Below are 144,179 nucleotides of genomic sequence, written 5' to 3'. Positions count from 1 at the left end.
ACTTTGAGGGCCTCCACCAAACATCTTCGCTCACAGGAAGGTTGCTATGGGAAGCAGTGGTTCTTTAAGTATTTCACTTCCGAGTTGTTTGGAGGTTTAGACACAAGCAGTAGGGCTGCCATACTTCTGGAGTTTCCCAGACATAGGCAGGATTCATTGCAACTCATATTGGAAGTGTTGATTTTGATTATTATTATTTTTTGGGGGGTGGGGATTTTTCTCAACAACTTTTGTGTCTGGATTCTCACTTTTTGAAATACGGCAACCCTAACTAACAGAAGCACTTTGAATTTGGCCGGGTAGGAAACAGACAGCCAGGGCAACTCCTTCAGGACCAGTGTCTGATGGTCCCTCAGTAAATGGTTCCTGCATTTTACACAAGTTGCAGAAACTGGACCACCTTCAAGGGCAGCCCCGCATTACAGTAGTCTTATCTAGGAGGCTACAATGACACGCGTCATTGTGCGGCAAGAACAATTCTGTCCAGGAATGGCCATAGGTGGCAAGCCAGCCAAATAACTATTTGTTCTAGCAATGTTTAGGGGGGGCATAGTTAATCTTTGTTGATTTCTTTGTTTGGTGCAAAAAAATGTTACTAGGATCACCTCACATTTTTGAAATTATGGTCCGGAGTTCATGGAAACATTTGGAACACACATAAAGGTAAAGGGACCCCTGACCACTAGGAGCAGTCATGGCCGACTCTGGGGTTGCGGCACTCATCTCGCTTTATTGGCCGAGGGAGCCGGCGTACAGCTTCCGGGTCATGTGGCCAGCATGACTAAGCCGCTTCTGGTGAACCAGAGCAGCGCACGGAAACACCATTTACCTTTCCGCTGGAGTGGTACCTATTTATCTACTTGCACTTTGACGTGCTTTTGAACTGCTAGGTTGGCAGGAGCAGGGACTGAGCAACGGGAGCTCACCCCGTCGCAGGGATTCGAACCGCCGACCTTCTGATCGGCAAGTCCTAGGCTCTGTGGTTTAACCCACAGCGTCACCTGCGTCCCTTAGGAACACACATGCACACACATATATGCTGTAAAGAATACATGGAAGTCCTGGAAAATGGCGCCCAAGAGTGGCAACTTGGCCCCACGGCTGAGGGTGCCTGGGGCCATGGGTGCAAGCAACTTGCATGGCCCTGGCACCAAAATTTTGGGGTGCCTGATGCTCTTCATGGGGAATTTTGTGGGTGCTTGGGCCCCCGGGGCCCCCGGGACTTGGCATATATGATGGTGCCCACAAGCATACAACCCCTCCCTACTCAATAATGTGAAATAGAAGCTACACCATGTCCTGGCATGATTACAATTACCATTTCCTCTGCCCTGCTGCACAGCTTTGGCTGCTCTTGCCTGAAATCTGGAAGTTATTCTACAACACATACCTGGGACCACAAGGCGAGTTCTAAGAAATGTTATGAAGGATGACAGGACAGTAGCTCAGCGGTAGAATATTTGCTTTGCTTGCAGATCTCTGGTTCCAGCCCTGGCATCTCCAGGTAGGGCTGGGAATTTCCCCCTGTCAGAAACCCTGGAGAGCCTCTGTCAATTTGTGTAGACAAAGCTGAGCTACATGGACCAACAGGTCTGAAACGGTGTAAGGCAACTTCCTATGTTCCAAAGCTGCTGCCCTCTGCTCCCTATGAGAGGGGGACCTCTTGAAATCCCACCATGCACTATTTGCAGCTCAACTCTTGTCTGATGCAGTGGTGTAGCATGGGTTGCCAGTGGCCAGGGCTGTGCAGAAAGGGTGAGAGATAGGGAAATGGATGGAATATGCATGTGCATTCAACTGCCTAATGGCATCTGCATCACCCAGGAGATTGCAGCTGCAGAGGTAAGAAAAGAAGAGTCGTTCTGTTGTCTGGAGAGGTCACTTTCTGGTTCGCATGGAGAAGCCACTTTCAACGGAGCCCAGTGACGGAAGCGCACAGCTGTATTGAGGCAGCACCGGGTGTTGAAATTTTGTGTTCTTAACAATTTTGTGCCTGGGACAACTGCCCCTATGGGGCACTGGGTTGATGTCACACCCTTTTCTGGTGTGTCTCCTCCCCGTGATACCTCTTCTTCTTGTTGTTGTTTTTAAGGTGCTCTCTCCTGCATTTTTAGTTGCGAGATGCTTTAGGAAAGTATTGACTTCCTCTGTCTCCAAATGGGTCTCCCTGGCTTATGTTTCGTGGTCACATTCCAGTATGACAGAGCCAGAGTGTTAGAGCTCAGGAAACTCATGACTCCATACCTCCTACCAACTTTCACAATGATTAAATTACCCCCGAGGGATATATTAATAGTCTCAGGCAACATCCCAGGGGAAGAAAGTGCTAAACAAATCATTGAGACAGATTATTGTTCTTTGAAAAGAGTTGAAGATTTGTAGACATCACTGTGTTGTCTCTGTTCACATGTTGTTAAGGTTTTTGAAAGGGGGAAAATGAACCATACATCAAAGGCTGCATTGGGAAATCACTTATTTCATTTTTCTTATGCTTCCTTACCTGATAATTTCCATATTTTATGTGATCTTTCACATGAAGTGAAAGACAGTTCTGGAAAAACCAGTGGATTTTAGTGAAAGCTTAGCACTCATTTCTGTTCTAATTGCTTCCATGAAAAAAAAAACCAAAACAACCCCCAATGTAACTCAATTAGCCTAGAAATTTGCAAGAGTTTTTGCTCTGTAATTTTCCTGCCATTTTCATGGATCACACCATGTGATGAAATTTGGAGTGACCTTTCAGCATACAGTTCTTTTCTACATGTTTCATGGGTGAAGCATGGGAGGAAGAAGGGCACAGATGCCCATAAAGGGTGGCAACATGTCCAATGACACCCACTGTTGTGTCACATCACGCCCACTGGTGCGAAAAGAATTTAACGTAACATGGTGGTAACTTGATCAAAAAGCCACCGTTCCATAACACAATATGTAATGCACTGTAGAAGGAGCATTAGAAATCAGGAGAGAAGTGTCAGCATTGTAACCAGTGAAACTAATGCCACAATCCCTGTATCTCAGAGGTTTTCAACCTTTCAACGGCTCCCTTGACCAACTCCATTCTTTCTGCAGCACCTCTGTAGTGCTCAGGAGCCCAATTATGTCACCTCTTGCTTGCAGAGCTGGCAGTGTCTCACCCTTTTTTGAACACCCTTGTCCATTCCCAACAGCAAGGGCTGGTGGACCAGCTGGCTGGGCTCCCTCACCCGTTTGCTTGCTTACTCCAAGGCCATCTCAGTTCCTGGCAACCAGCACCCCCTGACCAGCCCCAGAGGCACCACTGACCTGGAGAGTTGTAGCCAGGACTGCTCCAACAAACAGCTGCGCAAGCCTTTGGGAGGCCGAGACATGAGAGGGCATCAGAGGAGGGAGGGGAGGAAAGAGGGACAGAAGCCAGAATTGCCCACAGCACCCCTGACCATCATTCAAGCCACCCCAGGGTACCACGGCACACTGGCTGAAAACCACTGCCTGTATCTGAATGCACCCAGAGCCAAACACCATGGAAAATGAGTGGGGAATCTATGTTGCCATATTCCCTCCCCCTCACCTTTAAAAATATCCTCTTCAGATGTTAGTGGATTCCAACTTCCTTCATCCTTGACCATTGGCCGGGCAATGAAAAAGAAGAGAAAAAAGAGTTTGGGTTTGATATCCCGCTTTATCACTACCCGAAGGAGTCTCAAAGCGGCTAACATTCTCCTTTCCTTTCCTCTCCCATAACAAACACTCTGTGAGGTGAGTAGGGCTGAGAGACTTCAAAGAAGTGTGACTAGCCCAAGGTCACCCAGCAGCTGCAGGTGGAGGAACATGACGTGAACCCAGTTCACCAGATTATGAGTCTACCGCTCTTAACCACTATACCACACTGGCTCTCCAATGATAGTGCTACCACTTCAGAATCTAAGGAGTTGCAGGTTCCCTAACCCAGTCAGAGAATCACAATTCTAATATCACACTACCTTCAGGTCTCTGAAGAAACCATGGCTGGTTCTCAGCACCAAAGGATAAGCCTTTTTGGGTCTGACGGCCACATTCACCCTTGGCCAACCCACTGTGTTTATATGTGTGCTTGCCAAGTGTATCCAAATGTGAACACCCTTGCACAAAGGCAGTGCCACACAGGACACACACAGGCCCCTCCTCAACTCAGTTATGCAGATCAGCTAAGGAGAGGGGACAGTTCCCTTGCCATGTTCATTAAACCATCCATCCATCCACCCACCCATCTATCATCATCATCATCATCCCATTTATGAATCATTTCCCATGTGGGGTGTGTGTGTTAAAATAATTGCATATACAGTCTAAAAAACAATTATAAAGTTTGAAAAAACAGCACATGCATGAAATCAGTTCAAATCCACGACAGATACCAACCAGGATAAAGATTTTAGGTTTGTTGAAAGAGGAATGTCTTTAGCAAGCACTGGAAAGATAGCAAAGATGGCACCTGTCTGATACTCCCAAAGTTAGGTGCTGCCACACTGAAGGCCCAATTCTGGCATTGCGTGGAATCGACCTCCTAATAGAATGGCATCTGTTGACCAGGTAGGGCATGAGTTACATCCCCATCAGGGTGCTGGGCTGGGCAGAGAGGTTTAAATATTTATTCTTTTCTTTTCCTGAGACTGTCAAAATTGGTGGGGTCCTGGGGACAAGGGGTAGGCAGAAAACTCTGCTTGGGGTCTCTGATTCAGTTTGTGGGCCAGGGATATCCATCCTTGGTCTACATAGTTGTAGACCAATGCACTCATAAATCGCATTATTTATTTTAATAATGGAAAATACCTGCCATGAAGAGAAGCAGGTTGATAGAGCTCCAAATGCAGTAAATCCTTCTGGAAGGACATGGAGGCACCAAGGCATGGGGTATCACCCCATTTCTCAGTGGGACGCTTTCATTCTCTGGTATAATGCATAAATTACAAATGCTGCATGACACGAGCAAATTTCCTTTTAAAAAGAAGAAGAAATTATATAACCTCCCCTATCATTTGTCGTGTGGAGCTCGTTTGAAGTTTGATGTAAGTCTCAATTGAAATATTAAACTTTTAATGAACTGGGAATCTTGGAAATTCTTCTGAGGCAGACGTTTATTTATGATATCGCAGTCAGCATTTCCACGATATCCTCCCATTTTCTGGGATTTATAACTTAGCTATAAAAGTTCGTTCTAGACTGAAATTTGGCACCTCCATTCTCCTCGGGCCCGAGGGAGATAAGTCCTGCAGCAAGTTTGAAAGCAAGCACGTAACTATGTTGTAAAAGGAAGACAAAAATTGTTACAGATCAGGGAAAGCTAAATGGTAGTCTGGGGTCTGAATCTGGATCATGGGGGTGGGAAGAGAAAGCCCCATCCTACTATGCACCTCAGAGGCCTTTTCCTGTCAAAGAAACAGACAGGCAAATGACTTAGCAAAAGCCCTGTAGGTTGGACAACAGGAGCTATCCACTCGTAACAAACCCCAGGTGCTCATTCCTTACTTGTTTACAGGAATGAGCAGCTGAGCTCTGCCAAAAACTCAGTTACTGTTCACACAGGGAAGAGAGGTTAAAGAGTTCTTCACCTGGATCTCATGTATGAGCGAATCAATGTCCCTCATCTTTTATTCTCCATCAGGTATGCAGGCTGAGACCCTATCTGCCCGCAGACTGCCTTGCCAGAGTGGATGCTCTGGTTATCTCCCACTTGGACTACTGCAATGTGCTCTGCATGGGGCTATCTTTGAAGGTGACCCAGAAACTACAACTAATCCAGAATGCAGCAGCTAGACTGATGACTGGGAGCGGCCACCGAGACCACATAACACCGGTCTTGAAAGACCTACATTGGCTCCCAGTACGTTTCTGAGCACAATTCAAAGTGTTGGTGCTGACCTTTAAAGCCCTAAACGGCCTCAGCCTAGTATATCTGAAGGAGCGTCTCCACTCCCATCGTTCTACCCGGACACTGAGGTCCAGCGCTGAGGGCCTTCTGGCGGTTCCCTCACTGCGAGAAGCCAAGTTACAGGGAACCAGGCAGAGGGCCTTCTCGGTAGTAGCGCCCGCCCTGTGGAATGCCCTCCCACCAGATGTCAAAGAGTAAAACAACTACCAGACTTTTAGAAGACATCTGAAGGCAGCCCTGTTTAGGGAAGCTTTTAATGTTTGATGTATTACAGTATTTTAATATTTTGTTGGAAGCCGCCCAGAGTGGCTGGGGAAGCCCAGCCAGATGGGTGGGTATAAATAATAAATTATTATTATTATTATTATTATTATTATTATTATTATTATTGGGACAGGGAACCGTTTTTCCCTCCAGATGTTGCTGGAGTTCAACCACTATCATTCATGAGCACTGGCCTTGCTGGCTGGGGCTGATGGGAGTTGGAGTCCAATGGCTTCTGGAGGGCTGCAGGTTCTTTGCCCCTGATTGAAAATACTGTCTCTCTAAACTGAAAGCCAACTTAAAAAACAAGAACTCTCAGACTGCAATATTTAGAGGAGCAGTGGTTCAGGGTTGGGAAGGCAGGTCAAAGACCTATTACTATTCTCGCCACAGGGTCCTAACGGGGTCCCTGTCTCCAGCATTCTATAGCATGGGTAGGCAAACTAAGGCCTGGGGGCCGGATCTGGCCTAATTGCCTTCTAAATCCGGCCCATGGGCAGTCCGGGAACCAGCGTGTTTTTACATGAGTAGAATGTGTGCTTTTATTTAAAATGCATCTCTGAGTTATTTGTGGGGCAGAGAAATTTGTTCATTCCCCTCCCCCAATATAGTCCGGCTCCCCACAAGGTCTGAGGGACAGTAGACCGGCGCACTGCTGAAAAAGTTTGCTGACCCCTGTTCTATAGTCACCTGATCAGCATGAAAGGAGAATTTTTTAGATTCTTTGTGTTGACTGTAGCAAATCAGAGTGAAAGGAGGTGAGTCAGCCAGGGAAGACTGGCTCCTAGAATGCTTCTGGAGTAGGGCTGGGTGATATATCAATATATTGTCCAAAACCGGTTTGAAGTCCATATTTCAGTTTCATAACTGTTGACCTGGCAAGATATTGCAAATCGTGATGCGTGTGTACTATGCAAAAATCATCATGAGGCAAAAACCGTGAAGCCAGCCAATGCCTCTACATAGCTCCATCTTTATTTCATACATTGTGATATATATCGAGATGTTTAGCTGGTGATATATCACGATGTTGAAAACCAGATATTGCCCAGCCAGCCCTATTCTGCAGAAGGTACATGAGATGAGGATTTGTTATGTGTGCTCCAATGCTAAACATTTAGGAACACTAAAAACACAAGTTTTGTTCTGTTTCTAGCGAATGGTGCTCAAGTTTTGTTACGTACAATGAAACAACCAAAGTCACTCTGAAAGCACAACAAACCATTTGCCCCAGTCCTCCTTAGGCTGTACCACAACACCACCCCTTTTCTAAAATGCTTGTAAGGTTTCCATTGCAGCCAAAATGTCAGTTTCCCTTCCCTCACAGAAACTGACTGTTTTGTTCCTTGATCAGTTAAGTCTGTTTGTGAACATTCTGCATCTACATTTTTTGTGCCTACCTGCTCAGGCAGCCTGTGTCACAAACTTCCATGGTTCAAATACAATGCCTTATAGATTTTTAGCCCCACTCCTGATTATCTGATTTAAAGAAGGGCAATGCTCAGTAGTAGTGATGTATGGAAGTGAGAGCTGGACCATAAAGAAGGCTGATCGCCGATGATGCTTTTGAATTATGGTGCTGGAGGAGACTCTTGAGAGTCCCATGGACTGCAAGAAGATCAAACCTATCCATTCTTAAGGAAATCAGCCCAGAGTGCTCACTGGAAGGACAGATTGTGAAGCTGAGGCTCCAATACTTTGGCCACCTCATGAGAAGAGAAGATTCCCTGGAAAAGACCCTGATGTTGGGAAAGACTGAGGGCACAAGGAGAAGTGGACGACAGAGGACAAGATGGTTGGACAGTGTTCTCGAAGCTACTAGCATGAGTTTGACCAAACTGCAGGAGGCAGTGGAAGACCGGAGTGCCTGGCATGCTCTGGTCCATGGGGTCACGAAGAATCGGACACAACTAAAAGACTAAACAACAACAACAGTGTGGTGTAGTGGTTAAGAGCGGTAGACTCATAATCTGGGGAACCGGGTTTGCATCTTCGCTCCTTCACATGCAGCTGCTGGGTGACCTTGGGCCAGTAACACTTCTTTGAAGTCTCCCAGCCCCACTCACTTCACTGAGTGTTTGTTGTGAGGGAGGAAGGGAAAGGAGAATGTTAGCCGCTTTGAGTGATAAAGCGGGATATCAAATCCAAACTCTTCTTCTTCTTCAGTAGCTTGTGCATTGCATGAATGGCTTTATTGAAGTTGCTACCCTGACTTCTAACAGATATGCCTAGAGCAGCATGGATCTGGATAACAGGGAAGCAGCTGTGAGGATCTGGGAATAGAATCCAAAATAAATACCCAAACGTGAGACATGATAGACACTCCTTCTGTCTAGGAAGAAAGACAAGGAACCATGCCCGACAGGATGTATCAGACCCCTGTTAATAAGCATCTTGTGTTCAAGTCATCAGAAAGCCAGACAGTTTATTTTCTATGAATGTGCTTCAAACTGTTTAAGTCTGAAAACCGCTTAGATGATTAGACAGCCAATATGGGTCCTGTAGACAACAACACAATTTATTACTGTGTCACAGAGTCTTCCAAAATGATAACAACAGCTTTTTCAGCCATCCCCCAGTTCCAAGATGAGAAAGAAGTAAATCACCACCAACTCTCCCATCTGTTTCCATCTGCTTTATTCCGATTTATTTTATTTATTTCCCTTTTACCAAATAAAGACTCTTTGGCAGGGTAAACTAATCTTTCTTTAACAGCTAAAAATGGAGTACGGGGAAGAGCAGTCTGAAAACGTATGTTTCCCACCACCCGTCTCCTAGAGACTTTGCTTGGAAGCATGTACAAAATTAAATAATTGCTTTATTGTACATTGCAATTTAATGCATGAGAGATTGGTATTTCAACTGCCTGTATCTTCATTTTCCCCCGTAGCCAGTTCCACAACTGCTTGAGAACTGATTGAATTCTTCTATTATTATTATTATTATTATTATTATTATTATTATTATTATTATTATTATTATTATTATATACCCCCCTATACCCAGGAGTACCTGATTGAAACTGTTGCTCTAATAACCTGGGAGTAAGAACTATAGAACTCAATGGGACACACTTCTGAGTAGACATATATAGGATTGTGCTGCTATGGCGAAAACCCAAGGGTGAACAAACACACACATTTTTTTTTTTTAAGAGGCATGTTTAAAGTTGGCCACTTTCTTTGTTGAGGGGAAAAAACCCAGCCCAACTCCACATCAGGAGTTGACTCCACATCAGGAGTTGACCCATCAGGAGGTTCACCCTTTTATCCCCAAGCAATTTTCTTGTTGAAAACACCTCCCCTTTTTACCACCATTTTCACAGAAGTTGCTTTTTATTACAAGCCTCAATGGGGCGGAGGGTGATTTTCATTGAGAAAATTGCCCTGGGAGGAAACGGTTAATCCCTTCCATGTGCCATGGTCTCAGCTGAGATCAGAGCTACACGGAACTGCTTTTCCCCACCCAGGAAAGAAAATGGTCAGTGCTACACATTATTGTTTCTTTTCTTTTCTTTTTTTTAAAAAAGCATTCTTAGCATATTGTGTAGCTTGAGCCTAAGTAAAGGTAAAGGGACCCCTGACCATTAGGTCCAGTCATGACCGACTCTGGGGTTGCGGCGCTCATCTCGCTTTATTGGCTGAGGGAGCCGGCGTACAGCTTCCGGGTCATGTGGCCAGCATGACTAAGCCACTTCTGGCGAACCAGAGCAGCGCACGGAAACGCCGTTTACCTTCCCGCCAGAGCGGTACCTATTTATCCACTTGCACTTTGACATGCTTCCGAACTGCTAGGTTGGCAGGAGCAGGGACCGAGCAACGGGAGCTCACCCCATCGCCGGGATTCGAACCGCCAACCTTCTGATCAGCAAGTCCTAGGCTCTGTGGTTTAACCCACAGCACCACCCGCACCCCTGAGCCTAAGTACACGCGTGAAAAAGCAAGGAATGCAAGCTAGACAGAGTCTGGACAGTACAGTGGTACCTCTGGTTATGAACTTAATTCATTCCAGAGGTGCGTTCTTAACCTGAAACTGTTCTTAACCTGAGGTACCACTTTAGCTAATGGGGCCTCCCACTGCTGGTGTGCGGCCGGCGCACGATTTCTGTTCTCATCCTGGGGCAAAGTTCTTCACCTGAGGTACTACCTCTGGGTAGCCGAGTCTGTAACCCAAAGTGTTTGTAACCCGAGGTACCACTGTATAGACAAACCACTAAGGTGACGGAACTAGTGTCGTCATCCAGGCTTTTTTATTTTACATGCTGGGATGAGCCCTTGGGATCTGGTATTGAGGCTTGCGATGAGGGAGAAATTTGATTCAGTTCACATTTGTCAGTGAACCTACCTAATCTGCACTTTCAGGAGTAATGTTCCGACTGAAACACAGCCATCTTTCGAAAGTCAAGGTCCTTTGAATTTTGCAACGTAGTTCTCAGCCAAGTAATGTGGAGTGGAAACACACATGCTTGGTAAAGTGTGCATAAAAATGCACAGAATAGTGACAATAAGATTTTAAAAGGCATTATATAAGCTAAAATGGTTTGGCGAGGGAAGGATATTCGGCAAAATCGCTGGCAAAACCGCGTGCAAAAACCCACATTAAAATGCTGCTGGATTTTAACCACAACCTGTTTCCCCCCAGAAATCGCAAACTGATGTGGAAATTTGGAAAACTGAATTTAGGAGATGAAAAACGAGAAACAGAGAGAAACTGAAATGGATACATTCATCCATTGTTTAATCCCAAAGCTTAATCTTCCAGGCTTCAAGTCAGAACGTAGTACCAGTGGCATAGGAAATAAGATGCCAGAATCTGATTCTTATGAAAGAACCCTATTTGGAGTTGCTAGTACCTTATACAGAATTTGGCCCCATATGCACTATACATTTAAAGCACTATCACACCACTTTAAACTGTCATGCTTTATTCCAAGGATTCCTGGGAACTATGCTTAAAAAGTAAAGGGACCCCTGAGCATTAGGCCCAGTCGTGGCCAACTCTGGGGTTGCGGCGCTCATCTCGCTCTATTGGCCGATGGAGCCAGTGTACAGCTGTACAATGTACAGTGTACAGTCATGTGGCCAGCATGACTAAGCTGCTTCTGGCGAACCAAAGCAGCGCACGGAAACACCATTTACCTTCCCGCTGGAGCGGTACCTATTTATCTACTTGCACTTTGACACGCTTTCAAACAGCTAGGTTGGCAGGAGCAGGGACCGAGCAATTGGAGCTCACCCCGTCACGGGGATTTGAACCGCCGACCTTCTGATCGGCAAGTCCTAGGCTCAGTGGTTTAACCCACAGCGCCAGAGCTACAATTCCTGGAGTGGTTCAACTGTCAATATCTCATCCCGGGGAACTCTGGGAATTGTGGCTCTGTAAAGGGAATAGGGGTCTCCGAACAACTCACAGAACCTTTAACAAATTACAGTTTGCAGGATTCTTTGGCAGAAGCCACGACTGTTGACAGTGGTGTGATACTGCTTTAAATGCGCAGAGGGGACTACAGATGGAATCCTTTATCCTCGGAGGGAAATAGCAGACAGGAGTAGGTAGGGAGAATATCCTCTTCAGTTCTTTGGTCTTTATTTCGCTTCCCAAAGTCTCTTACTTGGATTTTCTTTTGTTTTTTAAAAAATGGCATCAGGACTTTGTTATATGTGTTTATGCTTGTAATGTATACTTAGCTCCTAATATTGTCTATTCCTGAAGTCCAATTTCTCTAATGAGTCGAAAAGAAAAAGGAAGAGCAGGTAAGTATCTCTCCTAGTCTGTACCCAGATTGTTCCCATTTAGTGGAAATAAAGAGTCTAAGTTCCTGCCTTGAAGCACTGTCTTAAACTGCAGTCAGATGTACAATCTTCCTAATCAGGCCTGCGAAGGAGGCCGCAATTAAGGCTGCCTGGCAAAGCACAGACGAGCAAACAAAAAAATTATTAACCATCACTCAAGATTCCTGTTTCTAATTTGGAAGAGGAAACGACGCATTAATCAAACCCAAGCCCTCAGCTCAGAGGCACGTTTTAGAAATATCCTGAAACAACAAGAGGAAATCTTTGCAGCATTTAGAGAAAACATCTCCTGATTGGTTCGGATGTGTAGGAAAATAACTTTGGACGTGCAGTCAGGTATGGGGTAGGATTCGGCGTTCTCGTTGCCTCCAAGCAAAATAATGCGAATGCCACTTGAAATTGAAGCACATGACAACACTTAGGTATAGAGCTGGTTTTGTTAAAGGGGAAGCAGTCTTTCCCCCCTATTTATATTTTAGAATCCACGTGCCATTTTCCCAACGAAGAAAATTCATGGCAAAGATGTACATCTGAAGCCATGGCACCAATCTCTTCTCTCATCTCAACCCCCAGTCGTGTGCCTGTTTCCATCTCAGACCTAATGCGACAGCAACAACGATGGAAACAAAGGCGACTGTAAAAAAAGCAGCAACAATTAAAAGCAGAGAACAAGCAGAGAGCGGACAGTCCTATAAGCTGCTGAACTTGTGTGATCACATGTCCAGATGAGTACATCCTGGTGAAAGCTTTCCACAACATTTGTGGTTGAGTTTTCACCATTCACCAAACAGTCTTCCCATGACTGATGAGCTCTCAGCAAGGTAAAAGATCTTAACCAACGAAGGAACAAACTCATCTGAGTAATTATGGTTCATTTTTTGTTTTCCAAGGAAAACAAGACACAAGATAAGATAAGTGTGAGGCGAAAAAGTGTATTACTATTTGGGAAGTTCAGAGACTCAGAACAAACAGAGATGCCTAGATCGGAAAAAACTGTCTTTACATATTCCTTTAAATGAATTTAGCAAACAGGAAAACAGCCCCTTCGTACTAAGTGGAATCACCTGAAGTCCTTAGTTAGGATTTATATGTGCTGTCAAAAATGGTTTCCATCATAAGTGGACTGTGAAGATAATTTCCCATTTTTTGGCAAATCAATGTAGACTTTCTGGCTGAAATTCAGGTAAACAAATATGTTCTATATGGAATCATTCTGAAAATATTATTTTAAGGATACTGGAATAAGAAGTCCACATGGCTATGATTTTTCAGAATGAAGGGAAATGAGGGCCTCACGCTACCATAAAATTGTTCCCTATCTTTTTCCAGAGTACATAAGTGGTGGATGCCCAGTTTTTGCAAAACTATTTAACCTTCTAAGGGACAAAAGTTCCTCCCAACACCACCTGTGCAATGCTTTGTGTTATTGTTTCTGTGATAGTACGTGTACTCACCAAGCCTTTTCAATCATATGAACATAAGAAGAATCTGCTGGATCAGGCTAATGGTTTATGTAGTCCAGCATCCTATTCTCACAGTGGCCAACCAGATGCTGGTGGGAAACCAGCAAGCCAGTTATAATCATTAATATTAGAAATATTAGAGGTGAAACATTCTAGAGATTCCTAGAGATGCTACATAGGAACATAGGAAGCTGCTCTATACTGAGTCTGACATTGGTCCATCTACCTCAGTATTGTCTACACTGACTGACAGAGGCTCTCCAAGGTTTTAAGCAGGAGTTTTCCAACCCTATCTGGAGATTTTGGGACCTTCTGGCCACCACCACCATAGTCCATTTCTCTCCCGTCTGCCTGCCTGTGTGTTTGCCTTCACCTGAGCAAGCAGGTTGGGCTGCCTTTTTCCTTTCTGCTCCTGATTGGTTGCAGGAGAAGTGACCAACCAGGAGGAAAGAGGCACCTTCTCAGGCTCCTTCTACCAAGACTGGGGCTGGGCTGCGGAGGGAGGGAGGGAGTGGGCAGGAGCTCCTTGACCCAAGCAAGCGGGCAGCCTCCTTTTCTCCCTCCTGGCCAGTCCTCCCTCCCTCTCTTCACAGCCCAGCAACTTTTTCAGCCTTTTCAGCATTATTTCAGACATCGTGATATATCACTATACAGTCATACCTCATGTTACGTTTGCTTCATGTTACGTTTTTTCAGGTCACGTCCTGCGGCAACCCGGAAGTACCGGAAAGGGTTACTTCCGGGTTTTGCTGCTCGTGTATGTGCAGTAGCGCTAAATTGCGCTTCACGCATGTGCACAAGCACCAAATCACGCTGCGTACCTGCGCAGATAAGGCGCTTCAGGTTGTGGGTTTTTCATGTTACGAACGGGCCTCCAGAATGGATCCAGTAATACCTCTGTGAACGTCTGCCTTGTCTAGTGTCCATTCTGGCGAACATCCGCAGCAAACCCAGAAGTACCGAAATGGGTTACTTCTGGGTTTGCCGCTCGCACATGCGCAGAAGCGCAAACCTCTGCACACATGCGCAGATGCGACATTTTGCCCTGCATCCTTTTTGGCTAGCGATCGGGGTTCTAGCACCATAATTCAAAAGCATCAATTCTTCAGCGGTCAGCCTTCCTTATGGTCCAGCTCTCACTTCCATACATCAACAAGGCTATTATTGGAATGCAATTGAAAACTAATAAAAATTATTATCAGAAATGCCCCAGCCATATCTGACCTTTCTATCTGATTGACCATCAAATCAACTCTACTACACAATCATTCTGGCTTCTAGATCAGGGGCAGCCAACCTATAGATGTTGTGGACTACAAGTCCCATTTTCCCTGACCATTGGCCAGGCTGACTGGTTCTGATAGAAGTTTGAATTCAAAACAGCTGGAGGATGCTGTGTTGACTACCTTCCTTCCTTCTTTAAGATCTAATTCCAGCTGGTTCTGTTGCCCCTGGATGCTTCAGAGAAGCTGATGGATCTTGCTGTGCATACCCTCACCCAAGGCTAGTGGTCACATGGGCAGGGGCAGAATAGCCAGAGAGCCAGTGTGGTGTAGTGGTTAAGAGCGGTAGTCTCGTAATCTGGGGAACTGGGTTCGTGCCTCCGCTCCTCCACATGCAGCTGCTGGGTGACCTTGGGCCAGTCACACTTCTTTGAAGTCTCTCAGCCCCACTCACCTCACAGAGTGTTTGTTGTGGGGGAGGAAGGGAAAGGAGAATGTTAGCCGCTTTGAGACTCCTGAAGGGGAGTGAAAGGCGGGATATCAAATCCAAACTCTTCTTCTTCTTCTTCAGAGAAGCTGATGGATCTTGCTGTGCATACCCTCACCCAAGGCTAGTGGTCACATGGGCAGGGGCAGAATATGTGGAAGTGGCCTTCAAGGCAATTGCAAGTGTCTCCCTAGGAGGTAGATGTGGATGCAGAAAGAGCCATTGCTCAGTGGTGGAGCTTCTCCTTTGCATGCAGGAGATCTCAGTTCCAATCCTTGGCATCTCCAGAAAGAGGAAAGAATCCTGGCTGAAACCATGGAAAGCCAGAGTGTCACTGTAGACAATACTGAGATAGATGAACCAATGGTCTGATTCAGTATAAGGCAAGTTCTTATATACTGTTCCTAATTAATATTGGCTCTGAGGCAGAACATTTCAGGTCTTTGTTCTTATTTGAGCGCCCACTGCTAGCACTCTTTCCCAAGACAACATGCTTTTTTCTGCGTATTTGGTCTTAAAACCTCATGCAACTCTGAATAGAAACTTGCAAAATAGTGTTTCTGAAATGCTACTATTCCAAGCCAAATTCCTATGGATCTCAGGGGAGTAAAATGTCCCAAAACAAATCCATGTGTGTTTGGTGCTAGAGGAAAGTCACTTATACTTCTCTAGATCGGATTTTGTTTGATTTTGTTAAAATCCCAGTACTTTCCACTGATGGGAGTTGGGGTCCAACCTCATCTGCTGTGTCACAGGTTCCCCATTCCAGACTCCTTAGATAATTGTCCTATAAAGTTCTGTAAAGCCTACTCAGAAATAAATTCAGTTGAAATCAAAGGGGATCACTCCCAGGTATAATGGGTTCATGGCAGAAGCGCCAGTTTATGAGGGCAGTGGGGTGTGGGAGCAACATCATGAGCACAACACAATGTCCTGGTGTTGCAAGTGTGATGTCAGGACTTTGGGAGGAGCCAGGGATGAAGCTGAATGAACCGGCCATACAGCTTCAATGGCCAATGGCTCTTCCTCCATCTTCTCTTGCTGCCACCACTAGTGGATGGCTGCTTAGAGCCTCCTTTCCCCCTGAGACAGGAGGAGAAGCCTCCATGCTTTTCAGACATTGGTGGGGCCTGGGTCTGACCCCCCCAAAACATGGGGGTGGGCAAAAGGGCCCTAATACAAAGTTGCAGTCTAACGATATAATACTATGATGGTCTACTCAGAAGTAAGACATTCAGTGGGGCTTACTCTTGGGTAAGTGTGTATAGGACTAAAGCCTAAGTGTCCTTCATATGTATAGATGAAGATGTTGGCTTTCTCATTTCCTAAGCATGGCTCTCTGTCTCCCCGAGTAAATTAAGCAATTTGTTGTTTAGTCATTTAGTCGTGTTCGACTCTTCGTGACCCCATGGACCAGAGCATGCCAGGCACTCTTCCACTGCCTCCCGCAGTTTGGTCAAACTCATGCTAGTAGCTTCGAGAACACTGTCCAACCATCTCGTCCTCTGTCGTCCCCTTCTCCTTGTGCCCTCCATCTTTCCCAACATTAGGGTCTTTTCCAGGGAGTCTTCTCTTCTCATGAGGTGGCCAAAGTATTGGAGCCTCAGCTTCAGGATCTGTCCTTCCAGTGAGCACTCAGGGCTGATTTCCTTCAGAATGGATAGGTTTGATCTTCTTGCAGTCCATGGGACTCTCAAGAGTCTCCTCCAGCACCATAATTTAAAAGCATCAATTCTTTGGTGATCAGCCTTCTTTATGGTCCAGCTCTCTCTTCCATACATCACTACTGGGAAAACCATAGCTTTAACTATACGGACCTTTGTTGGCAAGGTGATGTCTCTGCTTTTTAAGATGCTGTCTAATAATAATAATAATAATAATAATAATAATAATAATAATGTAATATATAATATAATAATAATTTATTATTTATACCCTGCCCATCTGGCTGGGCTTCCCCAGCCACTCTGGGCCGCTTCCAATCGAATATTAAAAACAATACAGCATCAGACATTAAAAACTTCCCTAAACAGGGCTGCCTTCAGTTGTCTTTTAAAAGTAAAATAGTTGTTTATTCACTTGACATCTGCTGGGAGGGCGTTCCACAGGGCGGGCACCACTACTGAGAAGGCCCTCTGCCTGGTTCCCTGTAAACTCACTTCTCACAGCTAGGGAACCCCCAGAAGGCCCTCAGCGCTGGACCTCAGTATCCGGGCTGGATGATGGGGGTGGAGACGCTCCTTCAGGTATACTGGACTGAGGCCATTCAGGGCTTTAAAGGTCAACACCAACACTCTGAATTGTGCTCAGAAACATACTGGGAGCCAATGAGGATCTTTCAGGACCAGTGTTATATGGTCTCGGCGGCCACTCCCAGTCACCAGTTTGGCTGCCGCATTCTGGATTAATTGCAGTTTCCAAGTCACCTGCCCCACGTAGAGTGCATTGCAGTAGTCCAAGCGGGAGATAACTAGATGGTATATGTCAAGAGCTCTTGCAGACACACTGCACTTATATTCTGCCGGGTTCTGCATCTTATTCTGATTGTCACATTTCTCCAAAGATGATTTCACATACATGGTAGTTCTTTGGTTAATAGTTCTCCCCAGATCACAATTCCTTCCCACTTCACTTATTGACTTTCTTTGCATCCTGTGAGCTGTGAATCAGAATAAATATATTCCTTATCTCTGTTGCAAATCAAAGGCTGGAAATTCCACCTGTCACCACTCATGCCGTATTTATGCCCCTATGTTAACTACATGGTTGAAAGCCATATCTGACCTCATGCTGGGTGTGTTTCTGCAAAATTTAAATGTTTAGAGAGGAAAAGTTACATTCTGCAAATTTCCTCTGATTTAATTACATGCTTTCTCCATCCATACAAGTTGTATTCCAATCTGTATAAAGTCTGGAAATCCAAAAATGAAGCGTAGCAGATTGATAATGTATCAGTGCCCATTCTGAAAACAGGATCCCATACTTCAGCCTGCAAGCCTATACACAATTACCTGGAAGCAGTGATGGTCAAACTTGGCCCTCCAACTCCCATTATCCCTAGCTAACAGGTCAGGGATGATGGGAACTGTAGTCCCAAAACAGCTAGAGTGCCAAGTTTGGCCATCACTGCTGGAAGGGAACCCAACCAAAGTCAATACAGCTTATTTCTGGATGGGACTGAAAAATTCAGATGGGGAGAATTTTGCAAGCAGTCCTAATAGAAACTTCTGGGAGCCCATGGCAACACTTTATTTTTATTCACGGCATATATTCACTGCACTAACTATGAGGCATCGCCTCTGCAGAAAGTAAAAAAATATATATATTTGTTTGGTTTGATTTCTACATGTTGCTGTTTGGGCTTTTTTTTTATTTGCTTCTTCAAAGCATCAAGGTGGTGCCACTGTTTCACTTATCAGATCAAAGCTGCAAAGCGTTGCACTTGTTGAAAATGAAACTCTGTACTTATGATTTTCCCTTTGGAGGTTTACATGCCCTGTTAACAGCAGTCAGGTGCAATCCATACCAAAATCTTCTAAGGGAATCCACATAGCTCAAGCTATCTTTCGGTTTCTTGATCCTGATCCACCTGACAAATGTTAACATGTCAAGTTTCACCATAACCTGCCAAGCAGAATATTATTGCTATCAGAGGTTTATTGGGTTTATTTCCCAATCTGATTTTTTTAAAAGCCCTGATTAGTCCTTCACATGATAGTTCTGCTAGTCTTTTATTGTTCTCTGTTTTCATGGGTGTGTCAAAATGAGCCTTCTTTTGCAAGAGACACATGTTTTAGCCGAGCATTATGCTCACCAGGTTTGCTGGCAAAGGGGCAATATCAGCTTTAGACTTGAGAGATTAACATTTCCTAGCCGTCTGCAAAATAAAATAAATGGGAATAATGTAAGCACATGCAATGAAGTCCATATACATAGACTTTCTTCAGAAAAATTGCACGAAACCGTAGCTGAATGTAGACAACAGTTTACCGAGTGATAACTTTCTGCAGTGTGCCTGGAATCACTTGGTAAACTGATAATCCTTATCATCTTGCCAACTGGTAAGGAGAGTGTTACACCCCTCTGCTCCCCCCCCTCCAATTTTTTTACAAGATGCAAAAAGGGTAGTACAATTCTCCTCACCCTTGGGCTAGATTATATAGAGAGCCTACACATTGTTCTGAGAAGAAATCAACGCTGGACAGATGTTCTCCATGCCACAATACAAATTACCCTCAGGGATGAGGAGTCCCAAGACCATGGCTATAAATGCAGCCCTCCAAATCTCTCTCTCTCACTGGTCTTTGGGACACATCCTGGGCCACACCCACCCTCCCCAGGCCACACCCCTCTCCACCTTTACCTCATATTCTCCTTTAGTGTTGTTTCCTGGCTCGAATGTGTCCTGGAACTCAATCAATGTCCCCTGGTTGCCTTGAAGGAGGGAAGAGGGGTGTGTGAGTGTGTGTTGAAACTAGCTTACTGTATGATATATAGATAGCATTTAACCCAAAAGAAGCTAGCTCAAATGTACAAAACATATCAAACAAGTGTTGGACTGTGAGGGGTCATTTTATCAGATGTGGCAGACCTGCAGAAAGGCAAAGGCCTTTTGGAACATGAATACAGTGGTCCCTCGGGTTAAGAATTTAATTCGTTCTGGAGGTTCGTTCTTAACCTGAAACTGTTCTTAACCTGAAGCAGCACTTTAGCTAATGGGGCCTCCTGCTGCTGCCGCGCCACCACTGCACGATTTCTGTTCTCATCCTGAAGCAAAGTTCTTAACCTGAGGTACTATTTCTGGGTTAGTGGAGTCTGTAACCTGAAGCGTCTGTAATCTGAAGTACCTGTAACCCAAGGTACCACTGTATAATGAGATTAAGAATTTTATTAAAACTGACTTTTCCCAAGAGGCCAGGATCCTTCCTGCTGGGGATATTAGACAGTGAAATCCAGATAGAAGCCTCAATGGCACTGCTTCCCCACCCAAAAAAAATGTCTAGGGGTGCTCTCTTTTTGACTAAAGAAACCCACCATTTTATAGTTCAATTTTGGGAAAATAAATACAGTAAATGGACATCAGGGGTAGCAACGGAACTGATGATTCACCATGTTAGAGAAGAAACAATTTTTAATTTTTTTTTTTTAGTTTCTTCTCCCATTAGATTCAAATGTTTAGGGGTATGCATAACCCTGCACCCCCCCATAAAAAAGCACTGCTCAGTGGTATGTATGTGACTACAGCAGCAAGGATTCTCTTTGCACTGAAATGGAAGGAGGAGAGAACAGCCTCAAAATAAGAACGGTTGAGGAAAATCTTGGAATATGCAGAGATGAGAAAACTGACGCCACTGATAAGAGACACAAATTTAAAATCCTTTAAGGAAGACTGGAAACCCTTTCTAGTCTTTTAAAAAAGTTATTTCCCATATGCGAAGAGCACTGTGGGGTTTGAAGTGTAAGAAAACAGCAGAAAATATCAAGAAACATGTTACAGAGGATGAAATTAGATAAGATGGAACCTTAATTGTATATAATTTGAGTTATAAACACTGATGTTGGTTGAGAGGGAAGTCACTAGTTCTGTTGTATTGGAATATAACTTGAGTAACAAATGCAACTTTCAATATGGAAAAAAAGAATAAAGTATTATTATAAGAAGCAAAAGAAACAAGCTTACTATACAAAGGTAAAACTCACACCCACCTTGGCTCCACCCACCTCTTTGCTCCACCCACCTCTTTGCTCCACCCACCTCTGTTTTTGGCCCCGCCTACCACTGGTTGCCCAGAAGAGGATGCAACCTTCTGACTAAAGAAGATTCCCCGCTTCTAAAGTACCTCATGCCTTTCCAGCTCGGCACACTGACACAGGTCCCAACTTCACAACCAGATAGAAAGAAATAAGAACTACTTGCTCAGGAGGAGGAAGATGGGGACAGGACCAGAAGGGGCTGGTGTCAGGGACTGGCCAGACTGACCAGTCTGTGAAGTCCCTAGAGAATCTTCTAAGGAAGAAGGTTCAGAGCACAGGGGATGGTGGTGGGACACTGAGGACAGGCCAGAAGATGAGAGGGTGGAGGAATGGTAGGCCACTGAAGAAGCAACAGGCATGAGTGAGAGGGAAGAGCGAAGGGCAGAAAGCAGTTCAGACTCAGAACATGAAGCTTCCCTGTCCTACTGTGTTAGGTTCTTAGGAGCCAACTCCTAAAGGTCAAGGTCCCTTCAGCCCCCCCTGAAATATTCAAGGAGGCCAGGCCCCCCAAAGTTGATAGGTATTGCCATTCAAATGAAATGGTGTGTGTGCACCACGTAATGGGATTGATTGTGTGGGGCAGTATTTATCTCGTCCCCCAATATTTTAGTCAAGTTGGAACCCCTGGTTAGCGTCCCCTCCCTCCTCAGCTCCAAGGACATGGAGAGCTATGCATGTGAGCAAGAGTTCTTTCCTAACATAGTTTACATCTATGTGGGCAACCTCCAGAGGGGTCTTAGGGGGATGAGGTGAAGCAGGAACTGTCACTCCTGGCAATTGTGCTATGGAAGCTGGTCCTGCCTTGAGGCTACTCTGTGTTGTTTGCTGTTTTCTTGAATGAAGAATTAAGCTTCCTAATCGTCTCTGCCTTTGAGTGCTGACCTGCATCTGAGCCAGCCCTGACACTGAGGACCCCCTTTTTCAAAAGCCAAGCCATGGACCCCCTACTTTTGAAAATGCTAGTTACCTGTGCAAAGCAATTTTTCTGAAGAAAATGTGGGGCAGGCCCCAATAAGCAAAGGATATTTTTTGGCGGGGGGAGAGACAAATTTAATTCACTGTGCCATTACCAAGATAAGTGAGTTCCCTGGCAGGGGATGACGCTGCGGACCTACTGGATGTGTTCTGTGGACCCCCAGAGGTCCCCGGGCCCCTAACTGGGAACCACTGCTGTAAGCAAAGTACAGTTGTACCTCTAGATGTGAACGGAGCCCCATTCGCATCTAGAAGCAAACGTAACTAGCGACGGCATGTCTGCGCGCGCATCACTTTTCGGCGCTTCTGCGCATGCGCGTGATGTCATTTTGAGCGTCTGCGCATGCGCAAGTGGCGAAACCCGTTACTTCCGGGTTGCCGCGGAGCACAACTCGAACGTGCTAACCCCGAAGCACATTCAACCCAAGGTATGACTTTAAACAAAAAAAATTGCAGTGTTAAAAGGGGGGCTAGGGGACAAGAGTGAAAAAGACCCAGGGCTTGGCCCCCACGCATTCTAGGCCACCCCCTGCAAAGTCCCTGTCTCTGCAACAGTATGAGAGGCAGGGCAGGAGGCTGCAGTTAAGGAGGAACCCACAAAAATGGGCTTTCAACTGCCTGGATCCCCGTCCCACTTATAAACAGAAGCAGTCCTTAGCTTCTTCTTCATCAAGCAGAATTAAATATCAGTGACCCTTTGCCTCCGAAGCTCTTTAAAAATATATAAATGAGGTGGGGAGTGGTGGGGAGAAAAGCTCTGAGTGAGGATCACCGCATGCGCTGCAATGCTCTGTTCCAACATTAACCACTGTGCGGCAAAGCTGCTAATTCCATTTCAATGATACCGCCAACAGGCTGGTTGTGCAGGCTGCCTTTGATCTACCTTTGACATTCATTTACCTTAATAAGAGCTGGCTTTATAGGACCAATTAAAATTACAGCCTTCCCTTATTATCTCTACTAAGCACGGCAGAATTACAGTGGGTCTCAGGAAATGTTTTCACTTAACATGGAAGTTATGTATTCTTGGCTCCTCCAGCAAAGCTGGATTTATAAAGTGCGTTTTCTTTAAACCCGCCCCCCCGCCCCCCACCTCAGCCCGCGTAACAAAGATTTCAGGCCCACGGATTAAGAGTTTCCATTGCAAGAGAACTGGAATGTTTGCAAATTGCAGACTGCAGTTTGCAGCCTTTCTTCTTCCTCTTCTTCCTCTTCTTCATCATCCATTCATTCATTTAGATCAGAGGTTTTCTGCCTTTTTGAGTCCACGGCCCCCTTGACTAACTACATTCTTTCTGTGCCCCCCCCCCCGTGGGGCTCAGGAGCTCAGTTATGCCACCCCTTGCTTGCCAAGCTGGCAGCCTCTAACCCTTTTTCGAACACCCTCCCTTGTGGAGTGTTCCCTCAGCCTCCTCTCCTCTCTCCTTGGGAGTCCTCTGGGCAGCTGCTGCTGCTGCCCCTGGTCTCTGAGCTGCCCCCAAAGAGAGGTGCTTCCTCACACTGCCCCACAGGAGGCAGAGACGCAAGAGGGCATCTGATGAGGGAGGGAAGGAAATAGGGACACAGTCACAGACCAGTGTTGCCCACAGCACCCCTGGCCATCATTCAAGGCACCACAGGGTGCCATGCATAGCTGTCAACTTTTCCCTTTTCTTGCAAGGAATCCTATTTGGAATAAGGGAATTTCCCTTTAAAAAAGGGAAACGTTGACAGCTATGGTGCCATGGCACACTGGTTGAAAACCACCTATCGGAAAAAAGCTCTCTCCAGTGTACAAAGGAAATTGGATATAAAATGCAGCTAAAAGACACACTCCAATTAAAAGCCAATACAGTGGTACCTCGGGTTAAGAACTTAATTCGTTCTGGAGGTCCGTTCTTATTCTGAAACTGTTCTTAACCTGAGGTACCACTTTAGCTAATGGGACCTCCTGCTGCTGCCGCGCCGCCACTGTGTGATTTCTGTTCTCATCCTGAAGCAAAGTTCTTAACCTGCAGCACTATTTCTGTTACCTGAAGCATCTGTAACCTGAAGTGTCTGTAACCCGAGGTACTACTGTATATAGAAAAATATCTCAAATGTGCATAGATAAACATTATTCCTCCTGCTCCTCCAGTTACCATGATTCTTCACTGACTGAGCACAGCAGGCCATGATGTGCTGTTTATCCCAGTTCTGACCCCCAAGAGGCACTATGTGGTTTCTCCCCACATGTTTCCTGTCTTCCAGGTCTCATTTCACAGCTGAATTAACCCTTTGGATGCCTGGACTCCTGAAATGTGCTCTACGTGGGGCTGCCCTTGAAGACAGTCCAGAGGTTGCTGTTGCTGTTGCTATTATTATTTCTTAAATTTCTGTACCACCCTTCATCTGAAGCTCTCAGGGAGGTACACAGCATAAGATGACAATATAAAAGATGAAAACACAAAATACATAATACATAATAAAAACAAAAATGGAACAATATCAGCTACTCCCCAGTGTTGCAGCCAGGTGGAACTATGTGTCACTAGTCCTTAGAGAATCGCATTGGCTGCCTGTGAACTAGAAGGTCCAATTCAAGGTATTAGTACCACTCAAGGGTGCCAACTTGAATAAAATATTGTGGTGGCCCAGATAAGCCCCACCCCACATAACCGATCACATGATGCAGTGCAACACACTATTTGAATGGGAATGCCCATCAACTTTGTGGGGCCCCGGCCCTCTCAAATCTTTTATTGGGGGGGGGGGGAAAGCCCTCATGGCCCCTAGGAGTTGGCTCCTATGGTACCAGTATCCAAATCCCTAATGACTCATAACACAGCCTCCTCAGTGAAGGGTATCAGTCTCTCTCATTATTACCTTTTAGGAGATATTTAAAAGCATTCCATTTAGCTGGGCATTTGATGACTGAAAGTCCTGTTCCTGGCCAACCTTAAAACACTCACTTTGGGAGTATGTGACTGCTTTTCGGTGTCTTTCAGAGTTGCCTTAATTGTTTTTAGAAGCCCTTGTACATAAGAAGAGCCTTGGGGGATCTGAACATCTAGTCTAGCATCTAGGTAAAAAGGTATAAAAAAAGTAAAGGACCCCTGGACGGTTAAGTCCAGTCAAAGGTGACTATGGGGTTGTGGTGCTCATTTTGCTTTCAAGCCAAGGGAGCCGGCGTTTGTCCACAGACAGCTTTCAGGGTCATGTGGCCAGCATGACTAAACCACCTCTGGCATAATGGAACACCGTGACGGAAACCAGAGCGCACGGAAACACTGTTTACCTTCCCACAACAGCGGTACTTATTTACCTACTTGCACTGGTGTGCTTTCAAACTGCTAGGTTGCCTGCAGTTGTGGGGATTCGAACCACTGACCTTCTGATCGGGAAGCCCAAGAGCCTCAGTGGTTTAGACCACAGCGCCATCTGCATCCCTCTAGCCTCATTCCGGTGAACCAGGTGCCCATTGGGAAGTTCACGAGCTGAACCTGAGTTCTACAGCACTCTTCTCACTAGTGATTCTCAGCAATTAAGATGTTGCCTCCCCTATCAAATTGGCAGCCCACTGTGCCTGCACTTATTTTCCTTAAGGAGAGACACCTCTGGGAGCTAAACTCATGAGTTCCCAGTGTAATGTGTAGTTTGGTCTTAAGTGCCAAGAAAACATGCCTCGTTTATCTTACGTGGTGTGTTATGACACAGTATTTTCAGAGTGGCTTTCATCTCACTGACAGGGAGGGAAGGAATTAGGAGTGGGCTTTGTTGATTTTTTCCAGACAGGGGTGTGCTCTCATTCTTTGTTGTATGACTTCTGGATTTGGCCCATAACAGCAATTACCTAAACAGCCAGTCATCAGTTTCAAATTATTCTGTTTGTATTGATGTACATCCTCCGTTGCAAAACACTGTTGAGAGAAACTAATATGTAGTAAGATTGAGGTATGGTCTGGTTTGGTTTCATATCAAGAACAGGCTGGGGCAGCCTTGATGCCATGGTTGTTTAGAGTGTTGTAGGGCTTTCCAAGGTTGTGAAATACATGTGTGAGTCTCATTAGCTGAAAAGAATACCAGATGGTTTCACACGGTCTACCTCAACTCATGAGAAAATCATAGAACAAAGCCCAAGTGAAGGAGGAACAAACATCTTTCTGAGGCTTGTCCTGGTAGTCTTGACCTGGTTCCCCAAGCAGCAGAGCATTCTCTGGCATACCCTTTTATAGTGTATGTTTCCTTGTTAGAAGAATAAAATAGTGAGGCTTGTTCACATGTTGCCCCAAACACAGGTACAAGCCTTCTCCAGTCTCTACACATGGACAAGTGTTTGTGTGAAAGAATGTACACCTATTAGTTTGTACAGGTTGACTATTCAGGTACACAAACTGTACACCCATGGAACTTTACATGTGAATAAGTACCGTACATGAATGTACAGGTCAACTATTGTGTCCACAGATTGTACACTCATTGAATGTTACCTGTGAAAAAAGCATACACCTGTCCAGCACAACTGTTGTGTACATAGACTGTACATTTGTGGGGTGATACTCAATACAAATCCTACTGAGAGTATTCCCATTGAACTTAATGGACAAGATTAACTTAGGTTCATTAATTTCAGTAGGTCTCTTCCAAGGAGGACTAAAGTGAATACAACCCATTCAACTTTGCCTGCAAGTGTACGAGTGTACAGCTCAACTCTTTGTGTACACAGGTATACAGATTGTACACTGAGCAGGTGTAGCATCCAGTAGCAAGTAGCCACAGGTCATCCAAAGCTGACGAACAAGCATCTTTTGATAGCCAAACAAAAGCTTATAGATGGCTATCTTTTAACTTGACATGCTATAGAATTGCATTCCCATCAAATGTAAGCCTTTCTTTCCCCATTTCCCAGCCATGTGCAGTGGTTCTTAAACTTTCTCATCCTGAGGACTGTAACTCTAGTTTGCTGGCTTCTGTGGGCCACCATGTTTTTGTACTTTACACAGAAGAACACTTAAAAGGTATGTTGTTTCCCGTTTTTGACCTAATTTTATTACTTGGGGGCATATCCACACTTCCTCTTGACCTGCTGCTTCTCCCCCCCCGCCCCACCTCCGAAAAACCTCTCTTTGGTGCTCAATCGGAGCCAACAGCAATTGGGTTTTCCATAGATATTCTGATGTAAAGCTAAATAGCAGGTTTTCCCTAGGAAAGGAGCGGGGGAAGAAGAAGAAGAAGAGTTTGGATTTGATATTCCGCCTTTCACTCCCTTTAAGGAGTCTCAAAGTGGCTAAGATTCTCCTTTTCCCTTCCTCCCCCACAACAAACACTCTGTGAGGTGAGTGGGGCTGAGAGACTTCAGAGAAGTGTGACTAGCCCAAGGTCACCCAGCAGCTGCATGTGGAGGAGCGGAGACGCAAACCCGGTTCCCCAGATTACGAGACTATCGCTCTTAACCACTACACCACACTAGAAGGGGAAAGCTGCTCAAGACCTATGCTTTCTAACCACGGGACAAGCACTTCCACTCATAATAGCATCTTCCCTGTTCCTTAGCATATTGTGGCATTGGCAAAGCTGTTCTACAAACTTCCTTCCTACAAACTTTCCATCCTGGAACGTGAGGCTATGTGGTTCTATTCAATTACTCCTACATTTTTATCCCTGCTGAGATGGCAAGAGGCTTTTCAGTTGGTTTTAATATTTGAGCTGGAGAGTAATTCATCTCAGCCATACCTGGTGACACCAGGAATTCAAGATGGGACCTTCTATATTCAAAACAGATGATCTACCACTGAGCTAGGGCCCTTCTCCACAGGGTACAGAACCGTCTTTCTCTCATACTACAGTTGTCTTACATGTATTCAGTAGGAATGGGTAACCTGTGACCTCCTGGTATTGCTAGATTCAAACTCTCATCAGGCTAGTCAGAATGGTCAGTAGTCAAGGCTGATGGGACATCCAGATTACCTGTTTATTGAGCATTCATCCAGATTTGCTCAGAGGTTTACCCAGTGGTTAGACTATATCTAGTCTTCTTTGAGCATTTGTTCTGATTGAGGTAATAAGACAAAGAGCATTCATTCTGATTTGCTTCTGTGGAAGTTACACCGTTTCCTGTCAGTCCATCATTATACCACACTTTTTAGTGCATTTCCCCATAACTTTTCTAACTGCAAAAAGCCCATTTGTTTTCTTAAAAGGCAGATTTGTTGTGACAGAGTGCTTTAATCCACTTTTAATTGCACAAACCTAAATTTCCGGTGTGCGATTTAATCCTTCACAAAATTCTGGAGATGACCCTGAAGGGCCTCAGGTTGCCCACGCCTGTATTCAAGTCTTACACAACTGCAGAACAGAAATAACAACATGAAACCTTCTTTTAAAAATCTTACCTCCGTACAGAGAGCAGAGCAGAAGACCGGGTCACTTTCAGCCCTGCACTTAAACAACAACAACAAAAACTAACAAGCTTTGTTATCCCTTAAGATTGAAATATGTTGTGTTGATTTTCGATTCTCAGAGCTTGAGAACTGTAAGTTGAAAAACTAATCAAAACATTATTGGAGCAATAATGCATGATAAAAGCGAGTCTTGGGATAACTGAGCACTGGTAGCTTGTTCTATAACGAGGAGGAAAACCCATGATAGATTGGCACAAGTCGTGCTCCAAATCTAAAAATGAAAGTCACAAGAAGAATATTTATACATCTGAATGCTTAGAGGTTGGCTGCCAACACACCATACATTTGAAGCATGCAGCATCCTGCAAAGAATTCTGGGAACAGTAGATTATGAAGGTTCCTGGAATTATAGACCTTTGAGAGCGAAAAACTACAATTCCCAGGATTCTTTGGGAAGTCATGTGCATTAAATGTATGGTGTACACACAGCGTGTCAGGAACTGAGTGCTTTGCGAAGTATTTATTCCACATCAGAGACCTTTTCAAAGAATGGTCTAAGTAATAAAACAAGGCAGCATAATAAAACAAGGCAAGGCCCAGTTTAGATAACACCCTCCACCTATGTTGTAAGCTGAAACCTCTTCCCTGGGATCCCCATTTCAATCCTGTGACCACACACACTGGCCTAAACAAGTGCATTTCTCATGCCAGAACTAACCGCCTCAGGCTGTGCAAAGCTGGCATGTGAACGCTCCATGTGCTTAGACAGGTATTTGTGGTGTGGGCATTTCAATGTGACTCTACGCCACATGGCATGAGGACGAGACTTTGGAAGGTAACCTGCTAGGGTTGCCATATGTCTGGGAATTCCTGGATATGTCCTCTTCTGGGGGTCCTACCTGCCCATCTGGGGAGAATTTTACATTTTAAAGCAAATGGATTGTGGTTTTAATAATAATAATAATAATAATAATAATAATAATAATAATAATAATTATTTGTGTGCAGGCTCTAGCTCGGGCTCTGGTTCCGGTGTGGGTGGATCTGCCTTGGAAATGGTGGAGGGGGCCTAGAAAAGCTAAACAACTTTTTGTGTCTGGGTTTTTACCTCTTGAAATATGGCAACCCTACTGCAGGCAGGGCATGGGTGGTGCTGTGGGTTAAACCACAGAGCCTAGGACTTGCCAGTCAGAAGGTCGGTCGTTCGAATCCCCGCAACGGGGTGAGCTCCCGTTGCTCGGTCCCTGCTCCTGCCAACCTAGCAGTTCGAAAGCATGTCAAAGTGCAAGTAGATAAATAGGTACCGCTCTTGCGGGAAGGTAAACGATGTTTCTGTGCGCTGCTCTGGTTCGCCAGAAGCGGCTTAGTCATGCTGGCCACATGAATACCGGCTCCCTCGGCCATTAAAGCAAGATGAGCACTGCAGCCCCAGAGTCAGTCATGACTGGACCTAATGATCAGGGGTCCCTTTACCTTTACCTTACTGCAGGCAGGCAGTAGTGTTTAACTTGGTCCTCAGTCTAAATTGGTGAACAGTGTGGCTTGGTTTTTCCAGATCTCCATGCCCCTGCCAGGCCTGAATGCAATTCTAATAATAATAATAATAATAATAATAATAATAATAATAATAATAATAAAAAAAAAACCAATGATGTTTCCCCAGTGAACAATATGCTAAATGCAAGTTATGACTGAAACAATGCTCATCATTCATTTCCTCTCTGGGGGGAAATTTCCTCTGCGACTGTGGCTTGAAATCAAAAGCACCAAGTTCAGGATACAGCTGCAGACCTTCTTAGTGTCCCCATTTTCCACAACCGGTTCCAGATTTACTGAAGCCACCCCGTTTTCTGATTTGATCCCGGAATGTCCCGCTTTCCCTTAGGACGCCCCTATTTGCATTGGAGAAATGTTGGAGGGTATGCAGCTGCAAAAGAAGAATCAAGAATGCTATGCAATCTCCAATGCTGCTGTCTTGCTTGCTCAGCAGACTTTTGCTTGAACAATAGAACTTCTCCTTCCCCTCCTCTGCAGCCCCCAGCTGTCTCTGGTGGCTGAACATGGCACTTTCTGCATCATGCAAAACATGAACTGTGCCACTTAGCTATGGCCCTCCCTCAGTTGCTGTGCACTGAACCCACTAGTACCCACATGCCTTCTCTAAGTCCACTTTGTGGGATGTGATACATAAGTAGCAGTCAAGTACAACATTCCTTGTTTTCCTAGAGTGGACATGCAGGGGAATGTTTGGTTCAGCCAGTAGAAAACTTCCTGTTTCCTCCCAGACTGAGACATATTTCCTTTAGCATGTGACTAGAGGTGCACATAACCTTACCTGCTCGGGTAACAAAAGGGCAAGGCACGCAGCACACTTCCTTCTTTCCTACCTTCTTTTCGACTCCTCTCCATCTTCCTTTTATCGTGTGAACTGCAGTGACTGCCTGTCTGCAGTCACTGGGATTATCCCCCCATATGGGGTAGATCCAAATGTATATACTTTGTAACTAAGTCTGCCTTCAGGGATCCAACTGTGAACTGATGATGTGAGTAAAATTATTTTATATACTTTCCACAAGATTGTGGCGTGTATATTCTTTTAAGAGGGATATAAAGGGGACTTACAGTGGTACCTCACAAGACAAAATTAATTCGTTCCGCGAGTCTTTTCGTCTTGCGAGTTTTTCGTCTTGTGAAGCACGGTCAAGTCGCAACAGCACCTCTTCAAGCGGTTTTAAGAAAAAGGAAACAAACTTGCAAGACGTTTCATCTTGCGAAGCAAGCCCATAGGGAAATTCGTTTTGCGAAGCAACTCAAAAAACGAAAAACTCTTTCGTCTTGCGAGTTTTTCGTCTTCCGAGGCATTTGTCTTGCGAGGTACCACTGTACCAGGAATCTAATATTAAGAGGCTTAAACAAGCCTGCAACCAGCTATCTGCTGTGTGTTTAAAAGGGGAATGTAAAACTCTGCTAAGTTATAGAACTTGCTAGCACAAGTTAGGAAGGATATTAATAAACAATACACCCTCTTCTGCCTCCCTGAATATTCCCACATGCTTGCCTACTATTGGGCAGGCAGTGTTGCAGCATGGCACTGTAGCCCCTGCACAATCCACTGGGTGTTGGGGGCTGGCCGGATCATAGCCTGCCTGCAAATTGGCCAATCGCAGGCAGGCTGCTGTGCAGGATCTCCCCAGGGGCAGGGCCAACTGCGCCAGCTGGCGTCACTTGGGTCCACGCCCAGGGAGTCAATCAAAGGGCCTGCCCAGGCCTCTTCACCCAGTGTTGGATGATGGGGAGGTTGTAGCCTCTGCCTGCCCCTCCACAGAAAAGGGGACCGTGAGGAGCTGCTTCTGTCTGGATGTTCAGGCTGGGCCTAGGGCCATCACACTCCTCAAATGGGGACCCCTCGGGTATTTGATGTAAATCATAGCCCCTCCCCCCTGATTGGGTTGACCCTAGAATACACTCTCAGCAGACCGAGCTAAAATGGTAAAATTTTAAAATCCAAAACTTTCACAACTGTAATCAAAAAAGTTGTGGCCTATTTGACCCATTCTTCATTTACACTCATCCTATCTGGTTATTTTACTATACCAGGTGCGAAGGGGTCACGGGCCTTGGCACGCAATAAACAAACCAAAGATAGAGAACCAAGTCAAGGATATTTTCCTATATCCTATTTTTTATAGCCTGTGAAGTCAGTGATCTTCCAGACCTCTTTAAACATCACTTTACAAGCATAACACTCAATTATAACTTCATTGAAATACCTTCAGATAAGGAAAATAAAGATGCTTTGAGTCTCATTGGAGGGGAAAGTGAAGCAGAAATGTTACTTCTGAGAGACCTTCCTTTTTACTGATGAAAACATAGTGTGGTATCACTTTCCTTCCCCAAAATATGTCCGAGAGGGACTGATCCAATGGTCCTCTGAAGGACTTTTCAGGTTGCTAAGTGCCATGCAATATTTTCTCTGTTGCAGAAATGGCAACAATATAGACAGTATGCTTTTCATTAAACCCAAAGGTAAAGAATAAAACAAATTTCCATGAGGGGAGTACAGACTGTGTGTCTCCTCTGTAACTGGATGCAAACGCCCTGAGAACAATGTGCCTGCTGTCTGTAGGCACGAAGTCCTCTGAGTGAAATTGCAGAAAACAGATCATGGTATCAGAGCTGCATGGGGCACTTAAACAAATGGCTTTATTCAGCTAGGGTTCTCTCACCCTGCTCCCCCCTTTTCAGGTTTGTGCTCCTTGCAAATGCAAGGCTGCTCTTTCAAACACCCCTTCTTTCCCAAGGTAATCATTTGAAGACTTTCGTGTGGTAACAAACAAACAAAGGAGGAAGGATGTGCCAGGAAGCAAGAAAGAGGTGCACTTTGCTCCAATGAGTGTGACAGAACGGCTCAAAAGACATTGCGATACAGTCATACTGCCGGTTCTGCATTCAGTGGTTCTAGAGAATCAGAGACAAGCTATCATGTACAGGTGAACGTCCTTTCAACAGTGCACTGAAGGTTACAGGTTTCAAGAATTCTAGAACTTTGCCACACTGTAACTAGCCAACCAGAAGATTTGGTCTTTATGAAGACCAGAATTAGCACAGACCACACTGTGCGGCCATTCAGTTTTCCTTTATGTGGTGCAGTGGTGAACAATGATAGATAGCAGTACTCTCTAGGACCACGTTTCAAGTTTTCACCCAAGCAGGGAACCTGTCTGGGTTGTTATACTGTTTCTGGATGTAGGTGATTGGCTTTTATCTGTTGACATAAAGTGGATTTGTATACATAAATGGGGGTGGGGAGCTGATTTGATAGCAGACAGTATAGGGGAAAAAATAACATTACAGTGGACCCTCCAGATACAAACTTAATTTGTTCGTGGGGTCTGCTCACACCCTGAAAATTATGTAAATAGAGACGTGCTTCTGCGCATGCATGCTGCACGATTGAGTGCTTCTGTGCATGTGTGCATGGTGAAACCCAGAAGTATACACTTCCGGGTTTGCCATGGCCATAACCCGAAGAGTCCATATCCAGAGGGATACGTAAGTAGAGGTACGACTGTACAAACTTTCTTCTAGTCATGAAGTTGTAGAAGTCTAGATTCACATCTTTTTATAAAGAAAATAAAAGAAAAAAGTTCCAGCCCACCCCTTTTACAGATTGTTAGTGTACTCTAATAGACATTCTCCATTGCCCATGTTTGGTTAAAGAGGCCAAGTTTCTAAGAATTCTCCCACATTCCAGACTTATTGCTTCGCATTCAAGTGCCAAGCAGTTGAGTACACAAGGCCACTCACGGCAAGTCATTTGTCTCTGTTTTCATCGTTGCTTTCTCAAAAGAACCACAAAGACAACACTTAAATCATTAGTGCGTGTTTGGCTTTTTCCTATCAGGGAGTTGAAATACTGGGAACCAAAAGGAAAGATCCATCTTTGGGAGAAGTTGATGAGGGGAAACAAGAACTGGAACCACAGCCCAAATGTTTATATGGTGATTTAGTATGATGCTAGACATGAACGCATTCAAAAAATGAGCATTTGGAGTCTTCTCTACTTTTGCCTTGGTCCAACAATTAGTTCTGGGAGTACTCCTCCATCCAGAATGGTTTCTTTATCAGTTTCATGGAAGGGAGCTGATCTGGCCAGGTTCAGGTCCTTCCCACTGATGCGCACAAAGCAATCTATTTCAGAAATAGAAAGGAATGCTTGGTGTGGTGTGTCTTCAAAGCTACTTTGTTCTCTACCCCAGATGTTTCGCTGTCTTTGACTTTGGATCCCCGGAAGTTGTTGGACTATGATTCCCACCATCCCTCACCACATGCTGGCTAGGGATGGTGGGAGTTGGAGTCAAGCAACACCTGAAGACCCAAGGTTGAAGAACATGGACTTAGCTTAAAAAAGGATGCTTGAAATTGGCTTCATAAACACGGCAAGGAGAGCAGCAGCACTTGATTCACAATCTCAGATAAACACCAGCCAAGGAGCAGGCCTGAGTCACTGACATCAGTGATGCTACAGCCATTGTGACACATTCACAAATGCAACCCTATGTAAAACCAGCATTAAGGCTCCCTGTCTTCAATAGGGCTCCCTCCAAAGTAAGTGTGTGCAGGATGGCAGCCTCAGTTACATGTATTCTATATATCCTCCAGACCTTCTGAGTGTCCCTGTTTTCCAGGGACAGTCACAGATTTACAGAAGCCATCCTAGTTTCTGATTTGATCCTAGAATGCCCTGCTTTTCCTTAGGACGTCCCTATTTTCTTCGGAGAAATGTTGGGGGGGGTATGGTAGGATGTCCCTATTTTCATCGGACAAATGTTGGAGGGTATGGAGTTATGAAAACCCCAAGCCAAGGAGAAAAGTAACTATACAACCTTTATGAGACATCTGAAGGCAGCCCTGTATAGGGAAGTTTTTAAAAAATGTTTTATGTTTTACGATGTTTTTGGATATGTTGAAAACTGCCCAGAGTGGCTGGGGCAATCCAATCAGATGGGTGGGGAATAACTACTACTACTACTACTACTACTGAATAGGACGTCCCTAGTTTCATTGGAGAAATGTTGGAGGGTATGATCCTCAAAGTGCAGATTTTGAACAGGAATAGTATTTGGCCTATTACGCATCACATAAAATATTCAGACCCTGCCTTTCCTCATATAGTTCAAGGTGGTCACATAACATATGATTCTAGGCCCACGGTCTCCAACAGGCAGGTCATGCCTGTTGTACTATAACTGGATTTCCCCTCATCCTATATGTGGACATCTACAAGTACCACATGATATCTGCCCTGTCTTTGCAAGAAAGCAATTCCTCAGAGTGGCAGCGCCCAGCCTTTGGACTGGTGCCTTTGTTATACTACTTTTGCCATCTGCTAAAAACTGTTGTGCTCCAGCTAGCAGGCAAGTAATTTCAGTGTGCAATTTCAATGTGCGATTTTAGCAGGCATCTTTGTTTTAAAATTGCTTTTTCATATATTAATTTTATTGTTTTTGACATTTGCTTTGATTGATACTATTGCTGGTTTTTTTAGGTTGTCTTTTGTTAAACACTTAGAGGTTTTTTAGTTTGAGTAAGCAACGTATGCATTATGTCAAAAATTAGAGAGAATTTTTGACATCATGAATTATGTTATGCATTACATAATGTGGGCCTTTCTTCCACCCATGAATATAGTGATGGGTGGAAAGAAGGCCCACATTATAGCCTGAAGTTCGTGGTACAATTTGGTCTTTGAAGGGCTGATATGATATTTTCTAGCCATGGGCAACTTAAGATGGAAGGGAAATTCCTATTCAGAAGATAGTAAATGCAAGTTTGTACATGAAATAGTCTGATCAGTGTTCCTGTGCTTCTTAGATTTTGAGTTTAGAATGGCTATGAGCCATCTTTGTAATCACCACAATGGAAGGCAATTTAATGATTTTCAATATTTATTTGAGATTAGGAGTGTCGACAGATTTAGTGTTTTTTAGATTGATTAATCTTCTGCCTCTTAATGAATCAGCCAGTGAATCTCTATACAAAATTTATAGATATTTGAGTGTTACCTAATCCTTAAAATAGGGGCTTTTATAAGTTCATTAAGTACATGTGAGACTTTATAAAAGTAAACAAAGATGATCAGTCATTTGTCTGGAAGGAAGTCTTTCTTCATTTTTATTCCTTATCACAGTTATGTAACATTCAAAATAACCTTGAAACATACGCAAAATATATTCTAGTGCTAAAAATTAAAAATTGCTTCATTGATTGAACTGATCTTCCCTGATTCAAGGTTTGAGCCCAAACTGAAGTCTACAGATTGCCTTATTTCTCCACTCCATACAATATTAAACCCCACAGAAGATTTTTAAAATATTATTATTATTGAAACAGTATCCCACAAATTCTAAATTTGGTGTGGTGTTGGGATATGTATGAGCCTCAGATTGCCCAAATAATATGGGACATTTCCAGAATTAAATCAACATTTGTAAGTCTTGTATGACTCATTAACAAATTAGTTTCACGGTTGACTTACATTTGTACATGTCAGGGTGTGAATTTTATATACAGATCAACAAGATGGGACAGATTGAGGTGTGAACATATTTATGTAAGGGATCTGTAGGTTTAGAAATAAAGAAAGCAGAATAGGCTCCCTAGTGATGCCTTTTGATTTGCCTTGTTCTTTTACACACTCTGATATCCAAGAAGCTTTGAAGATGACAATTAGATATTGTGTATTAAGTAGAAGCCAAAGGCATGTGACAGAGCAAGTCAGAAAGCTAAGGATATTTCAAAGCCTTAACTAAATATCGGCATATGCCATGAGCCAACCCTTCACTCACAGTTAGTGGAACACATGTACGGTATTTCTGTCCCCTGCTTCTCTCTCATTCTCCCGGCCAGACACCAAACAACGCACAAGCTGGCCAACAAGTGCCACATTTTCTCAAGCAAGATGAAGAAACAACCCCAGTTGCGGACTCTCCAGTTGCCACTCTTTCGTCTACACCAGCTATTCCAGCTGAAGGAGGAAGGTTTCTTTGAACTTTGAACTTCTTTGAACTGCTTTGAACTAATTTGAATTTGGAGCTGCAAACTAATTTGAACTTTGAACTCATTCAAACTTGGAGCTTCAAACTAATTCGAACTTGAAACTTCGAACCCTTAGCCCACTTAAATCCCCTTGGCCCACTTAATTTCCCTTAGCCCATTTAAGTCCCCTTGGCCCACTTAAGTCCCTTTAGCCCACTTAAGTCCCATTAGGCTATTTAGGTCCCCCTAGCCAACTTAGCTCACTTACATCCACATTAGCCCACTTGAATTCACTTTAGTCCCTTTGCGTCACCTTAGACCACTTAAGGGACATAAGGGAACTTAAGATGGCTAATGGGACTGAATTGCTTAAGGGGACCATAGGGGGCAGACTTCCACATTTCAAAAGAATGGTTTCAAACAACAACAGATGGGTGATCAACACAGTTTCTTGCGGATACTCTTTGGTTTTCTCCAGAAGTGCAAGAAAGAGATTTATCACCCCTCTGTGCTCCAGGATAAAGGGGAAAACACTGGAATTGTTGCTCAGCAGTCCACCAGCTAAGTGCTATAGAACTGCATGGGGTTGAGATGTTGAGATGTAAAGCACAAGAGGGGAAAGGGTTTATTGTCCCTTCCACAAAATTTTACTGTTCAGGATCCCACCATTGCTACCAAGTTCCCAAGAGTGTGACATACCGTATTTTTCGCTCTATAAGACTCACTTTTTCCCTCCTAAAAAGTAAGGGGAAATGTGTGTGTGTGTTATGGAGCAAATGCAGGGTGCACAGCTATCCCAGAAGCCAGAACAGCAAGAGGGATTGCTGCTTTCACTGCGCAGCGATCCCTCTTGCTGTTCTGGCTTCTGAGATTCAGAATATTTTTTTTCTTGTTTTCCTCCTCCAAAAACTAGGTGTCTCTTGTGGTCTGGTGCGTCTTATAGAGCGAAAAATACGGTACATATAAACAACATCACATCACCTCTCATTTGGCCCTTATGCATAAATCTGTTTCTCTTGCTTACATTACCAGGCTGCTAAATCTTACTGCCATCCCAAGTACAGACAAAAGGGCTAAGCCTGTCACAATGTTTTGCTCCAGCTATTTGGCAAACGAACTTAATATTCCAGTATTTCAAGCATCTGAATAGTTTTCCATTCTGCTCCTGTTTGTCCTTGCTGTTGCAATCGCTTGAGATCTGGAATGGCTATGAGTTTGAAGTTACAGAGGGAGCCCTCAGAGAAAGACTCTTATCTGTTGCTTCGGGTGTATTTCAAGTAAGTGTGTCCTTTTGAACTTTGGCTTCGATGTTCTTGAGTCAGGACTAGGTTCAAACTGTTTGGTCACATCCCCATTAGATTTCACTGCATTATCCAAGCAGAGCATGCCAATATCCCTTTCAAAGTCATGAAGATGCTGTAGTAAGGTAAAGAAACTCTTGGAGATGGTATGCTCTTTCGCCAATACTTGAAAATATTACTGATCAAGCTTTCAGTTGTCTGTGCAGTTGGGTCGTAGTGTCTCCAAGAGTGAAACCAGAAATGATGCTAAACAACATTGCTAGAAGTTGCATCTTTGATTCTGTAATTTTGTTGTTGTTTAGACATTTAGTCATGTCCGACTCTTTGTGACCCCATGGACCAGAGCACGCCAGGCACTCCTATCCTCCACTGCCTCCCGCAGTTTGATCAAACTCATGCTGGTAGCTTTGAGAACACTGTCCGTCCATCTCGTCCTCTGTCGTCCCCGTCTCCTTGTGCCCTCAATCTTTCCCAACATCAGGGTCTTTTCCAGGGAGTCTTCTCTTCTCATGAGGTGGCCAAAGTATTGGAGCCTCAGCTTCAGGATCTGTCCTTCCAGTGAGCACTCAGGGCTGATTTCCTTCAGAATGGAGAGGTTTGATCTTCTTGCAGTCCATGGGACTGTAATACAGTAGTAAATAGCCACTGCTATTTTCATTAGGCTCATAAGCATACAGGGAAGGAATCAGTGGCACGCAGTCAGTGGATTGGGGGACTAGGCTAGTCCCCTAAATGTTCTCCTCTGCCTCCTTTCCAAAGGCTGGGAAGCTTCTGCCCAGCTTAGGGAGGTGCGATGCTCACGTGTGCAACATCCTCCCAATTGCCCTTGCAAGCTGTTGTCTCTGGCCCTAACTGTTCCCCTATGGAATTTTTTTTTAAAATTTTTTATTTGATTTTACAAATGTAAATTAGTCACAATACGAAATATATATATCTGTAAAATGCGATTTTTCTGGATCTCGAGACTTTCCCCCATCCCCTCCTTCGGTCCTGTTGTCAACCTTTCTGTTATGTACTGAGCTAAATAGGATCCAAATGGCAGCAGTCTGATTGGTCCCAGAACAATAGGATTCAGAATGCAGCAGTCTGATTGGTCCACAGGAGCCACCCAATCCAGCTCCAGGTGGAAGGGAATCCGCAACCTGATTGGCCTACATGAGAATCCCAGAATTAGCCAATCGCGTGGGGCCCATTGTGTAAATAATGTATATAAGTCAAACATTCTGGGGGAACTTCCATTCCTCCTCACCACTATGAGCTGAATAAAGAGCATGAAATCCACTCTCGACTCGGAGTATATTTCACTTTCCAACTGAATATTATTCCATAGTCTATATTTTGTATCTGTCCATATTGTCCATAGTGTTTGTTACATTGCAAGTGGGATCAAAATCCTGCTAATGTTTTCATCTGCTTACAGTAGTCTCCTAAATGAATTATAAACTCTCCCCATTCCTTCTTGAATTTCTTGTCTTCTTGGTCTCTGAGTTTCCTGGTCAGTTTTGCAATGTCAGCGTAGTCTAACAGCTTAGTTTGCCATTCCTCTCTAGTAGGGACTCTTTCTTCTTTCCATCTCTGGGCTAGTAGCATCCATGTGGCTGCTGTCACGTACATAGAGTCTTATCTGTTACTATGAAAGATTTCACCTCATGCCACTGGAAGGGATTAACCATTTCTTCCACATTGCAGGAAGATCCATAATGAAAATGCCTTTCCCTTGCATCTGATATTATCCCTAGGAGGGAAGCTCTTCTTGGTTCCAATAAGATCTCCCCCTCCCCAGGGTTCATAGCAGCCACAAAGGTGAGGGAATTTTCGCTGGGACTGTGGCAGGCAGAAATGACAGTGTTGAACCCCATTCTCTATGCTCCACAGTTCTTGTGAATGCCACCCCTGTGACTGTTATATTTTAACAATCAAATCAGACACAACTTCAAGCGACTCGGCAGATGTCACATCTGTGTAATTAATCTATAGATAAAACCAGACACTTAATTCCAAAATGCTGCTGCGTCAGCTACCCAGAGAGGCGTATCTCTGCATCACCCATGCCCCAAAGCCAGAATATGTGTATCTGACCTGCCTCCCACCAATCTCAAAGCAGTAGTAATATTTGGCCAGAGGTTACAGATAACCACCTATTCCTATGGCTACAATCACTGTGCAACAAGTTTTAAGTGGCTTCAGGCATGAGAGGTTGCCTGTTTCCCCCAATACATTTTGACTACAATGTATCTCTCAGGATGGCACACCGTATCAATGCATATATCAGGATGTACAGTGGAACCTCGTGTTACAGACGGGATCCGTTCCAGAGGCCCATCCATAACACGGAACTGACACAAGCCGAAGCGCCGCATCTGCACATGCGCACGGCACAATTTAGCACTTCTGTGCATGTGGTGAAACCCGGAAGTAACCCGTTCCAGTACTTCTGGGTTGCCGTGGGACGTAACACGAAAACACGTAACCTGAAGTGGATGAAACATGAAGTATGACTATATACAAAAAAAAATTTTTTTCTTTCCAGTAGCACCTTAAAGACCAACTAAGTTAGTTCTTGGTATGAGCTTTCGTGTGCATGCACACTTCGTCAGATACCAGGTATCTGACGAAGTGTGCATGCACACGAAAGCTCATACCAAGAACTAACTTAGTTGGTCTTTAAGGTGCTACTGGAAAGAAATTTTTTTTTTTTTGTTTTGACTATGGCAGACCAACACGGCTACCTATCTGTAACTGGAACTATGACTATATAGAGCAGCCAAATTTCTTCTTCTTCTTCTTCTTCTTCTTCTTCTTCTTCTTCTTCTTCTTCTTCTTCCTTTCATCCATAGATCTCAGGGATGCTTAAAAACAGGAAATTACCTTGCCCTTTTCTCCTCTATCCTAAAAATAAATGCATTTTTGAAAGGCATGTGATATCAGAGAAAGAGTCCTTTCCCCCATTTATAAGTGTGGCTTAAAACAAAAAGTTTCACTGTTACTGCTTCCTAGCTCCTGTTTTTATTATATTACAATATTTTATTTAATTAAACAAATATAAAAAAGGAATAACAATAAAAAAGGGATAACAATATCCCTTCTTACAGATTCAGTTAGGTAGCCGTGTTGGTCTGACACAGTATATATATATATATATATATATATATATATATATATATATATATATATTTAAAAATTCCAGTAGCACCTTAGAGACCAACTAAGTTTGTTCTTGGTATAAGCTTTCGTGTGCATGCACACTTCTTCAGATGGTACACTGAAACAGAAGTCACCAGACCCTTATATATAGTGAGAGGGTGGAGGTGGGGTTTTTCTCAGGAGGGTAGTAGGAGATGGGTGATTAACTCAATGGGTATGGTCAACCTGTTGACGACTGTTAACGACTGCAATTAGTCCTACAGGAAAAAGCAAGGGATAGTATGCAGATGATTAGCATATGTAATGAGACAGGAATCCAATATCTCTGTTAAGACCCGGTCTCTCCATAGTTTTCAGTTTAGTGATAAGTTGGAATTCAGCAACTTCTCTTTCAAGTCTGTTTCTGAAATTCTTTTGTAATAAGGCAGCTGCTTTGAGATCCTGTATTGAATGTCCTGGAAGATTGAAGTGTTCTCCTACTGGTTTCTCTGTCTTGTGATTCCTGATGTCAGATTTATGTCCATTTATCCTTTAGCGTAGGGTTTGGCCTGTTTATCCAATATAGAGAGCTGAAGGGCACTGCTGGCATTTGATGGCATACATGCCAAAGGATAAATGGACATAAATTCATATGTATGTATGTGTATGTGTGTATGTATATATATATATATATATATATATATATATATATATATATATGAGAATAGTACTTAGGGTAGAGATGCAGAAACTATATCTATATCAAACCCATGGTGAGTTTTTTCTTCCCTAGTAAGTTTTTTTTTTCTTTTTAATTAAGAGATTACAAATATTGATTGGCGGAATGTTAATTGGCTGCAAGCAGCACTCTCTGCTTAGATGTGAAGTCCGCCCGAAGTACACATGGGAAGTTTGTCTCTGTTTCTTCCATTTCAGTCTTTAGTAGCAGCCTCTACTGAATGACTGTGAGGATTGTCTGTCTCTGAGCCTTTCAAAAAGCAAAGCATTCACTGAGATGCTTTTTCTTTGCTAAAAGACGTTCTCAGCTTCAAGGATGGCCACCAGCCAGAGAAGCAATTTCCTCTTTTACCCTTGCCTTCTTTTCCATCCACCTTTTTTTCCCTTGAAAAAAGGGTGTTGTGTTTTGTTTTTTTTTTGAAAAATCACCAGCTTATATCAGGAAGCAGTAAAGCCCAAAGATGGTATAACATTTACTCCTTTCATGCAATTAATGGAAGAAATAGTATCCTATAAGAAAAGTGAGAGGGCAAAGCAATTAAAAATGCCCAGAGGGGATGCAGCATGAGCCTATGTTATCGTCAAATAAATTAGGATGGGAATTTGAAAGGAAAGACAACAACAAGCAGGCTTCATCCATAAATACTTTAGCTTTCATTGTTTGGTGTTACAGAAGCCCAGATTATTACGCAACAAGTTGCATTCAACCTTAATTGTGAGGACATAAATTCTCATGCAGTGACTCTCTCTCTCACATGGCTCTGAGGTAATAACTGGAGGGAAGTGTGTGTGGGGAAGGGGATGAGATGCAAAATATCTGCATATTCAATTTATAGCAGCTTTCTTGTATTTATTGGCATGGTAACAGATAAGGTTGTAGTGCCTTGGATACAAATCTGGGTGGAGAACTTACTTTAACTGAGCTCCCCACCAATACTTAAGCCAGTTTGTCTCCAAAGAGAATCAAGCTGTTCCCAAACACTACGCACACCAAATTAAATAATTTGCAAACTGTCTTCACTGGCATTTTAAAATGCCTTTGGACATTTTAATTGTGTGTGTGTGGTGTTTTTTTAAAGACAGCCTAGTAAAAAGAACAACTCATCCGGTTTCTATAAACTCTCCACACTCGGAAACCCATTTCAGAAGCAATAAATATTGCATCTCCTTGCGGTCGTTTTGAGAGTGAGCAGAGACGTTTACCTCAATAAAGTCCTTAAAGGGTTTGAAAAGTTGATGTGCTTCAGATCAGACAAGGCCTTTGCTTTGATAGCTCTCGAAGAGGGAGGATACTGAAGCATCTATGTATTAGTGCCCAATCTGCCCTATAAATCTAAAGAAGTATCATATTGAACAACTATGGCTTTGCCCAAAGAATCATGGGAGATGCAGGTTTTTTTGAAAAAGGTGCCAGGAGTGGTTAAGAGCTACAATTCCCAGAATTCCTTGGAGAGAGGGAATTATAAAAATATGGTGCCCTGTGCAAGGCCAAAACTTTGTATGTCCCAAATGGATCTTCTCAATTATGAACCTCCTCAATTTTGCACCCCCTCAGCTCGGGGCCCCATGTGGTGGGAACACCCACACTGCCCTAAAGCTAGCTCGCTCTCTCTCTCTCTCTCTCTCTCTCTCTCTCTCTCTCTCTCTCTCTCTCATATCTATCTGTCTGACATCCCACAACCAAAGAAATGGGTTAGACCTGGTATAATCTGCATGCAGAGATTGCAAAGCTGACGGGAATACTCAGAAACAAAGAGGACAATTTTTTTTTGTTATAAAAGAATGGGAAAAGTTTATAACTTATCTAGGAGACCACTGTAAGCAGATGGAAACAAGAGCAGGATTTTGACTCACTTGTAGTGTAAGAAACATTATGGATAATATGGTTTGATATTAAAACTGGAGTATAGACTAATATGCAGTTGTAGATGTTTAAAATAAGACTCCATGGATGGGATGGGGAGAAGTCGTGAGATTCAGAGGATCTCCACATACAGTATAATTTTATTGATGTGTGTTTATTTGTGCTTTTTATTTGTAAAACTAATAAAATGTCTTGGAAACTAGACCAGGTATAATCTGGCTTCCTGTGATCATCACATGCCAAAGAAACAAAATTTAAGAAGGCACTCAATAAGTAGGAGGTGTTAACATGTTAGGTCTTAACATGTATGTTAATATTTTAAACTCTTGTGGGATATGCTAATATACCACAATTTACATAGAACTGGGTAAAAATGACCATGTTTGTGGCAGCAACTATCATTCTAACCAACTGAAATTTCAAACACTTCTTGACTTTTGTTCTGTATGTATCGACCACTGTGCAAATAGAACATTTTTTCTTTTTTTTTAGATATCTGCCTATTTCATGATTCAGTGTAATTCATTTTTTTTAAAAAAAAGAAATTAATTTTTAAACCACCTTTTGCAGCTGTAATGCATCTTCATATGAATTCACCTCAGATTACATTCCTGTTTTCTCCATTTATTTGGCTAATTTGGCTGTAATGTGACAGATCTTATCATGTTTCACAGACTTTGTTTTGACACCAAAAGGCTGTGCAAGCCTTTGCTTGCAAAATACGACATTCCATAAGCACCCTTTAAAGCCCTTGCCCAGTTTATTGGTTTAGTCATAAATATTTTTATGCCTCTCTTATGGATATTTATGGATTTCAATGAGTTCACACATAGACTTCACACGGTAGACTTCCCCCCACCCCTAAACATATGAAGGAAATGAAGTAACTCTTTGATGTTCCCTGCTGTTTTTTGAATGCATTATTTTGGTAAATAGAATCTAGATCTGAGATTAAAGTTCTCTAGCAAACATTTCTAGAGGAAAAGGGGAGTGAAGGGAATTTCCCAAAAGATCAACCCCAAATTTACCCTTTATTGTGCCAGCTTGCTTCTGTTTGCATCTGCAGCCTCTATGACTGTCTCATAGGCATCATTTTCTGTTGGTTTTTTTTTTTAAAAAAAGACTCTTCTCCTTATTATAACAGTGATAGCATTGTCAGATTAGATATAGCAAGATCTCTCTTCAGGTGTGAACATTTGGATATTTGACATCCATACCTTATTAGAATTGTGTGAGGGAAAGTGGGAATGTTTTGACTGCTAAGCCCCCTCCCATCAATTCAAATTCAAAAATGTCAAGAGAAAATGGAAAGGCAAGGGGAATCAGCAAAATAGTGACATAATCATGATGATATGATGTGAATCCTTAAAAAATGATACCTTGAAACAAACTGGATATTTGTGAAGCAAGTAAATAAGAAGATGATTCTGGGTCTCTCCTCCCTTCTCCCCTTTGCTTTAAGCTCAGCTGCCTGTTTTATTTAATCTGTTTCAAATTATTTCATTCAGCCATTGTTTGCCCTCTATTCTTAAACTCTGAGTATTTTTTTCATATGTGTGACTTTTTCACATGTCCACTTGAGTCTGCGTCCAGCAATTTTAGTTCGTTTTATTATTTCTCAGCCAATCAGCTAGTCAGCTTTGTGGATTGCAATGATTTTTGTGTGCACAAACACTCGCTGTCATAAGCAGCAAAGCATCACACAACACACCTGTTGTCATTTCCTCCTATAATTATACAGTGGTACCTCAGGTTAAGAACTTAATTCGTTCTGGAGGTCTGTTCTTAACCTGAGGTACCACTTTAGCTAATGGGGCCTGCCACTGCCACTGCGCAGTCACCACACAATTTCTGTTCTCATCCTGAAGCAAAGTTCTTAACCCGAGGTACTATTTCTGGGTTAGCGGAGTCTGTAACCTGAAGCGTCTGTAACCCCAGGTACCACTGTAATTCATATATTACCACCCCTGCTACAATTACACAGTAACACCTTTATTGTTAACAATCCAGTATTCTGTTTAACCATGAGGCAGGTTGTGGTAACATGGAGGTGGGCTTTTTCTGGTGGCACCAAAGATCATAGATTTGTATTGCTGGAAGGGACCCTGAGGATCATCTAGTCCAACCCCCTGCAAGGCATGAATATGCAGCTGTCCCATATGGGGTTATCAGTGCCATACTCTAACCAACTGAGCTATCCAATGTTTAGAACTCTCTCCTTGCTGAAATATGAGGTGCTCCATCAGTGCTGACATCCCGCCAACTCCTGAAGACACACCTGTTTAGGCACGCATTCCCCTGAACTGAACTTCTGATTTTATTGTTTTAACTCTCCCCCCTCCCACTCTTTTAAGTGGCATACTTTTTAATTGCTTGTTTCATTGTACATTTTAATTAAGGATTCTTTTTAGTACCAATGGAACTGTTATTGCGTATTTTGATTATGTGTAAATTTTACAGTCGTAAACTGCTTAGAAGCCATTTTGGCATATAAGTGGTATATACATTTGATGATGATGATGAGGATGCAAACCACATGGGGCCCCCAGTAGCAGAGTTGGGGGGCAATTGCTGGTCCAATCACTGGCTGAGGTGTATCAGCAACAATCAGATACATTGAGGCAAGGTGCATCACAGCCAATTTATTTGGTACCTGGGACAGGTAACCTCACAAGCACCTTCAGCCTCCCTTGCAGCAAAGATACAGTACAGTGGTACCTCGGGTTACGTACGCTTCAGGTTACATATGCTTCAGGCTACAGACTCCGCTAACCCAGAAATAGTTCCTCGGGTTAAGAACTTTGCTTCAGGATGAGAACAGAAATCGTGCTCCGGCGGTGCGGTAGCAGCAAGAGGCCCCATTAGCTAAAGTGGTGCTTCAGGTTAAGAACAGTTTCAGGTTAAGAACGGACCTCCAGAATGTATTAAGTACTTAACCTGAGGTACCACTGTAATAATAAATTAAACACCTAACAATTTACTACCCTTTCAAGGTACGCTATAATCAGCTGCCTCACTCTAATAAAAGCACCGGTCCTGGAAATAAGGTCTGTTTTTGTATTTGATACAGAAAAAAATATGCTGTTTCTCTGGCGGGGTTGTCCATGTGTCACAATTCTTGCATGTCTGCTTTAGAAGGGACTATAGCAGCTGTAGAGAATCCTTGATTCCTGAACTGATATCTTACTCACCGATAATGTTAGCTGGAAGTTTCTTGAGTCCCTGAGATTGGCCTCAGTCTGGAAAAAAGGTTCCTTGTCCCTGCCTCATGGTCTGGCCTCATTATTGTTCATGAATGACAAATAATAGGGAAGATCAATAACATATTGGGAAATTGGCAGGTCTTGCCATGGGATGAGCAAAGAGCTATACACTAAGCAATGTTGACCTGAATGTGATATGTTGGGCCTATGAGCATCTACTGTACCTATCCACAAGATTTTGGCTGCCCTTTCTTTGCTCCTTGTCTCTGTTTCCCCTCGCAACATAGTTTGGAAAGAAAATGACTTGTTTAGCTGTTCCAAGAGCAGCTGTTTGTCCTGATTGTGGGGACAGCTCTGGGAGTTCATGGCCATTTCTGAAATGTGAAGTGCCGCTGGAGAGCTCATCTTTCTCGGAAACCCCTGGGCCTTCTCTCTGCAGCTACAATGCAACTCTGCTTCTTGAGGCCAGTTGTAGTTGTGACTGTGTATAAAAGAACACGGTGTTTTGAGAGGAAGTGGAGGTATCTGAAATATAGGTAAAGGTAAAGGGACCCCTGACCATTAGGTCCAGTCACGGACGACTCATCTCGCTTTATTGGCCAAGGCAGCTGGCATACAGCTTCCGGGTCATGTGGCCAGCATGACTAAGCCACTTGTGGTGAACCAGAGCAGCGCACGGAAATGCCGTTTACCTTCCCGCCGGAGTGGTATCTATTTATCTACTTGGACTTTGAAGTGCTTTTGAACTGCTAGGTTGGCAGGAACAGGGACCGAGCAACGGGAGCTCACCCCATCGCGGGGATTTGAACCGCCGACATTCTGATCGGCAAGTCCTAGGCTCTTTGGTTTAGACCACAGTGTCACCCGTGTCTCGTTTTAAATATGTTCGGCTGCAAAAGGTTGATGTTGACATGTGATGTCTTTGCTTGTGCATAGAAGTTGCTTGGATGTCAAGAGGTAGAAAACCAAACCCACCGTATGTGGATTTCAAGACAGGTGCTTGCTACTCACCTCCGAAAGTAAGGATTATCACATAAAAAAACTTCTGCAAATAAACGACAACAACAACTTTAGTATTTATACCGTGCCCATCTGGCTGGGTTTCCCTAGGCACTCTGGGCAGCTTCCAGTACGTATAAAACACAATAAAACATCAAACATTAAAAAACTTCCTGATACATGGCTGCCTTCAGATGTCTTCTAAAAGTTGTGTAGTTCTTTATCTCCTTGACATTTGATGGGAGGGCGTTCCACAGGGAGGGCGTCACTGCTGAGAAGGCCCTCTGCCTGGTTCCCATTGCCAGAATGGTTCAATCATCAACCCCAGTTTCCAGGGAACCCCGGAAATGGTAGCTCTGAGGGTGAAATAATGGTCTCTGGGCAACCCTCAGCACCATTAGCAAACTACATTTCCCAGAAGTCTTTGAGGGGGAAATCATGACTGTTTAAAGTGATATAATGCTGCTTTGAATGTATAATATAGATGGGATCTTACACAGCTTTAAAAGGGTAGTAAACAAATCCAGGAATAAAAAGGCCGTCAATGGCTAACAACGACAACAATTTATGACTTGTACCCTGGCCATCTGACTGGGTTTCCCTAGCTGCTCTGGGTGGCTTCCGACAGCATATACAAAACATAGCAAAACATCAGACATTAAAAACTTCCCAGTACAGGGCTGCCTTCAGATGTCTACGGAAAGTTGTATAATTGTTTATCTCCTAGTTTATCTCCTAGTGATGATGGCTGTGTACCAAGATCAGAGGTAGTAGCTGCAGTGGGAGAAGGCTGTTGCCCTCATTTCCTGCTTGTGGGTTTTCTTGAGGGATCTAATTGGTCACTGTGGGAAACAGGATGCTGTGGTTGAAATGCCTTAGTTCTAATCCAGCTGGGCTACTCTTGGGTAAAGAGAAGATGCTTCCCATACAGAAGTTTGATCTTTCTTTTTTCCAGCGGGGCAGATCTGTTCTTGACATTCACAGCAAAATGATAGGCCAGTGTTATGGAGTGTTGGTTTGCATACCTATACAGTTGTCTGGTCACCCTGAATACTGACTGAACACACACAGCTTCTCTTCTTCGATTCCATGGAAGAGAAGAACTTCAGAGGGGAACAGCTGGTAATGCACCTGAGCATTACAAGCCGGACCACTTTGCATTCTGAACCAGGGAATTACAAACTTCATCTGCGTAAAAAACATTGTTGGCTGCTAACTAACATATATATATTTGCAGACCTGGCTTCATAGGGTGCTAAATAAAATGGATGTCTTTAAAGATAAAGGTAAAGTAAAGGACCCCTGGATAGTTAAGTCCAGTCAAAGGCGACTGTGGGGTTGCGGCGCTCATCTTGCTTTCAGGCTGAGGGAGCCGGCATTTGTCCACAGACAGCTTTCTGGGTCATGTGGCCAGCATGACTAAACCACTTCTGGCACAATGGAACACCGTGACGGAAACCAGAGCATATGGAAACACTGTTTACCTTTCTGCTGCAGTGGTATCTATTTATGTACTTGTACTGGCATGCTTTCGAACTGCTAGGTTGGCAGGACCTGAGACAGAGCAATGGGAGCTCACCCCATTACAGGGATTTGAACCGCCGACCTTCTGTCTGGCAAACCCAAGAGGCTCAGTGGTTTAGACCACAGAGCCACCCGCGTCCTTACACTCACCCAACTAAAGGTAAATGCTGCCATTACAAATCTGGAAGTCTGGAAACAAAATACTCTTCTAATGTGTCTTGCGATCCGCTGCATTTTGCCTTCTCCCTCACTTATTGTACACCCTAAGATATCCTCAGCATTCCTGCATAAGTCCTTTGCTATTCATATATCTTGATTTCCTCAGCCAGTCAGATGTCTTCACTATTCCCAGTTTAGTTTCTGACTTATATGTTGCTTCTTTCTCTCTCTTGTCCCAGAGACCTCATCAGATGCGATGCAGCTGCAGGAATCTGAGACGCCCTCCGTGCAGAAGCTGAGAGTGTGACACTCCCACATGGCGCGTCTTAGGAGGGTGCTGCATCTGCAGGTCTTGAGCCAATTGTTCCTGCCAAGAGGATATGGGAATTTTATATTTCTGGGTGGAAAGTCCCATGGAAATTGGGACATCTGGTACTTTCACATTCCATCTTTAACTTATCACTGGATACTGTAATGCTCTTAAGTGTCAAAAAAGGGGCAATTTCCCCCCCTTAAACATTCTGGAATACACAACAGATGTGGAATTCGTGGGTTGGGAGGTCCAGCAAATGTTTGATGCATGGGGTCAGGAGTTTCTTTCTTGTCCCCATGCTGAGGGACAATCGGAAGAAGCAGTAGGGAGCACACTATGAGGTCTTGTGAAATGATTGACACCAATGTGAGTTTCTTATTTAAGAAGCAGGCAAGCTATGTTCATGAGGGCTACTCAGATCCCTCCTAACTAGGAGCTCCAGCTTCCATTCATATTTAGGTGAGCTGCAACATATGAAACCACCTTCATGGAATTCCTGTCATGGAATTCTACTCAATATTGATCCAGAGTAGATTCTGCCATATAGTTGGCAGAATAAAAACTTAAACATGTTGCTTGTTTTCCAAAAAATAGACCAGAGGCAATTCATGTTTCATCCAGAGCTTTACTGCTACTGAAAGCAAATGAGCATAATGGTCACAGATCCAATACATTCAGGACTGGCACTGTCCATAAGAAATCCAGTTGCAGCAGACTTAACTGCAACTTGCAATAACTTATAATAAGTCTAAACCTTAACACTATATACAGAACACCACACCAGAAGGAAGAGAGATAGAATGAGAAAGTGAAACCCAGGTTCTTTCTGGCCTTCCTTTTATAGTCAGCATGATCTTGACAGAAAGAGATAGGAGAACCAGTTTAAACCAGCTGTACTCAGCTTCTCTGAAGGAATAACCCAAACATCATGAACCTTCTGGTTATTTCTTTCACACAGAGACGCTTCCAGAATCCTCTTGAATTAATTAGAATAGGAAAGATCTCTACACATCAGATCAATACTTTCTGCACTAAGAAATGCAAGCTGACACAGAGCACCATGTCACCATGTTCCGATACTGTACGAGGGGCATTCATTAAAGATTTCCCCTGATGTACTTCCCACGGACTGAGACAAATGAAACTCGGCACAGTTATTATTCCATCTCTACATAGCTACCAGCAAGAGTCACACACTTCTCCCATCGCTTTATGCAGCTGTGGAGACCTCGTCTGTAGAAGTTGGCAGGTTGCGTCAGAAGCCACGACTTGACCTCAGAAATCAGCATTTTATTGTCTGGAAAAAGCTTGCCCTTCAAAAATAACTTCATGCTTGGAAAGAGGTGAAAGTCAGATGGTGTGAGGTCAGGACAATAAGGGGGGTGAGGAAGGATTTCATAGCTACAGGACAGTGCTTCCATCTGAGCAACATGCGAGTTGTGAATCGGGGTGTTATCCTGCAGGAGGCAGGCACCTTTGGTCAGCATACCATGCATCTCGATTTTGATGGCCTTCCACAATTTCTACAGCAGTGAAGTGTAGCATGTCCTGGTAATTGTGGTACCCTTTGCCAGGAAATCCATCATCACTACTCCACACTGGTCCCAAAAGACCATGAGCATGACCTTGCTCACTGATAGATGACCTTGCTCACTGATGGTTGGACATGTGCCTTCTTTGGAGGTGGTGAGGCAGAGTGCTTCCCTTGTTTGGACTGAGATTTAGTCTCTGGGTCATAATGATGGACCCATGTTTCCTCCTCAGTAATTAGTCTGGCGAAGAAGTCATCATGGTTTTCGTGACACATGGCCAAAAGAGCCCGTGAGCATGTGACTCGTTCCTGCTTCTGGAAAGGCATCAGCAGCCGGGGAACCCACCATGTGGACACCTTTCCCATGTGCAAATGGTCATGGATGATTTTTTTCTACAGAGCCCACACTGATCTTGACATCTGCAGCTAGTTGGCAAACGGTTATATGGCGATCCTCCAAAATGGCGGCCTCTACTTGCTGGATGGTGTCTTCATCAATGATGGACTGTGGTCGTCCAGGAATGGGAGCCGTTCCACCAAAGTCCGACCACACTTGAACTGATGATGCTAGTGTTTGACTACGTCATATGGTGGGGCACCTTCCCCATAAGTCCCTTTCATCTCCCATGGTGTGCGCCCTTCAAGTACAGGAACCTGATGACCGCTCTCCTTCAACTGGTTCCATTATCAGATGTTACTCCATGTTAGCACCCGTAGCAGAGAAACTGTTATGATTTCAGAGGTACAAATTACCACGTTACCTATGGAGAGATGTATCATTTGTTGTTGTTGTTGTTTAGTCATTTAGTCATGTCTGACTCTTCGTGACCCCATGGACCAGAGCACGCCAGGCACTCCTATCTTCCACTGCTTTGCAATTTCATCCTCCTACGATAACCGGAAGTGGGTCAGGGGAAATCTTTAATGAGTGACCCTCGTAGAATACACTGACATCTTAAAGTCAAAGTCATTACTTGCAGTATGTCAGGAATGGCTCGTGTAGTGGAGCAGAGCCATATCAAGAGCCTCCTTGCAGCATAGTCCCTTCCACTTAGCAGAATGGGGAAGGATGAGGCAAGGCGCTGCATGGACATGCTAGCAGACTCAATCCTGCTGGTGTTCCTGTGTAGCCTGGACTCATTGCTTACCCTTCTGGTAAGTGGCACTGATTCTGCTGTTGGGAGGTTACTGCTGCAGCTGTGGGATGGTCTACTCCAGTGGCTTAATGTCACGAGCCAGCGTCAGGCCAGCAATAAAAGGCCTGGTGTCAGTGACGTCAACTCTTCATTCAAAGAAAGTGAAACAGCTCAGGCCTAGTGATCACAGTAACTCTTTCTGGTAGGTCTATCCCAGTTTTGGGGATTGAAGGTCCCTGCCTTCCCACACAGTCCCTATTAACTTGGATCTGAGAGCCTTAAATATCTAGGGCCATGGCCTGGTGTAGCATGAGCTCTTAATTATGCCTTGATTTGTTTTGCAGGACATTGAGGTCACAATCAAAGTATCCAAGGAAGCTGAAATAATCCTTTGCCAATTTCTTGGCGTTTTTAATGTCCGACTTATGCCTATTCATGCACTTTAATAGAGAACACTCCATTTGGCCTATGCAAACATAAACAGGATATTGTTGAAAGTAGATGGCACTGAGCAATTAAGTATATGAGTCCTTGATAACATTTCTTCTGTTATTTGTCCCCGTAAATAGAGTTACTCCAAAAGTGAAGGAATACGTTTGGCTCAGGGATGTGTTAGAGCTTTTGCTTTGCACAGTGGATCTGAGCATTTATTTATTTATTTATGGACTTCCACTGTAGTCAAATTTTTATTAAACTTTAAATTCTTAACATATATATATTCCAGATTCCGAATTTGTACTACATTTCTCTCTTTCTCTTTCTATTTTCTATTTTCAATTTTCCTTTTCTTTATTTTTTTGACAAAGTAATAATCATAAATAAATAAGAACAAAATTGTGCACCGCACCACCAAGAGCATTCCATTGTAACTATCCAATCCCCCCAAATTTCAACACCTCTTGGGATGGTTTGACCGCTTTCCTTTTTAACAATACAAAGTCTACATTTCTCTTTAAATTTTGACTTCCCGCTTTTCCTTCCATGCTGTCCTTAACCTCATCCCATTTACATATTGCATTCTAATAAACACTTCACCCAAGACATCTTTTTCTATTTCATATATTATCAATCTTCGACCACTGCTCATATTTCAAATCCTGCTCATGATTTCATTTGAATATATATATAGTTTCACCAGCTTCACATACCAGGGATGTCTAACAGGTCAATCGGGATTGACTGGTCGATCCCCGGGTGGTTGCAATTGATCGATGTCGATCACGGTCTCATTTTCCTTTGCTTTTGCCTAAGAGCACCCAGCCCTGCTCCCTCTCCCCTGCCTGTATTTTCTCCTGATATCTGTAACGGAAGACGGAGTTCTTGCTGTGAGGCATAATGCCTTCACAGTGCTGTTTTGGTGAGCGACTAATCTAAGGTTACCAGATTTTTTTGAATGAATCCGGGGACACTTTTCAACTTCAGTAGGAGTGATAGGATTTTGGATGGGGACTGATTTGTAAATCCAGGGACTGTCCCCGGGAAATGGGGACATCTGGTAACCTTAGACTAATCCCCTTCCCCCTTAAAAGTCCCCCCCAAAAAACAGAACCCCAACAAAATGGGCATAAAACGGGATATTCCCCACCTGTAAAAAAAAAAAAAAGCTGAACAACTTTGACCTGAACCCCTAAAAGATGGTGCATTTCCCTTCCCTAAAAAGGTAGATCACTGTCAGATTTTAATTCTGAAAGTAGATCGCAGTCCCTTGGGAGTTGGCCATCCCTAAATCCATTCTTCTTTCATTGGTGTTTTCTCTTCTTTCCTGTTCTGAGCATACAAGGTTCCGGCTGCTGTTGTTGCATACATAAGAATCTATTCTTTTACTAGAGTTCCTTCTGGTTAATGCAGCCCACAGACACTCCCATGTCCAGGGAGCCCCTGAAATCTGAATGCTGGCCTTAATTAATACTGTCTTAAAGGTAAGCTCTTGTAAAATCTAGATATCAGAGCTGATGAAACAACAATGCACTTGCCTCTCATTGAATTAATCATGATGGAGGAGTGTATTCTGAAAAGGATCTGAGAAAAATACCGACAGAGCACTTAGGATAAACTTCTATTTCCTCTTATGATTGCACTACACAGAGGAAACACTTTGAAAGGGGGGCTTCTTTTATTTTTATCTTGCTTTGCCAAATTCTCATGCCCTATTGCTATGCCTCAAAACCAGCTTTTTCCGGTCGCTTTGTCTGTTGCTTTCTCCACCTTGCAGTGATAGCCAATATGAGGCTGTGTAAAACCTAGGCTGGATCTACACTGACCTGTTTAACGTTATTACATATGCCATTCTAAAATTTCACAGGGCATACTTGTTAATTAAATTGTGTTTTCTTTTACCTTGTTTCCCCCCATCAAATGTAAGTAATACCTGGCTCAGGAGTGCCAAATTGGCCCTGTAATCGGGTGCCATGCAGCGTGCATGGCCCTGGCACCAAAATTTGTGGGTGCCCTGCCCATTTATGGGGATTTTTGTGGGTGCTCTGGCACCCAGGGCCCCAGGGAGTTGGCACCTATGTCCTGCTCACACCATTTCCCAAAATTCTGTTTTTCCCCTGCTGCTGGTTGCTCTGCTCTAATCTCTGGTGTCACGTTTTACCTAATTCTTCCTCTTGCCTTCCATGTCCTTTTCTTATCTGCCCCCCAACACCATTGGAGGTGGGGTTTGGAGTTTGAATGCAGTAAGAAAAAGGGTAAAAACGCTACACAGGGCCATATGAGCAGAGTTTCACAAATATAGCAGCATAAACAATTAAAAATTAAGCTCTAGCGCAGGGGCCATGCTAATCTTCTCTGTATCGTTCCAATTTTAGTATATGTGCTATGGAAAATTGGAAAAGTGGTATTATACCGACAAAAACAGAGTGGCTTGCCAAATTATTGGAGTATTACAATATATCTAAAACAATGGAAGAAATTGGAAGGATCTCAAAAGAGAAGATAGACAGGGACTGGAAGGTGTTTAAAGGATACTTGCAAAAGCATATTGAAAAATCAGAACTCCTATTAGAATAAACAAGTTCCGTTTTAAATACTGAAATACTAAATAAGATGGATAACAGTGTGTAACAGAAAAAGAAGGTTAAAGGTGTGTGAAAGAAAGTAATAAAAGTGGAAAGAAATTGCAATTGAGTAGATTGGAAGTCTAACACAAAGGTGGGGTGAGGGGTGGTGGATGGTGAAGGAAAAAGGAATTATCTGTGGGATTGAGTGTAGGTATGTTTGAACATTTTTAAGGATTGTATGAAATGTACGTTTGTGTGCTTGTATATTCGCAATATGTGTGTACTAATGCTGAATTATTTTAATAATAAAAACTTTTCCAAAAAAAAGCTCTAAAAAAGACAATGTAAAAACACACAATGAACGTAAAAAGTAGGGCGTCATGTGTCCATCTATCAAAACCTTTCCTTAACCCTTTCTTAACATTAAAAACCATGAGTGTAGATCTGCCTCTAGTTTCAAAATCTGGTCAGGTTAGCTGTGAAGCTCGCCTGGTGGTTTTGGGTCAGTTGTGCTGAACCTCCCTTACAGAGCTGTTGTCATGAAGAAACCCCATTTATACTGTCCCAAGCTCATTGGAATTGGATGCAGATACAAATTTGATCATTGGCTCTGTAACTAGAAGCCGAGTTAGTGGTAAATCAAACTTTATTACTGATGAAGCCTGCACAAAGTAGCAGATGATTCTTCCAACCAGGCCACAACACTTGAGTCAGGTCTCCGGCGGGGCTGGCATCCTGGGTCATAGCTTATTCTCTTAAAGGGTCCACATGCCTGGTGTTTAGTTGATAATGCTGGTTCCATCACCCTCTGTTGCTCAAAAGCCACCTAGTTCTTCAAGATTCTCCACCCATTCTTCCCCACTGCTTCTTGCACTTGTTGCAGTCTGCAGAACGCTTGCACTATGTCATTCTGCTTCCTTCTTTGAAAGCCCTCCTCAAACTGCTTTTCCATGGCACAAGCGCAATAGCATATAGGCAAAATAAATATACAATGAATGAATGAATATCAGTTAGGTCCCAGGCTCATAATCCATTGTTGGCTAATCAATAAAATAGCCATTTCTTTCTTTCATTATGGAGTGAATATAGACCTTCCAAGTTTCCCTATTTCCCCAGGGACAGTTCTAGGTTTACAGAAGCCATCCTGGTTTCTGATTTGATGCTGAAATGTCCCTATTTTCATCAGAGAAATATTGGAGGGTATGAAGTTATGCGACCCCCAAGCCAAGGAGATAAGTAACGATACAACCTTTAGAAGACATCTGAAGGCAGCCCTGTATAGGAAAGGGTTTTTTAAAAAATGTTTTATTACATTTTTATATACAGTGATACCTCGGGTTAAGTACTTAATTCGTTCCGGAGGTCTGTTCTTAACCTGAAACTGTTCTTAACCTGAAGCACCACTTTAGCTAATGGAGCTTCCTGCTGCTGCTGCACCGCTGGAGCACAATTTCTGTTCTCATCCTGAAGCAGAGTTCTTAACCCAAGGTACTATTTCTGGGTTAGCGGAGTCTGTAAGCTGAAGCGTATGTCACCTGAAGTGTATGTAACCTGAGGTACCACTGTATGTTGGAAGCTTCCCAGAGTGGCTGGGGCAACCCAGTCAGATAGATGGAGTGTAAATAATAAAATTATTATTATTATTTATTCTGGAATAGGATGTCCTTATTTTCATCAGAGAAAGGTTGGAGGGTATGGCATGTTTCCTCTGACAGTGGAGGTGGAACATAAGGCATCATGCCTGGTAGCCATTGATAGAATTATCCTCCATGATATATTTTCATTAACTATTGTGGACCTTAGCCACTGATACAGCCTTATCCTCCACGAATTTATCTAATCTTCTTTATAAAGATTTGTACCAGTGAGGGGTGTGAGAGAAGATGGCCACACTGAGTTTTATTCTGATCCTAATCCCATCTGCTGAGGAGAGAAATCAACACAAAGACCTCCCTAGAGAATAGCATGCCATGCTCCTATAATTGGATACACCTTGACTTTTGAGTTGTAGGACAATATTTACTCTGTTGGGGCAACACTCTGTGTCCTACCTCTATTTATAAATTCCGTAAAACCTTGCTGAATAGGTAGAGCTCTCCTTCTCCTTTCCACCCCTCCTCCAGCCCAGGCTCCTGCTCCACTCACAGCTTTTAAACAGGAAGGAAGTATCATTTGCTTCTCCCAGCACAAAGAGAGCTCTGAGCATCTAATTGCAGCTTTCTGTTAGCAAATGGAACTGGCAAATCACTCCCCCCCTAGCTAAAAGGTACATGCCAAACTCTCTTACAGGCTCCGGTTTGGAAAGAAAGGGAGAGGAAGAAAGGGGAAAGGAACCCCCACCCTCGGGAGGGGGGAAAATCTGCTTTTTAAATTATTCCACTGCTTTGCAGAGAGGAAGTATTAATTACATGACTGCAAAATGTAGATCAGGGTGGGATTTAATTACAGGGCAGGCTTTGTGTCTGTTGTCCGACCAAATTCGACAGGAAGTGTTCCCGATGCCAGCAGTTTCAGGTGTTTTGTAGCCTATTTTATTCTCTCGTTCTCACCAGGTCTGAAAGGTAGATCAGGTGACTCTGTCTGTTGCCCCATTGTCTGCAAATCCACAAAGCTTCCATTACCCACAGGGCAAGTACACCATTCCTTTTTCTTTTTTTAACAAGGCAAGAAGTTTCAACATTTTATTTTTTTTATAGGCAGCATAATGTGATTCCAAATCCATTCTGGGTTCTCTCCCCCGCTTTCTCATCTCCCCGCCTTCTCGTTAAAATAAGATGCATGACCCCCCCCCCCATTGCTTTCGGCACAAGGCATGCCTGCAAATATGTACTTCATTTGTTTGCCTAACACCTTATGGCTGCCTGCCTGTTCTTTTATCGTGAATGGGAAGTGTTTTTCAATAGCCAACAAACCGATTGTTCTCGATTTATTTCCAGCTGGTGGGGTGGTGTTTTATGTTCCTTTTTCTTTTTTGAAATCCACTGACTGATTTTGGTGAATTTTAAATTGCTTAAAAAATACATTATGTCCTTTATTTATTTAGATCAGGGTTTCCCAAAAACTTGGATCGCCAGCTGTTTTTGGACTATAACCTCCATCTAGCAGGACTAATGGTCAGGGATGAGGGGAACTGTAATCCAAAAACAACTGGAGACCCAACTTAGGGAAACCCTGATTTAGATACATAGTGTGCCTTAAGGTAGACAACAGAAGAAAGATCCTGCATCAAAACAGTACTACAGTGGTACCTTGGATTAAGTACTTAATTCGTTTCAGAGGTCCGTACTTAACCCAAAACTATTCTTAACCTGAAGCACTACTTTAGCTAACGGGGTCTCCTGCTGCCACCGCGCTGCCACCACACAATTTCTGTTCTCATCCTGAAGCAAAGTTCTTAACCTGAAGCACTATTTCTGGGTTAGTGGAGTCGGTAACCTGAAGCGTATGTAACCTGAAGTGTATGTAACCCGAGGTACCACTGTAATTGAAAATTCATCATCTTTCCCTGGCTTACTTCTGAACCCCAAAAGTACAGACCAACCAGGTATGTCATACAGTGCTTCCAGAAGATGCTCAGGCTAGCACTTTGGTGAATCAATAGCAGATGGAATACCCACAGTGCACCTGTTCACAAGTGGCAGAAGCTAGAAATGCAACTGGAAATCAAGCTTCTTATGCGGTCACCAAAACCCGATATGGCACCATCTCAAAGGCTCAAAAGTGCTCTAATCACTGGTGGGTTGCTTACTTAAGGTTTTTCTTAAAGGAGAGAACAAGATTTGACTGAATTTGTCAGGATGGTGGAGCTCTCCTAACTCCTAGGGTGGGTGGATCTACACACAGGGGGGGGAATCGCTATAAATAACTCAGAAATTAAACCATTATAACGAGAGAGAGGACAAAAACACTATGGAAAATCGCAATTATATATTTTTGCTCTCCAGCACTATCTGGAGATGGCATCACACAGTGATAAGATCAGATATGCTGCCTTCTCTCTGACAGTTTACAGGCAAAGAACAAGTAGAGGCATATCTCCATCCTAAATGCTGCAGTGCTTAGTGCTAAGACAGGAGATAAGAGACCCCTCGTCTCTGATCTTAGCACTTCATGCTTACATCAGAGATCACAGATCTCTATGCCTGATGTCATATGACATCAGCTGATTGATAGATGCATAGGAGCTAAGTCCTAGGGGCCAAGTTTCCTTTGCCCTCCCAAGTTGATGCGCATTGTCATTCAAATGGTTTGTCCATGCCACGTCATGTGATCGATTGTGCTGGGTGGGGCTTGCCTGCCCTCCCAATATTTTATTTAAGTTGGCAGCCCTGGAGAGGTGGGTGTGGTTTGTTTCTTGGTTTTACTGCTTTATCTTTTGTAAACTGCTTTGAGGTTTTGTTCATAATCAAGTGGTGTTTTAAATTTATGAACAGACAAACAAACAAATGGTTTGTGGGGAGGGCCGGATTTGGATTTGATGAAGCCCATAGCTACTGAAGGTAATGGTGCCCTTTATATGTCCAGCTGTCCTTTGTCAACAACCAATTGTCGCTGTTTTTTGTTGTTGAATATAGGCTATAGGGTCATTTATAGACCTGTTGTTGTTTAGTCGTTTAGTCGTGTCCGACTCTTCGTGACCCCATGGACCAGAGCACGCCAGGTACTTCTGTCTTCCACTTCCTCCCGCAGTTTGGTCAAACTCATGCTGGTAGCTTCGAGAACACTGTCCAACCATCTCGTCCTCTGTCGTCCCCTTCTCCTTGTGCTCTCCATCTTTCCCAACATCAGGGTCTTTTCCAGGGAGTCTTCTCTTCTCATGAGGTGGCCAAAGTATTGGAGCCTCAGCTTCAGGATCTGTCCTTCCAGTGAGCACTCAGGGGTGATTTCCTTCAGAATGTATAGGTTTGATCTTCTTGCAGTCCATGGGACTCTCAAGAGTCTCCGCCAGCACCATAATTCAAAAGCATCAATTCTTTGGCGATCAGCCTTCTTTATGATCCAGCTCTCACTGGACCTAATAGGTATCTAAAGCCATTTGCAATTGTTGCTGTATGTAGGTTTTTATTTGTTTTTTATCTTATATTTTGGAAATATACATCCAGGTTATTTTTCTTTAATTTTTTTGGGGGGGCCCAAGAGAGTGGGGCCCTAAGTGATCGCTTGTTTAGCTTATATGTAAATCTGGCACTGCTTGGGGGCCAAATATAGGCCATAGATTTCCCATCCCTGACACAGGCCTCTGGTTTGATCCAACAGGGCTCTCCTATGCACTCTGCCTGATACCTGAGGACAGATACGGCAGTGAATTTCTCTTCTGGAATCAGCTCTCTCTGCACGCCAGGTTGTGACCTTGTTTGTTTTGTAATAGCGTGTGTACATCACAAATCTCTCTTTCTGTCTTCTCCTTGAAGCAGTCTTTGATGTCTATTCCCCCCCACTGCCCCTCCCGAAAGTAGCTATGTTAGCAACTTTTGCAACCCCGGTGGGGGTTTTATTAAAGTGTCAGGATAGCCTGATAATGGAACGGTAATGTAGAAGAGACCATTAGCAAAATGTGAAGGGATACATGTAGCTTTCAGTCCTCCTAACAAAGGCAACCTTGTGTAGAATGCAAACGAAACCTAATGCCTACAAAGTGCCTGAGGTTTTTTATTATTATTTAAAAAAACCCATTTACTGGCTGACATTAGACAGTGACCCACTATGGAACAACTGATTATTAACTGAATGGGTAATTCAAAATATGTTGAGGTAGGCTCAATTCAGTTCCCAATGGAGTATCCATACTGTACATCTTTCACTATGATGTTTTCCCTCCCTCTGTCTCTTTCTCTCTCTCTTGCGTGTTTGTCAGTGTCCCTCTGTCTTCAGCGGCAGCCAGGCAACAATCTTTGTGCCTGAATAATTTTGATTTCATGTTTGTGCATGTGTAGGGAGAAAGGTATTTCAACAAGAAAAGTCATGCCTATATAGCAGCTCTTCTGTATAAGAGAAACGAGCATTTGTCCCTTCAAAGGTCACATGCTGATTTCACATTTACATTTAAAATAAAAAAATTAAAAAATACAACAGCAATGCAAGCAAGAAAATAAACAACACATCACACAAATCCATACGTTGAGCGAAAACGGGTGTCAAACGTGACAAAGTTCAAGGCTCACTTGTAATGGGAGGAGCAGAAATCAAGGCTGAAACTTGTTAAGAGGTGTTGCTATTCTTAAAGATAATTATTTCCCTTTGACACTACTCTTGACTGAATATGGATAGCTTGATCATTCTACAAATCCTGCAGGGAAGGGGACAGAGGGAGCTGAGCAAGTCAATTCCTCCTCTCTCTTCCCTGCACCCCCCTCCCAGGTCACGCTAACATTTCATCATATGAGCCAACTCTAAGGGGCTGTGGGTTCTTGGTCACCCACCATAATATAATTGTGGGGCTGGGCACCTACAAAATCAATGAGTAAAGCCGGCAGGTGGCAGCAGCACTGCCTCTGAGAAAGAAGCAGTTCATCTCCACCCTCTGCAGCCAATGAACAAGGCACCTTTTGGGGGGGTGGGGGGTGGGGGGCTCGGACGCCGAGGCAGAGTCTCTCTGCCTCTGAGTCTGAACCCTTCCCCGTGGAAAAGGGTGCCTTGCTGGCTGCAGAGAGAAGAAGGAAGATATACAGTGGTACCTTGGTTCTCAAACTTAATCCATTCTGGAAGTCCATTCCAAAACCAAAGCGTTCCAAAACCAAGGTGAGCTTTCCCATAGAAGGTAATGCAAAATGGATGAATCCATTCCGGACTTTTAAAAACAACCCCCAAAACAGCAATTTAATATGAATTTTACGATCTAACGAGACCATTGATCCATAAAATGAAAGCAATAAACAATGTACTGCAGTCACACAATCAATCAATCAGTAGCTGAACTGGGTTCTGCACAGTCACAAAAACAGAACAAAAAAGCCGCAAAAACAAAAACGCAAAATATATAGCAGAAACAGACACTCAAATCGGAAGTGTGGCACTCAAAACGGAAGCGAAACACTCAAAACGGAGCATGTTCAGCTTCCGAAAAAAGTTCACAAACCGGAACAGTTACTTCCGGGTTTGCAGTGTTTGGGTTCCAAGTTGTTTGAGTACCAAGGTGTTTGAGAACCAAGATGCCACTGTATACAATCTGAGTCTACGATGGAGGGATTCACAGCATCAGCGACTCCAAAAGGTCTTGCTTCACCCATAGTCACAGCCTTGGGTGCAAGCAGAAAATGGGTATGGCTTTTTCTTTGGCTTCCCAGCCTGCTGTTTTACATTTTCAGCTTCTAGTGTCTCTCTCACATCACTCAACTCTCAACTCTGGCCTTTGTCTTTCTAAATATAGTACCAGCCAGTTGAGGAAAGAGGACACACCCATTTCTCCTCTGGAGCTGAACCACTTCCCTTGTTTCCTTGTGTCCGGGCGAAAATCGGGAAAATATCAGATTTCCCACCAAAATAGCTTTTTTTAAGATTTTGCCCCCAAAGTGCAACTTTGGGCAGAACTATGAAAGGTCCTCTGAAAAAGCTCAACAACTTTGCTACCCCCAAAAAACTTTGCCAAGAAAAACAACAACTTTTCTGTCCGGATTTTCACTGTTTGAAATATGGCAACCCTAGTATTGCTCCAATCTGAAGGCAGAAGTTTACTTTCTTCGATGGCACGTAATGGCAGCAGGATGGAAGATCCCCTTCCCTGATAGATCAGTGGACAGGATGGGAATAATTGTGTATATGCACACTAGATCTGAATGTTTTCAGGGAGTGTAGATCATGTATTTGGTTGTTGTTGCAACTCAAAGGGAATTGAGCCAGGTTGTTATACAAATTCCATTGAAATGAATGGAAAATGTGTTGTAGCATGGGCAGATTGAATTTTTGCCATGTAACATGTGGGTGGAAAACTGATGTAAGGCATGTAAGCTGAAAACACCATTTTACACCACTTTCTCACACAAGATCTATCTATACACAGGGCAGAAGGCTCCAGTAAGGCAATAAATGCAATGGAAATGGTCATAAACGAACTCTCTTTACGAGCTTATTAAAACCTTCACAATGTCGAAGATTAATGTTACGGGTTGAGAGGAGATATTTAATTGGTGTCAATTAATTTCCACTGCAAGACATCTTCTAAGGAGATAAACCCATTATTTTCAGAGCATTTCAACTCAATGCCACCTCCGTCCCCCAACATACATAGCTGTATGACAGTAAAGGAGAACTGCAGTCCTTAAAGTTGCTTAAACATAGTTTTCTATCATAGTTCTGTGGAATGTACACTGAGTTACTCACTAAAGAGGAAAGTAGCCAGAGAACACTTTTGGCTATGTCACATGGGCAAGGAAAAACATGTTTCATTCGCTGTTTCATTCTAAATCAGTCCATAGGTATTTATTTAATTGCATTTCTAAAAATATCTAAAGACTGCCCACACATATAAAATATCAATGTGATGCACAAGAAACTACACAAATGCAATAAAGCATAAAATACCATTAAAAACTGTTATGTACTGAGTTGAATAGGATCCAAAAAGCAGCAGTCTGATTGGTCCTAGAACAATAGGGTCCAGAATGCAGCAGTATTATTGGTCCGCAGGAGCCACCCAATCCAGCTCCAGGTGGAAGTGAATCCACAACCTGATTGGCCTACAGGAGAATCCCAGAATTAGCCAATCACGTGCGACCCATTGTGTAAATAATGTATATAAAGCAGATATTTGGGGGGAACTTCCATTCCTCACTACTATGAGCTTAATAAAGAGCATGAAATCCACACTCGACTCCGAGTATATTTCAAAAACAGTACAAAGTCATCAGAATAATGGCTGGCTCATCTTGAAAAGATTAAACAACTGGCTAGGCCCAACTAAGTTCTTCTTTTTCTTCTTTTCTTCCCATCTTTTTCTTCTCTTACTCCCTTTCTCCTCTCTTCCCTCCTGCCTTTATCGTTTATTTTTCACCCCTTAGTTTACGCAAGTATGCCTTATTTACTGTGCGCAGGAATATGAAGGGGGTTGTGGGAGGAAGAGGGAGGGTGGAATGGGAAAGAAGGAAAATTGGGTGGAATTGCACAGTTGAGTCTTTGTAAGATTTGGAGGGGGGAACAGAAATAAACTGTTAATAATAATTTTTAAAGTCATTTGGTTACTCAAGGCTACAGGTGCTTTTGGTGGTCTTTAAAGGTCCTTGTTTATTGATAAATATGCAACAACTATTTAATTGTTTCAGGGCAATTGCTCAGGGAAAATGTTGATCACAAATCTGAAGGTGGCAGTTGCACATTTTCTGAGAACTTAGAGCATGAACTAATAATGAGCTAATAATCATGTATTCCCCAAACATGCAAGAAATTTCTCTCTGGAAATGCAAAGGGCTGCTGTCTAATGCTAGGAGCAAAGATGGACAACTGCTTTTCTAGAGCCTCTTGCCGGCAGTATCAAGGATTGAATTTAATGATCCATATCTGAAAGGGTTGGAGCTAAAGCTGACAGGGTCAAAACTAATTTTCCATGTGATATACAGATTTGATATGACTGTACTGAACCATAGAAAGAAGGACCTGTTTGACGTCCCTCAGACAAGATGTTCAAACTTACTGTTCTTTTTGATGCTTGGAGTCTAACCATGGCCCTTTCCTGATTACATTCTAACAGCATTTCTGTATTTACTTACACAGGAGTAAGTAATGTTGACTTCAGTAAGGCTTGCTTTTGAGTGGAACAGGATTTCACCACCAGCCTCTGACAGCCACACTGCCCGTTTGATACGGTTCATGTCTACTCAGAAGCAAGTTCTATTGGTTTCAAGGGGGCTTACTCCCAGGCAAGTTGCTATAAGATGGCAAGCATGGCCAATGGCCAAGGATGATTGTAGTCACGGCTTTTTTAAAAGCCAGATCTTGGTGGACCTCAGTTCCAGCACCTCTCAGGTGGATTCTGGCACCTCTCAGGTGGGCAGTATTGCCATTATAACAGAACAGGTGAATTCTGGCACCTCTGTTTTTCTAGAAAAATAACATTGATTGGAGTTGTAGTTGAGAAATATCTGTCAGTCCAAAGTTGATTCAGCAGGAAAAGATAGGTTAATTAATAATAATAATAATAATAATAATAATAATAATAATAATAATTTTTTATTTATATTCCGCCCTTCCCAGTTCAAAAACTGGTCTCAGGGCAGCTAACAACAAATTTAAAACACTTAATTATAAAAGCAGCATAAAAACCTGAATAACAATAAAATTCAAAAATCAATTTAGGGGAAATAAGCATTAGATAATCTCCAGGGCTAGCTGGCTGAATTGGTCCTACTTGGGCCAGTGAGGAGGCCAGGGGAGAATTAGCTGTGGGGTCTCAGAACGGGTGATCTTCATAAAAGGGGAGGGGAAGGGAAGAGAAGGGAAATAAAAGATCAGGCTGAATTCAAATTAAAGGCCAGGAATAGCTCTGTCTTACAGGCCTGACGGAAGGAGGTTAAATCCTAAAGGGCCCTAGTCTCATGGGACAGAGCATTCCACCAGGTCGGAGCCATCACTGAAAAGGCCCTGACCCTGGTGGAGGATAGTCTGACTTCCTTAGGGCCTGGGACCTCTAAACTATGGTTATTCATGGACCTTAAGGTCCTCTGCGGGGCATACCAGGAAAGGTTGCACTAATGGTGCACAAAGAAGGGAAACACATATTTGGTAGAGCAGATAAAGGAGACATTTGCTTATTTGATTGATATTTATTTATTTATATACTGCTTGCTTGCCCAAATGACTTCTAAGCTTTTGACAAGTGTGAAGACAATCGTAAAAAAATATAATGGCACATCATTTTAAAAGAGAGAACGTTAAAAACATCCATAATTGAAACGTACAATAAAACAAGCCCATTAAAACAGTGAAAACAGCAATTAAAACAATTAGATCAGGAGGCGCGAGTCAGAAGAGCAGGGGAACACTTGTCTAAACAAGTGTGTCATGAAGAGCCAGCAGAAGGCCAAGACCAATGGAGCCTCACCTATTTCCGCAGGGAGAGCATTCAGGAAGACTGGTGCTACTTGTGAAAAAGCCCGCCTCTCTATTACAACCTGATAATCATCAACCCATTGGCAAAACTACGGTAATCAGGTTCCGTTTGTTGATCTGAATGCCTTTTGTCGGGCATGGGTTGGTTTCCAAAATAAATGCTTCACATTTGCTGGTTTGCTCTCCCATTTTCTAAACTTTTTATTTCACACAGGACTATTGCAAAATGCATAAAACTCATACATTCGCAACAGACGCAGAATGTCATGATGCCAAAACAGATGCAGAATGTGCACACAAGTTCATAGCAACTTGTAACTACATTAGATTAAAAAAAAGTTAAACACAATCTCTTTGAGACGATACCAGACAGGCCTTTCAAGCATTAATGCTCACCTAAAAAAACGTATCTTGTAAGTTTCACCCCCTGCCCCTTCTCTTGTAAGCATCACTTCTAGAAAACATTGAGAAATTGAGCCCATACAGAGATGGTCAGGCTACATCCCCAAATAATCTTAGCACGGATGTTGCAAGGTACTTAGATGACTTGGGGCATAGGTCTATGGTACAAATTTGCATATGATAATTCATACGCATAGAAACGTCTGGGAAATTAAGATAATGGATGGGCTCACCAGTACTGAACTTTGCAGTACTCCTAGCAACTCTGCAGACAAAGATTTTGTTTTTAAAAAAGTTTTAGAAGGGGTGGAGGGGCAGGAAATCTGGGACCAGCCACTACACACCTGAGTTTTGGATCCTCTGGGCCAACTCCTAACAATGTCCTTGAAGCTTCATTGTCTCTAGCATCCTGTCAAGTGAGAAGATTTCACCGACAGACATGGTAAAAAATGTAATAGGATCTATGGTCAAATGCAGGGGCAGCAAACTTTTTCAGCCATGGGCTGGTCCACCGTCCCTCAGACCGTGGGGGGAGGGCGGACTATATTTTGGGAGAAAAAAAATGAATGAATTCCTATGCCCCACAAATAACCCAGAGATGCATATTAAATAAAAGCACACATTCTACTCATGTGAAAACACGCTGATTCCCGGACCGTCCACAGGCCGGATTGAGAAGGCGATTGGGCCGTATCCGGCCCACGAGCCTTAGATTGCCTACCCCTGGTCAAATGGCTGTCTGGATACATAATAGGGCATAAAATTTCTAACAGCAATGCCTATGCATCCTATGCATTTTTGTGGGACATGGGTGGCGCTGTGGGTTAAACCACAGAGCCTAGGACTTGCCGATCAGAAGGTCAGCAGTTCGAATCCCCGCAATGGGGTGAGCTCCCGTTGCTTGGTCCCTGCTCCTGCCAACCTAGCAGTTCGAAAGCACATCAAAGTGCAAGTAGATAAATAGGTACTGCTCCGGCGGGAAGGTAAATGGGGTTTTGTGTGCTGCTCTGGTCCACCAGAAGTGGCTTAGTCATGCTGGCCACATGACCCAGAAGCTGTACGCCGGCTCCCTCGGTCAATAAAGCAAGATGAGACCGCAACCCCAGAGTCGGTCACGACTGGACCTAGTGGTCAGGGGTCCCTTTACCCTTTACTATGCATCCTTTTATGTCATCATTCTTCCCAGTCCAGATATTTATTGGCTACAGAGATCTCATTTATGCTACTTGTTTGCTGTTGCTGTTGCTGTTGGCACCTATCTGGCTAGAGAGATAATGGAGTGTGCCTCTGGGGGTGAAGTCAAACTTCTGCGTTAGCAGCACCTAAGTGACTTCTTTGGGGCACATCGGGGCAGTGTGTATGAAGGTCCTGGGCTGCTCAGATGCCAATATCCACCTCTTGGCCTTGCTGATGTGGCCCAAAGGAAAGCAGAGCGACATGTTTGGCTCTAGCTTGGTTGTAGGAGTTGCCAGAAGGAGGTGTACAAGGAACCATCCAGTTGTCTTAGGTACTTCACTCCATATTTGTATAGAGTTAACCCCTTAGCCCTTTCTCCTCGTGAAGATATTCCGCAAGGCAGCAGAGGTTTAGGATCAGAGTTTTTCTTCTCCTAGATAGGCTACCTTCCTAGGTTGATGAGCCCCATCTGCCCCTCACTTCCCTTTACAGCAGAGCAGATACCACTTCCTAGTTTCTTTTCCTCTTTTCTGTATTTGAAGCCCTTTGTGGCTTAGATCTCTTGTATTTACGGGGCTGCCTCTCCTGGTATGCCCCGCAGAGGACCTTAAGGTCCATGAATAACAATAGTTTAGAGGTCCCAGGCCCTAAGGAAGTCAGACTGTCCTCTGACCTGAGGGTATGATTACCTGAGGGTCTCCCATCCTGGTACGGATCAGACCTGCTTCAGCAAAACCATCCTGTGCCAGAGCACACAAAACCTGCATTTACCTTTCCAACACACTTCTTGCCCCCATCCAGGAGCAGCTGTAGTGTTTTGGTGTGAAGAGGGGAGGGAGCATATGAACTGCCTTTAAATCTTTGTCCAACTGCACTGGCTACCAATGAGTTTCCAGGCCCAATTCAAAGTGCTGGTTTTGACCTATACAGTGGTACCTCGGGTTAAGTACTTAATTCGTTCCGGAGGTCCGTTCTTAACCTGAAACTGTTCTTAACCTGAAGCACCACTTTAGCTAACGGGGCCTCTTGTTGCTGCCGCGCCACCAGAGCACAATTTCTGTTCTCATCCTGAAGCAAAGTTCTTAACCTGAAGCACTATTTCTGGGTTAGCGGAGTCTGTAACCTGAAGCGTATGTAACCTGAAGCGTCTGTAACCTGAGGTACCACTGTAAAGCCTTAAATGGCTCAGGATTGCAATACCTCAAGAACTGCCTCTTTCAATATGAACCTACCCGGACCTTAGATCATCTTCTGAGACCCTCCTTCATGTGCCGCCTCCTCAAGAGGTCCAGAGGATGGCAACACGAGAATGGGCCTTCTCTGCAGTGGCTGCCTGTATGTGGAATGCTCTCCCCAGGGAAGTTCGCCTGGTGCCTTCATTATAAACCTTTAGGTGACAGCAAAAACATTCCTTTTTAACCAGGCCCTTGGTTGATTCAATTTACATTCTATGCCCTTTGAAAATGGTTTTTTTTGGGGGGGGCTGCTATTGGGTTGTTGTTTTCATTTTCATTCGGTATTTTGTGGTTTTGTATCTTGATTTTATGCTGTGAACCGCCCTGAGACCCCCGAGTATAGGGCGGTATATAAATTCAATAATGATGATTGTCAGATGGCAAAGGTGGTTGCTCACGAGTAACCAGGCAGGACTCCGACCTGTCTTTTACAGGTTTTATTTAGGTGCAAAACTATTTACAGTGCAGAACCCCAAAGTTCATGTCTGCCTCAATCGCTAGCAGAATCCAGGAGTGCTTGTTTCCTGGATCTCCCACAACATAAAAGTCTTGTTATGCCCAGCCTTTTCCTTTTCCATTGGGCTGTCCTGCTTAATCTACACAGAGGCTGGTGGCAGTTGTCCAGGGATTCAGGCAGAGAAATATCCCAGTCCTACCTGGAGATGCGATAGATTGAACTCCAAACCTTTTGCCCACAAAGCAAACGCTTTGCCACTGAATTATGGCCCTTCCATGAGGGCATGGATAACTTCTATTAGACTTTATAGATGGGAGGGAGGAACCAGACATGTGACTGCTGGATTTGATGGCAGCTACATGTTTATTGTCTCATTTGGCCCTTGGCCCAAAGCACAACTGTTTAATTCCTTTGTGGGGAAAGTTGGAGACTGACAGTACCAGGAAGTTCTCTGAAACCCAACCTCGCTTCATACAAATTGCTCTCCTTCTTCCTTTGTGCTCATTTCGCTCCGTTGCAGCTGTGTTTTGTTCAGGGGTCATTGCATAATTTAATTTGAACACCTCATTGTCAGCAATGATTATAGATTTCAAATATCACAAGAGGAAGCTTCTGATTATGCGAATTGTAAAGGAGACCAAACAAATAAATGCAAAGGGTTGTGGTTTTTTTTACAGTTAATTTTTTTAAGACTAGAGGATTAGTTTCAGCTATTTACATCCCCAGTGAGTTAAGCAAACTATCCTGTTGTGGCAAGATTTTTTTCTATTTTTTTTTTTAACAGAAGATGAAGTATTTTCCTGATGGGCCATTAGCAAAAGGCAAGCATGAGCTTCCATTCATCATTCTTCTCAAATATGTGGACCTGTTTTTCATCAACAGCTGTTGGCATGCAAACCAGGGCAGTTGAACTATCTTTTCACCATGTGCAGAAGGTGCGAGCGGCAAACAAGCTCATTAAATGTCTGTTTCCGGAGTGAAGACAAAAGTCGTATGAAAGCAGGGGAGGTTGTGGCGGGTAGGGGGGGAGAGGTGGAAGTTGTAAAACAATTCAGGGCTATTACATTATTTTTTGTAGAGGGAAAAGAAAGTCTTAAAGTGTGATGAAAAAATATTGATTTCATTTTATGTGCAGCTAATGAGATGGCCCGAAAGGCATTGCTCGCCAGAAAACATTTGCTTTTTCAACTCTCCCTAGATTATATTGCATATTATAAACAGATGACATCTTTTATTTGTAACTTTTTTTTTTTAAGAACTCACAAAAGCCATTGAAAGTTGCTCCAATGTGTCATGGTACAGGGCCTTGTGCAGATCAGCATCTGTTATAGTTGAGTTTTCCTGATGCACTTTCAACCAAGCCCAAAGTATGCATGTCAAAACCATGCCAGGTTCAGCTCTGCAAAAGTGTGCCAAGAAATACGTTAGAGTTCAGTGCTACAGACTACGGTCACCTGTAATGTTTCCCGTTGCTCTATGCAAGGGGTGGGGAATCTTTTGCACTCCAGTTGTTGCTGAACTACAACTCCCATCATCATTGACTCTGGGCCAAGCTGCTGGCTGGGGCTGAAGCAAGGTGGTGTCTAACAATGACTGGAAGGTCACAGGTTCCCTACCCCTGCTATAAATGCACAAAACCTGCAGTCTGGTGTTTTTTTTTAATTTTTAAAATGCAAAATTATAACAAGACATATTATCCAAAAACATATCACCCTTGTCCCCCCCATTTTTCCTCCCCCCCACCCCCCCCGACTTCCCTCAGTTCCAGTCTTTGGTTTCTCTAAGAATGCTGTTTTCTGCATGTTACAAAGTTGTATAGATCCTCAAACTATTTAGCTGATTATTATCAATAAAAAGTTTGTGAATGTTTATTCAAAACCTGCCAAGGAGTCCAGTTCGCTTTGCTGCTTCTTCAGATACTTTGTAAAGGGTTCCCATTCATCCTTAAAGTCACAGTTATCCTTGTCCCGTAGCTTATATGTCAGTTTTGCCAGTTCTGCATAGTCCATCGATTTTTCTTGCCATGATTCTTTAGTTGGGGTTTCTTCAGTCTTCCATCCTTGTGCTACCAGAACTCTCGCGGCCCAGTCTGGTTTTGCACAAGACAGATGTGCCGATTCCAAGTTGAAAATGCCATTCCGAGTTGAAAATGTTTCTTAATTCCCATTTCTATGATCTCACACCCAGTTATTGCTGTGGAAATGCTTCCCGATACAGTTCCCTTTGAACTGTACATCTGAGACTGAATAAGTTCAAATGTTGCATTTCTAAGAGGGATTGCAGTGTGAGAATCACTCACCAACAGACGTACGGTTCTCCCTCCCCAACCACTCACCACCACCATCATGAGTGACTATGTCAGCTTTCTTAAGTGTTAATAACAGCAACGACAACAACTTTAATATTTATACCCTGCCCATCTGACTGGGTTTCCCAACCACTCTGGGTGCCTTACAGGATCTCTAAAAGCATAATAAAAACATCAAGCATTAAAAACCTTCCGATACAGGGCTGCCTTCAAATGTCTTCTAAAGGTCAGATAGTTATCTCCTTGACATCTGAAGGGAGGGCATTCCACAGGGAGGGCACCACTACCGAGAAGGCCCTCTGCCTGGTTCCCTGTAACCTCACTTCTCGCAGTGAGGGAACTGCCAGAAGGCCCTTGGAGCTGGACCTCAGTGTCCTGGCTGAACGATGGGGGTGGAGACGCTCCTTCAGGTATATAGCAATGAAGCTGAAGCTCAAAAGATTCAGGGCAAACAAAAGAATGCACTTTTTCACGCAGCACACAGTAACTTGCTCCCACAAGAGGCCACAATGTCCACCAACTTGGATAGCTATAAAACAAGATGAGACACATTCATGGAGGATAAGGCTGTGATGACGACTAGGTATAAGAGAGAAATTTGATTCAGCTCACATTTAAAGGCAAATCAATCAATTGCTCACATTCGGAAACAATTTGAGAACCCAAACACAGCCGTGCTCCAAAATTCACACTGGTTTGAATTTTGCGATGCAGTTCTTCAAATAAGGAATGTTTACAAAAAGGCACACATTAAAAGGGAGGGGGAGAGAAAGGTGCCCAACAATGAATATATTTTGAACAAGATGAACAAAATTTTAATATAAGTGAAGCTTTATACTGAGTTTCCTCCAGCTAGGAAGAGTGAGCCATTTGATATGATTAAAATTGAGTCTTGGACCACTGGATCTGTTTGCTTTATGTTAACGTAGCACAAAACATAAGGTAACTAAACAATAAGAGGGCTTCAGCGCTGTGTTTGTGATAGCACGTCCTGGCATAATGATTCTGCCACCTGCATATTTTAAACCGACGTGGCCAACCTCTAGGTTACCTTAATATTTACCCACCAGATGGGCCCTGCGTGAATTCCTGGGGCTGCAAGAGCCCACAGCAGGTGATGCACAGAAAATCTGCTCTGCAGGATCTTCTCAACAGGAGTTGCCCAAGAGCAAAATGGAGCATAACCGAAAGGTCAAAGGGCATATTCTAGGTACTTACATCTGGCCATGTTGTCCGAGCCCTATGATGATGCCTAGAATGCTTTAACACAGTTCATTGGGTGATTGATCCAAGATGAAGGTAGTTGTGGAGAAGTTTCTTTACTCACGTTTTAGGTGGTTTGCTGATGCACGTTGGGGTACAAGTTGTATATCCTAATCTAATTTGAACAAAGAGGCTCAGGCCTTTGGCTTAAAAAAGACAGCTTGGAGTTGGGCTCTGAAATGTTACATATAGTAATGGAGACTTTGTGACTGATATTGTTTTCAGCTATCAGAGAAAAGAGAACAATTTTGATAGAGTACCCTTCCATTGTATGATACCTATATTTGGACAGTGCTAAATGCTGCTGTTTCCCTGAGCTTTTGCTGATGCTTCCTTCTTGTTCATGAATGGTGACAATGTTTTCTCCATGATGGTGAGATGTATTGTTTTTCCAGATAAATGATAATATTTATTTGTACAATAACATCTGCAAATATCATGCAAGACCGTGTCCTCTTTGGCGGTGCCTAAGAATGTTGAATGTGTGCTAAATAAGGAAATATATATATATATATATATATAAAACCACAGTAAAACCTATGAATGTGTACATGCACAATAGGGGTGCTTGTGATCTAAGCGACATTTTCTGTTTAAATTGAATGTTATGTTTGATCTCTCCTGTTGCTTTGACTACGACAATAAAGTCCAATGGGCCCCAGAAATCCCATATAGATGCCTGAGCTATAAGAATCTTAAGCAAACAGACAAATGAAAATTGATCTTGAACATTTTTCACCGTGGATTCAAGTTTTTACAAACCATTGTTCCAGAGTATTAGGATTCTGGGTTGATGGTGCTGTGGAGTTCAGCTAGCTCCAACTATTACGAGGAAGCTGACCTTGTAAAAAGCCTCTGGAATCTTCTACCATTGGTGGAAATGGAATGCACGTAACATCAGTTTATGTGCTAAATCACGAGACTTTGGAGAAATGGAAGTGGTGAAATTAGTAATAAAATAAAATAAATGCTACATTTAAAAGACCAAATTTATTGTAGATTATTCTGTTGCCAGTATATGAAAGAAAATGAACAAATATCCCCAAATTGCTTTCTAATCATTTAGATGAAATGCAGTCTACCAGCTTTAAAGCAGTTGGCTAGCTTCTAGGTTGCTGAGTGGCTGAGTATTTCTTTCTTAACAAATAAATCTGAGTTTGTTTGATGAATTAATGCTCAGTTATAGTGGGGCGCCTGTCTCATAAATGACCATTAAGTGATGTCCGGAATACTGGATGCATTCGGCAAGGCAGCTGTAATTTATGTAATGATTCAACACATTTCACATCCTACCTTGATACAATTAGGATAGGAAAAGCTTTCCTGCTGACATTAACAGATGTTGTTGGAGATTGTTTTGCTGCACTCAGACCGGAGGTAATAATCAGTGAATGAAATTGCTTCTCCACAATGCAGACATTCACTCTGCCAGTCAAGGACTGGACAAAATATGTGAAAAGGTCCTGCAGTAGATGTCAGCATTCACTGAAAAAAACTTAATGTTATTCAGTTTGTTCCAAACTTTTAAATAAATAACCAGGTTCCTTGGTGTTACTTACCCTAATCGCTGTGATCATTACATATCGACAACAACAAACATCAATAAAACAATGTAAGCTAGTGTTTGCATATTTTCCTGAAATAGTAGAAAGGTATGTGTGTCTTTGGGGAGGGAGATTTTTACAGGATTCTTGTGAAAATAAATTATTGCTGAGTTATGGGGTGTTTTTCTCATATATACAGACTGGGAACTCGATTTTCTGTGTTCTATTCCTTACTAGTGATGGATGAACCTGACAGATTTGGTTTCTCTCATTTCCCCACTCCCACCCCAAAAATAAGCTCAGGTCTCCATATTTCAACACCAGTTTGTGATATATTTTTTTTAAAGTTCTCATGAACATTTGTTGGCATGTTTGTGTGAATTTCCCCCAATAGATACTTATTTATTTTGCACTCCTTATTTCATTGGAGAATTGCATTGCGAAATTTGGGGAAGTGCGAATTTTGAAGGACAGCTGTGTTTTGGTTTGGATATTGCTTTGGATAGGGTGAAGTAGGCAGGTTCACACCGGAATGCAAACTGAACCAAATTTCTTCCCCATCCCTAGTCTATATGTAATCAACCCTGCCCTGCCCCTCCTCCAAACACCCTAGCATCATTGACACGCCAGAAGGAAGTATCAGCAAGATTGGGGTGAACTTCATTGTTTGGAGAAGTAAAAAAGGAACTTTTTCTAAGGGAGGAAGCAGTCCAAAGGCTAACCCCAACATACTCGTCATTAGAACGATGGAAAACTGATTTGGAGGGAGTAGTTGAAAATCTGAAAAGGAGCGTTCTAGAGTGCAATGTTTTGTTCTAGGTCCTCCTTGTATCTCTCAGTGTACATATATGTGGGTAGAGCAGGAGGGAACAGGCAAGCTTCCACACCTGAAGATGTCCAAAATATCGAAGTTGGGCATGCAAAAGTGGTAGACCACAATCACAATACACCTCTTCCATTGGAATGGCTGTTAAAACCAACGGACGTAGCTGAGATGGAGAACTCAATGTATTAGATGAACCAATGGTGTGTGTGTGTGTGTATAAATTAAATTTCCTCTTTTATAACAAATTACAAATAACAATTGTCCAATTTTACATTTTTCATCCCCACCCCCCAGTGACTTCCCTCATCTTCCCTTTCTGGTTTGTTACAAAAGTTGTTATCTTCTGCATGTTAATATACATAAAATGTCATTACATTATCTTCCTCCATGTTTTAATTAAACAAAATTGTGGTGTTTATTCAAAACCTGCCAGTGAGTCCAATTCTTTATGTTGTTTTTGTAAATAAATTGTAAAAGATTCCCATTCATATTTAAAGTCCTTTTTATGCAATTTATCTGTTAACTTTGCTAATTCTGCATAGTTCATCAATTTTTCTTGCCATTGTTCTTTTGTTGGTACTTCTTCTTTCTTCCAACCTTGAGCTAATAAAATTATTGCTGCTGTTGTAGCATACATAAATATTTTCCATTTTTCTTTCGGCAGTTCTTGACCTGAAATGCCTAGCAAAAAGGCTTCTGGTTTTCTTTTTGTTTTGTTTTTTTACAAATGTTATTTTAAACATTTTTTTTCCAATTCATTATATATCATTTCCCAAATTTTTTAAACAATTTTACATTCCCACCACATGTGATAAAATGTGCCTTCCTTTTTTTTACATTTCCAACACTTTTTTGATCCTAGATGAACCAATGGTCTTACTCAGCTTAAGGCAGTTCCCTATGTTCCCTAACGGAGGACCTTAACATATAGAATTACAGTGGTACCTCGGGTTAAGTACTTAATTCGTTCCGGAGGTCCGTTCTTAAACTGAAACTGTTCTTAACCTGAAGCACCACTTAAGCTAATGGGGCCTCCTGCTTCCACCACGCCACTGGAGCACAATTTCTGTTCTTATCCTGAAGCAAAGTTCTTAACCCGAGGTACTATTTCTGGGTTAGAGAAGTCTGTAACCTGAAGCGTCTGTAATCTGAAGCGTCTGTAACCCGAGGTACCACTGTATATAGCATAATATCCCTTTCTTCCTCAGACTTCCATGGAAAGTGGAGGAACAACCAGTTCTAGTGCTCTACTCTCATGCTCAGTTGTGATGCAAGCCAGAGCTTCTGGTGCTACCTTTGCAGCTCCGGCAGGGGCACAGCAACTCTCATGATACAAACCTGATGCTAGAAGGGAACCTGTTTTCTCATTTCGCTCAGCTGTACCTGGCCTGCACCCTGAGCACAGTCGCTTACTATGTGTAGTGGTAGGTAAAAGGGAGAGTGGCTGGAGTTGGGTAGATTTATGAAAATATTTACAGTGGTACCTCGGGTTAAGTACTTAATTCATTCTGGTGGCCCGTTCTTAACCTGAAACTGTTCTTAACCTGAAGCACCACTTTAGCTAATGGGGCCTCCTGCTGCTGCTGTGCTGCCGGAGCACGATTTCTGTTCTCATCCTGAAGCAAAGTTCTTAACCCGAGGTACTATTTCTGGGTTAGCGGAGTCTGTAACCTGAAGCGTATGTAACCCAAGGTACCACTGTATATCCCTCCTTTCATTCCCCAAAGCAGCTCACACTTCCCTTAAAAAAGCAATGTAGAATCCATAAAAGTAAATGGGGGGAACGAGTTAAAATCCAGACTATGGATTTTTATTTTTTAAAAAATACAAAATAGAAGGCAAAACTAAATCTAAGGTGCCACAGAACAATATAGGTTGGTGGGAACGTATGGGAATGTCATTAAATGCCATTAAAAGGAAGACAAGTGGGTCTCCTGGGGGTAAGGGATTCTACAACCTTGGTGCCTCAACTTACAAGGCCCTGTAGGAGTGCATGATTTAATCAATTCCAGGCCTAAACGAGGAAGATGTAAAATACGAACAAGAATGAGTGTCCCTGAGTGCAGAATTCATTGCTGAACCACCAAGTACAGAGTCTCTGAACAGCGGGGACTGGGAGAGGGGTTTCCACATCAGAAGAGAGACATATTAAATGAAGCACCTACCCTCCAACATTTCTCCAATGAAAACAGGGACGTCCTATTCCATCATCTGACTGGATTGCCCCAAGTACTCTGGGTAGAGCTTCCAACATATATGAAAACATAATAAAATATCAAACCAAGAAAACTTCCCTATACAGGGCTGCTTTAAGACGGCTCAGGGGTCGGCTAACACCATACCCTCCAATATTTCTCTGATGAAAACAGGGGCATCCTAAGGAAATGAAGGACATTCCAGGATCAAATCAGAAACCAGGATGGCGTCTGTAAATCTGGGCCTGTCCCTGGAAAATAGGAACACTTGGAGGTGCTGTAAGCAAGGCCACAGGCTCCCTTTTTAAAAGCACTGCTGTACTTGTCAACGCAAACTTACTCTATCCATAGTTATCTTTGTTATTTTTTTTTGGGGGGGATGACCCAGAAGGATTCAATTATTAATAAAACTGGGATGGATTAAATTTCTCTAGGCCAAAGGAAATTGGGTCCATCTTCACTTTAGGAATATGAGCCTTTCGTCCATTTACATAGAGCCTTTAGTACTTTTGAATGCCAGGAAGGTGAACCAAGAAGGAGATGCAGAATGGCTTGCTTGGCAATGGTCCTTAATATAAGTAATGACTGCACCCAAAACCCTAGGATTTCCCCCTCTATCTGCTTGTACCTGCTTTTAATAAAGCCTTTCCCCTGCGTAATGAAATGTGAAGGGCTCAACTGTTATATGGATTTTAATTTGGAAGTAGCTGTGGGGAAGGGTGAACCCTAAGATGAATTGGAGGAGGAGGGTTGGTTGGTTTTTTTTTAAGAAATAAAATCTATTGTCCATGCTGACTGTTTTCCTATTCCTTCAGCACATCTGGTTCTCAGTTTAAAGCCGGAAAGTGGAGGGGAACATATAATATTGGCAAGGTATTCTGCCTATAGGGGGAAATAAAGAAAGACACACACATGCAAAAAAAGAAACAAACAAAAACAAAACCTGACATTTTTCTGATGAAGCCCAGTGTCTGTGTAAATCAAGAGTTTCCTGTTGACAAGGAAATATTTCTGGAGTTTGGACAAATGGAAAAGAATATTCCAATTCTGCGGAGTTTATTTATTTATTTATTTTTAACCCTTATCAGCCGGGATAGCAAACATTTTGCAAAACTTAGTTTCTGCAAAACGGTGAGATTTTTCAATATTTGAGTCTGGAGTGGCAGGTATTTGTCCCGGTCTGCCTCCTTGCTGAGTTCCATAAGAGCAATATTAAGTCTGCATTCACATGGCAGCATATTCCGTATCGCCGACAAATCACTAGCTGCTATTTTCGGCATTATATTTGAACTTTCACATGACATAAAGGCCATTTCCAGAAATCTAGACGAATCTAGTGAAAGTGTAGTACTCATTTCCATGCTAATCACTTCCAGAAAAAAATATATCTGTCTGCAACCACATTAAGAAAAGGGGATAAAGTGACAAAATTCAGTGTGACATACCAGCATACCAGTTCTTCTTCTTCTTCTTCTTCTTCTTCTTCTTCTTCTTCTTCTTCTTCTTCTTCTTCTTCTTCTATTTGCATTTCTGGTACATTTCAACAGAAGAAAAAACTGAAAGTAATAAGAAAATCGGAAAAAATGAGCTACATATTACATATTCTCTTACATTCAAAAATACAATCATTGACAGGCTTCTCTTCCTCTCTTACCTTGGTTCCTTTTATATGTCACTTTCTCACACATCTTCTTAGTTTCCCCAATCTTATTCTACCCCTCCCATTAATTTTAGTTCTAACTTACACTGCTGAAAATGCTAACATCTTGCTAGGTTAATTGCATACCAGTTCTTCCTTGCTGTTTGCCATGGTGAATTTCAGGGGGACAGAAACACTTATGCGTGGAAAGGGTGGGGAACAAGTGTGCTGTCCAATGATGTTCATCACTGTGTCACACCACGCTCATTGTTGTGAATGAAATTTCGCATGATAAGCTGGTATATTGGTCAAAAAGTCCCAGTTCCATAATGCAACAGGTATTGCGGTGTGAAAGCAACTTTGGAAAATGGAGTAGAAGTGCTAGCATTATAATCAGGAAATCCACTGCAATATTCCATACCCTCCAACATTTCTCTGATGAAAATAGGGATATCCTATTCAACAACAACAACAATTTTACTATTCATACCCCACCCATCTGACTGGGTTGCCCCAGCCATTCTGGCCGGCTTCCGATATAAATAAAAATATAATAAAACATGAAACATTAAAAAAACTTCCCTATACTTCAGCCTTCAGATGGCCTGGGGGTTTGGATAACTTCATACCCTCCAACATTTCTCTGATGAAAACAGGGATGCCCAGTGCTCAAAAGGGGTACTCTCATTTTCCTACTCATACTGAAATACTGCCCCTCAATGAGGCCAAACTTAGATTCACAAAATGTTTAGGGGTATGTGTACTCCTGCATACCCCCAGGGGGAAAAAGCCCTGGGGGTGCCCTAAGGAAAAGTGGGATATTCCAGGATAAAATCAGAAACTGGGACGGCTTATATAAATCGAGATTGTCCCTGGAAAATAGGGACACTTGGAGGGTCTGATATTGTCAGGGTTCTGTCAGTGGCTCCTGGCTGGTTGCCCAGTAAAGTATAAAGACAAAGAAAAGTTTATTACAGTGGTACCATGGGTTAAGAACTTAATTTGTTTTGGAGGTCCATTCTTAACCTGAAACTGTTCTTAACCTGAAGCACCACTTTAGCTAATGGGGCCTCCCACTGCTGCCACACCACCGCTGCGCGATTTGTGTTCTTAGCAAAGTTCTTAACCTGAGGTACTATTTCTGGGTTAGCGGAGTCTGTAACCTGAAGCATCTGTAACCCAAGGTACCACTGTTCTGTCCTTTTTTATTTCAATCTTTACAGAGAGAGGCTATAGAACCCAGCCTCTTGGATAATGGCGTTGTCCCAAATGAATCTCCACCACCAGTCTCTCCCACTTCCTCATTCGTCAGTCTCATCATTTCTCCTACGGGTGCTGCTACCTGCCCTCTGTCTTTGAGCTCTTTGCTCTCCTACTTTTAAGGTTTGCCAGGTTCTGGGAGTTGGAGGGTCTGGAATGCTTTCTAATGACACTCTGTCCTCTGGGCATTGTTCTGGCTCTTCCATGATTTCCCAGCTTCTCCCCTCATCTGCCTCCGAGCTGTGAGCTCCCTCAACCCCCTGTTGTAAATCTATACTGTCTTCCTCTTCCTCCTCCTTAGAAGGGTCAGGATGGGGAGGCGGTCTCTACTATTCCCCCTCTGCCCAGTCCCTGACAGATATTCTCTGTGTCTGAATGCCCCTGAAGATTAAGGAGGAGGAAGCTGACAGGCAATGCCAGACCCTGGACAGGATATAAATAGGAAGGCAAGGAGGCAAGAATTGATTGATGGCAACATGCATTTGGTGAGCAGTGCCCCATTTGCTACCTTCAACTGCCTCTGGGTTTCTTAATAGGCAGTGCTTAAGTGATGAGCCCAAACTAGGCTTGAGTGAAACCGGCATGCTCCAATAATCCCCATTCTGCGGTAAAAACTGAGCGGACCAATTCCATCCAACACCACCTCTCTCATTACAATAGTCCCCAATGTCCAGACGTGAGAAAAATGAGCACTGCACGGTTTATTGGATACTTAATGGTGTTTTGGGTGTTGGGTTGCAAAATATGTCAAGAATAGCAGCCTGGAAAGCGGCAGGCAGGCAAGCCGGTCATCCTACAGAGGTTCAACTAGGAGTCAAGCAGTCTATATGAAGCTCAGCCTGCAGCTTAGCAACCAGTTAACTCAGACTGTAGAGCCAGGAAGGATTAGCAGGTCTGTAAGGTCGGATGGGATATTATTGGCTCCTCAGGTCACGTGATGACTGATGGATTGAATACTATAGTACACCCTCTTGTCAACTGCAGCAATGGTGATGGCTGATGTAGCACAGGAATGAGCAGGTCAGTCATTCCCAACTGTAGAGAAGAGGGTGCCTGGGTTTTATTTTAAAACTGGGTCCGACAACGGGATTCCATTCAATTCCCGAGTATGAGATACTGGTCTTCGGTCTTGTACACCCCCTGTTTATTCCATCAGTGCTGCAAAAACTGAAGTCTGTGTACACTGCAGGAAGGTGTCTGAGCAAGCCAAGAATGTGTTCTCCTCTTATGGCAGAAGCAGATTCACACATGGCTCCATTTTTGCTCTTCCTCCCAATCCATCTTGAAACGCTGTTGGGAATGGTCCAGTTGGTGCTACAGGACGTACGTCGTTAATGTTTTCCTGCAGATCAGTAAATATATGTTGCTGATATACAGTAGATCAGATGCACAAATAATGCTGCTTAAAAAAATAAATGTATTGAAACATGGGTGCTTTCCCCCCTCCTTAAAAGACTGCATTATACATCCCTCTCATTCTTGTTTTGTTTCTGGAAGGTTCCTTGTGGCTTCCTGGATTTTGGAGACATTCCTTTTCCTTCCCCTTTGATGCCAAACTATTTTATGTAAGTTCTGAGACAATCAACTTGGCCATCTCTTTGGATGCAATTTCCTTCTGATTTTAAATTTGTCACTGGGGAAGACTTTCTCTTCCCCTAAGCCAAACAGCTGTTTTTTATTTTATTTTATATTTTTCTCTGGTTCTGCCTCCCCCACCTCCTCCTCCCCAAGTGGTCAACTTCCTTTTTTGGAGTTCATTCCTTTCTTCCCCCTCATATCAAAATAATAAAATACAGATTACAAATGGAATGGGATTTGCTTCAGTTAAATTCTGTTGATTCCGCCATCCTTGCTTCCCCTGATCTGGGTCTATGCCTATAGCAATAATAGTCATCATTCCATTTTTTGTTGTAGCACTTCTTGAATTAAAAAAAAAAAAAGACTGCTATGGAGGAAATATAAGTCATGCAAATCTATCTTGAGTCTCCAATTCAAAAGCCCTGTTTCATTTATTTCTAAAAATGTAACCTATTTTTCTCTGTAAAAGAGAGAGAACCCAAAATGACTTACAATAAGATGTAATCCGTAAACAAACCCGTGTTGCAATATAGACAAGCTGAACAATATAACACAACACTATGGCCAATAACAACGGCACTAAAAACTATTTATGTTGTTGTTGTTGTTGTTGTTGTTGTTGTTGTTGTTGTTGTCGTTTAGTCGTGTCCGACTCTGCGTGACCCCATGGACCAGAGCACGCCAGGCACTCCTGTCTTCCACTGTCTCCCGCAGTTTGGTCAAACTCATGCTGGTAGCTTCGAGAACACTATCCAACCATCTCGTCCTCTGTCGTCCCCTTCTCCTTGTGCCCTCCATCTTTCTGAACATCAGAGTCTATTCCAGGGAGTCTTCTCTTCTCATGAGGTGGCCAAAGTATTGGAGCCTTAGCTTCAGGATCTGTCCTTCCAGTGAGCACTCAGGGCTGATTTCCTTCAGAATGGATAGGTTTGATCTTCTTGCAGTCCATGGGACTCTCAAGAGTCTCCTCCAGCACCATAATTCAAAAGCATCAATTCTTCGGTGATCAGCCTTCTTTATGGTCCAGCTCCCACTTCCATACATCACTACTGGGGAAACTATAGCTTTAACTATACGGACCTTTGTTGGCAAGGTGATGTCTCTGCTTTTTAAATTGCTGTCTAGGTTTGTCATTGCTTTTCTCCCAAGAAGCAGGTGTCTTTTAATTTCATCGCTGCTGTCACCATCTGCAGTGATCATGGAGCCCAAGAAAGTAAAATCTCTCACTGCCTCCATTTCTTCCCCTTCCATTTGCCAGCAGGTGATGGGACCGGTAATACAAATGATCAGAAATTACAACCAAAGTCTCTAAATCTTCTTTACCAGTCGTGGCATAATAATTCAAAAGTTCGATATATACATAATCTGTCACCAAATGGAACAGAGTTCATCAGTGACTACAGTATCATATGAGCCCTGATCCAGAGTATATTTTCTACAGCGTTTATATTTGCTTACATGTAAGATTGGCTTGTTAAGAAATTGAACTGCATCCTTCTCGTATTAATTCTTACAAGTCTGGTGGATGAAGAATTGATCAAGATTGGCTGATGAAGCATTGAATGAAACAGATGGTTATCCGGAAACAGATGGTTATCCAGGCGATATTTGGTGACAGATTATGTATATATAGAACTTTTGAATTATTCTACAGTGACTGGTGAAGATTTAGAGACTTTGGTTGTAATTTCTGATCATTTGTATTAGTCTATAAATAGTGTTTAGTGTCATTGTTATTGGCCATTGTGTTGTGTTATATTGTTCAGCTTACAATAAAATGTAGCAACCTTAAAAACCACCATATATCCACATTGTAAACTCTCACCTTGGCAATGAGAAAGTTAATGCTACCCTTCATGCAAAAGCTTACCAAAATAGGAAAATTTTCATTCTCCTCTGGAAAAAAAAGTGTTGGGTTTAGGTGGGTCTTTCCTGTAGGGAGTTTAGTAGACGTTGGACCACTTCCATGGGACTTCATTCTGCACCAGAGATTAAATTTTGAGTATAAGATGATTCAATTTACTTATTCGTTCATTTAACAAAATGTATATACAACTTACTCAACGAAAAAACAAAAAAAGCGGTTTCCAAAGAACAATCTAAAAGATTTTTTTTTAAAAAATGCCAATAAAATCAAACACGTGAACATAATTGTTTGTATCAAAAATATAAATAAAATCAGCAGATGAACTCAAACCTCATGTTAAACTTGTTAAGCAAGTAAAATTAGAGAACAAGAAGAGACAGCTTTCAAAGAGAATTGGAAACCATTTGTAGATTATCTAAGAAATCATTGTAAGAATGTAAAAAAAAAAAGCAGTGTGAAAAAAATTGGAGGTAAGAATAATTAGAATAAGCAGAATATGCATCAGAAAAAAACAATTTGAGGAAACCATGGAAGGGAAGTTGACTAAAAGAAAGTATTTGATGAATTGATTGAAATATATTGAATTTTCATTTTTCTTTTCTCCTTTCTCCTCTTTCTTTTTTCTTTCTTTTTCTTTTTAAAATTAGATGGTATTTTGAAAAATCTATAAATAAAACTTTTTTAAAAAAAGAAAAAGAGATCTGAAATCTTATGTGATGAAGTTGCTAAGAGTAGACATCAAATCTGGGATACCCCTGGCTGAAATGTCATCTTGGCCACAAACTCAACAAACAGATTTAGGAAAGCCACCGTTTCCCCTGTGTAAGTCCCCCACCTGCAATTTAATGATGTGCAGCAGAATCGGGACCAGGTAGGATGGAGCTGCCATGCTAGTTTATGGACTGGTGGGTCTCTGTTGCTTTCCAGGAGGGTCAAATTGGTGAGGAGGTCAGCATGGTGCAAATGCACCGGCAGGAGTGACAAATGAGCTCTGGCAGTGTCCTTCCTGCCACCATGAACCTGCTGGTAAGTGACAGCAACACACCTGCCAGAAAGTAGCCCTGCTGTATCCAGCAAGCTACTTATGAATACAATCCTGCTCCTAGCAGGGATGGAGGGGAAATCCATCCTGAATGGATTTCTACACAGCTTACTATGTTGAGCTTTGTTTGCTTGTTTGTTAAATTTACACACTGCCTCAAGGATCTCAAGGTGGTGCACATGGTTCTCCTCCCTGTTTCATCCTTGATGACTGGGCCAAGGTCACCCAGTGAGCTTTGTGGCTGAATGGGGATGGTGGCGCTAGGGACACGGGTGGCGCTGTGGGTTAAACCACTGAGCCTAGGACTTGCCGATCAGAAGGTCGGCGGTTTAAATCCCCATGACGGAGTGAGCTCTTGTTGCTCGGTCCCTGCTCTTGCCAACCTAGCAGTTCGAAAGCATGTCAAAGTGCAAGTAGATAAATAGGTACTGCTCCGGCGGGAAGGTAAACGGCATTTCCGTGTGCTGCTCTGGTTCGCCAGAAGAGGCTTAGTCATGCTGGCCACATGACCCGGAAGCTGTCTGTGGACAAACGCCAGCGCCCTTGGCCAATAAAGCGAGATGATCACCGCAACCCCTGAGTCGGTCACGACTGGACCTAATGGTCAGGCGTCCCTTTACCTTTACCTCTTCTTACATTGGCCACCCAAGTTATATCCAAGCCTCTTATGCGTTGTGAAACTTAAACAAGAACGACACACAAAATAATTCTATACAAGTTAAATGCAAAATTGCATGCAAAAAAAAAAAAGGTATATCATGCATATAATAAATATAACAGAGTCCATCCCACTTGGTATTATATTTCTGTAAGCATAATTTCATGCATTAGTAACTGAGAGCTTTTTATAGTTATATGAAATGTTGCATGCATCTGTTCTTGTGCTGGTTCCTTTAGGAACCTTGATGTGTATAGCAGGATTATAATGCATAAAAAAAAAAAAAATCACTTCTAATTAAGATCAAGGAGGAAAACAAAAACTAGAAAACATCCATGGGGATAAGTTCAACATGGAGATTATTATTATTTTTCTTTCTTTTTTTTTATTTAAAAAAGCCCCATCCCTAGTAAGTGTAATATTGTCAGTCACCATGACCACTTGTGACCTTTTGTTCTGGAACGTGTTGTCATTGTTTTTATTTCTATATTTAACGAATAAGACTAACAATGAATGTGATCACTGTAAGCCAGAGGTTTCCAACCTTTCTGAGTTCATGGCTCCCTTGACCAACTCTATTCTTTCTGCGGCTCCCCTGTGGGGCTCAGGAGCCCAGTTATGTCACCCCTTGCCTACAGAGCTGCCAGCCTCTCACCCTTTTTTGAACACCCTCCTTTGTGGAGTGTTTCCTCAGCCTCCTCTCCTCTCCTCTGCGCAGGCGCTCCTGCCACCCCTGGTCTCTCATCTGCTCTGCCTTGCCCCACAGGGACCTGGGACTCGTTTGTCCATTCCCAACAGCAAGGGCTGGTAGACTGGCTGGCTGGGCTCCCTCACCCACTAGCTTGCTTACTCCAAGGCCACCTCAGCTCCTGGCAACCAGCAACATCTGACCAGCCCCTGAGACACCATTTGCCTGCGGAGCTTGTAGCCAGAGCTACCGCAACAAACAGCTATGCAAGCCTTTGGGAGGCAGAGACACAAGAGTAGGGTTACCAGACATCCCTGGTTCCCAGGGATGGTCCCCAGATTTGCTAATCTGTCCCCGGACAAATTCTGTCCCCAGATTTGCAAATCTGTCCCCGGGAAACATGGCAGCGGCAGCCTCAGCAGCCCAGAGCCAGCTTGGTAGCGCAGTTGGCTCTGGCTGGCTTCAGAAGGGGAACCGGGGATGTCCGGCAGTGCAGATCTCCTGCCCCCTTTCCCCTTTGTTTTGACAGATTGGGGGAGGCTCAGGAGTCCCAGGAGGACGGCTGTTGCCCAGGAGGGGCGCAAGGCACACAGTTTCTCTGCCAGGCAAGGTGCAAAGCCCTTCTTTCGCACCCTGTGAAACATAAATGCACAGAGGTTTTCAAAAAAACTGGGCAACGACAGCCCGTCCGCAAGTCCTTAGCGTCCCCTGATTAGTCAAAACAAAGGAAAGGAGGCAGGAGATTGGGGGAGGATCAGGAGTCATGGGCGGGTGACACGCTGTTGCCAGGTTTTTTAAAAACTCTGCGCATTTATGTTTCACAGGGTGCAAAAGAAGGACTTTGCACCTTTATACAATATGCATATTCTTGGGCCCAGGGTCTTTTGCCTCAGCATCCCCACTACTGACTCCCTGTTGCTACTCAGCTTTAATAATAATAATAATAATAATAATAATAATAATAATAATAATAATAATTTATACCCTGCCCATCTGGCTGAGTTTCCCCAGCCACTCTGGGCAGCTTCCAATCAAGTGTTAAAAACAATACAGCATTAAATATTAAAAACTTCCCTAAAACTTTCCAAAAATAAAAATCTGGTAACCATATGCAAGAGGGCATCAGAGGAGGGTGGGGAAAAAAGAGGGACAGAGACCAGTGTTGCCAACGGCACTCCTGACCATCATTCAAGGCACCCTGTGTGCCACGGCACACTGGTAGAAAACCTCTGCTATAAGCAGCTGTGCAATTTTGCAGAACCTTTAGGAGAAACTGGCTTTGCTACTCAGGAGGATTAAAGAAAACAATCTTCCTTTCTTTCTTTTTTTAAAAAGCACCAACCTGCAGTGCTTAGAGCTCGCCATTCCCCCTCCCCAATGTGTGCAAGTGAGAGCGAGAGCTTTCACAAACTGGTTCTACAGTCCTTGGCATTTAAATCAACTGCCAAGTAGCGCTCACAGTGGATTCTTTGCAAATAACTTACAGTTAACCACATAAGATGCACCGGGATTAAGCTAAACCTTCTTTTGATACCTAATGTGTTATGCTTTCCAGAGCAATTTGGTGGCAGAGACAAACTGTTAAAAAGTGCAGGAAATTCAAATGCATCCCAAGCGAGCATGGGAAATAGAAAATTCCTATTTGTGCCGCCTCCAGTTCTTTGCCATGTTTCTTCATCCAAGCCAAAAACTGCGTTGCTCAATATTCCACAGTGGCCAGTGAAAGGATGAATGGAATTTAGTGCTCTTTTGTATGCTCTGTGAGGGAAGAGAAAAGGGCACAGTAAAGCTTTTATTGACCCAACTCCAAATCCAGTGTGTCTAACTAGGAAATTGTTCATTCAGTTGGAAGCCAAAAAAGCATCGATGCTTTAGTGAGGCTGAGACAGCAAAATCAATTCAGAAAACAACGGCTGTGTTGAGTATGTTTTTTAGGGGAGGGGAGTCTCAGGCTAGCACAGTCTGTGGTCATGAATAGGACAACACACTTTCGCTATGCTAAATTTTATGAAATTAGGATCAATGAGAAACTGCAAGTATGGCAATTGCTGTTGTTTCTAAATCATAAAACCAGCTGTGAAATAATCTCATAGGAGCCAACTCCTAGGGGCTGAGGTCCCTTTGCCCCCCAATAAAATGTTTTAGGGGGCTGATTCCCCCAAAGTTGATGGACTTTCTCATTCAGATGGTGTGTGCTGTGTCTTGTGATTGATTATGTGGGGCAGGGCTTACCTAAGTGCCCAATATTTTATTCAGGTTGACACCCCTGGATACTGTAACCCCGAAAGTCAAATCCCCACTCTTTCAGGTCTCTTGATAGACTTAACAGTCCTCTCAAAAGGCTGCTGAATGCTCACTATTTACTTATTGTGGTGTTTCATGGTCTTTCTTGGGCACTGATCTTCAGCCCTTGCCTCCTGCTTGGCAATTCATTTTTCCTGGGTCACCTTAGTCTGCATAACTTGTTTTACATCAGATGGTCACTGGAATAATGTAGTTCTGAAGCTTGAAGGGAAGGGACCATAGCTCAGTGGCGGAAGAACACTTTTGTTTCACATGCCAGAGGCTGCAGATTTAGTTCCTGGCATCTCCAGGCTTTGGAAGGAAATGAAAAGACCCTCTGCTTGAGATCCTGGAGAACCATTGCAACATTGGGCTACATGAGCCTTTCAACAAACTGGTGTCCTCTGGAGGTTTTAGAGTACAACTCCCATCAGCCCTGATCATCAGCCACACTGGTTGTGGCTGATGAGAGATGCAGTCAAAAACATCTGGAGGGAACAAGGTTAGGGAAAGGCTGACCTGGACAGACAAAGTGTCTGACCTGGGAAAAGGCAGATTCTTGATTGATTGCACATTCCTTGCTTCCCTGCCTCCTAGCAGCTTTACAGTCCCAGATTTACAGAAGCCACCCCGGTTTCTGATTTGATCCTGGAATGTCCCTCTTTTCCTTAGAATGTCCCTATTTTCATTGGAGAAATGTTGGAAGGTATGGAATAGGACATCCCTAGGGCTTTTTTCCCCTAGCCAGAACTCACTGGAACTCAGTTCTGGCACCTCTCAGGTGGGCACCATTGGTATTCTAAGAGAATGAGGGAGGTGTTCATGGTGAGTTCTGGAACCTCTTTTTCTAGAAAAATAGTACTGGACGTCCCTATTTTCATCGGAGAAATGTTGGAAGGTATGCTACGCTGCTGAATGTATTTGTCCAAATCCAACAGCAAACAAAGCTCATCGAAATCTGATAAACTGCTGAACTATTGTACAGTCCTCCTGGCCCATTCTGCACCTTGCAGATTGGAACAAAGTTATCCCTCGATCCGACATGAAGTGTGTTTAGATATTTGAGAAAAAATATGCTTAGAAATACATACTTCTTGAGAAAATACGTTCAAGAATACACATTTAAATATTTTGTTAAAAACAACAACCACACAGATGAATGCAGAAACCAGAAAAACATATTAAAGAATGAACATATGTGGAAATGAAATAGACCTATTTTTCTAGAAAAAGAAGTGCTGGAACTCACCATTGTTGAATGCCTGCTTTTTTTAGATTTCAGCTCGGCATTTAATACCATTCTACCACAACGTCTGATGTCTAAACTGGAAGATCTGGGGCTTCCGTTATCACTTTGTGGGTGGATACTGGACTTTTTGTCAGACCGCCCCCAGAGGGTTCGGTTGGGCCCTTATACCTCTAATATGCTTAAGACTAACATAGGAACACCACAGGGATGCGTACTCAGTCCGCTCCTTTATATTCTCTACACGTATGATTGTGTCGCTGCTCACCCTAGTAATAGGGTTGTCAAATTTGCAGATGACACAACCGTGATTGGGCTCATCCCTGAAAGGGAGGGTGAAACGGATTATAGAGATGAGGTGGAGCGGCTGACTTGCTCATAAATACAAGGAAGACAAAGGAGCTTGTGGTGGACTTCAGGAGACAGAAGAGCAATATCCAGCCACTTTTGATTGATGGGGTCTGTGTGGAGAGGGTAACAACGTTCAGATTTTTGGGCATTGAATTACAAGAGGATCTGTCCTGGAGTGTCAACACAAGGGGGCTTGTGAAGAAGGCGCAGCAGAGACTGTACTTTTTGAGAATTCTAAGGAAAAACCATCTTCCGCAGAGACTGCTGCTTGCCTTCTATCACTGTGCCATTGAGAGCGTGCTCACTTATGGCTTATGTGTGTGGTACGGAAGCTGTAGTACCCAGGACAGGATGGGGTTGTGCAGAGTTGTTAAGGCAGCAGAGAGCATTGTTGGCTGCCCACTTTCCACCTTAGAGCAGATTTATGCCACAAGGTGCCATAGGAAGGCACTGGACATAGTAAAAGACCCATCGCATCCTGGTCACTGTCTCTTCGAGCTCCTGCCGTCGGGACGGAGATACAGGACGATGAAGACAAGAACGAGCCGTCTTAAGAACAGCTTCTTCTCCAGAGCAATCTCGGCCCTGAATGGGAAGCCTGGACTTTGAAAGTCATCTAATCTTCCTTGCTGTACTATACTGTATTGTTTTAATTAGTGTTTTTATGGAGCAGTCAAGTAATTTCGTTGTCCCTGAGAGGGGGCAATGACAATAAAGATATATTATTATTATTATTATTATTATTATTATTATTATTATTATCCTCTTATAATGGCAATGGCGCCCACCTGAGAGGTGCCCTGAGTTCTGGTATGTTCCGGTTGACAAAAAGCCCTGAAAAGACCAGAAACAGACCAGAAGTGTATGCATGTAGACTCATTCCACACATAGAAACCAAAAGGGCTTTAAAATTTTTCTTTAACTGGGTGACAGCCTGAGAAATTATCAAGAAATTACCAAGAGGCTCTAACAGTGGAGGGAGGCAGTCAGAAAGACAGAAGCAGTAAGAGGGGACACAGAGACATTTTTATTAAATGTAGTGCTAGGGAACTCATTCTGTTAGTACCCCTCGTACCTACGGGACCGCCTCTCCTGGTATGTCCCACAAAGGAACTTACGGTCTTCAAACAAAAACATCTTGAAGGTCCCAGGCCACAGAGAGGTTAGGCTGGCCTCAACTAGAGCCAGGGCTTTTTTGGCTGTGGCTCCGATCTGGTGGAACGCTCTGTCACAAGAGACTAGGGCCCTGCGGGACTTGACATCTTTCCGCAGGGCCTGCAAGACAGAGCTGTTCCACCAGGCCTTTGGCCAGGGCACAGCCTGATTCCCTCCTTTGGGAATCTTCACAGAACTCTAGCCCAATGGTTGCCATCAATTTGATCTGAATTAATTTTATAATGAAATGATTTTACAATGTTGTATTATTTTATTGTTGTTAGCCGCCCTGAGCCCGGCTTCGGCTGGGGAGGGCGGGATATAAATAAAATTTATTATTATTATTATTATTATTATTATTATTATTATTAACAGGATTTACACTGGAGCAGTGGATCTTCTTCCCCTCTCCCATGCCCCCACCCCATCTGTTCCAGGTCCCCACCCCGAACCCTCCAGAATAGACTTGGCTATGGTGTGTGGTTTGGGTGAGTTTCATTGTGCAAAAATAAATCCATGCTAATTGGATACTGCCCAGAGAGTAACCTGCTGGCCCACAAGTTGCAAAGCACAAGGAAATGTGTTTGGAAGAAGTATGCGGTCTCATTTTGTTTGTGTGTGTGTAAGAGAGAGGATGGCGAGAGAGAGAGTGTGTGACTGGGTTTGAGAGAAACCGGGCCCTACCCTTGACACATTCAACATCCTGGAGCCAGCCATGATTTCAGTAATATGTTTAAATAAATCCAAAGGGATAGACTTTCAGCTCCAATTAGAATAAGCAAGATTTCATTTACTTTTGCCTTTCTACTTCCTCTGAACTTCAGCAAAACTCATTTGGTTCTAGCCAAAATATGCTTGTCTCCTTGCCCGGTGTTTTTAATCCAAGGCTTGTTCCGTACGGTCTTTGAGACTCTGAAACGGCATCTCTAAACCAAGTTCCGTTATGCTCTTGCCCAGTTTCTTGAGGCTATGCTTTGCTTTATGCACTCTCTGTTGAGAGCAATTGAACCAAAACGGGATGCTCATGCTGCGGTCATAACTTCAGAGATCCAGCTACAATGGGGTGAGGGAATCATCTGGAGAATGTGCTCTTTCCTATCTTGAGGAGGGGGATGCAGAAATGAACGTTTCCAGCCAGATCTCTGAACTGAGGAAAATGCCTGCATTGTTGCCACATGCTCTCTTCCTTTGCTTTGAAATGACCTCTTAAATTCTCAGAGCCATCGCGCATTTGGATTTGGAGCATGGATAGAATGTTGCCAAACAGAGGAGCATCAGAAATTGCTGCTCATCCATCTAGTATAGTATTACCGTATTTTTCGCTCTATAGGATGCACAGGACCATAGGACGCACCAGACCATAGGAGGGGGAGAACAGGAAAAAAAATTCTCCCCTTCTCTGCTCAGCGCCCCCTCAGCGAAGCATCAGGGGAAACGGAGCCCTTTCCATTTCTCCTCCCACTTCGCTGAAGGGGCGCTGCGCAGCTCTCCCTCTCTGCTGAAGCCGGGAGAGTCTTGCTCTCCCGGCTTCAGCAAAAGGAACCCGAAGCCTTTGGAGCGCAGCGCAAGGTCCTGCTGCGCTCCAAAGGCTTCAGGCAGCTATCCCTGAAGCCTGGAGAGCGAGAGGGGTCGGTGCACACCGACCCCTCTCCCTCTCTAGGCTTCAGCAAAAGCAACACGAAGCCTCCGGAGCACGGAGGGAGCTCTCCCTCTGCGCTTCAGAGGCTTCGCTTTGCTATCGCTGAAGCCAAGGAGCCTGCATTCGCTCCATAGGACGCACACACATTTCCCCTTAATTTTTGGAGGGGAATAAGTGCACCCTATAGAGCAAAAAATACGGTATGTACATTGATCAGCAGAGGTCCTCCGAGGTTTCAGGGAGAAGTCTCCCTGCATGGTGATACCAGGAGATAAACCTCAGAACTTCTGTGGGCAAGGCAGATGCTTTACCACTGAGTAACACCCAAACAGACATTCATAATAGTCCTCGTGAGCGAGCCATTCATACAGTCGTGAGAAAGTGACATCACAAAGGAAGGAAACTTTGAATGACTTGAAAATCAAACTTCAGATCTTCTTTAAACTGAAGCCATCATCATGTCTTTATTCTAGCCTTGTAAAACAGACCACATTTGTTTCTATTTTCTCCTATGATAACAGATACCCATGTTTTCCATTTCTGACACACAGAAGACCTTATACACATGGGTTGAGAATTTCAACACGAGAAGGACAACATGAGCCCCCTGGCCTCAGTATCTTGTCCTTGCAGTTCTCACCCGGCCATACCTCCCCAATACCCAATAGCATACCATGCAACTATACTGTTTTAAGTGGGGCACCACAGATTTACAGAAGCTGCCCTGACTTCTGATCCCAATCCCAGATGTCCATGTTGGCTCCTGTGCTTTGGCCATATCAGAGTGCAGGACCAAAAGATGCGCATTCACTCCATGCTGTGTCAGGACAAAAAATGTAAGTAAAATTTAGCTTCCCCCTGCAAGCCACCACACTTCTTCCTCCTTCCACCGCGGCTTTCCAGCTGATGTGCTTCTGGAAGTGGCACCAGCTTCTGGAAGTACAGCAGTGGCGGAGGCCACAGAAGCTGTGGTGGAGGTGGCAGCTGTGGTGGTGGGTGGGTGAAGGTGCAAGGGGAGAGGGGGAGCCAAGGAAGAAGCTGGAGTGTGAAGAGTTACAGCCTCCAATGAGGTCTTGTCCTGACTTCCTTCACTCCAGTGTTGGAGGTTGCCTTGGAATGGACCTCAATCTCCAGGAATCTCCTGAGGACAATCCTAGAGATGTGACAAAGCACCACTGCTGTCTCACACAAGTGAAACTGCATGGGTTCAACTTATAAAAGCAATTGTTATGAGTTGAGGGGGGAGGAAGAAAGTAGGCTGCATGTGAGATCCTACAAATATAAGCTAGGCTGTTTTCCTGTGTTGATGTGATTGACTGGGCGATGAGCCATTAGGAGAACAAAGGAAAAGGAGCTCTGTGTGAGATGGAAAATGAGTTGTAATTAGTTAGAAGGATGAAGGCAGAGTTTAGAGTTGAAAGTTGCCATCAGATGGGGTATGAAGAAGAAGAAGAAGAAGAAGAAGAAGAAGAGGAAGAAGAAGAAGAAGAATTCAGTTAGAAGAAAAGCTGTAGGTTGGAAAGGTAGAAAGGGAGCAATGTTTGATTTCAGTTTGAATCCAGTGCTGCAGCTATGGGAGAAACAATACCCTTTTGGGTTGCTAATGCTGTGAGTCTATCCGCTGTGGGCTCAGGTTGAAAATATGTATAAATAAACCCAATTGTAATAAATAAACCACAGTCTGTGCTTTGCCTCACTCCAAAAGGAAACACTAACCCTGGATAAGCGCCTGAAACTCCTGGAATCTAACACCGCTGGTCCACGATTGGGGTGGCGGGCAACAATATTGAGCTCTCACAAAAGATCCACAGCCAATTGAAATGCAACCTTTAGCCTTCAATTAGAAATGCAAACAAACTGGCTAGCATAACTTGCAAGGAGTCTTCTTAACAGTCTTGCTGGTGTTAAACTGCTGGCATAAAGTAGGAACCCCATTGAAGTGAGTATACAGCCTCTGATTGCCTCTATTTTTCTTATTTCTTATTTCTTAATTTAATTTCTATACCGCCCTATACCCGAAGGTCTCAGGGCAGTTCACATAAAACATCAAATACATAAAATCAAAACAACAACAACAACCCAATACCCCCCCCCCGCCCAAAAGAGAGCCAGCATTTTGAAAAGGGTACAGGATGTAAATCGAGTCAGGCAAATGCCTGGTTAAAAAGGAACGTTTTTGCCTGGTGCCTAAAGGTGTATAATGATGGCGCCAGGCGAACTTCCTTGGGGAGAGTATTCCACAGATGGGGAGCCACTGTGGAGAAGGCCCATTCTCGTGTTGCCACCCTCTGGACCTTTCGAGGAGGCGGCACACAAAGAAGGGCCTTAGAAGATTATCTCAGGGTCCAGGTAGGTTCATATGCTAATCTGTCATGTAACCAAACTTGAAAGCCTATTCATTTTGCACAGCAAGGAGGGCCCATCATATAACCTGGGATTCTAGAGGCCCTACAGCTCACCTGTGCTCCTCTTCCACTACACCACTGATGATAAGGCTTGTCTTTTTGGAATCATGATGGGTGGACTCCCCTTGATGGAAGTGGAAACTGACTGCATTCCAAGCTTGTTGAAATAGTTTGGGTATTTGCAATTTTTTCTTCCTGAGAAATACTCTTCCTTAGAAATGGGGAATGTGCCTTTCTTCTTTGTCAGGTGTCACTTTCCCAACCAAAATGATTTGTCTTTGAGAAAAGAAATTTTGGGAAGGGTAGCTATCACTGAGAGGAATGTTCATCACTAGAATTCCTCTCCCTCCCACAGCCATTCTTACATAGTTTTAGAATGGCTTTCATCCTTCTTAAAAAACCCTTTACATTCAATAAACTGTCCTTCCCTTATTTTTACTTCTGATTCATTCACTTTTTTGGGAGGGGTTGGGCAATGTGGAATGTGGCCCTCAGCATGAATAACGTTCCTCATCCCTGGGCAAGATGATGATCTCATATACTACACTAAATATATCTCGGGGGGAAATCAAACATCCATTTATATCTTTAGGATTTAGAATGGAAATCTAAGTAAACACCTGGGACCTTTGTGGAACAGTAACAGGACCATTTGACCAGCTTCTGACTCTTCCAAGAGTTAGCCTGCCAAGATAATCTATACGGCTGGACAGATTGCCAAGGTCAGGAGCCACCAAATTAATATTTCTACTTTTTCCATTAATAATGTTGGGCTCCATCTCAGATAAGCACTAGCAATCCTTTTTTAATCAACTTTTTTGAGCACCATCTTGGAGACGCATCAACTGCACTCGATCATAAGGTCAAGTTCATCGGATTAAAAGAACAGCTGAGGTTTTGAAGAGCCACATCCAGTGTTTTACGCTATTTACATAAAGTGCCATAATTTCTGCAGAATATTAAACGCTTTGAAACAACAACAACAACAACACCTTTTGCTAAGAAAAAACCAAACCAAAATCCTTCATTGATTTATTGCAGAACAATGGCAGCTTCGTTTAGACCAAAGAACAGTTTGGAATGCATGAATTCAGCTGAATGTTATCTTTTAGACAGTTTGGTGTAATTATTTAATGAACAGAAATGGAGCATTGTGGTACTGAAGGATTTGAATGCGAGTTGAGGGGTGCTGTGGCTAGCTCATGGTGCAGCTCCATTTCAGAGCAATTCACATTTTCAAATAATGAAATGGTGAGTTTTCATGGTTTGCCCTTCTGTACCTCTTTCAGCTTCGTGTCGCAATTCAACCAAAGAAAGCCGTCTTTTGCCAGATAGCAGGGACATTGGTTGCTGAGGCAACAGGTTGATTGGGGTGGGTAATGGGGGTGGCGGAGAGAGTAGGCCTTTAAAATAAAGATGGCTCATTTCCAACTTTTTCCCCTTCTGGCAAGAAAACAGTGCTGTGGACTCCTGAAATCAATAAACCTGTTGTTTGCTGTGGAGATTTCACTTGGATTTTCAGCATTAAGCTGGGGAAAACAAGACATTTCTGTTATATCATTTTAAAGAATTTGAAAGAAATGGATAGTGCATTAGATTCAATTTAAAATAATTGATAGGAAAACAAGAAAAAATGCTGAAGGTCTCAGAAAACACCATCTTACTTAAGAGACAGTTGCTGGGCTTTGTGACTTGCAGATAGCGTGGGCCATGCATACATTAGGAAAAATCTGACAGACTCTCCAAGTGTCCCTGTTTTCCAGGGACAGTCCCAGATTTACAGAAGCCGTCCCAGTTTCTGATTTGATCCCGGAATGTCCCACTTTTCCTTAGGATGTCCATATTTTCATCAGAGAAGTGTTGGAAGGTATGGTAGAATGTCCCTTTTTTCATTGGAGAAATGTTGGAGGGTATGGAGTGATGTGACCCTGAGCCAAGGAGGTAACTATACAACTTTTAGAAGACATCTGAAGGCAGCACTGTATAGGGATTTATATATATATACAAAAGTTTAATGTTTTATTATGTTTTTATATGTGTTGGAAGCTGCCCAGAGTGGCCAGGGCAGCCCAGTCAGATGGGCAGGGTATAAACAATAAAAATATTATTATTATGGAATAGAACATCCCTACTTTCATCAGAGAAATGTTGGGAGGGTATGGATCTGCAGAGTTAGTGAGCCACCAATCTGAATGTAGGCCAGCGATCATGCATGCAGGAGACTCCCTGTCCTTTGCAGTGCTAGGCAAGCAGCATAAGCAAGAAGCGTACCAGGATCTTGGTGGGCTTCCATAACCTAGGTTAGAAGGTCGCATGAAGCCTGGCAATTGCACAGGCTTACGTTAGAGGCAGAGGTTACGTTTGGATCTATTGATAAGGTAGATTTTCCCATTTATTTTGATTTATCTTGAATGAGCCACATGCTAGTATATGTGGTATGATCACTCACACATCCCTAGCTCAAATGGGATAAACAAACCAGTAGCTTTGGTTGATAGTGATACCCAAACTGGAGATCATGGTCTGTTGAACCCTAACAACATGATCATGATTCAGCCTGAATCTATGGTTTGTCATTGGCTTGATGCTCATGTCTTGTTAAAGGTAAAGGGACCCCTGACTTTTAGGTCCAGTTGTGGACAACTCTGGGGATGCGGCGCTCATCTCGCTTTAATGGCTGAGGGAGCCAGGGTACAGCTTCCAGGCCATGTGGCCAGCATGACCAAGCTGCTTCTGGTGAACCAGAGCAGTGCACGGAAATGCCGTTTACCTTCCTGCCGGAGCAGTACCTATTTATCTACTTGCACTTTGACATGCTTTCAAACTGCTAGGTTGACAGGAGCTGGGACTGAGCAACAGGAGCTCACCCCGTCGCGGGGATTCGAACCGCTGACCTTCTGATCAGCAAACCCTAGGCTCTGTGGTTTAACACACAGCACCACCTGTGTGCTTCATGTCTTGATAGAAGCCAACAAACCACAACCTGTGGTGGTTCTTGGGCTGTTTCTCCTGCTCACATTGTGGGGCAAGTGAAATAGAAGAAATCATGAATACATGCATTTTTAATACAAATGTTACCCTAATGCATGCATTTTCCCAGTAGTAGAAAACAGGGCAAGGCTCTGCTACACACTTGAGCATCCACTGGCTTGCATAGTGCTGTCCTCACACCTCTGTTCTGGTATACAAGTGTACCTGGAGATGCAAGTGATGGAACCTGGGACCTTCTGAATAATAATAATAATTTATTTGTAGCCCGCTCATCTGACTAGGTTGCTTAAGCTACTCTGGGCAGCTTCCAGCATATACAAAAACGTGGTCCTTCCCTACCTTATGATACAGAATTTTACAGGTGCATATATTATCAATCCAGTTTGATTTTTGTAATGATTTCTCCCAGTGATAACATCCTTGCCCTCACCCTTTGTATTCTTCCCAGAACGTCACCATTGCCTTCCAGCATACAAAACACAACATATGCCGGCATGGGTGTTCAGCAGAGGAGGGCACGCTAGCCGGTGTTACCCCGACATTGTCGGAATTGGTCCCTTATTCTCAACTCACTACACAATAAATGGATTACGCATTTAAAAGGACTGTATGCAATCAAGAAGAAATTTTAATTAATCACCAATAGAACTGGCTCCGTGGAAATAATGTGGCCTGACAGTTTAAGGTTTGATCAGCACATCATGGAGATTAAGAACACTTTTTGACTTGAACAGTCAGAGTCCCAGAGAGTCAGTTCAGCCTGAAATACTTTTGAAAAGCTAGTGTGCACAGATCACACAATGTCATTGTCTCTCCTAATGCTGCCATTCCACTGGGAGCCAATGCGGGGCTCTTTTAACTTCCGAGAAACCTCCCAATATCATGCTGTCCTGGTCAACACTGAAGCAACAGAGATTACAAGACATCAAACTACAATCTTTTTATCCCATGCTCTGTGTGTATAAAACAAGGAGTCAGCTTCCCTTTGAAGTACTAATTGACTGTCTGTATCAATCAGTGCCTAATCCCTTTCCTGCATACATTTAGATCTCCACAGTAACTGAGACTGGTTTTCCTCTGTTACATACAGGAAGGCACCGGGGGTGGGGGAGTGAATGGTCACAACGATGAAATCAACCAATGATCCAAATTTGAGACAGCAAAGCTAAAAACAGCTTCATTCATGGTTTGTGCTTTCGCAAGGCAAGTCAATAGCTGAAATCTTCAGATGGTTTACTCTAAGTATTTGTACGACTGTAGCACTTAAGTGTCTGTAGTATATTTGCAAGGGAGGAGGGCAGGGACGAGACCAACTCATCCTGCCCCTGCGATCTCATTGCCCATGCCTTCTTAGCACCCCTGCGAGGTCCAAAAAATGCCAGATGACACTGCTCTGAAGTAGGCCTTCTGAATACTCTAGTGACCCAATGCCAGAGTGTGGGACTTGAGGACTGAAACTGATATATACAGTCCCTGTTGGACACTTTTGGGGTTTTGCCACCTAGTGGAAGATGCAGACAGATGCTGCAGACTCTGTTTCCTGTTTGCTTCCTATAGCCAAGGGCAGCACATCCTGTTTTGCTGCCTGAGGAGAAACAATGAATGTGCTGCCCTGCACCACTATCTTGCCCCTGCCAAAGCATCCCTTTCCTGGGTCATGTGGCAGGGTTCTCAAAGCAGTGACAACAATGGTAGGTTCTGGCGAGGTCTCATGAGTGCTCATGGAGCTCTTGTGAGATCTCACCATATTCACGAGGTTGCAAAAGTTTCTAGCGAGATCTCACCAGAAGCTGCCACTGCAGGATGAGGCAGTGGGGTGGAAGGGATGCCAATAGGGGGCATTGCCTCTTGGGGTTACGCCACCAAAGATGGCTGCCTCATCCTGCCTCATAAGCAGGCTGGCCTTGCCTACAACTTCCCATCAATCTAACCAGCATGGACCCACTTCATATATGCACTTCCTTTGAGGCAAAGATGGTGAAAGTCCAAAGCCTTATAATGTAGCCAGCTGTTGCAGAGGAATCTGAGGAGAAATGTAATTAAAACTGTGAGAGATGTTGGCTCCTTGGGAGGAGTCTCATGAGATTATTCCACACCAATCTGACACAGCTGAAGAGCGCATAGGTCTGTCCTAAGTGCTTGCAGCCTTTATCGTATTGTCTATTTTCCTTGGGGTGGACAGGGTGTTAAGGGAGCGGTGGTACCTCTGGTGAGGGGACACATTTTGCTCCTTCTGAGGTAGTTTGTCCACCTTAGGTCCACACCCTGCACTCAGCTCTCACCTGTGGCTGTCAATATGCAACAGCAGCCACAGCCCAGGAAATGGCTTCAATCGACTAAACCAGATGAGGGTAGCCAATGGGTCTGAAACCCTCCATGAATTAGGGATAGATTGTGCCGACGAGACCAATAGTGGGCCCAACGGTCAAGAAGGCGGTTTCTGCATGTGCTGTAGAGGGAAGTAAGGGACAGATGGGGCTTGCCCATATGGGAAGATAGCCCATCTAGGAGAAGGAAAACTCTGATGCTAAACCTCCACTGCATTGTGGGATATCTTTAGTAGAAGAAAAGGCTAAGGAGTAAACCTTACACAAATCTGGAGTGGAGTCCCTAAGATGGTTGGATGGCACCTTATATGCCTCCACCTGGCCATTCCTGCAGCCAAGCTGGTGCTAAATGTATTGCTCTGCTTTCTTTTGGACCACATCAACAAGGCCGAGAAGTGGGGTCTTGTTGCCTTCATACTCACTACCCATTCCTGCACCCCAGGGAGGTTACTTTGGTGCTGCTAGGACAGTGCTTTGGTTCCACCCCCGGAAATGCATGTCAATGTCTCTCAAGACAGATGGAAGCCAACAACAAAACAATATTTTCCATGGACCTAACTAGCCAGTGATATGAAGCAAAACAAGCAATAAGCAATCTTGTCGAGCCATACAGCCAGGTCCTGTAATCCACTATGCACTAACTACTGTACCCAAATTGTAAGCCGTGATATTTTCTCATTTATCTCCTGCTACAAAGATAATGTGCTTCCATCACCAAATGGTTAGGTGGTTCAGTTCAGCAGAAATTGGATTGCATCTTAATAGTAGTGATTTGGATTTTTGTCCAGAAGGTATCAGGTTGTTAGGGGGTGAGTGGCCACCACACAGGGGGCAGCTTTTTCCTCCCAGTAGGGTCCTGAGGACATCGTTGTTGTTAAGTTGTGGGTGAACATATCAGACGACACAGCGATTCTTCTAACAGCTCTTGTTTATTCACAGGCCAGAACAGAACTGAACTGAAGGGTTCAGGCAGCCTGCTTATATAGAGCTCCAGTACAACGTAACTGTAACAATTTTCTAAAACTATCCAATCACTGGACGTCACTTTCGATGCCTTATTTGCATAACTATCTACAGTATCCCCCTGCTGGCTCAGGGTGAGAACTTCAGTACATAACAGTTGTGATATAATGTCCTCCCACAAAGACCTTGAGGGCTGAATTTGCCAAAGGGTGTACTACAGCCACAGCTGGAAAAATTCACCTAAGTTGCCAATAAATCATAACATAAGAGCTCCCCTTGAAAATTAAATCGGTTTTCATCACCCCACACCAAAATGGCAGAAAACACAGCCTCTCCACTTTCACAATATGAGAAGGGGCTGTGAGGGGAAGGCAGAGAGGCCGTTTCAGCCCTATTTAAAGCTGTCTAAACTATAGCTGGATCGTGCCCAAATTGTGTAACATATATATAACCGTATGCTGGGAAATGTTCCTCGCTAAGAGGTAAACAGAGATGTTCCGAGAACTAATAACAAGAGGAAGATGCATAATTGATCACCAGAGACTCAGTGAGAGAAAGCAGCAAACTGCAGCAAGATTAAAGACAACAGAAGAGATATGGAATCTGGAACAGAACATAGCCTGGATTAGAATCCGCCCGAGGCTTCCTTGAGGAATGTTGGCTTTTTGCCAGTGAATTACTTTAACATGCAAAAAGGTGGATAAGCATAAATGACCTTGAGTTGCAACTCAAGTGTGGAGAGAAATGCCGTTTGTCCCTCTAAGCTGTTGTGAACCCTGTAAATTGCGTGGCAAGAGAGCAGTGCCGAGGGGAAGCAAGAGGTAACAGCAGACTCCCATCCACTCGCTGCTGGGGGATGGCTAGAGAGCAGGGCCACACTTTGTGGGCCATGAGGAAAGGCAGTTATGTGGCTAGTTAACTTTGTCTCTAGGAGAGGAATGTAGCACACTGCACTTTCATTTCTAAAAGGCTGGGGAATTGGGGGGATATTATTGGTAGTTTGGTGGTAATAATAATAATAATAATAATAATAATAATAATAATAATAATAAATAAATAAATAAATAAATAATATAATGTCCCAGTAATAATGATAGCATCTTAAAAAGTAGAGACATCACCTTGCCAACAAAGGTCCGTATAGTAAAAGCTATGGTTTTCCCAGTAGTGATGTATGGAAGTGAAAGCTGGACCATAAAGAAGGCTGATCACCGAAGAATTGATGCTGTTGAATTATGGTGCTGGAGGAGACTCTTGAGAGTCCCATGGACTGCAATAAGATCAAACCTATCCATTCTTAAGGAAATCAGCCCTGAGTGCTCACTGGAAGGACAGATCCTGAAGCTGAGGCTCTAATACTTTGGCCGCCTCATGAGAAGAGAAGACTCCCTGGAAAAGACCCTGATGCTGGGAAAGATGGAGGGCACAAGAAGAAGGCAATGACAGAAGACGAGATGGTTGGATAGTGTTCTCGAAGCTACCAGCATGAGTTTGACCAAACTGCAGGAGGCAGTGGAAGACAGAAGTGCCTGGCGTGCTCTGGTCCACCGGGTCACGACTAAATGACTAAACAACAACGATAATGTGGATAATATTGTTGTTGTTGCTACTTCTCCTAGTGGTTATCATTAGTATTAATAATAATGCTAGTAGTAGACAAGGCTTTTCCCCCCAGGCATTTCTCAGGTGGGTGCTATTGCCATTACAGTGGTACCTTGGTTCTCAAACCTAATCTGTTCCGGAAGTCTGTTCCAAAACCAAAGCATTCCAAAACCAAGGTGCACTTTCCCATAGGTAGTAATGCAAAATGGATGAATCCGTTCCAGATTTTTAAAAACAACCCCTAAACCAGCAATTTAACATGAATTTTACTATCTAACAAGACCATTGATCAATAAAATGAAAGCAATAAGCAATGTACTGCAGTCACACAATCCATCAATCAGTAGCTGAACTGGGTTCCACACAGTCAAAAAAACAGAACAAAAAAGCCGCCAAAACAAAAACGCAAAATAAATAGCAAAAAAGGGCAGACCTCAGTGTAACACTCAAAATGGAAGTGTGGCACTCAAAATGGAAGCGTAACACTCAAAATGGAGCACGTTTGGCTTCTGAAAAAAGTTCGCAAACCAAAACACTTTCTTCCAGGTTTGCAGTGTTTGAGTACCAAGGCGTTTGAGAACCAAGATACCATTGTATAAGAGAACAAGGGAGGCATTTATGGCGAGTTCCAGCACCTCTTTTTGGGGGGGTGGGGTGGGGTGGTATAGCACTGGAATCATCATCATCATTGGAACAGCCCTAACAGTAGTAGTAGTAATAATAACTGAACAGTAATGAACTTGCTGTTGTTGTTTAGTCGTTTAGTCGTGTCCGACTCTTCGTGAGGCCATGGACCAGAGCATAACCAAGCCCTCCTGTCTTCCCCTTCATGGATCACTGCCTTGCCGTGGCAAAGGGGCTTGAATAACTCAGAGAAGCTATGAGCTATGCCGTGCAGGGCCACCCAAGACGGACAGGTCATAGTGGAGAGTTTTGACCAAACGTGATCCACCTGGAGCAGGAACCGGCAAGCCACTCCAGTATCCCTGCCAAGAAAACTCCATGGACAAAGACAACAGGCATATAAAAAGTAATGAACTACTATCCATAATTGTTCGATCCCTGTATGGGACAGCTGCATATTCCTGCATTGCAGGGGCTTGGAATATATGGTCTACAGGGTCCCTTCCAACTCTACAATTCTATGATTCAAAGTATGCAAAATGTTCACATTGGCAATTTTGTATGACTGACACTCTCTCTCTCTCTCTCTCTCTCTCTCTCTCTCTCTCTCTCTCTCTCTCTCTCGTGTGTGTTAAAAGTAGCTTAACTTTGCTGCAGCTCATCAGTTCCATGGAAGCTGTCCGGATGGCAAAGAAACAGAGATAAAAATGGAGCAGGAAGCAGTTGTCGACCATCTTGCAGGCGCAAGGTGGGTCCCATATTGCACAAGCCAAAACTAGAAGAAATTTAATGGCGTGAAATGCTGTCATCACTTAGAAATAGCGCTATGTGGATTTCCTATGAACAGGTGGAATTATCTTTTGGCTATCAGTCAGAATGTGGAGACTAACTATGGAAATAAACAGAATGAATAACCCCAGAGCTGGATCAGAAAGTAAATGGGAGCCATTTCCACCAAGCAGTTGTGTTCACAGTAGTCATCGCCCTGATTTGGCAGAGCTGCTCCAAATTGGAGAGGAAAAGGTCCCGAGGGTCAAAGAAGGCAGAAGGCAGAGGAGCTTCTAACTGTATTGCAGCTGGCAGTTACAGCCCTGGAAGACCGAAGGGCACTGGCCTGTGTTTGGGTTTATGAAACTTCTAATCTCCTTAGCTGCAGTGTAGAGTTGCAAAAATGATTAATGGAAACATGGAGCATGGCCAGGAAAGAACATTACAGCTCTCCATTCTGATCTAATTCATAACACAAAGCTCACCAATTCACTCAGCATGTCCAGAGCCCCTGACAAAATGAGGGTGATTTGCAATACCAATGGAACATTTTACAACAGGCACCAAGTATTGGATTCTCATAAGGCTGCCAGTTTCATGGGTGCAAAGAGACATAAGTGCTGGAAATGGTGGCATTCTTTTTTGTCATAAAAACAGTGCAGGAAATATCAGTCCCCGCTTTCTCCAAAGAAACTGTTCTCAAAACGAATGAGCCAGTCCTCATAACCTTGGCTGGAGTTTCCTGCCTCCTTGCACTAGATGAAGTGATCATGTGACCTGCCATCATAAACTCAGATTATACCAGTATGCAAATCCTCAGCCTCTTTTTAAAAGGTGCATAATAAGAACAACAATAATTTTGTTATTTGAACCCTGCACATCTGACTGGATTTTCCCAGCTCTTCTGGGCAGCTTCCAGCACATCTAAAAAACATAAGATGTCAAACATTAAAAACCTCCCCAAACAGGGCTTCCTTCAGATGTCTTCTAAAAGTAGTGCAGTTCTTTATCTCCTTGACATCTGATGGGAGGGCGTTCCACAGGGAGGGTGCCATTACCGAGAAGGCCCTCTGCCTGGTTCCCTGTAACCTCACTTCTTGCAGTGAGGGAACCACCAGAAGGCCCTCGGAGGTGGACCTCAGTGTCTGGGCTGAACAATGGGAGTGGAGATGCTCCTTCACGTAGCATGTGAACATACCCATCTTTTTTAACCTGAGCAAGTAGCTGGTCGGACCAAAGTACTGCACTGTCAAAGTACTGCACTGTTCAACTTCAGTGACCCTTTGCTTGAAGGAGAAGCACTCCAAGTCTGGTTACTGGTACAGTGGTCAATAGCTCCGGTCTAATCCCAATATCCTCCAGCTGAAATATCCAAGAGGAATTGCAACAGTAAAACTAAGATAATGAAAATGAGTTTCCAGGAAATTTAAATATTTTGTGCAGGAATGCTGAGCACAGCTCTTTTTGATCAGATTTCAGGACTGGCTGTTCCATCCAGCTGTCATATATTGTCCCTCAGGTAAATGTAATAGCAAGACAAACTCGACTATGAACGTAGGTTCCTTTGCTCTTTCATTTTTGCTGGAAGGTTTCCATCACCCCCTAGAAGGAGTCTAGGAATGCTGTGCAATAATCGTGCACAGGGGCTTTTGAAAGCTATTTTCAATTTTAAATGAAACAAAAAGTTCCAGTATGATTAAAATAGCTTAGAGCAATAGAATTCTCTAGTGTATGTAACAACTACATAAATTATTGCAAGAGAAGGTTCTGCGGGCTGTTGTAGAAATTGGTCCAAAGAGGCCCTCCTGTCTCATTGCACTTCATAGAAAGCCTAGGTCCAGGCTCTGAAAGATGTATTTTCACCTTTAAGAACATCCGAAGCAACACGTGAGATGAATTTAGAGAGCCCTTCTGAGACAAAGGATCCACGGGAAATCTGTGTAAAGTTAATTCCAAATAAATGAATAAAATTAACAAAATTTCTGATATGCAAGTGCAAAATAATTCTATGAATTGGAGAAATGGAGAAACCAGTGGTCTTCAAGATGTTGTTGGTTTCAGCTCCCATCATCCTTCATTGTTGACCATGCTTGCTGGTGCTGATGCGAGACAGGCTCTAAATTTCTGCTATAGGCAATATGGCTGTCATGTTCTGAACTTGGTCCTATAGCTGTTCCTTTGATAACCATTTAATTTACCAACATCAGCTGATGACCATGCTTTGAAAAGCCTCAACTGATTATCATTGGACATTATGCTTCTGTTAAAGGAACAAGAGTAGCATGGGCTGTTTGTTTCTGATAAGCTGGCATCCCTCACAGATAGGCTTTTCCATATTAGACAGCCTGTGTGCTTTATTCCTGAGCTGAAGTTTCTTAGGTCTCTTCCCGTTCTATTTTTCTGATATCTGAACCCTGTCATTCTTGTTGGCTTTTGCCAAATGAAGTGTTGCCTTTTGCAACGTTGCCAACCCACCCTCCCTCCCTCCCCCATCACATGAAACCACCCAGAACTATTGGGTTGTGGTCTAATCTCCATTTCAATGCAAGCTGCAAGATGTTACAGTCTTGGCATGCTAAGCTCCAGCTGCAATTCGGATCAAAGAGCAGCTGAAATTAATGGTACAGAGAGCATAACTGTAAGAGCAGTCAGGTGTTTTTATAAGTGAAACGGGTCCTCAAAAGCGAAAGAGGAAAGAAACAGATGAAATGGACTAGTCTCGATAGATATATTTATGAACGGACTAGGAATTGTCAACTCTTCCCTATTTAGTACAATAAAGTAATGGGATGTTAAAAACAGTGTAGCCTTTGATGAGGCAGGACTGTGCGTGATATGGTGTTTTATTGCAGACCAGCAGCCCTGGAAGTCATTTGGCTTGCCTCGATTTTATGGGAGCTGAGCAGGCAACTTGGTGTTAACAGAATGGTTCTTGAACAATAGGAGTTTCTGGAGAAGGTTCCCAGGACAGGCGACATCCAGTTAAGGAAATATGAATGGACATAGGAGTACCAGAGAGGTCCAAGGAAGAGTCTACTAAGTGCTGGTGGCAGGATAGGGTGGAAGAAGGTTGGTTCTGGATCTCTCATATGGTTCTTCTGATAAGCCTCATGTCTATGTAACTCGTGAAAATGGTAAAGTGGCTTATCAGGAACATGGTGGCTAAGGTCTTGTGTTATTTGTCTCTGATGAGATAGAAGCACTTTCCCAAAGTCACATTTTAGCATCTTAAAAGGTAAAGGTAAAGGGACCCCTGACCATTAGGTCCAGTCGTGACCGACTCTGGGGTTGTGGTGCACATCTCGCTTTATTGGCCGAGGGAGCCAGCGTACAGCTTCCGGGTCATGTGGCCAGCATGACTAAGCCGCTTCTAGTGAACCAGAGCAGTGCATGAAACACTGTTTACCTTCCTGCCAGAGCAGTACCTATTTATCTACTTGCACTTTGACGTGCTTTCGAACTGCTAGGTTGGCAGGAGCTGGGACCGAGCAATGGGAGCTCACCCCTTCGCGGGGATTCGAATCGCTGACCTTCTGATCAGCAAGCCCTAGGCTCTGTGGTTTAACCCACAGCACCACCTGCGTCCTTTAGCATCTTAATTATCTATATATTTAAACTGGATTGTTTCTTAAAAACCCCACAGCAATCAGATAATTTCAAAATGCATGTCACAAAATGGTGTGATGGTATAATTCAGTGTTTCCCAAACTTGCATCTCCAGCTGTTTTTGGACTACAATTCTCACCATCCCTAGCTAGCAAGTGGTCAGGGATAATGGGAATTGTAGTCCGAAAACAGCTAGAGACCCAAGTTTGGAAAACACTGATGTAATACCTCCCAAACCAGGGATGTACAGTGGTACCTCCGGTTGCGGATGGGATCCGTTCCGGAGGTCCGGTTGGATCCTGAGGTTTCCACAACCTGAGGACAGCTTCTGCGCATGTGCATGTGGCGAAACCCAGTCAAATACTTACAGGTTTTCCGCTTTTGCATCCTGAAGTTTACGTAACCAGAGGGTTATATAATCAGAGGTACTACTGTATTTACAAAACTTCTCCAAAACAGAAAGGTTACATTTATGTGGCTGGTGAAGTATTTTGCAAGGCTTCAGAATTAACGCCTGCGGTGAGGAATTCCATTAGCCATGCAGAGAAATCACTCCACATATTTATTCAGAAGTAAGCCCTCACTGAGTTCAATTATTCCTGGGTATAGAATGGGATTTATTTAATTAATTTTCCTTACGTTTACATCCTCTCTTTCGTCCATCTTGGAATCCAAAGTGGTACACAAGTGATGGCCTCCTTTGCCTGAAGACCATGCACCAGGCTGCGGCCAAAATGGTCAAAAACCTTTAATGTACACTTAGTTGGGATATTTCAGAGTAAAACCATGGAATCCAATGAACCGGAGTTTCTGAAACATGTTGCTAGATGGCAACTCCCATCATTCCTGACCACTGCCCATGCTCTGACTGCGTCTGATGGGAGTTGGAGTCCAGCCACATCTGGAGGTCAACATGTCCCTCACCCTTGATTTACCTCCTGCCACTTCCAGTAAACAAACACACTCTGTTCAGGTAGTGTCTGTCTCTCATAACTGCAACATGTGTCCCACAGGCAGAAATGACTGCACATAAAAGTATCGGACACAGGTGTCTGGGTGTCAAAGATCATTCCCTGCTTGTACGCTCCATAAGGATGCAGACAAATGTGTGAAACAGGCCGGGGGGACTTGGCAAAAGTCATTCAATGTGGGTGCTGTATCGGTGACCCCCCCCCCAGGTCACAGGTCGCGTTGCTTTTGGTGCTGTACCAGATTAAATCCCCGCCTTCTGCGGTTAACAAAATAACCCGCGGCATGCTGAAAGAATGCCTGTGCATCTGAATGTTATTTAAAACAAGAGCACCAAACAATCACTCTGGATCAATTAAATTAAGGACCAGATTCTCAGAATCAAGTGTTAATAATGAGTGTTCTTTCCTCTTTTTTCCCTTTTGTTAAGTGCAGTGCAGGGTGGTAGTGATTCAGAGAGATTATAGCTGAGGAGCAGTGGTGGCTGGTGCCCATTGAAATTGGTAGGGCTGAAGGCAGGGAGACAAACAGCAGGTGGCGCCGGAACCAATGGCAGGCAAACCCCACTAATTCTTTGTCCTCATCCTTCTTCCTGCTGAGTTCTGCTAGAGCAGGGGTCAGCAACCTTTTACAGCCGAGGGCCGGTCCACCGTCCCTCAGACCATGTGGTAGGCCAGACTATTTTTTTTTTGGGGGGGGGATGAACAAATTCCTATGCCCCACAAAGAACCCAGAGATGCTTTTTAAATAAAAGCACACATTCCACTCATGTAAAATCACACTGATTCCTGGACCATCCGTGGGCCAGATTGAGAAGGCAATTGGGCCGCATCCGGCCCCTGGGCCTTAGGTTGCCTACCCCTGTTCTAGAACAACACTGAGGCTTAGGACGATGAAGTTGACAAGGGATGCTTCTCTGTGGAATGGCTTTAACTAAGAAAGTGAGTGGTAGCTAAGTTTGGTGGGGGCAATGCCTCATTTGCTATCATGCACCAACCTCCACTGCTGGGGAGGGAAGAGTATTTTTTTTTTAATTAAAAAATCCCTTTTTGAGAGAGAAATTGTATTTTTCGCTCTATAAGACGCACCAGACCACAAGACGCAACTAGTTTTTGGAAGAGGAAAACAAGAAAAAAAATTATTCTGAATCTCAGAAGCCAGAACAGCAAGAGGGATCGCTGCGCAGTGAAAGCAGCAATCCCTCTTGCTGTTCTGGCTTCTGGGATAGCTGCGCAGCCTGCATTCGCTCCATAAGACGCACACACATTTCCCCTTACTTTTTAGGAGGGGAAAAGTGAGTCTTATAGAGCAAAAAATACAGTATATTGAAATGCAAACACTTTGTTTTCATGTCCCAGCTGTTTTCTTTACCAAAAAATGTCCTGTTTGCCAGAGCAAGGAACAGCTTGCATTCATTATTCGATGGCAGGGAAGTTTTGACTAGTGCTGAAGTTGCTTCTCTTCGAAGGGGAGAGAAAGTAGTTCAACACAAGTTCACAGAGCTGCATGAATTGGCTTCCGGGACACTTGCTAAAAAATTGTTATGTTCAGAAACGTTACTATGATTTTTTAGTTAGTCACTCAGTGTGTGCCACAACTCTACAATTCTATGATTCTATGCTTTTTGACCACCACCTAGTAGCACTGGCATTGGACAAGCTTTGGGCAAACTAATGCCAGTGTCCTGGAAGAAGCAACGATCACCAGTGTCAAAGCAATGATTCTTCAACATCAGCTTCATTGGACTGGTCATGTTGTTCGGATGCCTGATTATTGTCTTCCAAAGCAACTACTCTATTCCAAACTTAAAGATGGAAAGCATAATGCTGGTGGTCAACAAAAAAGGTTTAAAGATCTCTTAAGACATATCTTTAAAAATGTAGTCTAAACACCAACAACTGGGAAACACTGGCCTGCAACCGTTCCAATTGGAGAACAGCCTTTACTAAAGGTGTCGTGGACTTTGAAGACGCTCAAACCCAGGACAAAAGGGAGAAATGTGCTAAGAGGAAGGCATGTTTGGCAAACTCTCACTGTGATCAACTCCCACCCAGAAACCTCTGTCACTACTGTGGAAAGATGTGTGGATCCAGAATTGACCTCCACAGTCACTTACGGACTCACCGTGAAGACCATGCTCATAGAAGACAATCTTACTCAGCTTGATTTCATATCTCCCTGTGCAGTGGTACCTTGGGTTAAGAACTTACTTCGTTCTGGAGGTCTGTTCTTAACCTGAAACTGTTCTTAACCTGAGGTTTCACTTTAGGTAATGGGGCCTCCCGCTGCCACCACGCCACCGTAGCACGACTTTTGTTCTCATCCTGAATCAAAGTTCTTAACACGAGGTACTATTTCTGGGTTAGCGGAATCTGTAACCTGAAGCGTCTGTAACCTGAGGTACCAATGTATTATACTAATGTTTCCAAACGGTAATAAAGTACAAATAAATGCATAAATATGTATGGTGGTTTATCTTTGCAAATTAGATTTCTCTTGTAAAGCTTGTATACTATAAAAGCCTGTATACTATATAAAAATTGACATTTATTGAAAATACTGTTTTTTCTTCTTACAGTGGAGAATGAAGAGGGATTTTTCCATGGAAGGTACTGCTAAAAAACATATAAACCCTGTGTTCTTTATTTCATAAGCCCCAGGTTTGTTGTGTAATTAACATAGAAATTTTGGGTTGTGCATGCAAACTGAAAGGCAGTTTTCAGCTTTTCTTTCCATTACCTAATGTCAAGTCACTAAAATACGTTTTTCTTCACTGGATCAAATTTTTGCTACATGGAATAATTATTTTGATGTTATAGACTGGCATACTCTTTGGTCTTCTGTAAGTTGTATAATGAAGAAAGAACCAGGTGCTTGTAGCATTAAACATATTGAACAATGATACTCACCTGATTTGATAATTCCTACTTTGGCCGCTCTTTCAGTGTCAACAGTTATTCAGTAACCACTGTTCACCACCCACTGGCTGGTTTTTCATTTCAGTTTTTTATTATTATTTTAAAAAGAGGTCCACTTTATTCAAAGAATATGCATGTCACCCAAGCATAAACCTTTCCCCCTTAATTTTTATTGACTTCTAAAAAAAACAACTGGAATATCCTCCCTCTCCTTTTCCCCAAACCCAAAGGCATAGCTCAGATGCAAACAGTAATATCAATATGAAGGAAAATATTAACAACCATATATTACAGAATGCATCAGATACAGTTTGTCCTAGAGTCATTGTTCATTTGCTGGATGAATAGCCACCAGACTGCCATGAATGTCTCTCCTTTCTTTTGCCACACAGGTTTTGTGTGTGTGTGTGAGAGAGAGAGAGAGAGAGAGAGAGAGTTTTCCAGAAAGTGTTATGCTCCAGATTATGCCACTGATGTACATTTGGCTTCTTTCCAATTTCAAGCCATTAGTATTCAAGCTATTAGTATTAAGAAGCAACTAGTTAAGCATTTGTATACAGTACATTCACAACTTACACACATTTAACTTGTGTGCATTTAGTTTTATACGCTTGACAAAGTTAAAAAGAAAAAGAAAGGGGGAAGGGGGGGAGAGAGGCTGTAGCAACCACCATTGCACCCAATGTGCTTTGACCAGCGCTTTTCCCCCCTTTAAAAATGTTTCTCTCATTTTGACTCAAGAAAATCACCATTTTATAGTTCAAATCAGGAAAAATAAATGCAGCAAATGGCCAAAAGTACAAAGAACATGCATTACTCATATTGAGGCCAAACTTTCATCAGTAAAACAGCCCACATCCCTTTATGCACAAGGGCCGGTGAATGAAAAAGAGATAGAAGAATTTCTTAAAAAATATGGATTACAAAAAATTTCTGAACAAAGTAAAGTGATTTTGAACCAGAAGATAACTGAGCAAGAAATTGAGGGAGCCATTCAAAATATGCAATTGGGAAAATCTCCATGACCAGATGGATTGACCTCCAGATATTACAAAGCTTTGAAAGAATGGCTTATACAACCGTTGAAGGAGGTCTGTAATGAAATTTTAGAGGGGAAGAAGGCACCCGAATCGTGGAAAGAAGCGTGTATTACACTTATACCAAAATCAGAGACTGAGAAGAATCAGATTAAGAACTACCGCCCTATATCATTACTTAATGTGGATTACAAAATTTTTGCAGACATTTTGGCAAAAAGATTGAAAAGAGTTTTGGTGGGAGAGATTCATAAAGACCAGGCGGGCTTTCTTCCAGGAAGACATTTATCTGACAATGTGAGAAACATAATAGATATTATGGAATTACTAGAAGCCAATATTAATACTAAGGCAGTATTAATATTTGTGGATGCGGAGAAAGCCTTTGACAATATCTCTTGGAGCTTTATGAAAAAGAATCTTGAAGGGATGGGGGTAGGCCAAGGTTTTGAGAATGGTATAGGTGCAATTTATTCTGAACAAAAAGCAAAATTGATTGTAAATAATGTGGTTACTGAAGAATTTGCTATTGAAAAAGGGACACGACAGGGGTGCCCAATATCCCCATTACTTTTTATATCTGTCTTGGAGGTTTTATTAAACATGATCAGAGGGGACCAGCTGGTTAAAGGGATTCAGGTCGGAGCTAAACAATACAAATTGAGAGCGTTTGCAGATGATCTAGTATTAACTTTACAAGAGCCAGACACTAGTACGAAAAGAGTTTTAGAGCTAATACAAGTATTTGGTCAAGTAGCAGGTTTTAAGTTGAATAAACAGAAAATGAAAGTACTGGACAAAAATCTAACAGTTGCTGAAAGAGAGAAGTTTCATAGTGAAACTGGTTTAATAGTAGCAAAGAAAGTGAAATACCTGGGGATTAATTTGACATCTAAGAATGTGAACTTATTTAAAGACAATTATGAGAAATGTTGGTCAGAAGTTAAGAAAGATTTAGAAATATGGTCAAATTTGAGACTTTCCTTGTTAGGCCGAATTGCTGTTATTAAGATGAATGTTTTGCCGAGAATGTTGTTTTTGTTTCAAACATTGCAGATTGTGGATAAAATGGATTGTTTCAAGAGGTGGCAGAAAGACATATCTAGATTTGTCTGGCAGGGCAAAAAGCCCAGAATAAAATTTAAGATACTAACTGATGCAAAAGAAAGAGGGGGGTTTGCCCTGCCGGACTTAAAATTGTATTATGAATCAGCGGCTTTTTGCTGGCTGAAAAACTGGCTGCTTCTTGAAAACACAGACATTTTGGATCTGGAAGGGTTCAATAACAGGTTTGGCTGGCATGCATATATATGGTATGACAAGGTTAAAATTCACCAAGGTTTCAAAAACCATATTGTCAGGAAAGCACTATACAATGTTTGGATTCGGTATAAAGATTTGTTGGAAAACAAAACCCCTAGGTGGTTGTCACCAATGGAAGCTAAGGAAGTGAAAAAACTTAACATGGAATCTAAATGGCCAAAATATTGGGAAATTATAGAACATGAGGAGGGAAAAGTGAAATTGCAGAGCTATGAGAAACTGAAGTCAAAAGTAACAGACTGGCTTCATTATTACCAGATAAATGAAGTTTTCAAACAGGACAGGAAAATTGGTTTCCAGGTGGAGAGATCAAAACTAGAAGCAGAACTGTTGGAACCCAATACTAAGAATTGGTCAAGAATGTATAACTTGCTGTTGAAAATGGAATACACAGGATGAGACGGTTAAATCAGCTATGATTAAATGGGCACAAGACATTGGTCACGACATTATGTTTGCTGACTGGGAACAGTTATGGACTACCGGTATAAAGTTTACGGCGTGTAATGCCTTAAGAGAGAACATTATGAAAATGATTTATAGGTGGTACATGACCCCAGTCAAGCTTGCAAAAATCTATCATACGCCCAATAATAAATGCTGGAAATGTAATGAAACTGAAGGTACTTTCTACCACCTTTGGTGGACGTGCCCAAGGATCAAGGCCTTCTGGGAAATGATCTATAATGAAATTAAGAAGGTACTTAAGTGTACCTTTCACAAGAAACCAGAGGCCTTTCTCCTGGGCATGGTGGGCCAATTGGTGGCAAGGAAAGATAAGACGTTTTTTATGTATGCTACAACAGCAGCAAGAGTTCTTTTAGCAAACTATTGGAAGACACAAGAACTACCCACGCTGGAAGAGTGGCAGACGAAGGTGATAGACTATATGGGACTGGCTGAGATGACTGGCAGAATCCGTGACCAAGGGAAAGAGACGGTGGAAGAAGATTGGAAGAAATTTAAAGTTTATCTTAAGAACTGTTGTAAAATTAATGAGTGCTAAAATGTCATGGGTAATGTAAAGCAGAATTGCAGTGACAAATAATTGGGTAAGAGGAAAAAGATTAGAAACTGAATTATAAGTATTGAAATTAGGGGTTGCTGGAAAAGTTTAAAACAGGGATGCAGAAAAGGGAGGTATGGGGAAGTCGTTTGAAACAAGGTTCAAGAAAAAGAGGTTAAGAAATTATACGTGTTTATATGTTCGTTTGTTTATGTGTTGTTAGTTGTATTGTGTTTTAATATATGTTGGAAAATCAATAAAAATTTATTAAAAAAAAAAAGTAAAACAGCCCACATCCACATTCTACACTGCTTCACACATTAAACGCTTGCTTCCATCTGGGACTCAGGAAACACTGGGAAAGGAAATGAAGCCACCATTGGAGGTGGTAACAACAAAACTGACCAATCACAGTGCTAGATTCCAACTCCTACTTCACACATTAAACGCCCGCTTCCATCTGAGACTCAGGAAACACCATGACAGGAAATGTGGCCGATTCACCATGCTAGAGAAGAAACTATTTTTTAAAAATTAGTTTCTTCTCCCCTTAGATTCACAAAATATTTAGGGGTATGTGTACCCCTGTGTCTCCCCAGAAAAAACCCCACTGGTTTTGACTATATGTGATTTTGACTTTAGGCACTATCCCCAGAATGCATAAGTTGCACTCGATATGAGAAGCAGATATAGGGGAAGTGTTGAGTGCAGTGCAGTGAATGCCAGTTATGCAATAGTGTTCTATTGTTTGTAAATCTTCTGCCAGAGCTGTTCCGTTTACTCTGAAGGAATAAGTAACTGCCGAGGAAGCAGATGGAAGGAAGTTTTTCTCCATATTGGGATCACTGAATGCTTAAAATTGAAGACATGTTTGCGGGCGTGTGTGTGTCCGCATGTGTATGGGAGTTTGTACCTTGAACACTTTTGGAAATACTATTAAAAACATGAATTTAAACACCCCAGAAGTGAATTATTTTATTAGCAACAACAAGGGACCTTATTCTACATGAGATGATGTTCTCTAATTTTCCATCTCCCCCACCCTCTTTTAATCCATAACTGCTGGTGGAATATTATTCACACATGGACTATGTATTTTCTCCAGTATAGTAAATTAACTTGAGAAGGTTGACAGCTCTTGTTTCTGTTTACCACACAAATAGTATTAATAGTGGAGTTGCATGAAATAAATGTCAGGTTGTGGGACTATTTATCGGAGCTGAGGATCCTCTCCTGTTACAGAAGGTGCAGGATAACTAAGCACTGTTGCTGGTCATCAAAGGAACATAGTTCTAACACTCTGTGTGGTTCCATATAATTCCATAGTAGACCTAATATGCCAGTGTCCCCTGTGGGATAAATCAGCCTCATATAACCAACATACTTAACTTTAATGCATGAAGGGGTTAAGTCCACAGAGTCTTGCCAGGCTTAGCTAGGTCACACCGTCTCACCTTGGGAAGAAGGCTTACCAAACTCTTTGTTCTCTCACTTCAACCATATGAACCCTAGCAGTAAGGAAGTCTAAGCTGGATGCTCCAAATTTAGACCACATGGCTTAAGCATGCCATTTTTGCCTTTCTATTCAAATAATTTAGAAACTCTTACAATTTTTGGAATCTAAGTTAAACTGTCTGTCTTTTCTTGCTGCTGTATGAAACGGCACATGAATCTACCTTTGAAGAGTTTGTAAATCAATCATTTTTAACTTACTAAACATGTGGTCTCTTTCTATGCTAAGGGAAGTGGGGAACTTTGGAAGGAACTTAGAAAGGGATATTACAATGGTCTAACAGGCTATATTTCCATGCTCTGCTTTGCTGCATGTTTTGTAATTTTAAATCTCTGCTGGGGCTCACAAACCAAAGAGTATGTACCCCAAAGCTGGACCTAGGAATCCAGGGAGTTATAATTTTATATTTTACATACTATATTTTCTTTTTTAATCAAAATACAAAAACCAGCATCCTGCATACAGCTTGTGAAAAACAAAAATAAAGGAGTGTTCCCACTCAGAATAAGAAGACCACAGTGTAATGAACACTAATGCTGGGATTGGAAGTCTGTGGCTTGACACTTACTGTTGAACTCAAACTACCATTAGTGGGGTAGGAGAGCTGGGGGATGGAATTTATATCTGGTAACCAATGTGCCGGGGACGTGGGTGGCACTGTGGGTTAAACCACAGAGCCTAGGGCTTGCCGATCAAAAGGTCAGCGGTTCGAATCCCCGCAAAGGGGTGAGCTCCCGTTGCTCGGTCCCTGCTCCTGCCAACCTAGCAGTTCAAAAGCACGTCAAAGTGCAAGTAGATAAATAGGTACCGCTCCGGCGGGAAGGTAAACGGTGTTTCCGTGTGCTGCTCTGCCAGAAGCAGCTTAGTCATGCTGGCCACATGACCTGGAAGCTGTACGCCGGCTCCCTCGGCCAATAAAGCGAGATGAGCGCCGCAACCCCAGAGTCGGCCACGACTGGACCTAACGGTCAGGGGTCCCTTTATCTCTTACCTTTAACCAATGTGCCCCTTTGGTTTCAGATAGTACATGGGTAGATGAGTCTAAAAAGCCAAACACACAAATCTTCACGGCCCTCTAGCAGCTATGGTGGTTCATTTACCGGAAGTAATATATTTAGTATTAACTCTGAAAGTGTATACTCAATTTTGACCAAACTAAGCCTCCTAGAGCAAAATCATCCTTGGAAGCTTACTTTTGTCAAGGAGAATTAACAGGGCACATTTCCCCTGTCTCAACACAGGTCACCATATAGGGCAAGCAAATTGAGATAGATCTAGAGAATCAGTTCCTCCAAGAGCACCTAGCAGGGGGAAGTAAGAGATGAGTGACTCAGGTATGAATTATAATGGGTCATGTGTTTACTCATTGGCAGAAAGGGTGAAGGTGAAGATGCAGTGATGCTGTCTCCTGCTTTTTCCTCCCAGACAGATGGCAAAGCAGGAAAAGGTTGATAACTTTGTTAGACAAACTCACCAATATTCTTTTCCTTGCTGTCTCTTATCTGTTGTTCATTCCATCCTTCCCTTGACCTCCCGCTGGAGTGGGTTGATCAAGCACAGATAGACATCAGCAGCTGAAAATCAGATTTAGAGGTCAAAATATGTCCAGTCTTTCTCGATGTACAAGATGTTTCCCCCTTTATTTCCAGCACTGTTTTTAAAATTGCATCACCTCATTCTTTCACTGTCTTTTGTAGGAAATAATAGACCTTTGCTATCCCAATGAGATAGCATAGACGCACGAGTCCGTTTGCGGCAGGTACCTTCCATGCAACTCATTTTAATCCATTGAAATGGGCAGCTATTCCAGTAGTTTTTAAAAGAGCCAACAGTACCAAATATTGATCACATCCATATGCCCAACCTTGAGAGATTTGTCCCCCCTCTATTGTTAACGAATTCCAAAAGAGCAGTTCATAAAGAAGAGTACATGCAGGGAGTAGAACAGTCTGAAGACATGTTCTTTTGACGATAATGATGTAGGATTTATAGAGGACATCAAGAATAAGCTATGTTGTGATCACTCATAATGCAGCTTACTTTTTGCGATGCTCTTTGTACCCCAGGCTAGAGCGATAATCCATCATGGAACTTTGAGTAATTAAAACAAGTCAGATAAATTGAAAGAGTCCATCTTTGGGTTTTGGGTCGGTTTTTTTTGGTTTTTTTACTCTTTAATAAATTTTGCATGACTTGGCCATCCTCTGTTCCCATGCAAATGACAGCAATATGGAAGAAAATTAAACATGTGTGCTCCAGCTTGGATCAAAATATAATTCAACTGTGGCCCTGGCAAAGACTGAGCTCCTGGCATCGCATTTATATGTATGGATTGCACATCTGCCACACTGTCGCAAATATGCAATAATGATCAGAACAGAATCTCTCTCTTTTTGGCATTTCCACTTGGTCAGAAATACTTATTTTAGAAATTTAAGCATTGCTGCAGAACATATGGTTTAGATAATGGGAAATAGCTTTTTTTTAGAGCTCATGTAGCATAGAGGCTAAGAGTGAGCCAGGATGGAAAGAAGTTCTGTTTCAAATTTCATCTCAACTATAATAGGCAAGTCTGCACTTCTCAACAAGGCAAACAAGGCCTAAAAGGCAGTAATAGTAATAATAATAATAATAATAATAATAATAATAATAATAATAATATTTGTAATACCCCCCATCTGACTGGGTTGCCCCAGCCACTTTGGGTGGCTTCCAGCATATACAGAAACATAATAAAATATCAAACATTAAAAACTTCCCTGTACAGGGCTGCCTTCAGATGTCTTCTAAAGGTAGTATAGTTACTTATGTCCTTGACATATGATGGGAGGGCATTCCACAAGGCAGATGCAACTGCCGAGAAGGCCCTCTGCCTGGTTCCCTGTAAGCTTACTTCTCGCAGTGAATGAACCATCAGAAGGCCCTCGGAGCTGGACCTCAGTGTCTGGGCTGAATGGTTCTCTGGGCTTCTCCTAGCTAGATTTCCCCCTGCACACAGTCACACATCGATACACCCTTGGGGTGCTTTTGCCTGGCTAGAAGGTCTCCTTGAACTGTAATAATGCCTCTCACTTGATGTGTGTGCATGCCACCCAATTTTGTCTTGGCTACCCCAGGCTTTATTCCCAAATCCTTCTAAATGTAGATCAAGTTACATACACACATGTCCAGAACCTGAAGCAGAGCTCTAAGGTACATGGCTAGGCAAAGTACTATGGCATAGTGAAATGTGAGTAGGCATGAATAGGGTGAACAGCTCACACATGGCTCCCTGAATTATCCATGATTGACGTATGTGCACCAATTCATGCATTCACCTCCCCCACCATGATCTATATGACCCCATATCTAAGGAAGAAATACATGGAGGGGAAGAATTATTATGTGAATTCCAGAGCCAGCCCATTGGATTGGAGTATAGTGTTTAATTTCATATAGGAAGATAGAATGCCTTTTGGGTTTTGTTTTTTTATAGCCATATTTAGAACCTCACGTATTTCATCCTTGCATTGTGTCACAAATGTGGATAGCCGAGTAGTTTCACTTGTCTAGAAGTGTGGCCAGGCTAACAATGCTGACTTTTAATACTTCCTGTGGAATGAGCTTTTAAAAGCTGTACGCAAGTGTTCACCATATGCCCTGCATACCCAATCTGTTGTGTGACTATGGGGCTGATTGCTTACTGCTGTTCTTCATGTCCCAGGACAACCTTAGTAAAGAGGGATTTTTCTTTTCTTAAAAAAGGATTTGGCTGGGGTGGCACACAATTAATACATAACATAAAACAAATAGGAACAGACTCAGTATATTAGTTAAACAAAACATGAAATGCATTTCATCCTAAAGTTCATTATGGCTTGCTTAGCTGTTGCAAACTAAGCACCAAATATCATTTTCTGGTGTTTGAGAGCACAAATGTTCATGCACACTAAGGTTACCAGACGTCCCGTTTCCTGGAGACAGTCTCCGGATTTACAAATCAGTCCCCAAACAAAATCAATTGAAGATGAAAAGTGTCCCCGGATTCATTGAAAAAAATCTGGTAACCTTAATGTACACTCCAACAAACAGATATATTTGAGGGCAGATTGCTGACTTAAAGTGGCTACAATTGAAAGATGATCCAAATTAATTAAACAGGATGACTGCCAAACAGAGATAAGTCCCAGAGTCATCACAACACACACCGAGAATTGGGTAACCAAAATGTCTACATGGCCGCTGAAATAATGGCATTATGTGTTACAACTGTGTCTATTGGAAGTAAAGTAGGCCTTTACTTTGTCATGTGACCATAAAAATACTGTCTAAAATAGAGATATCAAGGTGACTTCCGGAGGCGGCGCGACCGGTAATGGCTGCCTTCTCCGAGTAAGGAGAAGGGAGCTCCGCTGTAAACGGGTCGTCCGCTACGGCGAAGCGGAGACCCATTCAGGAAAACCACAGGTGGCAGAAGCCTGTGGTCTCGGGACCCGGCGGGCGCCAGAAGCAGCCCCCAAAACGTTGAAGGGACCCCGTAAGGGGCTCCGGATCGCGGAGGGGGTAGCGGCGCTGTGGGTCGTTGCGCAAACAGCGAAGTGAAGCCGCATTGCTGTTGCCGGTCAGCGCTGTCCTTTCTTCCTGCAACTTTTCTGAACTTTGGAAACTACAACCCGTGAGTAAATTTGGACATTGAAAACTTTCTGAAACTTTTGTCAACTTTCTGAAACTTTTTGAGAACTTTATGAAACTTTTAAAACTTTTTTTAAAAGTTGAAATCTGGCTGAAAACGGAGTGAGGATAAGCAGGAAGCCCATCTCCCGCTATACTGAACTTTAAGCAAAGAGCAGGAGGAGTGGAGACAAAAAGTTATGCGTTAACTAAATGCTGGCACCCTGTTAAAGCAGTTTTCTGAGTGAAAGACTTTGAGTTATTGACTTTTGCTGGTCATATTCGGGGTGCACTGATATCCTTCTTCTGTGGTACCAGTGGATTATAAAATAAATAAGAATCTCTGGTGCTGGAGCTGCCTGGATGAGCACCAGTTTGCAACTTTGGATACATTGAATTCAGGTTTTGAAACATTCTGAGTTGGAACTGGATACTTTGAAACTGTTGCAGTCAAGGCACTGTAAGAAACACTGTTTTGCTTTAAGTTTTACTCTGCTAAAAATAATACATTGTGGAGGCGATAGACATGGATTTAAATTTATAAGTCTAACTTGGATTTGATCTTTTCCCTGAAGACGCATTAAGCTCCCTCTAGAGGATTTTGGACTTACAGCAGTGACTTTGTTTTACTTTCCCTTTCCCGGCCTCTGTTTGACTATTGCATCTGGGACTCTGCTTTCTCATGGGAACAACTTGGATTGACCTTGGATTACAGATAACTTTGGAATGAGTGGCGCAAGGAGAAGAGGAAGGACTAAACAAACAACTCTAACTTTATCTGCAGCCTCACAGCGTAGATCTTCTGTGCCGGCCTTGCCTTCCACTTTGCCTCCAGACATAGAGGCGGCCTCCCTAATACAGGCAGGGGAGGGAGAGACAGAGGAGCTGCACTTGGGAGATATGGCTTCAGGGACAAGTAGCTCTGTCTTGGAGAAAATTTTGGAGAAACTGGAGGCTCTGGACAAGAAGGCTGATTTGCATACAGCTAAAATTGAACAGAACACAGAAAGCTTGAATAAGCTGACTGGACAAGTTGCACAGAATGCCCAGTCTATTGGAGAATTAAAGGAGGCTGTAGGTGAAAATCGTAAACTGGCTGAAGATACTAGTCAAAGATTGGAAGAACTTGAGAAAGAAGTAAGACCACTCAGCAAACAAGTTGGAGAACATCAGATTTACTTTTTGATGACAGAACTGCGAAACAGGGAGACCAACTTGAGGATACGGTCAATACCAGAGGTGGAAGAAGATAATTTTATTGAATTTCTAACTAAGGAATTTGCCAAGTTTTGGAAGTTAGAGGAAAAAGACTTTAAAATTGTATCTGCTTTCAGGCTTGGCAGAGTCAGAAGGACAGAGAAGCCCAGAGATTGTTTGATAACACTGAGATCAAAGGAGGAAAGGGACAAGATTTTGGGCCTGCACTACGAAAAGTCACTAGACATTTTGGGCAAGAGAATTGAAATCTACAAGGACATTCCTAAGCAGTTGCTGGACCTTAGATCTAACTACACGGAAGTGGCAAGACTGTTGAGAAGCAACGCAATTATCTTCAGGTGGGAGTTTCCACAAGGATTATCCTTTACCTACAGAGGGAGAAAGATCAAAATCAAAACAGTGGAAGATAGAGACAAGTTTTTGGGAGCACACGGAGAAGACCTCCACAAAGGACTTGGATTGCCAGCGCCAGAACTTCCAGGGGAGCCCGCCCCCTCGGATCCTCAAGGACCGGAGAACAAGGTACCACCCCAGAAAGAATAACCAGACCTATCCAGGATGTCTCTGCAGCTTTTGAGTTGGAACATAAATGGCTGTAACAGTCCCGAAAAAAGGTCTAAAATTTTTCATATTTTAAAAAAGGAACAATTGGACATTATATGCTTACAAGAAACACATGTGATTAGGCTCCATAGAAAGGTGTTAATAAATAAAAGGCTTGGTCAAGAATTTATATCATCGGATACAGTTAAAAAGAGAGGTGTAGTGATCTATGCAAAAGAGAGCCTTTCACCAAAATTTCTCTTTAAAGATGAAAGTGGAAGAATCCTCGCAATAGAAGTACAGTATCAAGGAGAAAAAATTTTGATATTAGGAATTTATGCTCCAAATGAAGGAAAATCGGATTTTTATAAGAAGTTGCACGAGATCATGCTGGATTATCTGGATTACAACAACGTCATCATGATGGGGGACATGAACGGGGTCGTATCAACAAATATGGATAAGTCACAGAACCAGAACATTACTAAAGAGGGAAGACTACCTAAGACCTTTTTTGAAATGACTGACAATATGGACTGGGTTGACATCTGGAGAGTTAGAAACCCCCTGGGAAGAGAAGGAACATTCTTTTCTGAAGCTCAACTGACTTGGACACGAATCGACCAAATATGGATAACTAGAAGTCTGGCACCTAAGGTGAGGAAGGTGGAAATCTGCCCCAAAACATGCTCCGACCATAACGCCTTGAGAATGGATATGACATTGATCCCAATCGGCTCCTTTAGATGGAAGATGAATGATGGCCTGTTTAGAGATCAAAGAATTGTAAAGAAGGCCCAAAAAACCTTAAAGGACTATTTTGAGATTAATTTGAACACTACGGTGGAAAAAAGAACTATCTGGGATGCAAGTAAAGCTGTGATGAGAGGGTTCTTGATTCAACAGAATTCCTTAAAGAAAAGACTGCAAAATGAAAAGAAAGATAAAATTCTGGAAAGTATCAAAGAGTTGGAGAAGAAGTTAAGATCTAACCCGAAGTCCCAACCGATTCTGAGAGAAATCAAACTTTATCAGGCGCAATATTCCAAGCTGATAAATCAGGAAATAGAATGGAAGATTAAAACAATGAAACAAAAAACTTTTGAATCGGCAAATAAATGTGGGAAACTGCTAGCTTGGCAGTTGAAAAGGAGACAAAGATTAAATACAGTAACAAACTTAGAGGTTGAAGGAAGGAACATTCAGAACCCGGGAGAGATTAGAAAGTGCTTCCAGAGGTATTTTAAAAAGTTATATACTCAAGGGCCACAAGATGAAATAGAGATTACACAATTTTTGGAGAGAAATGGATTAGCAAAGCTGTCAGAAGAAAATAGAACAATTTTAAATGGCAAAATAACACGACAAGAGATTGAACAGGCCATCCTGAGTCTGAAACAGGGCAAATCACCAGGGCCAGATGGACTGACCTCTAACTACTATAAGACATTGAAGGATTATTTGATACAACCTTTGTTGGAGGTCAGTAATGAAATAATGGAGGGGAAGAAGGCGCCTGAATCGTGGAAAGAAGCATTTATCACATTGATTCCAAAGTCAGAAACTGAAAAGACACAACTTAAGAATTACCGTCCCATCTCCCTTTTAAATGTGGATTACAAAATATTTGCAGATGTTTTGGCACGAAGATTTAAGAAAGTTTTAAGTGAGATAATCCATAAAGACCAGGCAGGCTTTCTCCCGGGCAGACATATGTTTACCAACACAAGGAACATCATAGACATATTGGAACTTTTACAAACAAACATAAACACTAAAGCAGTTTTAATTTTTATAGATGCGGAGAAAGCCTTTGACAACATTTCTTGGAAATTTATGAAGGGGAATTTAAAAGAAATGGGAGTGGGACGGGGGTTTGAGAACGGGATTGAGGCAATATATTCAGAACAAAAGGCTAAACTGATAGTTAACAATGTGGTTACAGAAGAGTTTAAAATTGAAAAAGGTACACGACAAGGCTGCCCGATTTCCCCATTACTGTTTATTTCGGTTCTGGAAGTGCTCCTGAATATGATTAGGGGGGACCGGTCGGTGGAAGGGATTCAGGTCGGAGCGAAACAATATAAACTTAAAGCTTTTGCAGATGACCTAGTTCTGACATTACAGGAGCCGGAGTCTAGTTTGAAAAGAGTACTACAACTGATTCAAAACTTTGGTCGAGTGGCAGGATTTAAGTTAAATAAGCAAAAAACTAAAGTTTTGGGGAAAAACATGACAGATATTGAGTTGGAACAGCTTCAGAAAGAGACAGAACTAAATGTGGTTAAAAAAGTTAAATACCTAGGGGTAAACATAACAGCAAAAAATCTGAGTTTATTTAAAGATAATTATGAAAAATGTTGGTCAGAGATTAAGAGAGACTTGGATAGTTGGTCAAGACTAAAACTTTCTTTGTTAGGCCGAATAGCTGCCATCAAGATGAATGTATTGCCAAAAATGTTATTTTTGTTTCAGACACTGCAGATTGTAGACAAGACAGAGTGCTTCCGGAAGTGGCAGAAAGATATTTCTAAATTTGTCTGGCAGGGCAAAAAGCCCAGAATCAAATTTAAAATATTAACAGATGCGAAAGAAAGAGGGGGCTTTGCCCTGCCAGATTTAAAGTTGTATTATGAAGCTGCAGCTTTCTGCTGGTTAAAAGATTGGTTACTTCTTGAAGATACGGATGTCTTGGATTTGGAAGGTTTTAATAATGCGTTTGGATGGCATGCATATTTATGGTATGATAAAGCTAAGATAAATAAGGCCTTCAAGAACCATATTGTCAGAAAATCAGTTTTTAATGTCTGGACAAAATATAAAGACTTACTGGAGAATAAAACTCCGAGGTGGCTGTCACCCCTGGAGGCTAAGGCTCGGAAAAGAGCCAATATGGAGGCCAACTGGCCAAAATATTGGGAGATAATAGAAAAGGATGGTGACAACTGGAAATTGCAGAGTTTAGAAAAGATGAGAGACAAAGTGCGAGACTGGTTACACTATGCTCAGATTAAAGAAGTGTTTAAAAATGACAAAAAGCTAGGATTCCAAGTGGAAAAGTCAAAGTTAGAAACTGAACTGTTAGAACCTAAGACTAAGGTACTTTCAAGAATGTATAACTTGCTGCTGAAATGGAACACACATGACGAAATGGTAAAATCAACAATGATAAAATGGGCGCAGGATATTGGGTATAATATTATGTTTGAAGATTGGGAAAGGTTGTGGACCTCTGGGCTGAACTTCACTGCATGTAATGCGTTGAAGGAAAATGTGATGAAAATGATGTATAGATGGTACATGACCCCTGTTAAACTGGCTAAAATATACCATTCGTCTGATAGCAAATGTTGGAAATGTAAGGAAAATGAAGGAACATTTTTTCACCTCTGGTGGACCTGCCCTAGAGTGAAGGCCTTTTGGGAGAAGATATATAATGAATTAAAAAAGGTGTTTAAATACACCTTTACTAAGAAATCAGAGGCCTTTCTCCTGGGTATTGTCGGCCAGAGTGTGTTAAAAGAGGACAGAACATTCTTTTTGTACGCAACAACAGCAGCAAGAATATTAATTGCCAAGAATTGGAAAACTCAGGAGCTACCCACTGTGGAAGAATGGCAGATGCAACTGATGGACTATATGCAATTAGCCGAGATGACCGGCAGAATTCGAGACCAGGGAGAAGAAAGGATGGAAGAAGACTGGAGGAAATTTAAGATTTATTTACAAAAATATTGTAATTTGGCTGAGTGCTGAATTGGATGCCAGTGCAGACAATTGTCTACCATTAAATTAGATTTAAGGCTGAATTATATGTCAAACCAAATTAAGATTATTAATTAAGATGAGTTAAATGATAATTTGTTTGAAATTAATTTAATAATGATGTAAGTGTATGCGGGAGGTGTGGGGGAGTCCCATGTAACAATTGAGAGATGTTAAATGGACAATGATAAGTGCTTATCTAATATATGCTTTATTTGAAAACTTTAATAAATATATTATAAAAAAAAAAAAAAGAAAATACAAAAAAAATAAAAAAAAAAAATAAAATAGAGATATCAAACTTCTGTCTGTTCTCCAACTATGCCTTGCCAACCAAGCAGAACAAAAGACTCTGGTTTTGCCCCTTGGATCACCAAAATCTGCTGTTGGGTCTGCCCCAGATCTGTCCAATTCTTGGACTTAGCTCCCTAGCTCTACCACTGACACATGCTATATTTGCTCTGCTCCAAAAAGAGATACGGGATCAGTTTTGCAAGTTGGCAATCTTACTCATGATCCAGGAGCTGGAGAGGAATTCTTTCTTGCAAACTGATTTTACAGCACACATACACAGTTAGCCTTCCTTGTAGGCTAGTTGATGCTATCATAGCAATAAGGGTTTCTGTCTTTGTTGCTGAATAATAATAATAAGAAGAGTTTGGATTTGAAATCCTGCTTTATCACTACCCTAAGGAGTCTCAAAGCGGCTAAGATTCTCTTTTCCCTTCCTCCCCCACAACAAACACTGTGAGGTGAGTGAGGCTGAGAGACTTCAAAGAAGTGTGACTAGCCCAAGGTCACCCAGCAGCTGCATGTGGAGGAGTGGAGACACGAACCCGGTTCACCAGATTACAAGACTACCACTCTTAACCACTACACCATATTGGCTATCAGTTTATAACAAAACCACATGCTTTATTAAGCAAAATATTAATATACTGCCGACTGATATAAAATATCATGACTGTGTACAGCAATGGCCTCTCACCCCTTTCCAGGTGGGTGCTGATTGCGGAACTTGCCTCCGTCCACCACCCTCAACCACTAGGGTCCACGTTATTAGGGGAATTCCCCGGCCGGCAGAATCAAGGGGCGGGGATCCCTTGCAAAAATGCCAGCTTTAAATGGGCCAATCAGTGGCCCTGCCAGATGGGCAGTGCCTTGCTGGCTGGCCAGACATTGCCTACAGGCCATGTCCATTCAGCCGTCAACACAAAAAAGTTGACCATGTCTGCCCTCCGCAGCGTGGCTAGCCGAAAAGCAAAGGAGAAGACCAAAGAAAGAAGAAAGATAAGCAAGCCTAGGAGGAGAAAAGCAGATGGGAACGGCTCTAAATAATGTACAATAAAACCTAAAACATCATAGAAACAAGACAAAATAATCATTAAAACGATTGGCTAATCAAGGAAGTTTAAACAGCTGCATCAGCCTGTCAACAGAAAACGGTCTTCAAGAGAATCCTGAAAATCATAAATGAGAATGTCTGCTGAAACTCTGCCTGAAGTGTATTCCACAGCATGGGAGCTGGTATGCTTCTGACGCACAAGGGGCAATGAACAGTGTTTCCTCAGTCTGGTTTGGGGCTGCAACATAGGTGGAGTGTGAGTCATGGCCCTAAACAGCCATGGGGCTGAGGTTAACCTTGGAGAGGAAAACATAGAGGCTTCATACAGGTGATATACATAGAGAGAATGCCATTTTCTGTATTTTGCTTGCAATGGAGACACAATTAGTTGGGATAAGAGACACATCTTTATCTATGGCTACACTCATGGAATTCCTTAGTCCACAAGGTTTGTCCACTTTTCTGCTGGGCAGATGAGGTTTTATATGGTGAGCTTTGCTAAAGGTATTATTATTATTATTATTATTATTATTATTATTATTATTATTCACTGATCCTGTAAACATGAAGGAGCGTCTTCACCCCCATCACTCAACCCCGACACTGAGATCCAGCACTAAGGGCCTTCTGGTGGTTCCCTCACTGAGAAGTGAAGCTACAGGAAACCAGGCAGAGGGCCTTCTCAATAGTAGTGCCCACCCTGTGGAATGCCCTCCTAGCAGATGTTAAGAAGATGAGTAATTATATATAATTATATAACATTTAGGAAACATCTGAAGGTAGCCCTGTGTAGGGAAGCTTTTTAAGATTTAACTGTTTACTATGATTTTATATACTTTTATTATACATATGTTTTTATAGGGAGTGGGTGGCATTGTGGTCTAAACCACTGAGCCTCTTGGGCTTGCTGATCGGAAGATTGGCAGTTCAAATCTGTGTGACTGTGGTGAGCTCCTGTTGCTCTGTCCCAGCTCCTGCCAACCTAGCAGTTCAAAAGCAAACCAGTGGAAGTAGATAAATAGGTAGCAGGAAGGTAAACAGTGTTTCTGTGCACTCTGGTTTCTTTCACAGTGTTCCATTGCACCAGAAGTGGTTTAGTCATGCTTGCCACATGACCCGGAAAGCTGTCTGTGGACAAACGCCGGCGCCCTCGGCCTGAAAGCGAGATGAGTGCCACAATCTCATTGTCGCCTTTGACTTAACCGTCCAGGGGTCCTTTTCCATTACCTTATGTTTTTATATATGTTGAAAGCTGCTCAGAGTGGCTGGGGCAACCCAGTCAGATAGGCAGGGTGTAAATTAATCATCATCATCATCACTGATATTTACATTCTTTTATTATGGTTTGGGTGATGTAATAGCAGATTGGGTGACAATATCTCTAGAGGCATTCAAATCAGTCCAGTTTTGAACCATCACACCAAATTGGGTGAAGTCATGTTTTGGTCTGTCATTTTGATTCAAAATGGTGTCCAACATTCAAATGCAGACAAAGACCTCATCTACTGCAGGAACCCTGATGCCAAACTGGGTGATGATATGGCGTCCGAACCCATAGAGATCAGACAGAGAAATCACTTTCCAAAATAGATTGCCATTCCTTCTTTCTACTCAATTTTAACAAGACCCATAAAAACATAGAACACTAATTGCTTGGATGAATCCGCTGTGGGCTTCAGACATAGCCTATAAATTTCACATGATTGGAAAGGTTTCCTGGGACGATATGCACCTGCAAATTGTTAGCCAACACCCAGTGACACATTTTATGGTCCTTCAGCAGCTCATAGTTTTATGCAGCTGTAGGACTACATGAATTCTGAATGCTTGACATTTGTCCTAAGTGGTGTTGACATTTCAGGGACTTAAAGAATCAAACAAAACACACAAGAACACAAATCCTTTGCATTTGATTTGCCCCATCAGCAGAAAAAGGAAGTCCAACCATCTCAGGAAGTTCAAATTATACTCAAAAGACATACAGCTGCAGAAATATAAAACAAGTAGTTGAAGGTCTGATTGCTATTAATGTATGGTATCTAGCCCTCCTTAATGGCTAGTTGCTTCCTGCTCCATAAGGTATCTACACACACACACACACAGAGAGAGAGAGAGAGAGAGAGAGAGAGAGAGATTAAATTTATTTCCATATTTATTATTTTCTCATGCTTATTTGTCAGACTACTAAGAATGTGGAGTTGTTTGTGAATAACCTCAAGAAGGAGCTCACAGGAGTCCATTTCTCATGTGAAAATTGCCATGCCATGGGGATCATTTATAAAGGTATAGGAACTCAGAAATACTAAGTCTGATCTATAAATTAATATTGTTCCTTCTGTCAACATTAGCAAAACAAGGAGCTCCCTCCCAAGGCATAGACCTTTCTGCTGAAAAAATATCTCACATGGTCCAGAAAATGTGAACAATATTAAAACTTTTTGAAATAACTACGTCCACATTCAGCCTGCCAAAGGATGGCTGTCAGTTTCCAAAGCAACAAATCAGTAAGAACACAATTCAGAGCAATGTTTGGAGGCAATATACAGTGGTACCTCGGGTTAAGACCTTAATTTGTTCTGAGGTCCGTTCTTAACCTGAAACTGTTCTTAATCTGAGGTACCACTTTAGCTAATGAGGCCTCCCACTGCCGCTGCGCCGCCGCACGATTTCTGTTCTCACCCTGAAGCAAAGTTCTTAACCCGAGGCACTATTTCTGGGTTAGTGGAGTCTGTAACCTGAAGCGTCTGTAAACTGAAGCGTCTGTAACCCAAGGTACCACTGTACATCTATATCAGGGGAGGGGAACCTCTGTCCTGAGGGCAAAATACATGCACCCAAGCTCCTTTATCTGGCCCTTGAGATTGTCCCCAGGCTACACCTCTCACTGGGCTGGCTTTACACCTTCCTTGCATTTTTGCTTGGCCAGAATTTGCCCTCAAACTCTGATAATGATCCTTGCTTGCCGGAATGGAGGATAGAGAGAAGTGTTTGTAGACACTAGCCTACTGTATAAAGGTAAATTTCATATTTATTGATCCATCCACATTTGCCTCTGCCCCCCACCCCCAAGTGGCTCCTGCAGGGTTGCCCAGAAAGGAATCTGAAAAAAACCCCACCATATCAGAACTTCCAAGTATCCCTCTTTTCCAGGGACAGTCCCAGATTTGCAGAAGCCATCACGGTTTCTGATTTCATCCTGGAATGTCCCACTTTTCCTTAGGACGTCCCTATTTTCATTAGAGAAATGTTGAAGGGTACGGAGATATGAGACCCCGAGCCAGGGAGATATGTAACTATACAACCCTTAGAAGACATCTGAAGGCAGCCCTATATAAAGAAGTTTTTTTAAAAAAAGTTTAATGTTTGGTTTTTATATATATTGGAAGCCACCTAGAGTGGCTGGGGCAACCCAGTCAAATGGGCAGAGGATAATTATTAAATAGGATGTCTCTATTTTCGTTGGAGAAATATTGGAGAGTAGTCCATGCCTGCTTTAAATACTTGATGGTGATTATGAGCAAAAGGAGCACGACTATCTACTTTATGCTGTGTGTTTCCAAGATGGAACCAGCTTCAGCTGAAGCCTTTTTGAAGTATGCATTTAAACCATTAGTAAAGGTAAAGGGACCCCTGACCATTAAGTCCAGTCATGACTGACTCTGGGGTTGCGGCGCTCATCTCGCTTTATTGGCTGAGGGAGCCGGCGTACAGCTTCCGGGTCATGTGGCCAGCATGACTAAGCCGCTTCTGGCAAACCAGAGCAGCGCACGGAAATGCTGTTTACCTTCCCGCTGGAGAGGTATCTATTTATCTACTTGCACTTTGACGTGCTTTCGAACTGCTAGGTTGGCAGGAGATTTTTTTTTTAACCATTATAATTGATCAAATTTTATTGAACCAGTCTGCTGTTGTCTGAGGGTTGCTTTTCTTCCAGTGTTTAGCTCTGCAGATTTTTGCAGCTGTTAACAACTATTACTTTCAGGTCTATTTCTAGCAAAGTTTTTGGTTCCAGAGATGAGGAGCCACCTCTCACTTAATTCATTGTGTTGCTGATTAAATCCCAAAACATCTGAATTTTTCAACATTCTGTGCAAACTAGGGTCTGTCAACCCTACTCTTTCAGCTTCCTGCTGAAGACCTTCATTTTTGAACAAGCCTTTTAGGTATTTCTTTTTAAATAGTCTATAGTTGTATTGGATTTCAGATCCACCCCCCCCCCATATATGGAATTGCTTTTATATATGCAATGGTTTCAATTGTTTTTACATATAGAATTGATTTAATCATTTTATTGTTTTCGTTGTGAATCACTTTGAGATATTGCAAGAGAAGCAATCCATAAATGGAACTACCGTAATTAATCAATAATTTGTTTTCCTTTCTTACAGTTTCATCTTTTCTATGTTAAGAAAATATTGCTGTTCTACATAATCTGAAAAGTATTGGAAGAAAAGTGTTGTTTTGTTTTAAAAAAGAATATTTTAGAGTCTTCTTTATAAACTTACCTTCTGTTGAGCAAGTGGGATATACATTTTGTTAATAAATAAATGATCCCTGGGAGTACGGATACTGAGGTAAACAAGAATTCACTTCTGATCCAATAATGCCTGGTTATATTAGGATTTCTGATAGTGTCAGTGCAGCACTTATAATAATTGAATCAGCCTCAGGAACTTAAAGATAATTGAGTTTTAATAGATACTCTGCATCCAATGTGCCATTTATTATCAATTCTCTCTGTCATGTTACCCTTTAATACAAGGTAACAAACACTGAAGTAGTCAGGAATCATATCCTCAGTGGGAATATTCAAGTAAATAAAGCAGGGCAGATACATTCCGTGTGCATTAATTAGCAAAATTAAACGTATACCTTCCTGCACAGGTTACATAATACCCACATTCTTAAAACTTGGCGTTTGCCATCTGTACTCAGCATGTTGTCACACATGATCGTTAACTTTGAAAAGCAAGTCTTGCTGAACAAAGGCCATGGAATAAATGGGTTGCCATAAGAAAACAATTTAAAAAGAGTCACCTGTTGAGAAAAGACACTTAATCAAACTTTGGCTTAAAAGAGAGAGAGAGAGAGAGAGAGAGAGAGAGAGAGAGAGAGAGAGAGACCACCCAAGATTAACAGACCACTCCCCACTCCCTATGCACACACCAGTTTAAAACCAGGTATGTTATAAGAAATGACTGATTGTAAGAGTTTCGGATCGAAACCATCCTTTCTAAAAGTAGACCTTTTCAAATACCAAAGGGATGAATTACATGCCGGATGATTGACTGCAGATGATGCAAAATAGTGCTGATTTAAAGGACACATTTGGAAGGACAGAAAGCCAGCTTGGTTTAAGGCAGGCATAGGCAACCTCGGCCCTCCAGATGTTTTGGGACTACAATTCCCATCATCCCTGACCACTGGTCCTGTTTCCTAGGGATCATGGGAGTCGTAGTCCCAAAACATCTGGAGGGCTGAGGTTGCCTATGCCTGCTTCAAGGCAATAGCAATGGTCTTGGGGCCTGAGAGAACCAGATTTTGATTCTTGCTTTGCGGTAGTTAGCCACACTCAGACCTACCTGGGAATCATCCCCATGCATGTGTGTTGGCTCACGTGACTGGCGTAGAAACAGCTACCTGACCTAATGTGCCTCTCAAAGGATTCATTTATTTTATTATCATTTTGTACTTATAGCAAAGCACTGGAAGACTCAAGATCTACCCACTCTGGAAGAATGGCAGATGAAGTTGATTGACTGTATGGGACTGGCAGAAATGACCGGCAGAATCCGCGACCAGGGAGAAGTGTCAGCAGAAGAAGATCTGAAGAAATTTAAGGACTATTTACAGAAATACTACAAAATTAATGAACTCTGAAAAGATGTTGGATTGAACTTTTGTGGTCTCTAGCTGTTATGCTAAAGATAATAGGGATTAAAATTGTTTAAGTCATTAAACTTAAAAAGTTGAGTGGAAAATAAGGTGTTATTTTAAAAGCAATGTTAAGAGATTAGGATTTGCTGGATTAACAAGTTGAGCTAGAAAACAAGAAGGGGAGGTACGAGGAAGTCAAAGAAACATGTTATTGAAAAATTGTTACTGAAATTGACTTGTTTTTAATATTTTTCTTTTTCTTTTTCTTTTTGTGTTTATATAAAATTGGAAAATCTAATAAATATTTATATATATAAAAAATATTTTATTATCATTTTGGTTGGGGCAATGTCAAATAAAAAATCTCCATGGGAATATCAGAGAAAGGTTGCATAAAATGGCTTATAATAAATAAACAAATAAAACAAACATTTCTTTTGCTCTTCTTTTCACAGAAGAGGAGCTATGACTTTGAGTTTGTGACATCTGTGTTTTGACACTCTTGCAAGCAACTCTCTTGTGTGTTTTTCAACAAGTCAATCAATGCTGTGTTACCAGAACCAGCTCTAAGGGAGTCTGACCAGAAATCATGGTTCCTCTTTTGCTATGTTATGGGATGGGTTTTCTTGCCTTGGTTGAAAATAGGGATGGGATATAACCTGCCTTTTCCACTCTGCAGTTTATGTAGTTTTTGAGATAATGACAGTTTCCAATTCACAATGGACCCGGACACCAAAGCAGGTCCAAAGAATTTCAGACCCTCCAAGTCTCCCTATTTTCCAGGGACATCCCTGATTTAGAGAAGCCATCCCAGTTTCTGAGTTGATCCTAGATTGTCCCACTTTTCCTTAGGATGTCCCTATTTTCATTGGAGAAATGTTGGAGGGTATGGAGTTATCCGACCCCCCGAGCCATCTGAACACAATCCTGTATAGGAAAGTGTTTAATGTTTAGTGCTTTATTATGTTTTTAAATTTCATTATGTTTTTATATATGTTTGGAAGAAAGGTGTCTCTGTCCAAGATGACCAAATGAAGGCATTGATGCTACAAGTAGCTCAGGTGACAGATGTTGTGTGGTACGTTTGTAGCATATCTGTGTTTCGCCTGGGGAGGAGATGGGTTGTACAAGAGTACACTTTCTTGTACTCTTGCCCCAAAGATGCTGTCTGAAGAAACAGCTTCTTATGTACTGTGACTAAGATATCTGTTTCTTTGCCATGAATGAATCTGGGAATTGGACAAAAAAGGAATGGACTAGAAGGCTTGGAGGATGTTCTTTAAAGGTCAGTGGCCAGACTGTACCAGCCATGCCTCATTAGGGAAATTTCAGGTCAAAGGCCTGGAAGAACTTGGAAATAATTAGAATGCAAGGAGAGACTATGGGGAGAATATGCATCCTCATCCCAGTCCCGATGTAAGAGGAGGGAGTTAATCTGTGTCTGTAAAAGCAAATGTAGTTTTGGGAATGGATAGGGATCAAGTGTGCTGCTTTGTCCCCACAACTGATGTCATGCACACGCATCACATGACATGCTGACACTATGCACACGTCACATGACATACTAACATATCACATGCATGTGTGAGTGAGACAGGCAAGCCGCATGTGTTGTGCGATTAAGGTAAGTGCATCATGCAGTGTGCGTACACAGCCTCTGCATTTGGGGGCGGCTCCCTGCTTGATTTTTTTTTTTGGGGGGGGGCCTTGGTCTCCCCGGTGCCCCAGATGGTGCCTGTGATAGAATATTCACTCCCCAGAGACAGATTTGGAGCTGGAAGCATATTTCAGGGTGCAACTAGGGTTCTGATGTAGGGCAAGGGCTTTGCTGTATGGATGAATGATTAAACTCTTTGCCTCCAACTGTTGCCTACCTATAGCTTTGTAAATCAGGGCAGGGAAACTGGATCCAGGCAGTGGGGCAGTTCCTTATCTCCCCCACCCACTGTGGGCCAGGTTTGACAGGTGATGTGAGATGACCTGTTTTTGCCTGCAGAATTTGCAGTCTGCAGGTAAAGGCACCACATATTGCAGCTGATCATGTTGTTGTTGTTTAGTCGTCTTAGTCGTGTTCGACTCTCCGTGACCCCATGAACCAGAGCATGCCTTGGAAACTCTCACTTTCTTCTCAAAGCTCCTCCTTTTTTATGTCCATGGAGTTTTCTTGGCAAAATACTGGAGTGGTTTGCCAATTCCTTCTCCTGGTGGATCACATTTAGTCTAAACTTTCGGCTATGACCTGTCCATCTTGGGTGGCCCTGCATGGTATAGCTCAAAGCTTCTTGGAGTTTTTTCAAGCTCCTTCACCATGGCAAGGCAGTGATCCATGAAGGGGCAGCTGATCACAGAATCATAGAATTGCAGAGTTGGAAGTGACCCTGGGGCTCATCCAGCCCAACCCCCTGCAATATAGGAATATGCAACTGTCCCATACAGGGATTGAACCTGCAACCTTGGCATTATGAGCACCACACTCAAATCAACTGAGTTATCCAGGTGATTAGGGCTTGCATGGAGTGGTAATGCAGGCAATGGTACAACAATCTCCAGAAAGCACCATGTTGCTGGATGGGCACTCTCGTCAACCCTGCTGCTCATCAGGCAATGGCTTTTTCCATGTCCTACCCTCCAGCCCCGGGAGCCTTTCCCAGACCATGACTTTGAGAATAGCAGAAGCAGCTGGGAAGAGAGGAGTTCAGCGACAGTTTTTTAAAAATTATTTTATAAGTTATGTGTCCTTGTTTCTCAATTTAATCCTTTTACATGGTTTTGTATGACTTGTGGTCTTTTATGCATTGTGATTTGCTGCTATTTTTATTGATTACAGATGAGTAATTATCTATTATAATTGATAAGTGTAAACTGTTTATTGCTTGCTGATGTTTAATTTTAGTGTTTACTATTGGATTCTAATGATCATTGCATATTGCTTTATTTGAGTTGTCTATTTTAAAATGACTTTTTATATAGGATCAGTATGTTACTGTTAATGTCCGATGTTTTATTGTTATTTTTTGTGAGTGTTGAAAGCCACCCAGAGTGGCTGAAGCAACCAACCCACCCAGATGGGTGGGGTATAATTTTTTTAAAAAATTATTATTTATTATTATTAGTGGTGCCTAAATAAACCCAAGATTACAAACAGCACCGCTATCCCCCCACACTATTGCTTTCCTGTGATTTCTCTTCCAAGAGGAAGCCATAACTGGGTAAGTGCTACCCATGGAACAACTAGCCATTCTGAGAATTGGGTGAAATGTCAGGAATGCCCTTTCCCCCCAGTTCTTCCTGTGTTCTGTCTGTGTTTCTTCCAGATATTGCTGAACAGCCAGTGTCGATCCTCTCTTTCCAGCGCTCTAATTACAAACTAACTTCTCCCAGTCCTGCAACTGCTACTAAAAGGAATGCCATTAATTTTTCTTCTCCTTTCTTCTTCTGACTTTGTCTGCAGCTATGGGTGCAGAGATACAGGGAAGAGCAGCAGAGACCACCAGCAAGTAGCAGCTGTGATGTAAAACAGCAGGAAAGAGTTGTTCAGAGGGGAAGAAAAAGAAGGGGCCTCACCTTTTTCGGTAAAGGTTTGCGAAAACATGAAAGGCAAGAGCTGTGAAACTAAATAAAGGCTTGACACACAAAAAGAAGGATTTAAACCAAAGTGAAAGAACGTGGGAGGTTGCATTTTTTAAAAAAAACCAAAACCACGAAAACATCGTGACATCTATTTTCTTACCACCACCCCCAGACCTTTTAAACAGCATCATGTTTTAGCAATAGAATGGAGAACGTTTCTCTAAAATAGGAAGTTTGCAGCTGAATCCGGAAGCCTTACTGTTGCCAAATTCTGCTTGACTTCCTTTGAAAACACTGTCATGTCGAATCGTGTAACTTTTCTCGATAAATATTCTGTTGATTTTGGAAATCTCGGGCTGAGCTACCTCTCAAGGTATGGTTCAAAAGTATTTTGAATGTGCATTCTGGGAAATGATATACAATGAGTTGAAAAAAATGTTTAACATAACTTTTGTGAAAAAAACAGCTTTTTTACTAGGAATTTTAGATGCAGAGATACTAAAAGAGCAGAAATGGTTGTTTATGTATGCGATGACAGCAGCACGGATACTACTGGCCCAAAGACAGAAAGAAGATAAAGTCCCGACCACTGACGAATGGCTGATGAAGATGATGGACTATGCCAAAATGGCGAAATTGACTGGGGAAATCAGAAACCAAGAAGATAGAAACTTTAATAAGGAATGGGGAAAATTTACAATTTACTTAAGAGAACACTATAAACAACTAAAAGCTTTGGTGGGATTTGAGTATGTAAAAACTAAGGAGGAAAGGGATTATTTCAAGAAAGCAGAGAAAATATATGTTGCAGTGGAAGAAGTTTGATAATGGAAACCATGGAGGGGTGGAGGAAAGTTCAAGGTTCCAGGAATCCTGAATGTTGATGATGATGATTAATGTTTGAATTTAAATGTATAGAGTAAAACTGAATAATTTTTTTTGGTAAAAAATAAATAAAACAGGCATGAGCCAGGAAAAATAATAAAATTGCAATGTGGCTATCTTGGAGTGACCAATTCAACTTAGAAGAGAAGCAAAAATGGTTACCAAGAGAGATACCTTAGCTGAAACCTGGACTCCCTTCTTTTCATATGTAAGCGAAGGAGATAACAATTCTTTCCCACCAACAAGCGCATTGCCTGGCCCCCACAAATGAGGGAGGTGACACCGTGTGCCATGTGCGAGTGACATCAGCACGCCAGTGATAGTTGTGTTTTAAAATGTGTGCACTCAAATATGCGGTATTCCAATTTGGATACAAGCATTTAATAGAGAAGTTGAACAAATTCAAGCAACCTTTCTTCGTAAAATCCTTGGTGCCCCTAAATGCGTAAATTATTTAACCTTATGTGCTGAATCTGGTCAACATGTGACAGAAAACCAAAGCATGGCTCTCCACAATCAAGGCCTGGCTAAAAGTCCATTTTAGAAAGTGTGTTCTCATTAAAAGAGAGCATGTGTCGCGGTGGGGGCAGCCAAGACACCCTTCTGTTGCCAGGCAGTTTGGGATGGGATGCCTCTGGCAGGGGTTGGTAGCCTGAGTTGCTGGGGTAATTTTGATGTTGCCAGTTTGGGGGTGGGAACAGAGATTTTTTAAACAGTGCTCACAGCGATCTGCTTTCTCTTTCGCTGCGTGTACCGGATCACCCGCCCGCCCTCCCTTAATTTGGGTCTTGTGCGTTGACCTTGCTATGCCTGTCATGGGGTCGTCTGCCATTGGGGCAGGGGCCTGGTAGGAATTTTGTCCATTTGGCTGATTGGCTGAGGCCATTTGGTTTTTGCCAACTGCGTAGCAAATCGTCACAACTTGTAAGGTTGCGGTTAGGCATTGGTTAAAATTGGTTGGAGGAGGGGTAAGGATTGGCTGGGCCTGCCCCTCCAATGTTGCTGCTGCAAGGGAATTCCGTTAAAGGAATTCAGGGGCTTGCCATCCTTTCGTCCAAACCCCTGGAATCGGGTTTGGGCTGCTTAAGCCCCTGGGAGCATGCGGGGAGAAGCTGAGGCCTGTGGCGTAGCTCCAGTTCTCCCCAACATTGTTTCCCCTCACTGACTTTTGCTGGAATCCAGAAGTCAGTTCTGTCCCCAGGCGGGGGGACAGATAGTCCTAACCAATGCCTAAGCAGCCACTCACATCCATGTATGTTAATAAAGTTGTGGCCAAAATTATGCCAAAAACCTTAAACAAAAATTCTGTGTGAAGTGTGTGTTACTGGGGTGGGGTTGTCTTGGGGACCTCGACATGCAACAACATCTAATCCCTTCTTAACCTCTATGCTTAAAGACCTTTTTTTATCCAGATTGTATAGAGCAGGGGTGGCGAACTCCCAAGAGACTGCAATGTACTCACAGAATTAAAAACTGGCAGTGATCTACCCCCTTTTGGGGGGTTCAGGTCAAAGTTGTTGAACTTTTTTTTAAAGAAGGACAGCCGGGGTACAGGGCTAAGTTGTTGAGCTTTTTGAGAGAGGTGGGAAGCCCCAATTTTTGAAAATTCAAACCTAAGCTCAAGGGAGAATGGGGAACAGCCACTCACCAACGGATTGCTGGAGAAACAAACAGCCTCAGTGAGTAAACTCCGTCTTCCGTTCTGCAGATCATGTGACAATGGAGGGTGGGGCAGGATTCTATTTTAACAACGCTAAGGAAAGGGACACAGCGATCGACCCGGGGATCTCCCAGTAGATCGTGATTGACCTGTTGGACATCCTTGGTATAGAGCAATTCAAGACAAAATCTGTAGTTTGGCCATTGCCCTCGAGAACCTTGAAGTACGTGACGAAAATCAAGCAGAGGCTCTAAGACCACGAAAGACAGCACTTGTTACCTCATACTCTGAGCTCTTGTTCTCCAGAGGCCTTAGGTATCAAAACATCCCACGGGACCTGTGCCAAATATCTAAAGGATCTACTACTCCCTTCCCATCAAAGAGCTTTTATGCTTGCGAGACTAAATGCTTTCCCCTCCTCAGTGACCAAAGGCAGATTACAGATAGGTAGCCGTGTTGGTCTGTCATAGTCAAAACAATTTTTTTTTTCTTCCAGTAGCACCTTAAAGACCAACTAAGTTAGTTCTTGGTATGAGCTTTCGTGTGCATGCACACTTCTTCAGATACACTGAAACAGAAGTTGCCAGATCCTTCTATATAGTGAGAAGGTGGGGAGGGGTATTACTCAGAAGGGTGCTGGGAATGGGTGATTGGCAGATAGCTGTGATGAGCCTGTTGACGACTCTTAACGACTGCAATAGGTCTTACAAATGCAGATTCTCACACATTCCATTTCAAGCCCGTATGTGTGCCTGCAATCAAGAAGTACCTGATTCAATGGACCACATTCTCTTAGATTGTCCTTTACACAGCAGACCTCGCCAGCTGATGCTGAGCAAAATGTTGGACATCTGGCCCACAACTCCGAGAAGAAGCCAATTGGGGTTTCTCCTGGCAGATTGGGACAAAGATATTACTGCTTTAGTGGCTTCCTTTTTAGCCACAATTTTACCCAAAAGGGTTCTGTAATGGCTTTAGGGGTTGCTTGTGCGTAAATAGCCGCCGCTCTGGGCTAGGTTGGCTGGTTAAACCATTTCTCGCTGGACAGCCATCCACTCCATGGCTGTTCAGTCACTGGCAGAATCTGTCAGTGGGCGTTTCTTAAACCTTTTCCAACATAAAAGTTGTTTGACGCCCAGTCTCCTCCTACTCTCCCTGCGCGGAAGTCTTCTGCGCAAGGAGGGCGTGGGTAGCGGAGGACCTGTGCTCTCCCCGCTGGTGTCCAGTGAAGAGTCCCGGAGCCTGCTCTCTGCTTCCCCCATTGGCCCCCCTCTATCCCTGGTGTAGCGCTGATTTTCTTCCCCAACAGGAGACTTGCCTCTCTCCCTGCTTGGCCCCTCTCCAGCATCGTTGTGGGGCCTTGCCTCCTCCTCTAGTTCCGATGGCAGTTCCCTGACAGGTTCCCAATGAACTATCCGTTCGGGAAATAGACATGGCATAGCAGAATATTCGAATGCACACAACCATAGTGTGACCTTATGGCCCTTGATAGCTTCACCTTTGTCTTTTTAATTATTCCATTTACTTGAAATGTTTTATATAGTGGCACCTCGGGTTACATACGCTTCAGGTTACAGACACTTCAGGTTACAGACTCCGCTAACCCAGAAATAGTACCTCAGGTTAAGAACTTTGCTTCAGGTTGAGAACACAAAATCATGGTCTGGCGGCGCGGCAGCAGCAGGAGGAGGCCCCATTAGCTAAAGTGGTGCTTCAGGTTAAGAACAGTTTCAGGTTAAGAACAGACCTCCAGAATGAATTAAGTACTTAACCCGAGGTACCACTGTACTGTGATGCCAATAAAGGTATTTGATTGATTGACTGAACACACCCTCCAAGCCCAAGACTCCTATATGTGTGAGCAGGCTCCTGGTGTCCTCCTACTAGGGAAGGCTTTTCACGCAGCAGTATTTCACCTTGTTGGATTTAAGAGCAGCAGTTCTGGTTATGTTAAATCAATTTTAAGTTCCCTCGTTTTGCCAGAAGATCAGCATTTGGAGAACAGCTTCACATATCACATTTTAAACCAGACTCCTTTTAAAATGCTGAGAGTTCCAGCATCTGAAATTCACTTCCTTCTCACTACAGCATGTGTCAATGTCATTTCTCTTCTCTTGGTTGGCAAAAAAACCTCCCCTAAATATGCTTATGATCCCTTTAAAAAGAGCCATCTATATTTGACATCAGAAGCAATATGTTAAGGTTTTATGTCTCCAAAACAGAGAGACAAAAATAAAATAAAATACTGCTTTTGATTCACTTACCATGTATTTCCCTCCTTAAGTCCTTCTGCATATGGGCTCTTTTCAGTTTTCGTCAACTAGCATAAACATCAAAAACAAAGTTAAGGAAAATATTTATACATAAATACATAATGATAAACTATATTGTGAAAGTTATCATCCCATCTTTCTACTACTTTTCTTGGCAGCAAATGTTGAGAGTATCGGAAGTAATTTCTCTCAGATGATCCCACTCTGTAGAGAGAACAGGCAATGATGGCAGGTCTTGACTGCAGCATTATTGATTGCTATTTATTTCTGAAAAATCACTTGGAAAAAGTTCCTTCACAATTTGATATGACAAAGTCAGAAGAAGATAAAAAACAGTGCTAACCTTTCAAAAATTCCAGTCAGTTTCTAACTGTAAATACCGGCCTGCAAACACATAGACCATATGTATGGGCTCATCAGGGGGTTTGTTGTATTTGTTGTAACTCACTGAGTTTACACTTAGTCGTTTGCTTCTGCCTAATACATTCAGTGTTGCTTAGGAAGCCATTTTAGCCCCATCACTTGAGGAATGTTCCGCCCTTTATAAATTCCTGATAAAATATTAAAACTTCAGTAGCTGATACCCGAACAGCCCACTGACGTCCCCATTAGTGTCTATTTGTGTCACCAAGCGAGAACTGAACAGCGCTCAAAGTGTTTTTATTTCTTATTTAGCCCCCCCTTTTATGACAGTGTGGGTTCATATGGGCCCAATCATAACATCAAGCGACTACTCCAAATATGTATAAACTTCCATCAAAAGCAAGTCTTTCAAAGTTCATGCATCTTTCATCGTCTGTGTAACCCTTGCTCACCACTTAAAAGAAAGGACCAAAGGATTTATGATGAAGTCA

The 144,179-nt window shown here is 42.8% G+C and overlaps 2 long non-coding RNA genes across 4 annotated transcripts; one reads left to right on the top strand and one right to left on the bottom strand.

The window, feature by feature from the left end:
- Positions 1–58,056: 58,056 nt before the first annotated feature.
- On the bottom strand, positions 58,057–141,485 carry LOC310761292. 2 transcript variants are annotated; one of them, XR_014547339.1, is made up of 6 exons: positions 141,041–141,485; positions 133,961–134,097; positions 119,014–119,113; positions 84,429–84,537; positions 79,527–79,637; positions 58,057–58,233 (listed from the first exon to the last, which is right to left on the bottom strand). It is a non-coding gene; the product is annotated as an uncharacterized lncRNA (long non-coding RNA). The 2 variants fall into 2 exon arrangements; XR_014547340.1 differs by lacking the exon at positions 58,057–58,233 and adding an exon at positions 69,795–71,344.
- Positions 134,145–139,440, top strand: LOC310761393. Of its 2 annotated transcripts, none has more exons than XR_014547462.1 (2): positions 134,145–134,240; positions 138,389–139,440. It is a non-coding gene; the product is annotated as an uncharacterized lncRNA (long non-coding RNA). The 2 variants fall into 2 exon arrangements; XR_014547463.1 differs by lacking the exon at positions 134,145–134,240 and adding an exon at positions 136,161–136,222.
- Positions 141,486–144,179: the final 2,694 nt, after the last annotated feature.

Source organism: Podarcis filfolensis (assembly GCF_964270895.1).
Source record: "Podarcis filfolensis genome assembly, chromosome: 4".
Taxonomy (NCBI): Eukaryota; Metazoa; Chordata; class Lepidosauria; order Squamata; family Lacertidae; genus Podarcis; species Podarcis filfolensis.
This window is presented reverse-complemented; position numbering and strand designations above follow the sequence as displayed.